General features: G+C 45.6%; 1 protein-coding gene across 7 annotated transcripts; it reads left to right on the top strand.

Moving 5' to 3' along the window:
- Positions 1–3,780: 3,780 nt before the first annotated feature.
- On the top strand, positions 3,781–110,308 carry LOC137536227 (membrane-spanning 4-domains subfamily A member 4A-like). Of its 7 annotated transcripts, none has more exons than XM_068258351.1 (7): positions 3,781–3,902; positions 38,333–38,604; positions 62,838–62,948; positions 76,124–76,180; positions 78,986–79,204; positions 98,702–98,824; positions 109,889–110,308. In XM_068258351.1, the coding sequence occupies exons 2-7, from the start codon at positions 38,341–38,343 to the stop codon at positions 109,985–109,987; spliced, it is 873 nt and encodes a 290-aa protein (XP_068114452.1). In that variant the 5' UTR covers positions 3,781–3,902; positions 38,333–38,340; the 3' UTR covers positions 109,988–110,308. The 7 variants fall into 7 exon arrangements, with proteins under 7 accessions (XP_068114452.1, XP_068114450.1, XP_068114446.1 ...); XM_068258349.1 differs by lacking the exon at positions 3,781–3,902 and adding an exon at positions 15,061–15,137; XM_068258345.1 differs by lacking the exon at positions 3,781–3,902 and adding an exon at positions 15,431–15,863.
- The last annotated feature ends 14,637 nt before the right edge of the window (positions 110,309–124,945 follow it).

Here is a 124,945-nt window from a genome sequence, read left to right as displayed (position 1 = left end):
ATCTTGCCACAGTGAAGGGGCTTGCACATCACAATGAAGCAATGACCGCCGGCTATTTGAGTGTCTCGAGTGGGGGTGGCACACAAAAGATAATAAGGTTGTTGCTTCATTGTGGTCAGACCAAATTTGATCAGCTGGACAGTCACTGTTCTGTCATTCAGCTACATCAGCCGGGCGAGCATATGGGCTGAAAAGCCACCATCACCTGCACTCTTGTCATGGTGCGCACCAGTCCAGCACGGCCGTCACTACACAAACGGCTGTTTGCAGTCACTGCATACTTTTCACTGCATCTGTGACTGCACATTATACCTGGCAGTCAGTGCATAACTTGCACTTGAATGGATACACTTTTAAACAATTTAAAAATACAACCATCTAAACTTTCAAACAATTTAAAAATACAACCATCTATCATTTTCAAACAATTTAAAAAAAGGGCAAAAAAACTTGCCCTCCGTAAAACATTCTTGGCAAATGCTTTCGACTTGGTTTGTCTTCCGCTGGGTCAAGGGTCCATCTGACCACAGATGCCTGGTCTGCAAAGCACGGTCAGGGCAGCTACAGCATGGGTCTCAGCAGGCTCCCACTTCGGGCCGGAATACAACCTTCATTCCCCGTGGTGACAATGGCAGACTTGCCCTCCATAACGGATTCTCGCCGGAGACCAACCTGGTGAATCGCAGTTAAGGCACCATCAGACTTGCCCTCCATAACGGATTCCTGTTAAAGGATTTAAAGTTGATTCATTACAATTAGGGCCGCAAAAGGTTCTCCTGAGTCCTGTATTGTTATTTTTGGTCACTACCTCGGGGCGGGCGTGCATGCCTGCCTGCCTCCCTCCTTGCCTGGATGTGTGGTGGTAGCCGTTGATCAAGCTCCAACTCCCGAACGCAATACAATCATCTACACTTTCAAACAATTTAAAAATACAACCATCTAAACTTTCAAACAATTTAAAAATACAACCATCTATCATTTTTAAACAATTTAAAAAAAGGGCAAAAAAACGTGCCCTCCGTAAAACATTCTTGGCAAATGTTTTCGACTTGGTTTGTCTTCCGCTGGGTCAAGGGTCCATCTGACCACAGATGCCTGGTCTGCAAAGCACGGTCAGGGCAGCTACAGCATGGGTCTCAGCAGGCTCCCACTTCGGGCCGGAATCCAACCTTCATTCCCCGCGGTGACAATGGCAGACTTGCCCTCCATAACGGATTCCCGTTAAAAGGATTTAAAGTTGATTCATTACAATTAGGGCCTCAAGTCCTGTATTGCATGCCTGCCTGCTGCCCTCCTTGGATGTGCAGTGGTAGCCGTTGCTTAGGCTCCACACCGGATTCCATCCCTCATTCCCCGGCCATTACCCGGGGTCACTCACAAATGGCAGACTTGCCCGCCTCCATATGATTCTCATGAAAGGAATGTGGTGTCATCTTTGCCCACCATAACGGATTCCCGTTAAAGGATTTAAAGTTGATTCATGACAATTAGGGCCGCAAAAGTTCCTCCTGAGTCCTGTATTGTTATTTTTGGTCACTACCTCAGGGCGGGCGTGCATGCCTGCCTGCCTGCTGCCCTCCTTGCCTGGATGTGCAGTGGTAGCCGTTGCTCAGGCTCCACACCGGATTCAAACCCCTCATTCCCCGGCCATTACCCGGGGTCACAAATGGCAGACTTGCCCGCCTCCATATGATTCTCGTGAAAGGAATGTGGTGTCATCTTTGCCCGCCATAACTGGTTCTCGTTAAAGGATTTAAAGTACATTCATTTAAAATACACAGCAGGGCCTCGAAAGTCCTCCTCCTGTATTGTTATTTTTGGTCACTACCTCGGGGCGGGCGGGCGTGCATGCCTGCCTGCTGCCCTCCTTGGATGTGTAGTGGTAGCCATTGCTCAGGCTCCACACCGGATTCAAACTCCTCATTCCCCGGCCATTACCCGGGGTCACAAACAATGGCAGACTTGCCCGCCTCCACAGGATTCTCATTGTAGCGGTACTGAACAAGTACACAGCAACTAGAAAATGTAATTTAAAAACAAAACGTAAGCTTTTTAACAATGCCATGGAAAGTTGAGAAGGAAGTCACACATTACCTGACATCACTGAGTGAGGAAGAGCAATCTCGCTATGTTGCGCAGTAGTCCAGCATGGCCGTCACTACACAAACAGCTATTTGCGGTGCGTTACACAGTGAGTTTGGTGTGTCAGTGTGAAGCAGTACTCTAATTACACTCCCTGATTGATGTATACACATGCAAGATGTTTTAAAGCACGTTAGGCCTGCAATTTAGCATTCAATGTGATTTCTGCCCTTAAAACGCTGCTTTGCGTCACACCCAGATTTTTCCCCCGGGACTTTTGGCATGTATCCCACTCCGCCATGCCCCCCTCCAGGTGTTAGACCCCTTAAAACATCTTTTCCATCACTTTTGTGGCCAGCATAATTTTTTCTATTTTTCAAAGTTCGCCTCCCCATTGAAGTCTATTGCGGTTTGCGAACTTTTACGCGAACCGAACCTTCCGCGGAAGTTCGCGAACCCGGTTCGCGAACCGAAAATCGGCGGTTCGCGACATCTCTAATATTGAGGGATTCTCATCTTAACACGTTTTATTCATTACTGAACCCGGGTTCATTCCAATTAGGGCTCATGCACTGAGCCCTTTGAGGATTTGATTTATCTACATTATTCAGGAGGTATATAGCATTATATTGCGGATTTATTGATTGGACAGAGTATTGATGGGTCTGTTTCTCATTTTTAATTGATTTTAACCATGGATAATTTATGAAGTGCATTGTTCTACCAAATTTTTTTCATGATTGATATAATAAAGTCTTGCATGTTTTTGATACTTTCCATGATTGTCCTGAGTGGTGCTGTCATATATAGGGTTCTGTTTTTCTTCCTTTATAGAACCCTTCAATCTCTAATTAGAGGTTTTAAGGATAAATTAGACATTAGACATTATCATTAGAGCCTCCTCTTTGGACCAATGGTAATAGAGTGAGTGGGTGGGGCTGCCCTGACACACACCCATCTTTCACACAGTATAAAAGGAGCTCTGCGCAGCATGACTGGTTTAGCTGCTGATCCATGGTCAACGGGCTATATTTTGTTTTTCGTATTTGAAATGTAGATTTAATGTTCTGTTCTGTTGTCCTTTCCACTGGCACCTTGTCACTTAGCACTTAGCACATGTCACTTAGCACTTTGTCCCCTGACAAAGCCCTCCATTTTGAGGTTGTGACACATGTAGGGGTGGTGGTGGGGTTTACTTTATTTATGTAGTCAACAGTATTCATTAGCAAGCAGTCGACGGTTGTGATCTGTGTGCCTCCCTAGACAGCAACATATAGGCCTCTCAGATCCATATACTTGTCTATAACTCGACTCCCTGAAAGTCATTTCCAACAATCAGTAGCTGATCTTCTGTTTAAATTGTTGAAACAAAAGTTACATTTTAGATTTTGTCCTCCTTCAGGTTAGGTTATGAGTTTAGTATACCAAATATGTAGTGTGTGTTATGCTAGCAGTTAGTTTCTTTGTGCCGTCAGTTGTTCATGTACAACTTTAGTCTCTTTAGTTTAGCCAGTAGAAATTAATCACGTCAGAGCCAAGGATCTGCTGCTTGTTGTGGAAGATTTCTGTGGTCTGCTCTCAGATCCTGTATTTATTTTGCACTGGTGTCATGTGCCTTCTCTTTTTCACGCATTCTCAAAGTACTGTTTATTCTCTGTTGTGGTTCTGCTTTTACTGAGTTCATTTTTTGCAGCTGGGAGTACACCTTGAATGGATCTTTGAGGAAGAGGATATTTATCTTATTTGCCTCTGCTTTTCTGCTGCACCTCCTTATCCGGTGGGCCTTTGTGCAGATGAGGTCAACCCTTTGCATTAGTTCGGTAGGACGGTAACACAACCTGCCTGTATGTAATGTATGACCTGTTTTTTCTCTTGTATGCATAGGCAAGCATTTTTAAGGATTATGCAGCTGTTCAATGGTCTGCATTATGAAGGTGGCAGTAGTGATTGTTATTAGGGTATCTTCTTCTCTCTGCTGACCCTTGGTAACCAGTTTTAGGGGTTTGATTGTAGCAAGTTAAAGCGGAATATAACCCTGCATTTCAACTTTGCTCTAAAATATTATTTACAGCATATTATATGCAAAAAGCATTTTTTTTACTAGACCAGCATTGGAAGGGTTAAACACAGATGTTTCAAGTTCCATGGAGAGATATGCAGAAGTTCAGATTGTTACATTCTATGTATCTATTGATAAACAGTTACACACTCTTTGGCAGTCCTCCAAGCTCCTTCAGTCAGAGAGATTAGTCACATTCAACAATTAGATACATTTCTGTAAACAAAATTTATCTCTTTTCAGCTTCGGATGCGTCTGCAGAAATCTAAAGGAACTTTAAAGCCCTGTGTAACCCTTCCAATGCTGGTCTAGTAAAAAAAAAAATGCTGGTTGCATATAATATACTGTAAATAATGTTTTAGAGCAAAGTTGAAATGCAGGGTTATATTCCGCTTTAAGCAATAATGTTGTGATTATCAACAGTGCTCTGTAATAATGAAGGTGCTAGTAAAGTCCTAGCTTCAGATTTATGGATGCACATACAGTTGTTTATCTGGGTTGTCTGGGTCTTCTTGTGCTTACTTTGCATTGTGCAATTGCTCTATCTCAAATGTGGCTAGTGTGGATGTAGGTCTTTTTTCATCCCCAGTCCCCCCTGTTATAATTTAAGTAGGCCTCAGTTATTTGGACTGAGTTAGTCAAAAAGGCTTGATGAGCAGACCTGCCCTTTAAGGGGATTTTCTCTTAGAGAGAAAATCTGCAGTTCTGTCAGCAGAACTAGAACATACCAAGAAGCTGTTCTGTGGACAAGGCCGCAGGTCTCGCTGACCTCAGCTTGTACGCCACTGGAACAATAAACATCAGCCATATTTAATAAACATACACATTCCAGTAAGTAAAAGAAAGGGGACATTAAATATTAATCGAGTGGGTGGGTATTATGACACCACGAGGTGGCCCAACCAATAGTCTGGTCTAGGGGAGGGAGAATATGATGTCACAGTTAACTCTTTCCTAGTCGGTATTAAAATGGAGGTGGGCGATCAGAGCTCACTCTGCTTCATACTTTCATGCCTTCCATCTCTGACTTCTACTGACTGGAACCCAATTATTTTTCTAAGCATGTTCATTCCTTTCTGTAATCTGATATAATGTATGCTGTACATAGGTAGTCTAGATGTAACATAGAGTAGATGCAAGAAGACCTGGGTACCTTCAGCAGGAAGGTACTCACACAGCTGTAACGCAACATGGAAGATTGGCTTTGCTAGGGTGTGAGGAACTGTATCTACCTGTATATCTGTTTCATGAATAAACTTCTTAAACGTTGAAGAAGCCTGAGAAAGTCTATCTCCTGCTTGCTGTGTGAGAGTCAACTTATCTCACAGTCTGTGAGACGCAGCTATAAGAAGTTGCTGGTGTCGAAGCAAGGTGATTTAGAACAGTTTACAACAGTGGTGCTGAAACCCCCCTTCACTGCCTAGCAAAACAGGCAGACAGGGGCCAGGGGCCGAAGTTTTCAAGATATTCCACAGCGACACAAGCGGAGTTGACGCGGACTGGAAAGCTTATCAAGAGGATAAGTGGTGTGTGGGAGGCCGCTAAAGAGGCCAACACACGGACTGCAATCCGGGTGATGATCAGCGGCGAGTCATGGACCTGTTTTATTTGGATTGTAATGTACACGCAATCTAGCCGAACAAATGATTCCGTGGTGAGGTATCCCAGGCAGAGGTTTTGAGCAAGTTACCTTCGGGACCGGGAGAATCCGCTGAGAGAACGCTCAGTAAACGCTCACCGAGGTCGATCGACTCGTGGAAAGAACTTGCCGTCAGCTGATCGGATTGGAAGTCGGTACAAGTCTGTAGAGCCAGGCAAGTATAGCGTTTCGTTTATTTGGTTTTGTAGCAATGTTTGTGGTCTGTGATATGTTAACAGTGTTTTTTTCTACAGCTGTGTGTTATCTTTCTGTGTTATGCTGGTAGCAGCGTATATAGTTTCGGTTTCTCTCTGTGCAGTTCTGGGCGGGGAGGGAGGCCAGCGGTGTTTATTTTTCTCCAGTGCTCTGTCGAGCAGATGGTGGATAGTGAGGAGGGCAGTTAGGGGGAGGAATAGAGAGGAAACGTTGGTGTACGAGAGCCCAGAATAGTGGGGATACTGGTTCCAGTCAATGCTATTAGTTAGTTAGTGCTATGTGATGTTTATATAATCTCAGCATGATTCAGTGTCATGGGTTTTATTAGGTTTTTTCTTGCGGATCGCAGAGCGTAGGTTTAGTGGGAAGGGGGGCCAATACAGTGCATCCTCCCACCCCCCCTCTCTACAGATTGGGGGAAGCATGGTTAAGGTTTGTGTCCGCGGATATCTGCTAACAGCTGGGAGATTTGTTAAGTTTCTGTCACTCCGCATTCCAGGCAAAGGTTTATGATATGAGTAAAGTTTCGGTGTAGTTGTGGAGAATTCCTTCTGTTCAGGATGTTTTATTTTCAGCCGTCATAAGATCGGAGTTCTGTGGGAAGCGTTTGAGTGCACGGGGTTGGGTGCATGTTTTTTTTCCTCCATCTACATGTCCAAGATGATTTACGTTTTTTTTTCTGGGAAGGAGATAGGAAATTTCACACACTGCTGTGTCTGTTTTTGCAGGTATCCGAGAAATATATATGCTGAAATGTTTAGTGTGCATACTATGCCTTGTATGTTCTATGTATGTTCTAACTGTTCTTTTCTGAAGGTGCATAGGATTAAGTGGTTGCTATGGGGGACTGACATAGCAGCCATCTTGGCTGGCATGCCATGATTTAACAAGGCGTCGGGTTTCTGAGAAAGCCACTCCCATCTGCATGATGTATCAGGAGGGGAGGGGGCGGGAAGCGCCCACTGATAGGCACGCCCCGATGGCAGGGGGGAGGATGTGCTGGGGGGATCCCACGTCCCACGTCACAGCTGTGCACAAGGCGCCGTGCACGGAAGCAGCTGGTGGGAGGGGGGGTCCAGAGTGGGGACATAAGAGAGATTCTACTGAGTTTCTCGGCTTCCAGATGATTTCCTCAGAAGAAGTCTGGGCACAGGGAGTGTCCGCATACGTGAGCCAAGCAAGTTGCAGGGTCACGGATAGGAAGTGTTTCCCAGCTAGGTGCAGGGAGACACGGCGCAGCGCAGATCAGGAAAGTGTCTGTACTGAGTTGCTTATGGGATTATTCCTGTAAGTGGGGCACCTTACCGGGTAGTGCAGCATGAGTTCCCAACAGTGCAGCAAGGGGGTGCCGGAGTTGGAAAAAGGGAGTTGACCAATCCGGGTTTCCGTCGCCGCTGCTGCAGAGCGGTAACGTTTTTTTCCGTTTTTTGTCATGGACAGGGCCAGAGCTTGACTAAGAGGTCTATGCTGGGCTGGGGCTGTTTTTTGTGCGTTTTTTTTCGTCCACTGATGGGTCAAATATGTTTTTTCCAGCTCCTATCAATTGTAGCACAAAGAACAAGAACTGACAGCAGTTCATGGGGCAATTATACAAATGAAAGAATTGCCATGTACAGAGTGACAGTGTATCAGTGCGGTGTTTGCCATATGACTACCTACCACGTGGGCATTCAGGGATCTGCATACAGGCATGTGACGCTGGTATGCTTAGCCCTGCACCCTGTGTAGTTTAAGTGCAAAGTGCTCCTTCCTACAGGGAGGCAGCCATTTTTTTTGTGAAACCTGGAGGTAGTGGCACGGCAAACTTTGATCAGAGGGTACAACACACAGAACTTCTAGCAGAGCTGGTATCGCGATGAAGTTCTAGATAAGTTAATGCAAAAATGAGTAAGAGCATTGCAGGCTCACCTGCAAAGCAGCAACAGGTGTGGCATCCGTAATCTGTGCATGCGACGGCCGCGCATGGACAGATAGGGGGGGATGTGGAGGAGCTGCAATGAGGTGAGAGCTTCCAGAGGTGGAGCATATTTTAAACAGGTAAGTATTGAGGATAGTACTGAGGTAGGGGGGTGAAGTTTAACTCCAATCTACCAAAAAGAGTAAACAGAGTTCATGAGATGAGAACCATAAAGCAACGAGATCAATTACGATATATATTGATCAATTTAAAGTGTACAGAGTACAAGCCGCAGGGCGAATCCCAAATCATTAATAAGAATTGATTTGTTTGTATTTTGATTTCAGGAGTTGGGCAATATGGAATCGAGACAGCTGCAGTGCTGGCAGCAAAGATGGAGATGTCAGTCGGATAAGCGAAAGGTTCCAGATGCCAATCTAAGTTTGGAAAAACACGAGATTCCTGAAATTGGAAAGAGACTAAAACACGAGATTCCTGAAATTGGAAAGAGACTAAAACACGCGATTCCTGAGATCGGAAAACGTCTAAAAAAACTGACTGAGCAAAGCATAGTGCAAATTGCTAATGTTTTTCTTTCCCAAGGTGGTGCTTTTATAATGAAGAGTACCGTGCTGATGGTGATCCTAGGTTGCCATTTCGTCCTAGGAGAACGAAGAGAGGACATTCTCATGTATAATAAGGGGTTAATGAGAATGCAAGGCCCAAGCATGTTAATGTTTGGTGACAAAGGTACTAATCCTTTCACACCTCCCTCCGCTTGGCACAGATGGACCATGCAGGGACGGAGGAAAAGAGCACTTGTGCCAGGAGAAAACAAATTTCATGGCACAATGTGGGTGAAAGGTCTGAAGGGTCAGGTGTGCGGGCAGTGGGAATTGAATGGCAGTGTAAATCTGCTATTGAATGCCACACTCCCAGAATCGATGCACCAATCCAAAGGTTTGTTAAAAGGTACATTGCAGTACAATGGGTACATGCAAAAGGTGGAGTGTGTGATTCAGGGGTACCTTGTCTTGGTTATACAGAGTGAGATGGTTCCAGATTGGAGAGGAATGAGCAGGAGGCGTCAATTCTCCTACCAGAGAGACGCAGGGGACAACATCACACTCTGGAGCTACCAACAGAGAGTGCCTCTGAAACAACTATACACACGTAAAGGCTGGAAAGCCGAGGGTTGGTGGTTCTCGAAACAAGAAGTAAAAATCGAGATCAAGCCACATTTCCAGGTGACAAAGAGGGTGGGGAGAGCGGTCCCGGGGGAGGGAAAGCCAACACAGGGAACCCCATTCACACTACACGGGTCACAACAGGGGACGATATTACACAGTCCATATGCAGCCTCTTATCCTCATGCTAGTTGGGTAAGTGAAGATGTACTCTTAATTGAAAGATTGCAGAGAGTACAGTCTTCCTGACCTCAGGTACATATTGTGCCTCAGGACATAAGGGGGGAAGAGGTCCAATCAGGACAGTGGGGGGCATATTTTGTCAGGGAGATGCTAAAGGATCCTGTGCAACTGAGATTGGACAAGGGGAGGTATATTAATTTTTCTGGAGAAGGATCTTTTGCATGGCAGCTTCGAGATGTTTGGGTGAACAAATGGAAACGGTGCAACATTCCTTTAGGCACCGCCACATTTCTTAGTTCCCACCTCAACACATGTCTTACACCAGGACCTGAGAGGTCAAACCTTTTTGGTGCTAGACGGGGAGGTGAAACGAGTAGAGTTGTCCTCATGCGGGCAATTCTTGCAGAAGTACCTGCGTTGGCCGGGGCAAGTCAAATTTAATGAAGAAGCCTGCAGGCTCAATAATGCAGAATGCGAGGCTACCATTCAAAAGATCCACCCTGAAGCCAAACCGATAGTTCCGGTGGCTGAAGGAAAGGTTTGTTTTTTTAGCATCCTGTCTAAGGACACATTCAAGGTACATGTTCATAATTGTTCCAATAAGGGGGATCTGTCAAGGGGAACATATTGGGTGAGCGGAGATCCCATATGGATCCAGTCATCCAGGTTGGATGACGTTATTTCTCAAATCGTTAAGAGAACTCTAAAGTTCAAAGTTTCACGGGAAGTTCCCATCCTGAAAGAGAACACGACATGGGACAAAGGGGAACAGGTTTTGACCCAAGACGACCACACTTTGTTACAAAGGTTAAACAAACAGTACACTAAGTTAGAGGTAAGATTTCACCATGATTCAGGTGATCTTAACGAGGTAGAACACAAAAATAAGCAGGTGAGTTCCAGTCTGACCTGGTGGAAAAGGTTTCCAATGATGTTCCAGGGACACTCGGACTGGGCCTCTGCAGTTCCAAAGTTCTTTCTACACCCACTGGTCGTCTGGATGGGGATGACAACTTTAGGCATCATTATCCAGGTGAGGTTGCGTGTTAAAATTATGTAAAACAAATTAACCTGGTCCAGAGATTGGTGCCTCATAAACAATCTCATGAACCAATATTTTTAAATTAAGGGATATACAGGGTTACGGGTATAGGTTTAGTAGTACCGGTGATGGAGTTGATTGTATAAAGGCGCTCTTTTAGAAGGCACCTGGCACTGCTCCATTGAGTAACAAACACACAAGTTTCACTTTTCTGTGGTCATGCAAGTTTGTGAGTGATACGCAAGTGACGCAAATGCTGAGCATGTGGTATAGAGGGACTTAGAAGTAGGGCCTCCCCAGAGAGCCTGGTTACAGGAAGACCAAGAGGTCGTGCTCTCTCTCTTCAAGGGGTAACCACCGAGAGCAGAGAAGGTGTGTGAGCACGAACATCGAAAAGTGAAACATAAAGAAAAGAAACCAGGTACAGGTGGGTTCAGAAGCTGGGATCTGCAGGTCAAGCCTTTTTAGGGGGGATTGTTATAATTTAAGTAGGCCTCAGTTATTTGGACTGAGTTAGTCAAAAAGACTTGATGAGCAGACCTGCCCTTTAAGGGGATTTTCTCTTAGAGAGAAAATCTGCAGTTCTGTCAGCAGAACTAGAACATACCAAGAAGCTGTTCTGTGGACAAGGCCGCAGGTCTCGCTGACCTCAGCTTGTACGCCAATGGAACAATAAACATCAGCCAGTTTTTATAAACATCCACATTCCAGTAAGTAAAGGAAAGGGGACATTAAATATTAATCGAGTGGGTGGGTATTATGACACCACGAGGTGGCCCAACCAATAGTCTGGTCTAGGGGAGGGCGAATATGATGTCACAGTTAACTCTTTCCTAGTCGGTATTAAAACGGAGGTGGGCGATCAGAGCTCACTCTGCTTCATACTTTCATGCCCTCCATCTCTGACTTCTACTGACTGGAACCCAATTATTTTTCTAAGCATGTTCATTCCTTTCTGTAATCTGATATAATGTATGCTGTACATAGGTAGTCTAGATGTAACATAGAGTAGATGCAAGAAGACCTGGGTACCTTCAGCAGGAAGGTACTCACGCAGCTGTAACGCAACATGGAAGATTGGCTTTGCTAGGGTGTGAGGAACTGTATCTATCTGTATATCTGTTTCATGAATAAACTCCTTAAACGTTGAAGAAGCCTGAGAAAGTCTATCTCCTGCTTGCTGTGTGAGAGTCAAGTTATCTCACAGTTTGTGAGACGCAGCTATAAGAAGTTGCTGGTGTCGAAGCAAGGTGATTTAGAACAGTTTATAACACCCCCGTTTAATGTATCTTCTCAAATCAGGTCCACCATTATAATAGCATTACATATTTTTATTGAACCAGCAGCACACAAATTAGCAGATGTGTAGTCAGAGCCGGGACAAGGTCCTCCAGCACCCAAGGCTGAGACAACAAAGTGCGCCCCTCCATCCCTCCCACCCCAGCCGTCACACACTGATTTCTATTAGAGTAAGAGGCACCCCAGGGCCCCCAACACCTTAATCTCTAGTTATCTGGCTTGCAGTCACTGCCATGTATCCCCTTTTCTTTGTTCTCTTTGCTTCAAACACCATAGGGGAATGATAGCTGAGTGCATTGTGCGCCCCCTCCTACACTGCGCCCTGAGGCTGGAGCCTATCTCGTCTCTGCCTAAGTATGCCCTGCGTGTAGTCAACATCACTACTGACTGGTAGGTGAAACCAGTGCCACAGCTAACTCCGGGCACACAACTCTAGGTAATCAGGAGGCTGGGTTCAAAGTGGGACGTTGCGGTGCTGCATTATAAAGTTTTATAATGCAGCTTACCGCACTGTAATGAGAAGTGTATGCGATGTTCATTGTGCAACATTAGAGTTTTGTTGTACCGTGTAGCGTTATGGTAACGCACTTCTGCAGTGCGTTACCTCTAAACACACACGTTAGCAGGTACAGGAAAGCATACTTTTCATTGACTGTATGCTTTACTGTACCTACATCATTATGCGACTATGATGCAGCCTTAATCTGCGTTAACACTTTTTTTTGTTGAGTTGCGTTGTAATGTTGTGTGCAACTTTACAACGCAACGTCCCACTGTGAACCGTGCTGATCAGATAAAACAAAACACAGAGGTGGCAAACCACTGCTCACCATTGAAAGGCTCACACTCAAAACATGCTGTGCGATTTACTCCAAATATATTGTGTTGCAGCAGAGCCAATGGTGTTCCGCCTCTCTTTCAAAAATCTAAATAAACCAGTTTGGGCAATCCGTTCTCCACTTACATAAGACCTCAGGTTTTGTGCAAGCTGATAGTGGATTTGAGGAAAATGATTGGCTGTCTTGCACACTGACAAGGTAATCCCTGGGGGATTGGACTGAAAAAATATCTATCTATCTATCTATCTACCGTATTTTTCTGACTATAAGACGTACCTGACCATAAGACGCATCTAAGTTTAGAGGACAACAAAAACCAAGGGGAAAAAATAGATACTAAACCTGGTGCATCCATGATGAAGGGGCATCTTGTGGATTATGCCCCCTTTGTACCTCATGCCCCCTTGTACCTCTTGTGTCTCCCTGTGTCCCCCTTGTTTCCTCCTGTGTCCCCCTCTATGCCCCTTTGTGTCTCCCTTATATCCTCCTCTATGCTCCTTTGTGTCCTCCTCTATGCTTCTTTGTGTCCCTGTGTCCTCCTTTTGTCCCCGTTTCTTCCTCTGCATGGGCACAGTACAGGGAGTTACCGACTGTGCGGCAGGTTGTAGGTTTGTATTGGCAGGTGTTCCCAAGTGAAGAAGTCCCTGCATTTGGACTATAAGACGCAATTACTTTTTCCCCCCTACTTTTGGGGGAGAAAAAGTGAGCCTTATAGTCCAAAAAATACAGTATCTATCTATCTATTTATCTATCTATCTATCTATCTATCTATCTATCTATCTATCTATCTATCTATCTATTTATCTATCTATCTATTGTATTTAGTAAAACCTTGGTTTGAGAGCGGTTTAAAATACAAGCAAAAATGGTTGCGAGATTTTTACTTGATATACATGCAACATCTTGATAGACAAGCAAAAAACATTTACATGTGTCACATCATCACAACTGAGCCGATGTTTCTTCTCTCCTTGACGCTGCAGCATTGTACCTAGCCCTCCTGGCGGTTTGCAAAAAAATCGCCAGGGGGCAGCAAATCTTTTTTTTTTTAATTTTTTTTTTTTTTCATGTAGCGAGACAAAGTCTCGCTACATGATAGCCGCTGCTCAGTGGCATCCCCCCAGCCCCTCCGATCGCCGCCGGCGATCGGAGATCCGGAGATCCCGTTCAAAGAACAGGATCTCCCGGAGGGCTTCCCCCGTCGCCATGGCGACGGGGCGGGATGACGTCACCGACGTCATCGACGTCGTGACGTCAAAGGGGATTCCGATCCACCCCATAGAGCTGCCTGGCACTGATTGGCCAGGCAGCGCACGGGGTCTGGGGGGGGGGGCGGCTGCGGCGCGACGGATAGCGGCGGATCGGCGGGTAGCGGCGGCGATCGGGCACTGCACGCAGCTAGCAAAGTGCTAGCTGCGTGCAGCAAAAAAAAAAATTATGCAAATCGGCCCAGCGGGGCCTGAGCGGTGCCTTCCGGCGGCTTACCCCGAGCTCAGCTCGGGCTTACCGCCAGGAAGGTTAATCTGAGTGTAGGGACTGTACAAAGTCACATGTCCGTGAAATCCTCAAAACTAGGCAAAAGCAACTGTCATTGGATAAGTTCCTTGTTAAAGTCACACACACAAAAAATGGTTGGTGTGAGCCAACAGATGGCAATGATTCAGTTATGGTGAAAGTCTTGTTTACATATAAATTATATACAGTACAGAACTTTGTATTAAATATTTTTCTATAACTATTTTTGGATTGTGGAACGAATCACTTGAATTTACATGAATCCTTATGGGGAAATTCACTTTGATATAAGAGTGCCTTGGATTACAAGCATGTTTCCAGAACGATTTAAGCTTGCAAACCAAGGTTGCTCTGTATAAATATAGTTGTCATAAAAGTATTAAGAAGGCAAACTTCTGTTTTGCATAGCATTTTAGTAAGGGGGCTTTTTGGTCTCTATCAGCCCCTTACACACTCCTAGGAGTCTTAGTTCACCATGAGCTTGCTGGGCAATTTGTAACTCAAAGACATATAGTGAATTTATATAACAGTGTGTGTATGTAACAATTGATATTACGGTATGTGCATATTGCCAGATGTGTGAATCTTAATATGGCCACTAACGGTCCAATTTCTATAAAAAAATAGTTTGAGCGATGCGAAATTCTGATCGGATTAGCAGTAAATTATCTCCATTGATGGGCACAATCGATTACGAACGATTATAAAAATAGTTGTCCGATTGGATTTTGATCAAAACAAAATTTGGATTTTCTTGTTGGTTGTGATAGGTAGGAAAAAAAGATTGGTCTGTTGATGGTGTAGTGAACAATTTTTCTTCTGATCAGAATGATCTGATCGCTCAAACGATTTTTCGCTAGAAATTAGATGGTTAGTGGCCTCCTTAAGCGGCTGTTTATGCCTGTGAAAATCAGTTGTGTATTTCTCAAGCATTGTATGACTCATTAGGATTCAAGTGAGACCCATAGCAAGATACAAGGGTTAAAAAAAATAGGAAATGAAAGTAGCCAGTCTGTTACTAGAAACTGATTCTGGTAAGGACAAGGCTAATTGCCTATGTATGCAGACTGGGGAGGAGTAAGTTGATTTTATAAAATGTATTAAAGGAGTGAGCTTGATTAGGCAAGAGAGAGGCTTTCGCTTTGCTCGACAATACACGATTACACGGCTCTCATTGTGGTATGTATACTTTATGCAATTGTAAGGATCTCCAGTTCTGCCTGTCATTGCAGTGATGGGCTGACTTTGCATTGGTTTCAGTCTGCACATTACTGCAATGGAATGGTATGCAAGTCTGTGAGGATTCCCAGTTCTTTTTCTCACTGAAGTTTTGGGCTGGCTTTGCATTTGGCTCAGTCTTACTGCAGTGAAATAACATGGGAGTGTCTGAACACCTGCAAGGTGAGGGCCTTGTTAGCGGAGTACTTACGATCCAGACTTCCCAGCAGCCTTTGCTGTCGCATTGTTTGTCCTCCCTGCTTGTGCAGCCTCAGTTCTTGTTCCTGTCTTGCCTGAGTCCTTGGATTTATAATCTGTCTGTTTGCTCCAGTCCTGCCTGACTTCTTGGAGTTATAGCCCGTGTGTTTGCTCTTGTCCTGTATGCTGTATTCTGGATGAATATCTACATACCTGCTGTTGGACTTGAACTTATTAACACTGTCTGGGTAAATATTCCTGCAAAGCTGCTTCATGAGCATAATGTCGCATGCTTGTTCCTGAACTGTCTGGAATCTACTCTGAACGTTTTTCATGTACATACCTTCACTGTAAATAAAACATCACTTTCCATCAAATCCTGGGCATCTGCATCTTTGGGAGTTCATCTGCACGAAGCTAAGTCTCGTCAGACAGAATGCCTACTGGTGAGCATGACAGCAATATATTTGGTGGTCCTAAACAAATACGGTATGTTGTTAGATATTTTAGCAGTTGGCATTTTGATTATATTCTTGTTATATGTAATTTTTGTTTATTCTTAGTACAGTATTACAAGAATACATTTCATATAAAAGAAAGCTTCTTAGCCCGAGTGTTCTCATTATTTCATGAAGGGGTTACTGCTACAAAACAATATAACAGTGGTTAAAGGACTTTTGAGGCGATAAATTAAACATATCTTTACTTACCTATGGCTTCTTCCAACCCCTAGAAGGCATTTGTGTCCCTCGGTGCATCTACGGTCTTCTCCGAGGTCCTGATAGCAGCCTCTAAGGATCGCCGACCAATGATAGGTCAGAGTTTTCTGCAAATGCACAGTGTACAAGCACCCTCATGTGATTGCAGCCACATCATCAGGAGCGTACTGCGCCTGCATTCTTCTAAGGGCTGGAAGAAGCCCCAGGTAAGTAAAAATTAAAGGCCAACCGCCGTTGCGAGCATGGTGTGTGCTGTAGCGTGTGGCAGTGGGCACTAGGACCTGGGAATAGGCATACTTCCTGCCTGGGCTGGTGGTTTGGAGGCTTCCCCACCGTGTTATCGCCGCCACCTCAAGCACGCAGGACGGATGGACGGAATCCCTCCTGCCCTCCCCGTTGTTTTGTTGCAGTGCAGGCTGGGGAGAAAAAGAGGACGACGCTTCCACCACCGTTTGTGAGACCCAGCCTGCCTACAGCTGTGTGCACTGCCTGTGCAAGCTTGTGACACAGCCTGTCTGCAGCTGAGTGCACTGCCTGTGCAGGCTTGTGACACAGCCTGCCTGCAGCTGCATGCACTGTCTGTGCAGGCTTGTGACACAGCCTGCCTGCAGCTACGTGCACTGCCTGTGCAGGCTTGTGACACAGCCTGTCTGCAGCTGCGTGCACTGCCTGTGCAGGTTTGTGACACTGTCTGTGTGTCTGAGAGAGATATGGGGGCCAGGACTATATATACACACACACACGCACTGTATTTTTCGCCGTATAAGATGCTCCGGAATGTAAGACGCACTTAGATTTAGAGGCCAAAAAACGGGAAAAAAATATAAACTAAACCTGGTGCGTCCATATTTCAGGAGCGTCTTCTACATGACCTCCCCCAAATGGTGTCCTCCTGTGTCCCCCATGTGTCCTCCTATGTCCCCATGTCTCCTCCTGTACCCCCCATGTCTCCCCACGTGTCCTCCTGTCACCCCCATGTGTCCTCTTGTTTCCCCTAAGGGTCCTCCTGTCACCCCCATGTGTCCTCTTGTCTCCCCTAAGGGTCCTCCTTTCACCCCAATGTGTCCTCCTGTCTCCCCCAAGGGTACTCCTGTCACCCCCAAGTGTCCTCTTGTCACCCCCAAGGGTACTCCTGTCTCCCCTGTGTCCTCCTGTCTCCTCTATGTGTCCTACTGTCACCTCTATGTGTTCTCCTATCACCTCTATCTATGTGTCCTCCTGTCACCCCATGTGTCCTCCTGTCACCCCATGTGTCCTCCTGTCACCCCATGTGTCCTCCTGTCACCCCACCATGTGTCCTCCTGTCACCCCACCATGTGTCCTCCTTTCACCCCACCATGTGTCCTCCTGTCACCCCATGTGTTGTTCTGTATCCCCATGTGTCCTGTCTCCCCATGTGTCCTGTCTCCCCATGTGTCCTGTCTCCCCATGTGTCCTGTCTCCCCATGTGTCCTGTCTCCCCATGTGTCCAGTCTCCTCATGTGTCCTGTCTCCACATGTGTCCTGTCTCCACATGTGTCCTGTCTCCCCATGTGTCCTGTCTTCTCATGTGTCCTGTCTTCTCATGTGTCCTGTCTCCTCATGTGTCCAGTCTCCTCATGTGTCCTGTCTCCACATGTGTCCTGTCTCCACATGTGTCCTGTCTCCCCATGTGTCCTGTCTTCTCATGTGTCCTGTCTCCTCATGTGTCCTGTCTCCCCATGTGTCCTGTCTCCCCATGTGTCCTGTCTCCCCATGTGTCATGTCTCCCCATGTGTCCTGTCTCCTCATGTGTCCTGTCTCCCCATGTGTCCTGTCTCCCCATGTGTCCTGTCTCCCCATGTGTCATGTCTACCCCAGTGCCTCCGGTCTCCTTCATGTGTGCATCTGTGGCTGTCTCTCCCCGTCTTGCCTCTCCCCCTCCTCTTTCTGTCTCTGGGTCCCCCACCGTGTGGGCAGCCGTAGCGGCAGCAGCTTACCTCCTCATTGATGACGCGTCATTAGAAGCCGGCACTAGAGGAAGCCGCACAGCAAAGCCGGATGTCTTCAATCGCTGCGGGCAAGATGGAGGAGGTAAGCTGCTGCCACTACCACTGCTCACACGGGTGGGGGACCCAGAGACAGAAAGAGGAGGGTGGAGAGGCAAGACAGCCACAGATGCACACAGGCAGGGAATCCCCGATAACGGAGGGACGGTGGTTCGGCGGACGTTCGTAAGTCGGGGATTCCCTGCCTTTTCCGTATAAGACGCAAACACTTTTTCTCCCCATTTTTTGGGGAGAAAAAGTGCGTCTTATATGGCGGAAAATACGGTATATATAAATATATATATTATTGCTGTATGGCTGCATATGCCTGTTTCCTTTCTTTAAAGGAAGGGAGTGGCTGGAGGTGCTAATTACTGTTTTGTTGGGGGGCCTGGGTCCGGTGCCTGTCTGATATCTGTTTTGTGGGTAGAGTGGGGCTGCCGGCTGCGTGATCTCCATTTTGTGTGTGTGTGGGGGGGTGCATAATTACTGTTTTGGGGGGCCTGCCTGATTTCCATGATGTGATGTGGGAGGGGGGTGCTTGCATGATTTCCGTTTTTTTGTTTTTCTGGGGGAGGGTTGCCTGAAATCCATTGTGTGTGTGTGTGTGTGGAGGGGGGGGGGGCTTGTCACGGAGCAGCCGTGAGAAACTAAAACGCAACCGCTGTCGGTTTCCTGCCTCGATTGCCGTAGCGCTGCCAAATCAGAATCTCATGTCTGTGGATACCAGGCAGTCCAGGGTCTCTGCTGTCTTCATAAGAGCAGCAGAGTTCTTTTCATGAAACCTGGTGCCTGTGACCTGTTAGCCAGAGGTGTAAACTCAAAGCTTGTCCAAGTTGATTTCACATTCAGGTGTTAATTAAAGGAACCAAAAGGTCATTTTCATACAGGGAGATCCCAAGAAACTAGTCACAGCTTGACACCAGACAGCCTGGCTGCAGCCTTAACAGGAGGAAATGAATGTATTATATAATTTTTTGCCTATTTACAGAATACAGTAAATAGGGTAATTATGAGAGCGGTATCATTGGATCCGTAGGGTCATGCTGAATCTCTTGATACCAGTCGAGAGGGGCCTGGGGCCCCTACAGCCCAGGTATGAATCTTCTCAGGAACCTGACCCGCTGCCCTAGCCATGTCTGATACCATATTAATCTTTATTTTCCAACAAGTATGAATCTGTTATCCCCCTAAATATAACTTGTATCGTTCATGAGTTACGGCATTTTATAAGTTTAGCCCTAAAATCTCTCAGAGGGAATGAACTGTCATTGGTGGGTAACTCAGAGGGGGCCGGCATTGCCACACCCCCAAACCAGCTTCATCAAAAGCACATGGCCAGCAGGCGGGCCCTCAGTCCTCCAAATTACACCTTCACAAAAGCACACTGCCAGTCAGGGGACCATGTGGTTGGCGGCCATCTTGTCTGAGCTGGAACAAAGGACAGATGGCTAGCGGCCATCTTGATCGGCCATTTTGTCTGAACTGAACAAAGGACATTTTCCATCTTGCTTGGATTTTAAACTTTTCTGAACTGAACAAAGGAACTCTACAAGTTTTCCCAGAATGGACATATTTCCACAAACCCTAAGTATTTTCTCCTTTTTTATTTCATACTGGCTATTACTGTTTTAATAATTGTTGATTTTAATAATTGTCTGTATATATTAATTATTTATATTGCCGTGAATAAAAGACTTCATTAAAGTCATTCACTGTTCCGCTACCCTGCTTATCAGCCGCACAACTGAAGAGACGCTACTATTGTTCTACTATTGTTGAGATCTAGACAGAATAGAGTGTGTTTAACCGTTTTTATTTGCAGGTCGAGAAATAACCAGTTAGTGAGTTCCTCTGTCTCAGAAAACAGAGGTGGTGGCAGTTTACCCTGAAATAGTGTGTAAAGTTGTAATCACCGTACCTCACAGGCTCCCTTCTGGTTTGTCTGCGGCCAATTCCCATCGGTTCCTACACACTGACTGCGACCAGAGTTTGCACGATCCGTGCGCTGGCACCGTTTGGAAGGCATTTCGCGGTCACAGGAGCCCTAGTGGTCAGACCGCGAAATGCCTTCCAAACTGTGCCAGCGCACGGATCGTGCAAACTCCGGTCGCAGTCAGTGCGTAGGAACCGTTGGGAATTGGCCGCAGACAAACCAGAAGGGAGCCTGTGAGGTACGGTAATTACAACTTTACACACTATTTCAGGGTATAACTGCCACCACCTCTGTTTTCTGAGACAGAGGAACTCACTAACTGGTTATTTCTCGACCTGCAAATAAAAACAGTTAAACACACTCTATTCTGTCTAGATCTCAAACAACAGTAGAACAATAGTAGCGTCTCTTCAGAAGTCTGGTTCAGTTGTGCGGCTGATAAGCAGGGTAGCGGAACAGTGAATTACTTTGATGAAGTCTTTTATTCACGGCAATATAAATAATTAATATATACAGACAATTATTAAAATCAACAATTATTAAAACAGTAGCCAGTATGAAATAAAAAAGGAGAAAATACTTAGGGTTTGTGGAAATATGTCCGTTCTGGGAAAACTTGTAGAGTTCCTTTTGTTCAGTTCAGAAAAGTTTAAAATCCAAGCAAGATGGAAAATGTCCTTTGTTCAGTTCAGACAAGATGGCCGATCAAGATGGCCGCTAGCCATGTGTCCTTTGTTCCAGCTCAGACAAGATGGCCACCAACCACATGGTCCCCTGGCTGGCAGTGTGCTTTAGTGAAGGTGTAATTTGGAGGACTGAGGGCCCGCCTGCCGGCCATGTGCTTTTGATGAAGCTGATTTGGGGGTGTGGCAATGCCGGCCCCCTCTGAGTTACCCACCAATGACAGTTCATTCCCTCTGAGAGATTTTAGGGCTAAACTTATATAATGCCGTAACTCATGAACGATACACGTTATATTTAGGGGGATAACAGATTCATACTTGTTGGAAAATACAGATTAATATGACATCAGACATGGCTAGGTCAGGTTCCTGAGAAGATTCATACCTGGGCTGTAGGGGCCCCGGGCCCCTCTCGACTGGTATCAAGAGATTCAGCATGACCCTACGGATCCAATGATACCGCTCTCATAACTACCCTATTTACTGTATTCTGTAAATAGGCAAAAAATTATATAATCCATTCATTTCTTCCTGGTAAGGCTGCAGCCAGGCTGTCTGGTGTCAAGCTGTGACTAGCTTCCTGGGATCTCCCTGTATGAAAAGGACCTTTTGGTTCCTTTAATTAACATCTGAATGTGAAATCAGCTTGGACAAGCTTTGAGTTTACACCTCTGTCTACTAGGTCACAGGCACCAGGTTTCATGAAAAGAACTCTGCTGCTCTTATGAAGACAGCAGAGACCCTGGACTGCCTGGTATCCACAGACATGAGTTTCTGATTTGGCAGCACAACGGCAATCGAGGCAGGAAACCGACTGCGGTTGCGTTTTCGTTTCTCACGGCTGTTCCGCGACACCTCCCCTTCCTGATGCTGTGAGGGGGTTGTCACCAAGACATCCGCCGTAGCAGCCATTGGCGTTGTTGGGTCTAGTTCCCCCTGACACCGGGACAGCCCATCAGCGTTCCGGTGTCGGCTGCCCGCTTCGTGTAAGTCAACCTGGCTGACGGGTCTCGAGCTGCCGGCACGGCGGGAAAACCCATTGGCGCCTGCGGCTCGGTTCCACTGGACAGGTCGCGGTCTGCTACCATCAGGTTTGACCCGACATGGACCGTTCTGGACAGGGCGTTTGTGCCACTGCGGTCGGATGTGGTGTCTGCCAGGACTGCTGACAACGGGCAGTGGTTTGGGTAGGTCAACAGCCAGTCCGCGCAGGGGTTCCCTGCTAAGGGGCTTTAGACGTAAGGGAACCCCGCGGGAATCCCTGGACCTTTCCAGCTCCTGACAGACGGCACATGCTTTGCAGTAGTTTGCTACATCCCTGTTCATCCTGGGCCAATAAAACTGTCTCCAAATACAGGCAAGTGTCTTGCGGACACCAGAGTGTCCGGTCAGGGAATTATCATGTGCGGATTTCAGCACATGTCCCCTGAACGCACTCTGGACCACAAGCCATTTGGTATTCGCATGTGATCTACCAGTAGGGGGTGGTACAGACTTGCTGTACAGTCTCCCACCTTCCCAGTACACCTTGAAAGCGGCCCCGTCTGCGAGGAGCTCAGAGGCTTGCTGCCTGAGCACCTCCAGGCTTTGGTCCCTTTGTAGAGCTGCTGTGAATACGTTGTCAGTTTCAGCCACCTGGCTCATGTCACACGAGGCCAGCAGCTGAAAGGTCTCATCCCTATGGTCAGAGGAGGGGGAGGAGGCCGGAACCCCCTCCACTTGTTCTGAGCTCAGGTTCTGAGCAGTACAGCTGCGCGGTACTGCTAGCACAGGTATACCTTCAGAATGGCACAGACTGGCATTACTTGAATCATCGTTGCATGCATTAATGACAGTAACAGGCATAGACACATTTTCATTACAGACAGTTGGTACATTAAACACAGGTACAGTTACATCTTCATCACAACAGGCAGTTTGTACATTAAACTCAGGTGCCTTTGAAGCAGGTACTATTGAACCTGGTACCCTTGAACTGGGCACATTCAACCCACCTCCCCCTGGTGCTCCCCCAAGTGTATAAAGTACCTGGTGGTGGGTGGAGAGTCCGTCTCCTTCCGTGAGCGACAAGGCGGTCGTGGCAGGTTCGTAGTAGGACACAAGCTTGCCCAAATCAGTCCCCAGCAACACAGGGACTGGGAGATCCTTCATAACCCCAACAACCCTTTCTTAGACTCCCACCCCCCAGTCGATCTTCACTCTCGCATGGGCTATGTGAAAAAGGGTACCCTCTACTCCAGTAAGGGCAAGGGATCGGCTGGAGCTGATGCTCTCCTTTGGCACAAGGTGTGGGTGAACTAACGTGATTTCAGCTCCGGTGTCTCGGAATCCGGTGACAACCGGTCGCGGATTTCCTTTCCGCGGGCAAACAGAACAAAATCTGATGATCCAGGCTGTAGTTCGCTGGCGGGTTCCCTCTGCTGTGGGTGAGGTACAGGGGATACAGGTGCTGCAGGTGCTGGTGGTGTCTGTCTCCGCTCCGGACAGTCGAATTTCATGTGTCCGGGCTGGCGGCAGTAGTGACAGGTGACCTCTCCAGGGGCTGCAGGCCTGGGTGCAGCAGCTGCGCTGGGTGGCCTCGGTGGCTGACGGCTCACAGGGGCAGGAGAGTCTGCCGGGGTATTGGGCTGACCTCCTCTCCAGCTGGATGGGACAGTTCTGCGTGTATCAGGCACCCGGGTAGTTGCAAAGGTCTCAGCGAGGTCTGCAGCGACAGTTGCTGACGCAGGCTTGCGCTTTAGCACAAACTGTCGTACATCAGCAGGGCAAATGTTCAGAAATTGTTCTAGGACTATCAAGTCCTCCAGGACATCATAAGACCCTTTGGTGAGGCCTAGAGTCCACTGTCGGAGTGTGGTGCGCAAGCTGCTGACCACATCTCGGTACGAATCAGAAGACTTTTTCTGCCAGGCCTTGAACTTTTTTCGATAGGCTTCTGGCGTCAGCTGGTATTTGGTAATGATAGCGTCTTTTATAGCGGCATAATCCTTAACTTTCTCCGCAGGCAATTCTGCGAAAGCATCAAGTGCTTTGTAGCGCAGCAAAGATGTCAGATGTCTGGCCCACTGGTCTTGGGACAGACAATACTGACGACATGCTTTTTCAAAAGATCGCAAAAACAAGTCAATGTCTGTGTCTTTTTCAATATTAGCAAATGTAAATTTTGCACTTACGGGTGATGCAGTTCCTTCAGCAGGGAGGCTGGGCGAAGAATTCCGGCTGGCCTGTTGCACTTTTGGCATGTTTAGCTCATGCTGTCGTTGGCGCTCCCGTTCTCGCTCAGTGGCATCCCTCTCCGCGTGGCGTTCTGCAGCAGCAGCAGCCTTGCGTTCTGCAGATTGGCGTTCCCGCTCCTCACGGACTTCCCGCTTTTGCTCCGCCATGTACTGCAGGAACTTGTCCAGGTCAGTCTCCATCAGCTTTTGTAATGCCTGCTGCATTACCGGGTCAGCACCCATGGACAGTCCAGTACTGGCCAGTTCCGGGCGAGTACTTTCAGAAACTCTGGGATTGGGGTTCACACTGACAGTCTCCTGCGTAACTGTTGTCGCATTGCCCGTAGGTTGCTCAACCTCTGTACACCTAGGATCTTCAGCCTCTGTTTCCCCTTGACTTGAGTCAGATGGGTCGGCGTCTACCACAGCAGACACATCCGGCTCCCGCGGTTGCTGGGTGTCCCATTGAAACAAGTCATTTACCAGGTCCTGGTGTTTCTTGCGGCCGACTTCAATGCCTCTCGCTTGGCAAAGAGTTTGCAGGTCTGCCAGGCACATGTTCTTGTAGTTCCTGGACATTTCCACGCCAAATAAAATAAAACTTTTGGGGAGGGGTACTGGCTACGCAGTCTCTCTGTATATATAAAAAATATATTGCCTTCCAGCTATGCTAATAAATTAATTCGTTTCTGGATAGCGCTAGCGCTATCTTAGAGACTTTCAGCACAACACAGGTCCCAACCGCTGCCAAACACTGTCACAGGAGCCCTAGTGGTCAGACCGCGAAATGCCTTCCAAACGGTGCCAGCGCATGGATCGTGCAAACTCTGCTCGCAGTCAGTGCGTAGGAACTGGCCGCAGACAAACCAGAAGGGAGCCTGTGAGGTACAGTAATTACAACTTTACACACTATTTCAGGATATAACTGCCACCACCTCTGTTTTCTGAGACAGAGGAACTCACTAACTGGTTATTTCTCGACCTGCAAATAAAAGCGGTTAAACACACTCTATTCTGTCTAGATCTCAACAATAGTAGCGTCTCTTCAGAAGTCTGGTTCAGTTGTGCGGCTGATAAGCAGGGTAGCGGAACAGTGAATGACTTTGATGAAGGCTTTTATTCACGGCAATATAAATAATTAATATATAAAGACAATTATTAAAATCAACAATTATTAAAACAGTAATAGCCAGTATGAAATAAAAAAGGAGAAAATACTTAGGGTTTGTGGAAATATGTCCGTTCTGGGAAAACTTGTAGAGTTCCTTTTGTTCAGTTCAGAAAAGTTTAAAATCCAAGCAAGATGGAAAATGTACTTTGTTCAGTTCAGACAAGATGGCCGATCAAGATGGCCACTAGCCGTGTGTCCTTTGTTCCAGCTCAGACAAGATGGCCGCCAACCACATGGTGCCCTGGCTGGCAGTGTGCCTTTGTGAAGGTGGAATTTGGAGGACTGAGGGCCTGCCTGCCGGCCATGTGCTTTTGATGAAGCTGGTTTGGGGGTGTGGCAACGCCGGCCCCCTCTGAGTTACCCACCAATGACAGTTCATTCCCTCTGAGAGATTTTAGGGCTAAACTTATAAAATGCCGTAACTCATGAACGATACACGTTATATTTAGGGGGATAACAGATTCATACTTGTCGGAAAATACAGATTAATATGACATCAGACATGGCTAGGGCAGCGGGTCAGGTTCCTGAGAAGATTCATACCTGGGTTGTAGGGGCCCCGGGCCCCTCTCGACTGGCCCCTCTCTTCACTGTATTCTGTAAATAGGCAAAAAATTATATAATACATTCATTTCTTCCTGGTAAGGCTGCAGCCAGGCTGCCTGGTGTCAAGATGTGACTAGCTTCCTGGGATCTCCCTGTATGAAAAGGACCTTTTAGGCTGTGTCATGATTTCTACAGTATTTTGTGGAGGTGCCATTAGTTGTTTTTTTTTGGGGGGGGGGGGACCCATCCCACGGCTGCAGCAGCTTCTTCTATTCACAGAGTGGGAATTAATCAGGACACCGGACACATATGGAGGACTGCCGACAGGAAGAGGCAAGAAGCACGTCACCGCGGGCTCCAGCAATGAGGTGATTGATGCCCGCGGCTGCCGCAGCTTCTTGTATTCACAGAGGGGGAATCCATCAGAACACCGGACACACGTGGAGGACAACACCAAGGACGAGAGAGGGCCAGAAGCTCATCACCGCGGGCTCCAGCGATGAGGTGAGTGACAGCAGCTGCCACTGCCGTTAATTACGTTTATGCAGGAGGATAAAGGGGACATGAGGAGGACATAAAAAGCACATGAGGGGGACATGAGGAGGACATAAAGGGGACATGGACAAAGGGGACATCAGGAGGACAAAGGGGACATCAGGAGGACAAAGGGGACATCAGGAGGACAAAGGGGACATGAGGACGACAAAGGGGACATGAGGACATAAAGGGGACATCAGGAGGACAAAGGGGACATGAGGACGACAAAGGGGACATGAGGACATAAAGGGGACATCAGGAGGACAAAGGGGACATCAGGAGGACAAAGGGGACATCAGGAGGACAAAGGGGACATCAGGAGGACATGAAGGGGACATCAGGAGGACATGAAGGGGACATCAGGAGGACATGAAGGGGACAACAGGAGGACATGAAGGGGACAACAGGAGGACATGAAGGGGACAACAGGAGGACATAAAGGGGACATGTGGATGACAAGGGAGACATTTGGAGGACAGAAAGTTGGACATCAGAAGGACACAAAGGGGGACATCAGGACTACACAAAGAGGGACATCAGGATGATGACAGGAGGAGGACACAATTAGGGGAAAAACATCTACAAGACGCCCCTGGACCATAGACACAACTGGTTTAGTTTTTTGCCCTGGTTTTTGCCCTCTAAACCTAGGTGCGTCTTATAGTCCGGAGCGTCTTATAGTCCGAAAAATACGGTAATTGCTAAACAAAATGTTCACACCCTAAAACCCTAATTTGTACTGAAAAAAACCCAATATATAGATCATTTAGGTGTGATAAATAGTAATAAAGTTATTGGCGAATGAATGGGAAGAGCGCTGATATGCGAAAATTGCTCTCATCCTGGCAGGCATGTACACGACCAGAAAAAATTATTATACTTTTGGTAGCGGCCTTAAAAAGTCAGGGATCCACCTGGAGTTCCGGACCCTGTTGGTGGTGGTGGAGAAGGCAGTCAAGCGGCCTGCAGGCAGAGATGCTGTGTGGGGACTGACTTAGTCTTGGGGCAGACAGTCACACAGCGTGCAGAAAGAGATGCTGTATGTGGGGACTTAGTCTTCGGGCAGGCAGTAGCCCTCCGGGATCCATGCCTCATTCATTTTGATAAAGGTGAGATACTGAACACTTTTTTGACCTAGGCGACTTCTCTTCTCACTGACAATGCCTCCAGCTGCGCTGAAGGTCTTTTCTGACAGGACACTTGAGGCAGGGCAAGCCAGAAGTTGGATGGCAAATTGTGAAAGCTCTGGCCACAGGTCAAGCCTGCACAACCCAGTAGTCCAGGGGTCCGGAGTGGGGGCCTGATAAATGGCCACCACACAGCCAAAGAAGGACTCAATGTGCTGTATAAGTAATGTACCTGCCCTGACCATGCTTTTCAGACCAGGCATCTGTGGTCAGATGGACCCTTAACCCAACCAGGGATGGTCCTAGTGAGCCAACTTCACTACTCTGGAACTACCCGTAGTTTTACACAATTACGCTTCACCAAACTACGGCTTCAAAATCAAATATTCACTTCATATGCATTTCGTAGACTACGCGTTAAAAAACGCAATTACGCGTCGTGTGAAGTGTATAGTATGTGGATGCTTATGCCCGTATGCAGAACATTTTACGCATTCAATCCTTTAAAATGCTTATACTGGGATCTCTTCTATGCGTACATTCCCCTTTCCAACGCGTAAATTTGTAAGCATACAATCGCACGCGAAAAATTAGACGCGAGTAACGTATTCCTAGTTCACTATGCAATACACATGTTAACTACACATAGTGGGCGTAAGCTACACGTTGCGGTACTTCGCTACGCGTAAATTCATAAACGTAGTTTTGAAACTTCATCTACGAACTATGATGCGTAGATGTGAACTACGATGCGTAAATTCGCACTGGCGTAGTCTCTGCTCATCCCTGGACTCAACGCTGTGTGCCAGAGATGACACCACTTGCCTTTCAACATCTCAGTACCGTTTGGGTATCGCCTTTTTAGAAAAATAACTGCGGCCTGTATCTTCCACTGCAGTGTCCCAATCGCCACAAATTTTCGGAAGGCCTCAGAGTCCACCAACTGGTATGGCAACAGCTGGCGAGCTAACAGTTCCGCTAAGCCAGTTGTCAGACGTCAGGCAAGGAGGTGACTGGCAGACATTGCCTTCTTCCACTCAAAGATTTCCTTAATGGACACCTGGCTGCTGTGGGCAGAGGAGCAGGAACGGCTACCACCACACATCCAGGGAAGGCAGCAGGCACGGCACGCAAGTCCCGACTCAGGGAGGTAGTGACGAAAAATAACAATACAGGAGGACTCCTTTGAGGCCCTGCTGTATAATGATGAGACTAATACACTTTAAATCCTTTTACGAGAATCTGTTATGGAGGGCAAGTATGCCATCCATTCAAGTGAAAGGTATGCACTGACTGCCAGGTATAATACAATGTGTAGTCACAGCTGCGGTGAAAGGTATGCACTGACTGGACTAATACAGTGTGCAGCCACACAGGTGCAGTGAAAGGTATGCACTGACTGCTGGTATAACAATGCGCAGTCACACAGGTGCAGTGAAAATGGATGCACTGACTGCTGATATATAAAACAGCATCTGGTCACACAAATGCAGTGAAAGGTATGCAGTGACTGGTATATAAAACAGCGTGCGGTCACACAGATGCAGTGAAATATATGCAGTGACTGCTATATAAAACAGCGTGCAGTCACACAGGTGCAGTGAAAGGTATGCACTGACTGGTATATAAAACAGCGGGCGGTCACACAGGTGCAGTGAAAGGTATGCACGGACTCGTATACAAAACAACGTGCGGTCACACAGGTGCAGTGAAAGGTATGCACAGACTGGTATATAAAACAGCGTGCAGTCGCACTCATGGTCCCTTGCACCAATCATTGCCTTGGGGGACATAAAAATTTTTTTTTACTATGTTTTATTTTTAACATTAAAACCTTTTTTATTCTATTTGTTTTTTTTTTGTTTTTCTTAAAGGGACTCCGAGCTCACCCAAAAAAAGAAAGTTGTACTCACCAGGGGCTTTCTCCAGCCCAGTGCTGGTCGGGAGGTCCCACGCCGGCGTCCTGGCTCCTCTCCTTCTCCCCGCTCCGGAATGGCTGACAGGCCGCAGCCCGGGCGACACTCGGCAGAGTGTCGGGTTGCTCCTTCCGCGTATGATGCAGCTGACGTCACACGCCGGCCGCCTCGCGTCATCACGGCGGCCGGCGTGAAAGTACTGTGCATGCGCGATTAAAGCGCGCATGCGCAGTACTTTCCCGCCGGCCGCCGTGATGACGCAAGGCGGCCGGCGTGTGACGTCAGCTGCATCATACGCGGAAGGAGCAACCCGACACTCTGCCGAGTGTCGCCCGGGCTGCGGTCTGTCAGCCATTCCGGAGCGGGGAGAAGGAGAGGAGCCAGGACGCCGGCGTGGGACCTCCCGACCAGAAAAGTGACCCTTCGGACTCGTTCACACTAGAGGCGTTTTTGCCCAAATTTAAGCGCGGATGTTTTTTCAAAAAACGCCCTGAAAGAGCTTTTACACCATTATTTTCTATGAGACAGTTCAAATCTGAGCTGTTCATTTCCGATCCAGTCAGAAAACGGTGCATTGGCCATTTTTGAGGCGATTTTGCCTCAATGGAAGGTATAGGGAAAACGCAAACACTCACAAAATCACTTTATGCAGCAACTGCATTCGCGTTTTAAAGAATAAATACATTGTATTTATTTTTTTCCAGATCAAAGCGTCCACTTCCTGACTGACATCAGGAAGTGAAAAACGCAATCGCTTGGTAAAACCGCTTAGAAAAGCGGTTAGAAAAAAACCCAAAAAACACGCAGGTAATCGCCAGGAATCGGAAAAAAAATTGCCTCAAAAAAGACCAAACGCGGACGTACGCGTGAACGAAGCGCAATGTGAACAAGGCCTAAAGGAAATTAGGCAATGTTCCCCAAACACATAAGAAAAAGCAGTGTTCCCAAAATTATGTGATGAAATGGGAGATTTCCATGACATGACTATGTACTCTATACAGTGGTGCAGAAGATGCTACATAAATATAAAATAATGATATGGCGGGACATTAGACTTTGACTATGGCGGGAATAAATTGCGAGCTCTGCCAAGGACATGACTACATTCTCTGTAAAGTGCTGCCTTAACCACTTAAGGACCGCAGTCTTTTCACCCCTTAAGGACCAGAGCCTTTTTTCCATTCAGACCACTGCAGCTTTAATGGTTTATTGCTCAGTCATACAAGCTACCATCTAAATGAATTTTACCTCCTTTTCTTGTCACTAATACAGCTTTCTTTTGGTGCTATTTGATTGCTGCAGCGATTTTTACTTTTTATTATATTCATCAAAAAAGACATGAATTTTGGCAAAAAAATGATTTTTTTAACTTTCTGTGCTGACATTTTTCAATTAAAGTAAAATTTCTGTATACATGCAGCGCGAAAAATGTGGACAAACATGTTTTTGATTAAAAAAAACCCATTCAGTGTATATTTATTGGTTTGGGTAAAAGTTATAGCGTTTACAAACTATGGTGCAAAAATTGAATTTTCCCATTTTGAAGCATCTCTCTCATTTCTGAGCACCTGTCAGGTTTCATGAGGTGCTAGAATTCCAGGATAGTATAAATACCCCCCAAATGACCCCATTTTGGAAAGAAGACACCCCAAATTATTCTCTAAGAGGCATGGTGAGTTCATAGAAGATTTTATCTTTTGTCACAAGTTAGCGGAAAATGACACTTTGTGACAAAAAAAATAAATTAAAAAAAGTTTCCATTTCTGCTAACTGGTGACAAAAAAAATGAAATCTGCCACGGACGCACCATGCCCCTCTCTGAATACCTTGAAGTGTCTAGTTTCCAAAATGGGGTCATTTGTGGGGTGTGTTTACTGTCCTGGCATTTTGGGGGGTGCTAAATTGTAAGCACCCCTGTAAAGCCTAAAGGTGCTCATAGGACTTTGGGCCCCTTAGCGCACCTAGGCTGCAAAAGAAATGTCACACATGTGGTATCGCCTTACTCAGGAGAAATAGTATAATGTGTTTTGGGGTGTATTTTTACACATACCCATGATGGGTGGGAGAAATATCTCTGTAAATGAGATTTCTTTTGATTTTTTTACACACAATTGTCCATTTACAGAGATATTTCTCCCACCCAGCATGGGTATGTGTAAAAATACACCCCAAAACACATTATACTACTTCTCCTGAGTACGGCGATACCACATGTGTGACACTTTTTTGCACCCTAACTGCGCTAAGGGGCCCAAAGTCCTACGAGTACCTTTAGGATTTTCACAGGTCATTTTAAGGCATTTATTTTCTAGACTACTCCTCACGGTTTAGGGCCCCTAAAATGCCAGGACAGTATAGGAACCCTACAAGTGACCCCATTTTAGAAAGAAGACACCCCAAGGTATTCCGTTAGTAGTATGGGGAGTTCATAGAAGATTTCATTTTTTTTTCACAAGTTAGCGGAAATTGATTTTTATTGTTTTTTTCACAAAGTGTCATTTTCCACTAACTTGTGACAAAAAATAAAATCTTCTATGAATTCCCCATACACCTAATTGAATACCTTGGGGTGTCTTCTTTCTAAAATGGGGTCACTTGTGGGGTTCCTATAATGCCCTGGCATTTTAGGGGCCCTAAACCGTGAGGAGTAGTCTAGAAACCAAATGCCTCAAAATGACCTGTGAAATTCTAAAGGTACTCATAGGACGTTGGGCCTCTTAGCGCACCTAGGTTGCAAAAAAGTGTCACACATGTGGTATCGCCGTACTCAGGAGAAGTAGTATAATGTGTTTTGGGGTGTATTTTTACACATACCCATGCTGGGTGGGAGAAATATCTCTGTAAATTAAAATGTTTTGATTTTTTTTACACACAATTGTCCCTTTACAGAGATATTTCTCCCACCCAGCATGGGTATGTGTAAAAATACACCCCAAAACACATTATACTACTTCTCCTGAGTACGGCGATATCACATGTGTGACACTTTTTTGCAGCCTAGGTGCGCTAAGGGGCCCAACATCCTATTCACAGGTCATTTTGAGGCATTTGGTTTCTAGACTACTCCTTACGGTTTAGGGCCCCTAAAATGCCAGGGCAGTATAGAAACCCCACAAGTGACCCCATTTTAGAAAGAAGACACCCCAAGGTATTCCGTTAGGTGTATGGTGAGTTCATAGAAGATTTTATTTTTTGTCACAAGTTAGTGGAAAATGACACTTTGTGAAAAAAAACAATACAAATCAATTTCCGCTAACTTTTGACAAAAAATAAAATCTTCTATGAACTCGTCATACACCTAACGGAATACCTTGGGGTGTCTTCTTTCTAAAATGGGGTCACTTGTGGGGTTCCTATACTGCCCTGGCATTTTAGGGGCCCAAAACCACGAGGAGTAGTCTGGAAACCTAATGCCTCAAAATGACTGTTCAGGGGTATAAGCATCTGCAAATTTTGATGACAGGTGGTCTATGAGGGGCCGAATTTTGTGGAACCGGTCATAAGCAGGGTGGCTTCTTAGATGACAGGTTGTATTGGCACTGAAGTGCAGGAATGTTCTCAAATCGTGACCTGGACATGGCAATTAAGTCGTACCAGCAGTGATCAGAAAAAAAATTTCTGTCACTGCGGTGGGGCGGGTGAGGGTTTGGCCGGGTGATCAGAAGCCCGCAGGGGGCATATTAGGGCCTGATCTGATGGGTAGCAGTGACAGGGGGTGACGGGGTGGTTGATAGGTGATCAGTAGGTGATTACAGAGGAGAATATATGCAAGCAATGCACTGGCGAGTTGATCAGAGGGGGTCTGGGGGGCTAATTGAGGGTGTGGGCGGGTGATTGGGTGCCCGCAAGGGGCAGATTAGTGTCTGATCTGATGGGTAGCAGTGACAGTTGGTGACGGGGTGATTGATGGGTGATCAGTGGATGATTAGAGGGGAGAACAGATGTAAACAATGCACTTTCGGAGGTGATCTGAGGGTGGGTCTGCACGCAATCTGAGGGTGTGGGTGGGTGATCAGGTGCCCACAAAAGGCAGGTTAGGGTCTGATCTGATGGGTGGCAGTGACAGGTGGTGACAGGGGGTGATTGATGGGTGATTGACAGGTGATCAGTGGGTGATTATAGGGAAGAATAGATGTATACAGTACAACAGGGGGGAGGGTCTAGGGAGGATCTGAGGGTGTGGGGGGGGGTGTTCAGGAGCCCCCAGGGGGCAGTTTAGGACCTAATCTAAAAAATAGTGTTGAGATAGTGACAGGGAGTGATTAATGGGTGATTAGGGGGGTGATTGGGTGCAAACAGGTGTCTGAGGGGTGGGCAGGGGGGGGTCTGATGGGTGCAGTGGGTGATCAGGGGGCAGGATCAGTGTGCTTGGGTACTTACTAGGAGGGCTGCAACCTGCCCTGGTGGTCCCTCAATCACTGGGGCCACCAGGGCAGGAGGCAGCCTGTATAATACGCTTTGTATACATTACAAAGCGTATTATCCGCTTTACATGCGGCAGATCGGGGGTTAACAACCCGCCGCCGCTGCTAATTGGCTGGAGGGTTGACGTCGCAGGTGGGCACATCCAGCGTGCGATCCCCGGCCAGCTAGTCCGCAACGAGCCGCCGCCGATCGGCGTATTGCGGTCGTTGCGGGCTCCACTTTGCCGCCGCCCCTAGGTAGGGGCGGTCGGCAAGTGGTTAAAATCACAATCCAGTAAAATATATATAGATCTATATATATATGTATATATATGTATATATATATATAGATCTATATATATATATAGATCTATATATATATATATATATATATATATATATATAGATCTATATATATATATAGATCTATATATATATATATATATATATATATATATATATATATATATATATATATATATATAGATCTATATATATATATATATAGATCTATATATATATATATATAGATCTATATATATATATAGATCTATATATATATATATATAGATCTATATATATATATATATATAGATCTATATATATATATATATATATATAGATCTATATATATATATATATATATATATATAGATCTATATATATATATATATATATATATAGATCTATATATATATATATATATATATATATATATATATATATATATATATATATAGATCTATATATATATATATATATAGATATATATATATAGATCTATATATAGATATATATATATCTATATATAGGTGGTTGGGAGGGGATCAAGGGATACATGGGGGGAGATCTGGATTTTTTTACACTAAAATCGCACAGCCTGTCACGGCTGCAGGCTGTGCGTCTCTCCCTGTCACACAAGATCCACAGTGACAGGGAGAGGGAGGCGGAGAGGGAGGCGGAACGGCAACTATGTTGCCTTTCGGAGGGTGATCGCTGTGATTGGCTCACAGCGATCACACAGCAGGGAGCCAATCAGTGACGGCTCCTGCCGATACCCGGAAGCCTTAGCTGTCATAAGACAGCTAAGTGCAGCCGGTTCGGTGCGCGCGATCGCGGCGGTGAGCGGCGGCGCCGGTGATAGAGATCTACGCCCTGCCAGCCAGGAGCCCATCAAAACAGGGCGTAGATCTCTATCACCTCGGTCCTTAAGTGGTTAAAGAGACTCCGTAACAAAAATTGCATCCTGTTTTTTATCATCCTACAAGTTCCAAAAGCTATTCTAATGTGTTCTGGCTTACTGCAGCACGTTCTACTATCACCATCTCTGTAATAAATCAACTTATCTGTCTCTTGTCAGACTTGTCAGGCTGTGTCTGGAAGGCTGCCAAGTTCTTCAGTGTTGTGGTTCTGTGATGCATCTCCCACCTCCAGGCCCCTCTCTGCACACTGCCTGTGTATTATTAAGATTAGTGCAGCTTCTCTCTGCTCTATTATCTTTTACAAGCTGGATAAATCCTCCTCTGAGCTGGCTGGGCTTTCACATACTGAGGAATTACATACAGGCACAGCTGTCTGCACTCTGCAGGAAGAAACAGCCTGACACTTCAGTGGAAGATAGCTGCAGGGGGAAAGAAACACACAAATGATCTCTTGAGATTCAAAAGGAAGGGTGTATACAGCCTGCTTGTGTATGGATGTATTTTCTATGTGTGGACATGCTGTACATCAACCTACTTCCTGTTTTGGTGGCCATTTTGTTTGTTTATAAACAAACTTTTAAAAACTGTTTTTAACCACTTTTAATGCGAAATTGTGACAGAGGGTAATAGGAGATGTCCCCTAACGCACTGGTATGTTTACTTTTGTGCGATTTTAACAGTACAGATTCTCTTTAAGATGTTAGTGCTATATAAATACATAATAATACTGCGTAGGACATTAGCCACTTGACCACAGGGTTTTTTCCCCTTGTGGACCAGAGCAATTTTCAACTGTCAGCGCTCCTCCCTTTCTTTCACCAATAACTTAATTACTACTAATCACAGCATAATGATCTATATCTTGTCTTTCTCGCCACCAATTAGGCTTTCTTTGGGAAGTACAGTATACTAAGAATTATTTTATCCTGAATGCATTTTAACATGAATAATAAGAAAAAAATTGAAAAAAAATGCATTATTTCTCAGTTTTTGGCCATTATAGTGTTAAAATAAAACATTCTACTGTGGATAAAAGCCACACATTTCATTTGCCCATTTGTCCCAGTTATTGCAACATTTAAAAAATTTCCCTAGTACAATGTATGACGCCAATATTTTATTTGGAAATAAAGGTGCATTTTTTCAGTTTTGCGTCCATCACTAATTACAAGCCCATAAATTAAAAATTAATAGTAATATACCGCCTTGACATAAATCTTTAAAAGTTCAGTCCCTAAGGTAACTATATATATATATATATATATATATATATATATTTTTTTTATTTTTTTTTTGCAAACTCGAAAAAAAATGTTTGGGTACTATGGGAGGGTGTGGGAGGGAAATTAATTATAAAAGTCAGTATGGGGATTTTTTATTAAATAAAAATGAATTTTAGTGTAATTTACTATTTGGCCACAAGATGTCCTTGAGTTGGAAGTAATGTGTGGCAGTGTAACAGGAAGATACAGCGAGAAAATGATGTGCAATCTTGCGCTAATCAAACAAAGCATAGGACGGTCATACCCTTTGCTCCTCACTTCCCTGTGCTTGCATATATAAGCACGCACGTGTAGTCCTACAACTCATTTGTGTGACTCATGTTTATTTGTGTGATGAATTATTGAAAATTGTTTGAAGTTTCCAAATTCATGTTTCACTTTATTTTAATCACCCAAGGATCGGTGGTTATTATTAGTATTACCATCATCCTTATTGTTTTTATGAAGTCCCACCAAAAATGTTAATTCATATATTTTTATGTACTTTTTATAATTTATTTATCTATCTTTTATACATTGTATATTGCACCTATATTGTAGATCCAAATCCAACACAGTGCTTATTGTATGGCCACCTGTCGATTGCTATGCCAGAGTTTATGGGGGCACAAACTAAGTTTTAATGGGAACATTGTGCACCCAGTCCCTCGGCGATCCAGTCACTGGCCAGCTTAAAACAGCAGTACTAAGTTTGCTACTGTAATCAGCGATCGACGGATAGTAGCTCATCTGTCAGCCATAGACTAGTTACTTAGCAACACCAAGCTAAGTAGCGTCATAAGGGGCGCCATCTGTCAGCCTCAGCCCTGTCTCTTAGCAACACCAAGCTAAGCAGCGTCACCAGTGGCGTCATTACAGCGAGGCGTGTCATTTAGGCCCGTCCGGAAGGCCACGCCGGTCTCCTTCCAGCGTTACGTCACATATGACGTCTCCATTTCGGCTGCACTCCTGTCCCACCTCGGCTAAGGTTATGTTCAGCTCAACACAGGTTAGTGGGGTTTAGGTCACAGAGACAAAGACCCAATTAAGTTTGCGTAGGCATTCACTAAGGTGTATTAATGTACATTAGCGCTTAATGCATATTGCGATACCGGAAGTGTTTCTTCCGGTTTCCATGGCTGCAGGGTCATGCAGCCACTTCCGGGTTTAGCCCCCACTGTCTTAACAGATATAAAACTCCTATCTTACTTAGGGCCCCATTTCATCTTAATATATTTCTGGCCAGTTTAAGGCCTATCTGCCGCCACAGGAAGTATGTAGGAGTCAATCTGAGAGAGGGAGGAGCTGAGATAGGAGGCTGTACAATGCTCAAATGTACCGGTCCTCAGCCCATACGCTGGCTCTTTGACCTGGGGTGTCGTTATGCTACAAGGGTTCCAATTGACGTATAGTTTAGAGGACTCCATGAGTATATTAAATACTAGTATAAAGGCCTGCCCATAAAAAGCGGGTGCTAGGCCGTGGCCACTGGGGGCCAGGGCAGATGTGTTATCCCCATAGGCTATATGAGGGAATGCATTTGCCTGCCCGGAATTATCCTGGACTGCACACTGGTGTGGTCCGCTTACTGCAATGGATCCCGCGGATATGTTGCAGAGTGACAAGCGTGAACGCCGGCTCATATTTATAAAATAGGAGCCGTTCACTGTCAGTTTAGCAATGAGTGGAAAACTGACCAAAAAAAGTCCATTCTCTGCTCAAGTGGGAACTCAGCCTAACTAATTTCTGTAAAGGGTTTTAACAAATATAAATATCAATGTGTTCAGTCTGCTTTTGTTTTGTAAGGGATTCTGAGGTGACATGATGAGGTCGATATGTGTATGTTCAGTGCCAAGCATACGAATGACTAGGCTGTTTTCCTTTTTTTTCTATCTCTCCCTGAAAGAGTTAACATTTAGTTATGCAAGTTTAGGTCTCCAGTCTGAGCCCAGTCGGACTATAGCATAGCCCTCAATGAAAAGGAATTACAGCCATAAAGCTCTTTACTGGCAAAGAATAGCTTCACAGACTGTCATTGAGCAGAGACAGTGAAAAATTTACTTAAAACGTAGATTTAAACAGTGAGATATCTAGAAAAAAAACCAACTATTTTTATGAGTAGGAGGACAGATAAAATAGTTTATGTCATCATTTATTCTCACCTCAGTATTCCTGTAAGGCTTTTTGCTAGTGAAAGTTATGTCTCAGAAAATATTCATTTCTTTTCTATGCTAGATTTCACAATGTCACTGATTGCGGGTAAAGCCAAACCTCCTAACTATGAGACACTACTCAACAACACTCCAACCAGTCTTCCTACGCTGAATGTGTCATTAGCAACAGATCGCAATGATGTCAACCATTCAGCACCTACATATCAGGGTTTGTATAACAGGCAGACATGGAATGTCCGAACTGTGAGAGTGGCCGCCACCGTGTCCCCAAATGTGGACTCGTCTGCACCATTTTTCCAAGAATTTCTAAAGGGCAAACCAAAGGCTTCAGGGGTAAGTACCGTAATTATATACTGTAGTATAAAGCCATAATGGCAAAATACGCAGCAATATAGGAAACTAAGGACTAAAAAAACCCCTAGAAGTGCACCTCTATCTCTACATGAACAACAAAGACATTTGTTTTTTGGAAACTACCCTCTGTCTATGCTGCTTGCTTTAAAGAGGAACTGTCGCGGAAATCTTAAAATTTAAAACACATACAAATAAGAAGTACATTTCTTCCAGAGTAAAATGAGCTATAAATTACTTTTCTCCTATGTTGCTTTCACTCACAGTAGGTAGTAGAAATCTGACATTACCGAGAGGTTTTGGGGTAGTCCATCTCTTCATGGGGGATTCTCAGCATGGCCTTTATTCTTTATAAAGACATTCCCTGAAAAAGATTTATACAAAGATACTGGCCAGCCTCCCTGCTCGCCGCACACTTTTTTGGCAGTTGGACAGAGCAACTGCCATTCACTAAGTGATTTTAAAAATAAAGAAAACCCTGAGAAACCCCCATGAGAAGATGGGTTAGCCCAAAATCTGTCGGTAATCTCAGATTTCTACTACTTACTGTAAGTGACAGCAACATAGTAGAGATGTAGCGAACGGTTCGCCGGCGAACGGTTCCAGGCAAACTTTGGGGGTTCGCGTTCGCCTGGACTAAGCGAACTTGCGGAAGTTCGATTCGCCCCATAATGCACTATGAGGGTCAACTTTGACCCTCTGCATCACAGTCAGCAGGCACATTGTAGCCATTCCGGCTACACTAAGCCCTGGAGCCCCCCCCCCCCCCCTTTCCCCCTTATATAAGGCAGGCTCGCTGGCCATTACACCCACTCGTGTGCCTGCTAGAGACAGACTAGGGACAGCTGCTGCAGACTTGTTCTCCTAGGGAAAGATTAGTTAGGCTCTTGGCTTGCTCCTGGCTGATTGTTATTGCTAAAATAGCACCCCTCATTAGCTCTTTTGAGAGCTCTAATGTTTTCCTGATGTGTTTTTTTTTTTGTGTGTGTTGCTCACTGAATTATACAGCCCTATCTGTTGCAGCTGGACCTTGGTAATTGTTATTACTGTGCCAGCCAGGCCCTGCCTAACTATCTATACTGGGACACCTACCTATGCCTACCTAACTACTGGGGCACCTACTTACCTATACGGGGGCACCTACCTACCTACCTATACTAGGGGACCTACCTATGCCTACCTACCTATACTGGGTCTCCTACCTATGCCTAGCTAACTACTGGGACACCTACCTATGCCTACCTACCTATACTGGGTCTCCTACCTATGCCTAGCTAACTACTGGGACACCTACCTATGCCTACCTACCTATACTAGGACTCCTACCTATGCCTACCTACCTATACTGGGACTCCTACCTATGCCTAGCTAACTACTGGGACACCTACCTATGCCTACCTACATACAAGAAGATAATAAGGTCGTTGCTTCATTGTGGACAGACCAAATTTGATCAGCTGGACAGTCACTATTGTTCTATCATTGAGCTACCACAGCCCGGCCACCATATGGGTTTGAAAACCACCCCTGCCTACACTCTCGCCACAGTGCGCACCAGTCCAGCATGGCTGTCACAATGCAAACAGCTGTTTGCGGTGCGTTACACAGTGAGTTTGGTGTGTCAATGTGAAGCAGAACTCTAATTACACTCCCTGATTGATGTATACACATGCAAGATGTTTGAAAGCACTTTAGGCCTGCAAGTTAGCATTCAATGTGATTTCTGCCCTTAAAACGCTGCTTTGCGTCAAATCCAGATTTTTCCCCGGGACTTTGGGCATGTATCCCACTCCGCCATGCCCCCCTCCAGGTGTTAGACCCCTTAAAACATCTTTTCCATCACTTTTGTGGCCAGCATAATTTTTTCTATTTTTCAAAGTTCGCATCCCCATTGAAGTCTATTGCGGTTCGCGAACTTTTCGGCGAACCGAACCTTCCGCGAACATCTCTACAACATAGGAGAAAAGTAATTTATGGCTCATTTTATTCTGGAAAAACGTACTTAATATTTGTATATGTTTACATTTATTTTAAATTTTAAGATTTTCGCAACAGAGGTCCTTTAATCCAGACTTTTGCTGCCTCAACCATACTTGCATTTGCTTTTGTTTGGTGGCATTGTTGTCATCGTCTGTCAAACTAGCGAACGTATGTAGTATTCCCTCTACTACATGGAGGTGCAAAAATTGTCCAGCTATTAGCCAATCAAAATTAATTGTGTTTATAAGGTTTCATATTATATCTTGACCTTAGCAAATGGAAAATCGCGTCTAGTTAAAAATGGCGCCGGCCAAAAAATGGCGCCTCCTTCTGCCCGATATATGTTTAAAACGATATTTATCGTTTTAAAGGTTAAAATAGTGCAGACCTTTTGAACGAAATTTATCGTTTTAAAACTTTTTTTTTTGTCCTGCCTGAACGATATTTATCGTTTTAACCCCTGCTTTGCTGCCGTTTGGAAAATATCTGCCCGCCGGCTTTAATGTTTAATAGCAAAGCCCCCTTAAAAGCTAAAAACACCAAATTTGCAGGGAATGTTAAGAAGAATATTGTGAACAAGAGGAAAAAAAAATCTTTCAAAAAGACCTTATAGTTTTTGAGAAAATCGATTTTGAATATTCTTCTTCTGACCGTGGGAAAATTAACCGCCCGCCGACTTTAGCGGTTAATAGCAAAGCCCCTTTAAATGCCAGAAACACCAAATGTGTAGGGAATGTTAAGAAAAATAGTGGGAACACGAAGAAAAAAAAATTGTTCAAAAAGACCTTATAGTTTTTGAGAAAATCGATTTTAAATCTTCAAAGGAAATGTATCCATTTAAATCGCGTACTGACATTTCGTGGAAACTTTTTCCGCCGACTTTAGCAGTTAATAGCAAAGTCCCCTTAAATCCTAGCAACACCAAATTTGCAGGATATGTTAAAAAGATACTGGGAAACAATATTTTTTAAAAAAAATTGAAAAATTGTATTTATTTTTTTTTAAATTAAATTTTTTGGGTTATGTTCAGAGTGTGGGAAAAGTTTTGAAAAAAATGACGTGGGGTCCCCCCTCCCGAGCCTCTGTAACCCCTTGTCTCCCATGCAGGCTGGGATAGCCAGAATGCGGAGCCCCGGCCGACTGGGGCTTCGCACCCTGAGCTATACCAGCCCGTATGGTCCATGGTATGGGGGGGCTTCGGGGGGGAGGGGCGGCCAAGCCTTCCCCTCCCCCCCGGAGCCCTTGTCCAATCCATGGACAAGGGGCTCTTCCCCACCTCCGGTGCCCCAGGAGGAGGTGGGGGCGACGACTCCCTGGGGGGGGGGGGGGGGGGGTTCATGGTGGCATCTGGGAGTCCCCTTTAAGAAGGGGAACCCAGATGCCTGCCCCCCCTCCCAGGAGAAATGAGTATAGGGGTGCAGGAGTACCCCTTACCCATTTCCATAAAGGGTTAAATGAAATAAAAACACAACCACGAGAAAAGTCCTTTAATGTTCTAAATTAACCAGAAATACTTACCTGTACCTTTAAGAAAAAAATCCCACGTCAATTAGGTCCCACGACCGTATCCTCTATCTTGCGACCTTCTGTTACATGTTGATTGAAGATCTCCGCCGCCCCGACGCCACACACGCCGCCTCCGCCGCACTGCTCTTAGCTATACTTATTATAGCTAAGAGCAAAAAGCATCTTTAAATTTTAGCTCCAATGGTCCCCATTGCTTCCTTAACAGACCAATGGGGATCAGGAGGATCCCCATTGGTCGATAAGGAACCAATGGGGAGCCTTGGAGCCAAAATTTAAAGATGTTTTTTGTTCTCAGCTATACTTAGTATAGCTGAGAGTTGCGTCTATGCATCTATACAGACGCATTAGCGCTAGCTGCCGCTGCCCTCCCTGCCTCCCCCCACCTGTCACCCTCACCCATGCTGGCACCCATGGGTGCATTGGGTGCCAGCATGGGTGAGGGTGACAGGTGGGGGGAGGCAGGGAGGGCAGCGGCAGCTAGCGCTAATGCGTCTGTATAGACGCATAGACGCAACTCTCAGCTATACTTAGTATAGCTGAGAGCAGTGCGGCGGAGGCGGCGTGTGTGGCGTCGGGGCGTCGGAGATCTTCAATCAACATGTATCAGAAGATCGCAAGATGGAGGATACTGTCGTGGGACCTGATTGGCGTGGGATTTTTTTCTTAAAGGTACAGGTAAGTATTTCTGGTTAATTTAGAACATTAAAGGACTTTTCTCGTTGTTGCGTTTTTATTTCATTTAACCCTTTATGGAAATGGGTAAGGGGTACTCCTGCACCCCTATACTCATTTCTCCTGGGAGGGGGGTGGGCATCTGGGGGTCCCCTTCTTAAAGGGGACTCCCAGATGCCACCATGAACCCCCCCCAGGGAGTCGTCGCCCCCGCCTCCACCTGGGGCAAGGGAGGCGGGGAAGAGCCCCTTGTCCATGGATTGGACAAGGGGCTCCGGGGGGGAGGGGGAGGCTTGGCCGCCCCTCCCCCCCGGAGCCCCCCATACCATGGACCATGCGGGCTGGTATAGCTCAGGGTGCGAAGCCCCAGTCCGCCGGGGCTCCGCATTCTGGCTATCCCAGCCTGCATGGGGGACAAGGGGCTACAGAGGCTCGGGAGGGGGGACCCCACGTCATTTTTTTTTTTGAATTTGCTATCAATTTTTTTTTTAATGTTCAGAGTGGGGGAAATAAATTTAAAAAAAAAATGACGTGGGGTCCCCCCTCCCGAGCCTCTGTAGCCCCTTGTCCCCCATGCAGGCTGGGATAGCCAGAATGCAGAGCCCCGGCGGACTGGGGCTTCGCACCCTGAGCTATACCAGCCCGCATGGTCCATGGTATGGGGGGCTCCGGGGGGAGGGGCGGCCAAGCCTCCCCCTCCCCCCCGGAGCCCCTTGTCCAATCCATGGACAAGGGGCTCTTCCCCACCTCCCTTGCCCCAGGTGGAGGCGGAGGCGATGACTCCCTGGGGGGGTTCATGGTCGCATCTGGGAGTCCCCTTTAAGAAGGGGACCCCCAGATGCCCACCCCCCTCCCAGGAGAAATGAGTATAGGGGTGCAGGAGTACCCCTTACCCATTTCCATAAAGGGTTAAATGAAATAAAAACGCAACAACGAGAAAAGTCCTTTAATGTTCTAAATTAACCAGAAATACTTACCTGTACCTTTAAGAAAAAAAATCCCACGCCAATCAGGTCCCACGACAGTATCCTCTATCTTGCAATCTTCTGATACATGTTGATTGAAGATCTCCGACGCCCCGACGCCACACACGCCGCCTCCGCCGCACTGCTCTCAGCTATACTAAGTATAGCTGAGAGTTGCGTCTATGCGTCTATACAGACGCATTAGCGCTAGCTGCCGCTGCCCTCCCTGCCTCCCCCCACCTGTCACCCTCACCCATGCTGGCACCCAATGCACCCATGGGTGCCAGCATGGGTGAGGGTGACAGGTGGGGGGAGGCAGGGAGGGCAGCGGCAGCTAGCGCTAATGCGTCTGTATAGATGCATAGACGCAACTCTCAGCTATACTAAGTATAGCTGAGAACAAAAAGCATCTTTAAATTTTGGCTCCAAGGCTCCCCATTGGTTCCTTATCGACCAATGGGGATCCTCCTGATCCCCATTGGTCTGTTAAGGAACCAATGGGGACCATTGGAGCTAAAATTTAAAGATGCTTTTTGCTCTTAGCTATACTAAGTATAGCTAAGAGCAGTGCGGCGGAGGCGGCGTGTGTGGCGTCGGGGCGGCGGAGATCTTCAATCAACATGTAACAGAAGGTCGCAAGATAGAGGATACTGTCGTGGGACCTAATTGACGTGGGATTTTTTTCTTAAAGGTACAGGTAAGTATTTCTGGTTAATTTAGAACATTAAAGGACTTTTCTCGTGGTTGTGTTTTTATTTCATTTAACCCTTTATGGAAATGGGTAAGGGGTACTCCTGCACCCCTATACTCATTTCTCCTGGGAGGGGGGGCAGGCATCTGGGTTCCCCTTCTTAAAGGGGACTCCCAGATGCCACCATGAACCCCCCCCCCAGGAAGTCGTCGCCCCCACCTCCTCCTGGGGCACCGGAGGTGGGGAAGAGCCCCTTGTCCATGGATTGGACACGGGCTCCGGGGGGGAGGGGAAGGCTTGGCCGCCCCTCCCCCCCGAAGCCCCCCCATACCATGGACCATGCGGGCTGGTATAGCTCAGGGTGCGAAGCCCCAGTCGACCGGGGCTCCGCATTCTGGCTATCCCAGCCTGCATGGGAGACAAGGGGTTACAGAGGCTCGGGAGGGGGGACCCCACGTCATTTTTTTCAAAACTTTTCCCACACTCTGAACATAACCCAAAAAATTTAATTTAAAAAAAAAATAAATACAATTTTTCAATTTTTTTTTTAAATATTGTTTCCCAGTATCTTTTTAACATATCCTGCAAATTTGGTGTTGCTAGGATTTAAGGGGACTTTGCTATTAACTGCTAAAGTCGGCGGAAAAAGTTTCCACGAAATGTCAGTACACAATTTAAATGGATACATTTCCTTTGAAGATTTAAAATCGATTTTCTCAAAAACTATAAGGTCTTTTTGAACAATTTTTTTTCTTCGTGTTCCCACTATTTTTCTTAACATTCCCTACACATTTGGTGTTTCTGGCTTTTAAAGGGGCTTTGCTATTAACCGCTAAAGTCGGCGGGCGGTTAATTTTCCCATGGTCAGAAGAAGAATATTCAAAATCGATTTTCTCAAAAACTATAAGGTCTTTCTGAAAGATTTTTTTTTCCTCTTGTTCACAATATTCTTCTTAACATTCCCTGCAAATTTGGTGTTTTTAGCTTTTAAGGGGGCTTTGCTATTAAACATTAAAGCCGGCGGGCAGATATTTTCCAAACGGCAGCAAAGCAGGGGTTAAAACGATAAATATCGTTTGGGAGCAATACAAATATAAATATAAACGATAAATATCGTTTTTAAAGCCGGCGCCATTTTTTAGCTGTCAAAAACGAAAAATAACTAGTGATAATGGTTCTCTATGGGGCGCCGTTTTTTAACTACGATAACTGGCGCCATTTTTAACGGACCCCGGAAAATCAGGTGATTAATGAAGCAGACCACCTATGTTTGTTTATTGTAAATATGCATGTGCAGCAGATGTGTTATATGTCGCATGCACGGAAATTACCATTCCCCGCTGGGTATTCCAGGTCCTGCATGAACTGGATGGTCGAGCTAATCGGATCCTTTGTATTTGTGGGTAACACCAAACCAAAAAGGCTACAAACACCTCCCAAGGAGGTGATAATAAAAAAAGGGGGGGGGGGGGGGATGGTGGTGGCGCCCAAAAAATTCAATAATTGACACAATTATATATATGAACAAATACAAGTAAATTACCTCTCCAAGTGAGAAATACCAACAAATGGGGGGATTTTTGGATAGGATTTATTCAAGCACAATATACATAAAAAGACAACGCGTTTCATAAGTCTCTGTCCCCTTTGTCAGGTCAATATAACCACAAGTACCTTTACTATAATTGTGTATGGAGAGTGGGTGCCGCTATAGTCATATGTGACTTTAGAGGCGTCCACGCTCCATACCAGTGGCGTAGCTAGAGATCATCGGGCCCCATAGCAAAACTTTCATGGGGCCCTCAGTTGTAGGCACTCTTAATCAATGCCACCTGCCAGTGGCGTCCCTACCATGGGGCGGCCAGGAGCGCTCCGCTCCGGGTGTCAGCTCCAGGGGGGGTGTCATCAAGGCCTCCCCAGAAGCCTTGATGACACAGGAGGGGAAGCAGCGCTGAAGGAGGGGTGGCAGCGTCGGCGGGGAGGGGGGAAATACCCCCCCACATCTCCCTCACCTGGGTCCCCTCCTTCGGCGCTTCCCCTCCACGGGCGCCGGCAACGGGCACTGACAGGGCGGCTGATAGCCGCCCTCAGTTTACCCGAGCAGGGCTACGGGAAGATGGCCGCCGAAGCCCGCACTGGAGACAAAAATAGACGGCAAGATGGCCGCCGACGCCATCTTGCTGTCTATTTTTGTCTCCAGTGCGGGCTTCGGTGGCCATCTTCCCGTAGCCCTGCACTGATGACGCAGCAGGAGACGGCGCGGGACATTCAAGAGGAGCTGCGGAGGCTGCCTGGGATTCGGAAGAGAGGTTTCATCTGCAGGTAAGTGAATGTTTTTTTTTTCTTTTACAGGTGCACCGGCCCGGCCACCCACCGCTGCTGCCCACCTACCCACCGCTGCTGCCCACCACCTACCCACCACTGCTGCCCACCTACCCACCAGGCTACCCACCGCTGCTGCCCACCTACCCACCGCTGCTGCCCACCTACCCACAACTGCTGCCCACCTACCCACCAGGCTACCCACCGCTGCTGCCCACCTACCCACCGCTGCTGCCCACCTACCCACCACTGCTGCCCACCTACCCACCAGGCTACCCAGCAGGCTACCCACCGCTGCTGCCCACCTGCCCACCGCTGCTGCCCACCTGCCCACCACTGCTAGCAGGCTACCCACCACTGCTGCCCACCTACCCACCACTGCTGCCCACCTACCCACCGCTGCTGCCCACCTACCCACCACTGCTGCCCACCTACCCACCAGGCTACCCAGCAGGCTACCCACCGCTGCTGCCCACCTACCCACCACTGCTGCCCACCTACCCACCACTGCTGCCCACCTACCCAGCAGGCTACCCACCACTGCTGCCCACCTACCCACCACTGCTGCCTACCTACCCACCACTGCTGCCCACCTACCCACCAGGCTACCCAGCAGGCTACCCACCACTGCTGCCCACCTACCCACCACTGCTGCCCACCTACCCACCACTGCTGCCCACCTACCCACCAGGCTACCCAGCAGGCTGCCCATCTACCCACCACTGCTGCCTACCTACCCACCAGGCTACCCAGCAGGCTACCCACCACTGCTGCCCACCTACCCACCACTGCTGCCCACCTACCCACCACTGCTGCCCACCTATCCACCACTGCTGCCCACCTATCCACCACTGCTGCCCACCTACCCACCACTGCTGCCCACCTACCCACCAGGCTACCCACCACTGCTGCCCACCTACCCACCACTGCTGCCCACCTACCCACCAGGCTACCCAGCAGGCTGCCCACCTACCCACCAGGCTACCCACCACTGCTGCCCACCTACCCACCGCTGCTGCCCACCTACCCACCGCTGCTGCCCACCTACCCACCGCTGCAGCCCACATACCCACCACTGCTGCCCTCCTACCCACCAGGCTACCCAGCAGGCTGCCCATCTACCCACCAGGCTACCCACCACTGCTGCCCACCTACCCACCACTGCTACCCACCTACGCACCACTGCTGCCCACCTACCCACCGCTGCTGCCCACCTACCCACCACTGCTGCCCACCTACCCACCAGGCTACCCAGCAGGCTACCCACCGCTGCTGCCCACCTGCCCACCGCTGCTGCCCACCTGCCCACCACTGCTAGCAGGCTTCCCACCACTGCTGCCCACCTACCCACCACTGCTGCCCACCTACCCACCGCTGCTGCCCACCTACCCACCACTGCTGCCCACCTACCCACCAGGCTACCCAGCAGGCTACCCACCGCTGCTGCCCACCTACCCACCACTGCTGCCCACCTACCCACCACTGCTGCCCACCTACCCAGCAGGCTACCCACCACCACTGCTGCCCACCTACCCACCACTGCTGCCCACCTACCCACCAGGCTACCCAGCAGGCTGCCCATCTACCCACCACTGCTGCCTACCTACCCACCAGGCTACCCAGCAGGCTACCCACCTACCCACCACTGCTGCCCACCTACCCACCACTGCTGCCCACCTATCCACCACTGCTGCCCACCTACCCACCGCTGCTGCCCACCTACCCACCACTGCTGCCCACCTACCCACCAGGCTACCCACCACTGCTGCCCACCTACCCACCACTACTGCCCACCTACCCACCAGGCTACCCAGCAGGCTGCCCACCTACCCACCAGGCTACCCACCACTGCTGCCCACCTACCCACCGCTGCTGCCCACCTACCCACCGCTGCAGCCCACCTACCCACCACTGCTGCCCTCCTACCCACCAGGCTACCCAGCAGGCTGCCCATCTACCCACCAGGCTACCCACCACTGCTGCCCACCTACCCACCACTGCTACCCACCTACGCACCACTGCTGCCCACCTACCCACCACTGCTGCCCACCTACCCACCACTGCTGCCCACCTACCCACCAGGCTACCCAGCAGGCTGCCCACCTACCCACCAGGCTACCCAGCAGGCTGCCCACCTACCCACCACTGCTGCCCACCTACCCACCACTGCTACCCAGCAGGCTGCCCACCTACCCACCAGGCTACCCAGCAGGCTGCCCACCTACCCACCACTGCTGCCCACCTACCCACCACTGCTACCCAGCAGGCTGCCCACCTACCCACCACTGCTACCCAGCAGGCTGCCCACCTACCCACCACTGCTGCCCCCCTACCCACCAGGCTACCCACCATGCTACCCACCTACCCACCACTGCTGCCCACCTACCCACCAGGCTACTCAGCAGGCTGCCCACCTACCCACCACTGCTGCCCCCCTACCCACCACTGCTACCCAGCAGGCTGCCCACCTACCCACTAGGCAATCAGGCTGCTCACCCTTAACCACCTACCCACCAGGCTATCAGCTTGCCAACACTCAAATCTGCTACCGATATTGTGTATTTTGTGGTCAGATCTGCTACCGACATTGTGTATTTTGTGGTCAGATTAACTGCCGACATTGTGTATTTTGTGGTCAGTTTAACTACCGTCATTGTGTATTTTGTGGTCAGTTTAACTACCGTCGTGTATTTTGTGGTCAGTTTAACTACCGCCATTGTGTATTTTGTGGTCAGTTTAACTACTGATATTGTGTATTTTGTGGTGAAATCTGGTGCTGACATTGTGTATGTTCTGGTCAAATCTACCGCAAGATTGAATGATTTTTTTCTGGTCAAATCTGCCGGCATGATTGAATGTATTTTCTTGTGAAATCTGCTCACATAACGTGTAATGTCTGGTGAAATGTTCTCGCATTACGTGTATTTTATGTTGAAAGCTTCTGACATTTTGTGTATTTTCTGGAGAAAAGCTGCGCAATGATGTGAATTTTCTGGAGAAAGGTTGACTAAAACTTGGTTTAAATTAGCTCCGCCCCATCCGGTCATAGCCACGCCCATTTTTTCGACGCGGCGCGCTTCGCGCGCCGCAGGTGGTGGACCGTGGGTGGGGGGGTTTCTTTCAATACCTAGCACCGGGTGTCAAATGCCCTAGGTACGCCACTGCCACCTGCTCCTACCCCAGGGATATTGGTAATTGGGCAATTTATGTCCTCATCCAATCAACACTGCACATAGTTTATGGGCTCTGAGACAAAGGCAGAGGGTGGAGGAAGACAAGAAAGTTAATGGTGAATACATTAAGTACTATCTGTGCTCCATGGCAGCCGTTATGGCTACTATAGCTATTGCTACGCCCATGCTCCATACACATACTGTATACTGTTAATCTCTGCAACGGAAACACATACAGCACTTCAACCCCCAAATGTTTCTAACCCCTTTCTGTATTGTCCAAAACTAAAATGATGGCAGTGAAATAAAGTAAATGCAGGCAGAAGGATATTTACTCAGTTTTTATGAATTGTTCTCATAGTTACAGGGGTATGTAGGACACAGTAAATTAGAGATTTAATTAAAGAAATTGCATGCACATAGCAGCTGCTTATATTGTAATTATTGTTTTTATTTATATAGTGCCAACATCCTCCATAGTGCTGAAACAGACAATCGTGGGAGGGCAGTAAAACTGTCTACTGTCCCCGTGTTTGATTTCCTAGGGGCCGCCAGCCTATATATGCCTAACTAATCCCTCCCATTCAAACCCCCCAATCCCTACTACTTCCTAACTTTCCTAAGACTTCCCATTTTTTTTACTCAGAACCTTAACCCCTACCCAAACAGGGCCTACTATTCCCATTACCCTGAACTACCTACCCCCTCCTACCCACCGTCCAGGGCAGCAGGCCTCAGCATGGCAGCCTACTGCCCTAGCCTGCAGCTTGGTCAAGCCTGGCTTGATGTCGGTATTGCTGACTTCCTGGGGGGAAGGGAATGTGAGTGGGACAAGACATATACATAAACCTTATTTACACCACACCTACCATTTGCAAACTTATCCTATAAAGAGTATGCAGAGTGCTATGTTTGGATTTAAAAGACCCATCCAAGGAGCTGGGGAAAAAAAACACATCTACTTACCCGTGGCTTCCTCCAGCCCCTTGCAACCATCCCGTGCCCTTGACGCAGCTCTGCTCCCCGCCGGTGGCCCGGGCTCCGTTCTGGTGCAAGATGCTCACTGCACCTGTGTGAGTGGCTCTCAGAGTTGCGCTGACGTCATCCGAACTGTACTGCGCAGGCGCAGTAGTTCTGCACCTACACAGTACAGCCCGGATGACGTCAGTGCAACTCCGTGAGCCGCCTACTAGAACGCAGGAAGATGCTAACCTTGCGAGGTCAGCATCTGCACCGGAGTGGAGTAGAAGCCACTGGAGCTGCAGCAAGGGCACAGGACTGCTTCAAGGGGCTGGAGGTAAGTAGATTTTTTATTTTTAAATTCCCTGGACCCTCATTTTAAGTAGGCCAAAGCAGGTCACTTATTAACTAAAACATTATAAACAGAATAACAATTATACATCAAAACAATGTACAGAGAAGCATAAGAGAGGCGGGTCTATGGGAATTCTCCAATTACACACATATTGCTACTGGTGCATGCAGCAATACTGATGACTGGACACAGGAATACGCTGAAATGTAATGATTTATTAGAATAGTGCACTATATACAAGTGAAAACAGCACATAAGCAAACTACCAAAACCACAGTGATCAAATCCCGAAATGAACAGAAACCTGACTATCTAGCTAATAGCAAACAAAAAGGTATTTACAAATATACAACAAGGTGAGGCACTAAACCAGCAGGTGGTAGATTAGTCAAAAGTACAGATCAAGTCAAACCAGAAATTCAATAGAGCAGGCAGGTACAGCAGCAAGACAAGGGAAAGACCAGAAGTTCAGCAACACCAGATCAGATGGTTACTGTGATATTCTGGCAACTGGAAGGAGGAAACGGCAGTCCTTAAACAGGCAATGTATTAGCATAAACAGGATGCAGATGGTGGTGGTGAGTGATCCTGCTGAACTTGCTTTTTTACTCCGCTGGTCTGCCAGAGAACTACAATTCTTTAGCATGACAGAGAAAAGTAACCTGCTAGTAAACCACAGTAGGTTTCATAATTCTGGCATACACTGCCACCAGGAGGTAGAACTGGGAAATGCAGGATTCGAGGCACAAATACTGAGCACCATAGCCAGTAACCTAGAATCATCACCATCTCAGGGACGACTGTGAGCTATCACAGATGAAACATTCCTACCAGACGACTTACCCATCTACAAGCTGATTGGACCACAGGCAAATCTGCTTGAACCAGCACTTAACCGTTGCTAACTTTATACCCCGAAAACTTGCCTCCCACCCAGAGCCGGGACAAGGTCATCCAGCACCCAAGGCTGAGACACCAAAGTGCGCCCCTCCATCCCTCCCACCCCAGCCATCACACACTGATTGCTATTACACTAAGAGGGCCACAGGGCCCACAACCTCCCCAACACCTTAATATCTAGTTATCTGGCTTGCAGTCACTGCTATGTATCTCCTTTTCTTATTTCTTTCTGCTTCAAACACAATTAGGAATGACAGCTGAATGAATTCTGCGCCCCCTCCTACACTGCGCCCTGAGGCTGGAGCCTCTCCAGCCTATGCCTCGGCCCGGCCCTGCTCCCACCCTACTGCAATGACACACACATTTAAAATGGACAAAGCATTATACCAGCTGGAAACAGACAAAAAAAAACCCCTTTGCTTAAGAGTAACTTCCACTATTATTAACAGGTTGTTTGATTTTGTTCCTTGTTTCAGATTTTGCACTGGTCTTCATTATGGGGTGCTGCAGTGTGCATTGGGTACAGCACATCCTCCTCCCCTTTTTCGTGACAGTTAACATTCTGACTAGCGTGTTTGTTTTTTTATCTTCTTATCCTCTTAGGATTTAGGTCATTGGTTATTTTTGCCCATCTGGTGTCGAGTCTTGCCCCTTCATGGTGTGCCCCTTAACTTCTTATTGTTTTTCAACATACTTTGCACATTCTGATCTGTGCTTCTCTGTGTTCCTCGACGCATATGCATGTGCATTCTGCACTGGATGTACCTCGGGCATCAGGAACACAGCAATCATGTTGTTGTGATAAGTAGTAAAAGAGTTAATGAATGAAAGGGTGTAAAAATTGTGGTTAATAACATAAAATTCCAATCGGTCAATCATTTTGTATTTCCCTGCAAAAAATAAAATAATCTCTGCTGTGCTCATAACCATTGACGCGGAAAAGCCCTTTAATAGGCTGTCCAGAAAATGTATTTTCTTAACTCTAGCCCTCTTTAACCTAGGAACAGGATTTATTGCCAGAATTAAGAACCTGTATGCAAATGAGACAGCTTGCATCGCTATTAACCCCCTTGGCAGTATGATTCTTTCCAGATTTAGGGTTTGAAAGCGATACAATTCTTTTGCATGTTTTTAGACCTTAAAAACAGAAAAAAAATTATGTTGCTGGGAGATCTGCAGCAGCCCAGCACTCACTCACCTCCCTGGGATCCAGCGCTGCAGTTTTCCCTCTGTCCTGCAGGTGGTGCTGCAACCCTATAGTGAGATTGCCGACTGTCATCATGACAACAGACAGAGCCCCAGGGGGAAGCAAAGCCTCGGAGGAGAGGAAGAAAAATGACGGCAGACATCGGGATCCGAAGGGGGGGGGGGGGGGAGGAATACCTGCTGTGCGCATTGCCCCGCATAGGTCTCCAGCGGCTACCACGAGTTCAGCTCGGGGTTATCACTCCTGGCAAAAAAAAAATTCACCCCTAGCTGTACTCGTGATGATTACCGCTAAGGAGGTTAATGGGCATTTAGTGAGAGTGAGTTTAAGTTATCAAACGGGATCTGCCTGGGCTTCCCCTTATCCCCCATTTTGTACAACTTGCCAATGGAAACCCTGATTAAGACAATCCAGACCAACGAGCACATCAGTGGACTGCCAGTAGGGGATCATACAACAAGTCTATGCAGACAAACTGATTTTCACTCTGATAAATCCAACTACTTCAAGTAAAGAAGCTATGTCCACCCCACCCTTACAAATTTTGTGCTTTGAACCAACTATAAACTGAATGGAAAAAAAACAAAAACAAAACAAGTCCTTAATATAGGCTGTAGTAGCATGACAGTAAGGTGGATCAAGACACAGGTAGATCTTAGCTGGCAAAACTGTGAGATTATTAACTAGGTACGAGGGTTTGTGACAGCCCTTTTTCCTATGTTCTTTAAAGACACTATAGCACAATGTTCTAAGTTACTTGAGGGGTGGAATGAATTTATCTTCAACAGTATTGGCAGAGTTGCCATTATCAAAACTTTATTCCTCCCCAAGTTACTTTTCTTAATACAAAATGTATATTAAGAGTACATCCCAAACTATACCTTGCAGGTTCTTGCAGGTTTTTCCTTTTTTAGGAAACTCTACAATTCACCTGCTGTGAACAGTTATTTTGTGGTTAACCACTTCAGGACCAAATTAATTGTCACATATGAGCACTGCTCCCATTCATTCGCCAATAACTGTATTACTACTAATCACACCTAAATGCTCTATATATGTTTTTTTATTTTTTTTTCCAGGACAAATTAGGCTTTTAGCGTGTGATAATTGTGTTTAGTAATTACCTTATTTTCAATGCAAGGGAAAAGTAGAGAAAAAAAAAATGAAAAATGCACTATTTCCCCATTTACATCCATTACAGCTTTACAAAAACAGTGCTAACTATAAGTTAAACCCACTAATGTTATTTGCTTATTCATCCTAGTTATAACAACATTCAGATTATGTTCCTAGCACAATGTATGGTGACAATATTGTATTTGAAAATAAAGTGGTTAATTGATTTATCGTTGTGTCTAAAGTTTGTTTTTCGGAATATATCTGAAGTGTGTTCGTTTTTGTCTGATTTATTTAGCGTTTTTTGCCCCTCTCAAAGTATCCGAGCTGGTCTCTTCTTCAAAATCAAGTTCTTACTTGGGGATGCGGCATGTGCAGGTCTTGTCTGATAGGGTAAATATTTTCATTAGAAAAATCCAAAACCAATCAGACTGGTAAGGGAGTATGGTTGGTTGTAGTTGTTTTCTTTGCCTGAGCTTGCCTTATGTCCAGTCCTTGTTGTCAGTACCTTTCTGCCTGTCCGTGAGCAGACCAAGACCTTTTATGTCATTCGGATGGTTTACTATTGACAAAGTTTCAGTTCTCTTCAGTCCGGTAGCAGTGTTTGTGTATGCTTGGCTTACAGCAGGCAGGGGTGCTCTTCGGGACCCCCGAATGCGAATTTACCCAAAAATTCGGGTGGATTTTCAGGGTTGCCGAAGGCGAAGCCGAACCCGAATGCTAAAAATCATGGCGAATCTAAATTCGAAGGTTCCCGAATGTGCGCACTCGAATTCGGCCGGATGACGCGGTGAGTTCGGGGTTCGGCTTTGGGATTCGGGGATGACGTCATTGGGCCAATTAGAAGTCCTCCAGCCGAGGACCTGGCAACCCTAGCAACCAATCAGAGGAGGGGAGCCTGGCCCTCCCCTCTTCTATCTAAGGCGGTGGCCATCTTGTGGAGCCACGTACCTGTGTGACTGTGCTGGTACTGAGAGTATCTCCAGTGCTGCTGCGTCTGAGCAAGTGCATTCTCATTGCTAAACCTAGCGGTTTGCATCCTATTCACCTCCTAAACACATTGATTGTACTCTTATATAGTTAGATAGTAATTTGATTGTTTGTAGTCAGCTAGTGTATAGTGTGCTAGGCTAGTGTTAATCTTTGTGCAGGCTAGGCCTGCTAGCCTAGGGCAGCCTTAGCCTACTACTAGCTTAGGTAGGTTAGGGATTGTAGTTAGTTGTGTACTAGTGCTAGTTTAGTTAATTATTTAGTACTGCTGTAGTCTGTTAGTTTATTAGCTTCAGTACTGTGTTAGTTAGTTACTGACTGTGTACAGGCCAGCAAATATCCCTTGTGATCTGTGACAGTCATCTGCCCGACCCTATTCATTGATTGCGTCTGACCATGTGTGACCGACATAAATTGTCACCAACTGTCTGCCGCACGACTTAGTCATTTTGTAATACACTAGGGATTTATTAGTTAGCTGCGTACTACTACTACTACTACTACTACTACTACTACTACTACTACTACTACTACTACTACTACCCGTTCAGTTAATTTTTTCAACTGTTAGTCTGTGCTTTTATTAGCTTCTGTACTGTGTAATAAATAATAGTTACATCACAGGCCAGCATCCGTTGTGAGTGACCTGTGACTGTCATTTGCCCGACCCTATTGATTGATTGCGTCTGACCGTGTGTGACCGACTTTAATTGTCACTAACTGTCTGCCGCACGACTTAGTTATTGTGTAGTACGCTAGGGATTTATTAGTTACCTGCGTACTAATACTACTACTACTACTACTACTACTACTACTACCCGTTCAGTTAATTTTTTCTACTGTTAGTCTGTGATTTTATTAGTTTCTGTACTGTGTAATAATAATAAATAATAGTTACATCACAGGCCAGCGTCCATTGTGACCTGTGACTGTCATCAATAGTTAGTTACTGACTGTGTACAGGCCAGCATCTGTTGTGATCTGTGACAGACAGTCATCTGCCCGACCCTATTGATTGATTGCGTCTGACCGCGTGTGACCGACTTTAATTGTCAGTCTGCCGCACAACTTAGTTATTGTGTAGTACTCGAGGGATTTATTAGTTACCTGCGTACTACTACTACTACCCGTTCAGTTAATTTTTCTACTTTTAGTTTGTGATTTTATTAGCTTCTGTACTGTGTAATAAATAATACTTACATCACAGGCCAGCATCCGTTGTGACCTGTGACTGTCATCTGCCCGACCCTATTGATTGCGTCTGACCGTGTGTGACCGACTTTAATTGTCACTGTCCGTCACACGAGTTAGTTAGTACTGTAGACTACACAACTGCTGTTAGTAGTACTACTATTACTATTTAATACTACTATTTAAATAAAAATAAAAATAAAAACTTTCATTTTTTGTTGTCACTCAACACCAGTCACCACCACCAGCAGTCACCACCAACCCAGACTTTATTAAAGTTTACACCCTTTCCAGCCCTCTTCTACATTTTTTTTTACTGTATTTGTATATTGCACAATGACTGACAGAGGTAGAGAGCGAGGCACCACCAGGAGAGGCAGCGCCATTGCAGGAGCCACTGCCAGCAGCAGCAGAAGGTCTGGGACTGGTCCGCTGCCAGCCACTGACTTCAGAGTTGTGGAGGAGGGAGCAGAGGCGCAACAGCAGAGCGTTGCACCCATCTTGGAGACGGGTCATCACCCCGGCCTATTGTGGAGAGTGAGGTGCAGGCTGTGGTGGAAATGATGGCGGAGCAGGAAGCCACCGTTTCCAGCCAGGCCTCCAGCACCAGTGAGACCAGTGCCACCACCACCAGCACTCCGGTCCGCAGCTGGCCTCCACCACCGCTTGAGGCCATGGCCAGGGTGACCCCATCCACCAGCCTGCCCTCACTGAGCTTGCTCTTCTCCCCAGACACAGACACTGTGAGCATGTACAGGGATGTTTTGGAGCAGTTTGAGGTGAGCATGACGGGGACATGCAAGGAGGAGGAGGAGTTAGAGGTGGAGCAGTTTGTTGTTGGCGCTGAGGAGGAGGGGCGTGATGCAGGGGATTTTGGGGTAGAGCAGTTGGTTGAGGCGGGCTCACAGGAGTTGTTTGGGGATTATGATGATGACGTGCTGGATCCTTCCTATGTGCCACCAGTACCACCAGCACAGTTGGTTGAAGGCAGCTCATCATCGGAGGAGGAGGAGGCGTCTCTGGTGCAGAGGTACGGCAGCAGCAAGGCGGCCAGCACAGGGCGTGGAAGGCAGGAGCCACAGCCTGCTGCTTCAGCCACTACCACTACCCGCAGCAAACCTCCAACCAAACCAAAAAAGGCACAATCCTCCAAGAGCACCAAAAAACCCCAGCCTTCAAGCTCAAAGAGCAGGTTGAAGTCCCCAGTCTGGCGGTACTTCATCAAGTGCCCAGTGGACGCGACCCGTGCAATTTGCAACAGTTGCTGTGTCAGTCTCAGCAGAGGTCACGATCTCCTCAAGTTGAGTACCTCGTGCCTGCAGACCCACTTAGAGAGCAAACATTTGGAGGAGTTTAGTGAGTTGGCGAAGCTGACAGAGAGTGGCACAGGCAGTGGTCAGAGCCAGACAGCCACTGCACATATTTCAGCAGCAGCATCCGACCCTCCTGCCCATCCAGCAGCAGCAGCAGCAGGAGCACAGCAGCAGCAACAACAACTTACTGCCCCCTCCCCGGCAGCCAGTCCTCAGTGGCCTCATCAGCTCCCTTCACAGTGGCCTCCTCATCCTCCCGTGCAGGCAATTCATTCCCCGGTGTGACCAAGGTGCTGCCTCCCGCCCACAGGCACACTTTCCGCCGCTCATCTGCTGCCACAGCAAAACTGGCAGACATCCAGCAGCTCGAGGGCCTGCCACGACACCGCCTCGTCATAGATGTGCCAACTTGCTGGAACTCCACCCTGGAAATGTTGGAGCGGCTGTTTGAGCAGAGGAGGGCTGTCCAACGCTACATCTATGATGCCACTGTCGCCGGCACCGGCAGCACCACCAAAGTCCAGCTACTCACCAATGCACAGTGGGGGCAGATGCAGCAGGTCTGCTTGGTGTTGGCAGGGAACCAACCTGGTGAGCGAACAACGGGCATCCCTCTGCCAGTGGGTGCCCTTTATTTGTCTGCTGGACAGGGCACTTGGGGATTTGGTGAATTTGGGAGAGGAGGCCCTGAAGCAGCTGGAACAGCATCTGCCTGCGCAGTCCACTGCTGCGCAGGTATTTGGGTCCCTGGAGGAGGATGAGGAGGAGGAGTTGGAGGTGCTGGACGTTGCTGCTGGGGGGGAACATCGGAGCGCAGCAGCAGTGGTGCGAGGGTGGAGAGAGGAGGAAGAGGCTTAGTGGCCAGAGGAGGAGGATGCTGCCCCTGATGTCTCTGTTGGACGGGCCATCCTCTTCCCCATGACAGCGCACATGCTGTGCTGCCTGCACACAGACCCCAGGGTCAAGCAGATGCAAGCGAGGGAGGACGCCTGCATCAGCATGATCCTGGACCCACGGCTGAGGGGGAGGTGGGATCAGTTTCTGCCTGCTGGAGACCGTGAGCAGCGAACAAGGGAGTTGCAGGAGATCCTTTTTCGGCGACTGGAGGAAGCCTTCCCCCAGCCTTCCACCCCCTCTGTCCCTGTCCAGCAGCCATTGCCTGCGGCCAGCAGCAGCGTCAGGCGCCCAGGAGACCTGCTGTCATTGACGCAGGTGTTGTACATGACGGTAAAGCAGCCGAGAGAGGAGGTGCGTGAAGCAGCCACCTTCTCTGAAAGTCACAGCCAGCACATGACCCAGATGGTGGCCGACTACATGGGGTCCTTCAGTGGGCTTGACACAGGCAGCGCGGAGTCTGGGGACCCCATGGAGTACTGGGTGGAGCGCTTGCACACCTGGAGGGAGCTGGCGCAGTACGCCCTGGAAGTATTGTCTTGCCCCCCTTCCAGCGTGCTTCAGTGCGGCCGGTGGCGTGGTCACCGAGAAGTGCTCTCGTCTGTCCCCAGAGGGCGTGGACAGACTGACATTTTTGAAGGTTAACCAGTCCTGGACTGAAGGCACGTTCCTGGCACCTGTTGTTGGCGAGAGGAGGACATGAGGTGCCTGGGAATTATTCTTTGACATCAACCTTCAGTCCCTTGGTCCTGATAATTTGGCCTGGTTTTTATTTAGTTGCTGTGGTACTAACGCTAGGTACCATGGCCCGTGACATAACTGCTGCTGCCACATGTCACTCCTCCTCCTGCTGCTGCTGTATTTATTTATTTATGAATTTATTTATGTATTTATTGTATTTATAAAGCGCCAAAATATTACGCCTCACTGATTTTTCATCCTCTTGCTGTCTGTGGTCCCAACGCCAGGGTCCACAACACAATACATTGCCTACTGCCATAAGTCACTCCTCCTCCTCCTGCTGCTGTATTTATTTATTTATGAATTTATTTATGTATTTATTGTATTTATAAAGCGCCAACATATTACGCCACACTGATTTTCATCCTCCTGCTGTCTGTGGTCCCAACGCCAGGGTCCACAACACAATACATTGCCTGCTGCTATACGTCACTCCTCCTCCTCCTGCTGCTGTATTTATTTATTTATGAATTTATTTATGTATTTATAAAGCGGCAACATATTACGCCGCACTGATTTTCATCCTCCTGCTGTCTGTGGTCCCAATGCCAGGGTCCACAACACAATACATTGCCTGCTGCCATATATCACTCCTCCTCCTCCTGCTGTATTTATTTATTTATGAATTTATTTATGTATTTATTGTATTTATAAAGTGCCAACATATTACGCCGCGCTAATTTTCATCCTCCTGCTGTCTGTGGTCCTAATGCCAGGGTCCACAACACAATACATTGCCTGCTGCCATACGTCACTCCTTCTCCTCCTGCTGCTGCATTAATTTATTTATGAATTTATGAATTTATTTATGTATTTATTGTATTTATAAAGCGCCAACATATTACGCCGCACTGATTTTCATCCTCCTGCTGTCTGTGGTCCCAACGCCAGAGTCCACACAATACATTGCCTGCTGCCAGTGCCACACGTCACTCCTCCTCCTGCTGTCTGTGGTCCCACTGCCAGGGTCCACACAATACATTTCCTGCTGCCAGTGCCATACGTCAATCCTCCTCCTGCTGTATTTATCCTCCTGCTGTCTGTGTTCCCACCGCCAGGGTCCACACAATACATTGCCTGCTGCCACACGTCACTCCTCCTTCTGCTGCTGCTGTATTTATCCTCCTGCTGTCTATGGTTCCACCGCCGAGGTCCACACAATACATTGCCTGCTGCCATTCGTCACTCCGCCTCCTCCTCCTGCTGCTGTATTTATTTATGAATTTATTTATGTATTTATTGTATTTATAAAGCGCCAACATATTACGCCACACTGATTTTCATCCTCCTGCTGTCTGTGGTCCCAACGCCAGGGTCCACAACACAATACATTGCCTGCTGCTATACGTCACTCCTCCTCCTCCTGCTGCTGTATTTATTTATTTATGAATTTATTTATGTATTTATAAAGCGGCAACATATTACGCCGCACTGATTTTCATCCTCCTGCTGTCTGTGGTCCCAATGCCAGGGTCCACAACACAATACATTGCCTGCTGCCATATATCACTCCTCCTCCTCCTGCTGTATTTATTTATTTATGAATTTATTTATGTATTTATTGTATTTATAAAGTGCCAACATATTACGCCGCGCTAATTTTCATCCTCCTGCTGTCTGTGGTCCTAATGCCAGGGTCCACAACACAATACATTGCCTGCTGCCATACGTCACTCCTTCTCCTCCTGCTGCTGCATTAATTTATTTATGAATTTATGAATTTATTTATGTATTTATTGTATTTATAAAGCGCCAACATATTACGCCGCACTGATTTTCATCCTCCTGCTGTCTGTGGTCCCAACGCCAGAGTCCACACAATACATTGCCTGCTGCCAGTGCCACACGTCACTCCTCCTTCTGCTGCTGCTGTATTTATCCTCCTGCTGTCTATGGTCCCACCGCCGGGGTCCACACAATACATTGCCTGCTGCCATTCGTCACTCCGCCTCCTCCTCCTGCTGCTGTATTTATTTATGAATTTATTTATGTATTTATTGTATTTATAAAGCGCCAACATATTACGCCACATTGATTTTCATCCTCCTGCTCTCTGTGGTCCCAACGCCAGGGTCCACACAATACATTGCCTGCTGCCAGTGCCACACATCACTCCTCCTCCTCCTCCTGCTGTATTTATCCTCCTGCTGTCTGTGGTCCAAGCGCCAGGGTCCACACAATACATTGCCTGCTGTCAGTGCCATACGTCACTCCTCCTCCTGCTGTATTTATCCTCCTGCTGTCTGTGTTCCCACCGCCAGGGTCCACACAATACATTGCCTGCTGCCAGTGCCATACGTCACTCCTCCTCCTGCTGTATTTATCCTCCTGCTGTCTGTGTTCCCACCGCCAGGGTCCACACAATACATTGACTGCTGCCACACCTCACTTTTTTAATCTATTTTTTTTATTAACACCTATTTAAATGTGATTTCCCTTTATAAAAAAAAACGCATCCAAATTCCCGAACATGAATTTTTACCGAATTTTGTTAACGACACCCGAACTGAATTCGAATCCGAACCGAATTTTGCGGTCGAATCCGAATGTCCTTCGGACCCGAATTCGAATGTACCCGAATAGAATTTTGGTACATCTGAGCATGCCTGCACACTATGCTGTGGTAGTGCAGCATAGCGTACGCTAGTAATTTATGTCCGTTCCTTGTAACCCACGGTCACTCCACTCATCCTACCCTGAGCCTCGTTGGGTCCAATTCGTTTCTAGGATGTTATCCCAGCACTTTGATTGGCCCAATAGGCTGCCTGTCACTTGGCAGCTTGATGAATCAAGCCCAATGTGTGTTAAACTCTGCTTCAATATGTTAAAACTGTTGCCACGGCTTCTACAATATGTAGATTGAATACACCCTCCTGGTTCGTATATTGGAGTGCATAGGGTGGGGTTATAGATTGACTACACACCCTGCTGCTAAGTATATTGGAGGGGCTGGGCTAAAAGAGACCCCCCCCCCTACAATCAGCAATGAAAGGTGGGGATGAGTGTAGTAATTACTTTGCTGTCTCCCAGAAGTAAGTGCAGCAGTCTGAACCACTGCCAGGAGCAAGTGGACCTGGGTGGAAGCTCCAGCAGAGCATTACAAGTGGAACTTTTGGTGGTCACTGGTGGTGAGATTAGGATGAAGGGGGGTTAAAAAAAAGTAGCTGGGCTTTACTACAGAACAAGCATGGTGTGAATCCCTTTATTTTTCTCTGCAGATTCTGGTCATTGTTGCTGCCATCATAGAGATTCCATTAGGGATTGCAGTGGGCTTCACTACAATTTCCAGCTCGGTGCCAAGTGGAATACCATTCTGGGGTCCCATATTTGTAAGTACACTTGTAATTTGTTAGATTTCTCTTGTCTACATTCACTCAAAAGAGCAGTGATTAGACAGCAAGCAATCTTAGGGCTGGTGCACACCAAGGGCTCTTCTGAGCACTTTTAAAAATGCTAGTGCTTTGAAAAGCGCTTGGCTAATGTTTTTGAATGGGATTGATCACACCAAAGTCATAAAGTCTTTGCACTAAAATAATCCAAAGTATTGCATTTGGCCAGTGTCTTGCTGGCCTGTCGATTGATGGAAATTCGACAACAGTAAAACAAAGGACCCTGGACCTGTGTGGGTCACTGTTTATTATCCCCCTCTGTAGCTGGGAGTGGTTATGACACGCACAAATCCAGCCTTGAGTAATTGGAACAGGGGGGCAGTTCACTGTTCATGGAGAGAGATTTTGGCAGAGTTACTGTTTTGCCCATCTTTCCATGTCCGTAGTTCATTTTACAAAATGGAATGCATATTCAAATTCAGTAGGACTTTACAAATCCACATCAAACATGAGGGTTATTACATGCGTATTAATACAGTACTGCCTCAATTCAGCATTCCTCTACATTTTGAAAGTCGAGTTGGCCTGAAAACCTTTTAGAGCAGTTGCTAAGGTGAGCCCAACAGCCTCTGCAAAGACGGGCAACCTGTTATCTTTCTAACCCATGAAATATGAAGGAAATATAAAGATTATTAACTTTTGGGTTACAAGAGTTTCAGCTGCAGCTGGTGGAGCTACTGGGTGTGTACAAATCAGACAAAGTCTTTTGAAGCCAGTAGTTCTGCTAGAGGTGTGAAAACTCTTTTGAACTACTGGCTTTCCAAAAACACAAAGTCTGAGAAGAGAAACTTAGGAATTTTGTCAATAAGGTTAAAAATAGATGACTATTTAACCTGTAGGGGTACTAGGAAAAAAACCCTCGGTTATGACTCTTAAAGTTCCGCTCATAGCAGAGAAAAGTTTTATTGTAAGTTCTAATGCTTGTGACTGAAATGTAACAACGTATTCGATTATGAGATATGGGGAATGCGTCACATACCACGTTTAACATAGGTAAACAAAAGGAAAGCTCACTTTCTGTAAGCTGGGTGTATGCTGTTGTTTTCTGATAGCTGAGCAACAGGTAAGACTACAGAGCAGAAAAGAGAAGTGCATTCCAGTATTTAGCATTTGAGTTTGGATCTTGAGGCAGCAGATCAGCTGTCCTCCTCTACCTCCATTCCCTCCAGTAGGCAGAGCACCGTCTCTCCTGCTCCTCTTCTCTCTGACATTGAGCTGAGGAGTTGATCAGAGCAGACCAGGGAGATTCAAGCTGCAAGAGAAGCTATGTGAGTGGAGGAGGCACTGAAAGGATCAAGTGAGTGTGTTTTGTTCACTTTCATCACAGTACCTGGTCCTAACTTGCTTCATAGATGGATCTGTACACATCGTCTACTTTACTTGCACTATTTTATTTTTTTATTTATTTATTGAATTTATAAAGCGCCAACATATTACGCAGCGCTATTCAGTTACACCCTCTGGTCTCTGGACAAGGCAGGCTGTGATGATCTGTCTATGCAATGACTAAAGCCTGTATGAGATACTGGGGCACTTTGCCAGCAGCAAATGCCTTTCTTCATGCACAGAATCCTGCTAGCTTACAACTAATCTGCATTGCTCCTTAGGACCCTTTCACACTTAAAATCGCAAAATGGCAGCGCTTAGCGCTACCGTTTTGCGCAGTGATATTACCGCGATTAGTGCGGTAAAACCCCTGTTCACACTTCCGCGATCGTGGTCAGCGTTTTAATGCTGCATGGTATGCTTTTGTGATAAATTACCTCTACTCCCCCCCCCCCCCATTTCTTCTCTACCTCTTCCATGAAAGTTAGGACTCCTGATTTTAAGATCTGTAACTACAAATTATTCCCCCCATCAATCATTTTCCCTCATAATCTGTGGTGCTGTCCCCAAGTACGGCAGAATCCTGAGTATAGCAATGAATGTCCACAACATGTCACCCCAGTTAGTGACGAGTGTAATTACCTATTTACGATTACGTGAAATTTCGCGTAGTTGGTGAAATTACAATTATGGCGAAAATTAGGCAACATTTCGCGTTTATGGGAATTTCATAATTTACGATCGTTTTTCGTAATTACGATTGTTTACGTAACACAAACAAATCCGAATTTCGTGTTTAACATGGAAATTCGTCTGTTCTCGAAATTGTGTTCCAGTCCAGAGCCTCCTGATACATTTAAAGCGACAGCACTTGCAGCCAGGGACCTTTGCATTATCAGAGCTTGCAAGGCCCAAAACCAAGTGTCTCAGCATGCATGACCACTAGAGGTGAGCGTAATGACTTAACCACTTCCCGACCGCCGTATATACAATTGGCGGCCGGGAAGTGGACCCCGCAAGGACCGCCGTATTGACAAATGGCGGCGGTCCTTGTAGGGGCATGGGCGGAGCGATCGCGTCATCCATGACGCGATCCTCCGCCTCCGCCTGGCTCCGCTCACCCGACGCAACATCCCGCCGGCCATACGGAAGCGCCGGCGGGATGTTAACACAACAATCGCTGCATACAAAGTGTATAATACACCCCTCAGATTCTCCCCAGACCCCCCCCCCCAGACCCCCCCCCCCCCTTCCCCTGTGTACTGTATGCATCTATCCCCCTGATCACCTGTCAATCACCTGTCAATCACCCATCAATAACCCATCAATCACCCCCTGTCACTGCCACCCATCAATCAGCCCCTAACCTGCCCCTTGCAGGCAATCTGATCACCCACCCACACCAATAGATCACCCGCAGATCCGACGTCAGATCACCTCCCAAGTGCAGTGTTTACATCTATTCTCTACCCTTAACACCCACTAATTACCCATCAATCACCCATCAATCACCCCCTATCACCACCTGTCACTGTTACCCATCAGATTAGACCCTAATCTGCCCCTTGCGGGCACCCAATCACCCGCCCACACGCTCAGATTGCCCTCAGACCCCCCCTTATCAATTCGCCAGCGCATTACTTACATCTGTTCTTCCCTGTAATAACCCACTGATCACCTGTCAATCACCTGTCAATCACCCATCAATCACCCCCTGTCACTGCCACCCATCAATCACCCCCTGTCACTGCCACCCATCAATCAGCCCCTAACCTGCCCCTTGCGGGCAATCTGATCACCCACCCACACCAATAGATCGCCCACAGATCCGACGTCCGATCACCTCCCAAGTGCAGTGTTTACATCTATTCTCTACCCTAAACACCCACTAATTACCCATCAATCACCCCCTATCACCACCTGTCACTGTTACCCATCAGATCAGACCCTAATCTGCCCCTTGCGGGCACCCAATCACCCGCCTACACGCTCAGATTGCCCTTAGACCCCCCCCTTATCAATTTGCCAGGGCAATATTTACATCTGTTCTCCCCTGTAATAACCCACTAATTACCTGTCAATCACCTGTCAATCACCTATCAATCACCCATCAATCACCCCCTGTCACTGCCACCCATCAATCACCCCCTGTCACTGCCACCCATCAATCAGCCCCTAACCTGCCCCTTGCGGGCAATCTGATCACCCACCCACACCAATAGATCGCCCGCAGATCCGACGTCCGATCACCTCCCAAGTGCAGTGTTTACATCTGTTCTCTACCCTAAACACCCACTAATTACCTATCAATCACCCCCTGTCACTGCTACCTATCAGATTAGACCCCTATCTGCCCCAAGGGCACTCAATCACCCGCCCACACCCTCAGAACGCCCTCAGACCCCAGTCCTGATCACCTCGCCAGTGCATTGCTTGCATCTATTCCCCCCTCTAATCACACCTTGAGACACCCATCAATCACCTCCTGTCACCCCCTAGCACACCTACCCATCAGATCAGGCCCTAATTTGCCCCGTGTGGGCTCCTGATCACTCGGCCAAACCCTCAGATCCCCCTCAGACCCTCTTCCGATCACCTCCACAGTGCATTGATTGCATCTATTTTCCCCTCTAACCACCCCCTGAGACACCCATCAATCACCTCCTGTCACCCCCCCTAGCACTCCTATCCATCAGATCAGGCCCAATACAACCTGTCATCTAAAAGGCCACCCTGCTTATGACCGGTTCCACAAAATTCGCCCCCTCATAGACCACCTGTCATCAAAATTTGCAGATGCTTATACCCCTGAACAGTCATTTTGAGACATTTGGTTTCCAGACTACTCACGGTTTTGGGCCCCTAAAATGCCAGGGCGGTATAGGAACCCCACAAGTGACACCATTTTAGAAAAAAAGACACCCCAAGGTATTCTGTTAGGTGTATGACGAGTTCATAGAAGATTTTATCTTTTGTCAAAAGTTAGCGGAAATTGATTTTTATTGTTTTTTTTTTCACAAAGTGTCATTTTTCACTAACTTGTGACAAAAAATAAAATCTTCTATGAACTCGCCATACACCTAACGGAATACCTTGGGGTGTCTTCTTTCTAAAATGGGGTCACTTGTGGGGTTCCTATACTGCCCTGGCATTTTAGGGGCCCTAAACCGCGAGGAGTAGTCTAGAAAACAAATGCCTCAAAATGACCTGTGAATAGGATGTTGGGCCCCTTAGCGCACCTAGGCTGCAAAAAAGTGTCACACATGTGATACCGCCGTACTCAGGAAAAGTAGTAAAATGTGTTTTGGGGTGTATTTTTACACATACCCATGCTGGGTGGGAGAAATCGCTCTGTAAATGGACAATTGTGTGTAAAAAAAATCAAAAGATTGTCATTTGCAGAGATATTTCTCCCACCCAGCATGGGTATGTGTAAAAATACACCACAAAACACATTATACTACTTCTCCTGAGTACGGCGGTACCACATGTGTGGCACTTTTTTACACCCTAAGTGCGCTAAGGGGCCCAAAGTCCAATGAGTACCTTTAGGATTTCACAGGTCATTTTGCGACATTGTTGGTTTCAAGACTACTCCTCACGGTTTAGGGCCCCTAAAATGCCAGGGCAGTATAGGAACCCCACAAATGACCCCATTCTAGAAAGAAGACACCCAAAGGTATTCCGTTAGGAGTATGGTGAGTTCATAGAAGATTTTATTTTTTGTCACAAGTTAGCAGAAAATGACACTTTGTGAAAAAAAAACTATTAAAATCAATTTCCGCTAACTTGTGACAAAAATAAAATCTTCTATGAACTCACCATATGCCTAACGAAATACCTTGGGGTGTCTTCTTTCTAAAATGGGATCATTAGTGGGGTTCCTATACTGCCCTGGCATTTTAGGGGCCCTAAACCGTGAGGAGTAGTCTCGAAACAAAAATGACCTGTGAAATCCTAAAGGTACTCATTGGACTTTGGGCCCCTTAGCGCAGTTAGGGTGCAAAAAAGTGCCACACATGTGGTATTGCCATACTCTGGAGAAGTATTACAATGTGTTTTGGGGTGTATTTTTACACATACCCATGCTGGGTGGGAGAAATACCTCTGTAAATGACAATCTTTGGATTTTTTTTACACACAATTGTCCATTTACAGAGTTATTTCTCCCACCCAGCATGGGTATGTGTAAAAATACACCCCAAAGCACATTGTACTACTTCTCCTGAGTACGGCGATACCACATGTGTGGCACTTTTTTGCACCCTAACTGCGCTAAGGGGCCCAAAGTCCAATGAGTACCTTTAGGATTTCACAGGTCATTTTGAGAAATTTTGTTTCAAGACTACTCCTCATGGTTTAGGGCCCCTAAAATGCCAGGGCAGTATAGGAACCCCACAAATGACCCCATTTTAGAAAGAAGACACCCTAAGGTATTCCTATTGAAATACGATAACAGAGGCACCAAGCAGAATAAAATTAGTTAAAATTGTTAAAAAGGGGGAAGTGGGTGGACTCACCTCCCTTCTGAAAAAAATGGCCGGACAATGGACAGGTTACTTACAGTCTAAAGTAACATTTATTAGTAACTCCAAAAGTGCAACGCATTTCACGGGTAACAGTCCCGCTTCTTCAGGCAAACGATTATTTGGAGGGTGCAAAATCAGGTCATGAACCAGGTAGAGCGCCTCTGTGGTCAGGTTACAATTCTCCCCGCCGGCCTTTCCAGTGGTTGCCTTTGTGGCGACCCACCCTTGTGAGTATAATCATCTCATTTATTCACAACAGATCTCTCCATATTAACATACTGCACCATATTGGGCTCTCGGTTTCTCCCCCATTTTCAAGCCTAAGGTATTCCGTTAGTAGTACGGTGAGTTCATAGAAAATTTTATTTTTTGTCACAAGTTAGCGGAAATTGATTTTTATAGGTTTTTTTCACAAAGTGTCATTTTCCGCTAACTTGTGACAAAAATAAAATCTTCTATGAACTCACCGTACCTCTAACGGAATACCTTGGGGTGTCTTCTTTCTAAAATGGGGTCATTTGTGGGGTTCCTTTACTGCCCTGGCATTTTAGGGGCCCTAAACCGTGAGGAGTAGTCTTGAAACCAAATGTCGCAAAATGACCTGTGAAATCCTAAAGGTACTCTTTGGACTTTGGGCCCCTTAGCGCAGTTAGGGTGCAAAAAAGTGCCACACATGTGGTATCGCTGTACTCGGGAGAAGTAGTATAATGTGTTTTGGGGTGTATTTTTACACATACCCATGCTGAGTGGGAGAAATCTCTCTGTAAATGGACAATTGTGTGTAAAAAAAATCAAAAGATTGTCATTTACAGAGATATTTCTCCCACCCAGCATCGGTATGTGTAAAAATACACCCCAAAGCACATTGTACTACTTCTCCCGAGTACGGCGATACCACATGTGTGGCACTTTTTTGCACCCTAACTGCGCTAAGGGGCCCAAAGTCCAATGAGTACCTTTAGGATTTCACAGGTCATTTTGAGAAATTTTGTTTCAAGACTACTCCTCATGGTTTAGGGCCCCTAAAATGCCAGGGCAGTATAGGAACCCCACAAATGACCCCATTTTAGAAAGAAGACACCCTAAGGTATTCCTATTGAAATACGATAACAGAGGCGCCAAGCAGAATAAAATTAGTTAAAATTGTTAAAAAGGGGGAAGTGGGTGGACTCACCTCCCTTCTGAAAAAAATGGCCGGACAATGGACAGGTTACTTACAGTCTAAAGTAACATTTATTAGTAACTCCAAAAGTGCAACGCATTTCACGGGTAACAGTCCCGCTTCTTCAGGCAAACGATTATTTGGAGGGTGCAAAATCAGGTCATGAACCAGGTAGAGCGCCTCTGTGGTCAGGTTACAATTCTCCCCGCCGGCCTTTCCAGTGGTTGCCTTTGTGGCGACCCACCCTTGTGAGTATAATCATCTCATTTATTCACAACAGATCTCTCCATATTAACATACTGCACCATATTGGGCTCTCGGTTTCTCCCCCATTTTCAAGCCTAAGGTATTCCGTTAGTAGTACGGTGAGTTCATAGAAAATTTTATTTTTTGTCACAAGTTAGCGGAAATTGATTTTTATAGGTTTTTTTCACAAAGTGTCATTTTCCGCTAACTTGTGACAAAAATAAAATCTTCTATGAACTCACCGTACCTCTAACGGAATACCTTGGGGTGTCTTCTTTCTAAAATGGGGTCACTTGTGGGGTTCCTATACTGCCCTGGCATTTTAGGGGCCCTAAACCGCGAGGAGTAGTCTAGAAAACAAATGCCTCAAAATGACCTGTGAATAGGATGTTGGGCCCCTTAGCGCACCTAGGCTGCAAAAAAGTGTCACACATGTGATACCGCCGTACTCAGGAAAAGTAGTAAAATGTGTTTTGGGGTGTATTTTTACACATACCCATGCTGGGTGGGAGAAATCGCTCTGTAAATGGACAATTGTGTGTAAAAAAAATCAAAAGATTGTCATTTGCAGAGATATTTCTCCCACCCAGCATGGGTATGTGTAAAAATACACCACAAAACACATTATACTACTTCTCCTGAGTACGGCGGTACCACATGTGTGGCACTTTTTTACACCCTAAGTGCGCTAAGGGGCCCAAAGTCCAATGAGTACCTTTAGGATTTCACAGGTCATTTTGCGACATTGTTGGTTTCAAGACTACTCCTCACGGTTTAGGGCCCCTAAAATGCCAGGGCAGTATAGGAACCCCACAAATGACCCCATTCTAGAAAGAAGACACCCAAAGGTATTCCGTTAGGAGTATGGTGAGTTCATAGAAGATTTTATTTTTTGTCACAAGTTAGCAGAAAATGACACTTTGTGAAAAAAAAACTATTACAATCAATTTCCGCTAACTTGTGACAAAAATAAAATCTTCTATGAACTCACCATATGCCTAACGAAATACCTTGGGGTGTCTTCTTTCTAAAATGGGATCATTAGTGGGGTTCCTATACTGCCCTGGCATTTTAGGGGCCCTAAACCGTGAGGAGTAGTCTCGAAACAAAAATGACCTGTGAAATCCTAAAGGTACTCATTGGACTTTGGGCCCCTTAGCGCAGTTAGGGTGCAAAAAAGTGCCACACATGTGGTATTGCCATACTCTGGAGAAGTATCACAATGTGTTTTGGGGTGTATTTTTACACATACCCATGCTGGGTGGGAGAAATACCTCTGTAAATGACAATCTTTGGATTTTTTTTACACACAATTGTCCATTTACAGAGTTATTTCTCCCACCCAGCATGGGTATGTGTAAAAATACACCCCAAAGCACATTGTACTACTTCTCCCGAGTACGGCGATACCACATGTGTGGCACTTTTTTGCACCCTAACTGCGCTAAGGGGCCCAAAGTCCAATGAGTACCTTTAGGATTTCACAGGTCATTTTGAGAAATTTTGTTTCAAGACTACTCCTCATGGTTTAGGGCCCCTAAAATGCCAGGGCAGTATAGGAACCCCACAAATGACCCCATTTTAGAAAGAAGACACCCTAAGGTATTCCTATTGAAATACGATAACAGAGGCGCCAAGCAGAATAAAATTAGTTAAAATTGTTAAAAAGGGGGAAGTGGGTGGACTCACCTCCCTTCTGAAAAAAATGGCCGGACAATGGACAGGTTACTTACAGTCTAAAGTAACATTTATTAGTAACTCCAAAAGTGCAACGCATTTCACGGGTAACAGTCCCGCTTCTTCAGGCAAACGATTATTTGGAGGGTGCAAAATCAGGTCATGAACCAGGTAGAGCGCCTCTGTGGTCAGGTTACAATTCTCCCCGCCGGCCTTTCCAGTGGTTGCCTTTGTGGCGACCCACCCTTGTGAGTATAATCATCTCATTTATTCACAACAGATCTCTCCATATTAACATACTGCACCATATTGGGCTCTCGGTTTCTCCCCCATTTTCAAGCCTAAGGTATTCCGTTAGTAGTACGGTGAGTTCATAGAAAATTTTATTTTTTGTCACAAGTTAGCGGAAATTGATTTTTATAGGTTTTTTTCACAAAGTGTCATTTTCCGCTAACTTGTGACAAAAATAAAATCTTCTATGAACTCACCGTACCTCTAACGGAATACCTTGGGGTGTCTTCTTTCTAAAATGGGGTCATTTGTGGGGTTCCTTTACTGCCCTGGCATTTTAGGGGCCCTAAACCGTGAGGAGTAGTCTTGAAACCAAATGTCGCAAAATGACCTGTGAAATCCTAAAGGTACTCTTTGGACTTTGGGCCCCTTAGCGCAGTTAGGGTGCAAAAAAGTGCCACACATGTGGTATCGCTGTACTCGGGAGAAGTAGTATAATGTGTTTTGGGGTGTATTTTTACACATACCCATGCTGAGTGGGAGAAATCTCTCTGTAAATGGACAATTGTGTGTAAAAAAAATCAAAAGATTGTCATTTACAGAGATATTTCTCCCACCCAGCATCGGTATGTGTAAAAATACACCCCAAAACACATTATACTACTTTTCCCGAGTACGGCAATACCACATGTGTGGCACTTTTTTGCAGCCTAAGTGCGCTAAGGGGCCCAAAGTCCAATGAGCACCTTTAGGCTTTGCAGGGGTGCTTACAAATTAGCACCCCCCAAAATGCGAGGACAGTAAACACACCCCACAAATAACTCCATTTTGGAAAGTAGACACTTCAAGGTATTCAGAGAGGGGCATGATGAGTCCGTGGCAGATTTCATTTTTTTTTGTCGCAAGTTAGAAGAAATGGAAACTTTTTTTTTTTTTTTAGTCACAAAGTGTCATTTTCCGCTTACTTGTGACAAAAAATAATATCTTCTATGAACTCACTATGCCTCTCAGTGAATACTTTGGGATGTCTTCTTTCCAAAATGGGGTCATTTGGGGGGTATTTATACTATCCTGGAATTCTAGCCCCTCATGAAACATGACAGGTGGTCAGAAAAGTCATAGATGCTTGAAAATGGGAAAATTCACTTTTTGCACCATAGTTTGTAAACGCTATAACTTTTACCCAAACCAATAAATATACACTGAATGGGTTTTTTTTAATCAAAAACATGTTTGTCCACATTTTTCGCGCCGCATGTATACAGAAATTTTACTTTATTTGAAAAATGTCAGCACAGAAAGTTAAAAAAAAAACATTTTTTTGCCGAAATTCATGTCTCTTTTGATGAATATAATAAAAAGTAAAAATCGCAGGAGCAATCAAATAGCACCAAAAGAAAGCTTTATTAGTGACAAGAAAAGGTGCCAAAATTCATTTAGGTGGTAGGTTGTATGAGCGAGCAATAAACCGTGAAAGCTGCAGTGGTCTGAATGGAAAAAAAGTGGCCGGTTCTTAAGGGGGGTAAAGCCCACGATCCTCAAGTGGTTAATTACGATTTTGCGAAATTTCGCGTTATTAGTGTAAGTATGATTATGGCCGTAAGTGCATAATCGTAATGAAGAAGGATTTCGCGAAATTCCGCATAAGCGTAATTTTCACGTAGCTTTCGCATTACAGTGGGTATCGCGAAATTACGTTTGCCTTGCATGCAACTGTTTGTAAGCGTAGTTACATAACGTTCCATCAAGAGATTAAAGAAGTTGAAAATGGAGCACCAGTACTGCTATTAAGGATTTATTGCATCACGCAGGCATTACAGACAAACCAGAGTGAAGGGTGGCAATCCCGGCCTAACAGCCGTTTCGCAGCTACTGCCGCTTTCTCAAAGGCACAAACAGGTAACTGTTTGTGCCTTTGAGAAAGCGGCAGTAGCTGCGAAACGGCTGTTAGGCCCGGGATTGCCACCCTTCACTCTGGTTTGTCTGTAATACCTGCGTGACGCAATAAATCCTTAATAGCAGTACCGGTGCTCCATTTTCAACTTCTTTAATCTCTTGACGGAATATACTTCTGAAAGGTGAGCACGGCAACTGGAGGAGCGTGCACGTGGAGTCTGTGATCAGCCAGCATCTGGTGCCAACCCTATACCTCTTCTTTAACAAGTTACATAACGTAATTTCGCGATAGTTCATATTAAACTATAGAAAAATTCTTGTCAATACACCCTTGAACTGCGCATGCTTAGTTTTTACATTATTTAACGTGAAAAAGCGTTCATATGCGAAAATTTGTTAGCGTTCGTCTGACTACCGCTGATTTGCTTCTAATTGGCTAATGCGAAAAAAAACAACAGGAAGCTGAGCAATCTCATAGGGGAAGAGGCTGCCTGCACGAAATTCGCGAAATTACGAAGAAATGCAAAATTACGTTATGGCTTAACGTGAAATTACGTTATGAACGAAACGCGAAATTACGCGTTGAAAATTACGCTTACGGTATTATCAATTACGATTTTAATGGCAATTACGTTTCCATAATTTTGCGCCGTAATAGCAAATTTCGCATGCGTAATTATAGTAACGCGAAATTTCGAACATTTCGGCTCAACCCTAATGACCACTAAGTGCACCTTGACAAAGAGCACCTGTCTTGGAAGTGGCTGCAGGTAGAGCCTCCTGATAAATGTAAAGTGACAGCACATGCAGTGACCTTTGCATTATCAAGTGCTTGGGCCAGCTACATACCTGTACTGTACCTACTCCTACCTATTGCCTGATGAAGCGGGGTCATACCTGTGAAACGCGCTGCATTTTCCCCTGGAGTATGTAAATAAATTTGTTCTGCTAAACTTTGTTGGCATAACTTGTGACTGTTTGGAGTTGGTAAGTCCACCACTGCCTCCACAAATTTTACACTTTTTAGACATTTGTATTCTTCTGGCACCTCTGTATCCCTGTTACACTTTTCTAAGTCCACCCTTGGTGGAGGGGTGTCATCCTAGATTAGGGTGTCATCCTAATCTATGGATAGTGACTTCTTAATCCTGAGTGGGGTCAGGTCTAATCTCCCCATCTGCTGTTACAGTGGTTGCCTTAGAGGTAAACCTGCTTTGTGAGTATATTTGTATTTACTCTATCAATTTCATCCCATATTACCAGTACATTCTACATTATATTTGGCTTTTGGTGTCCCTCTGCATCTTTATTCTCTTAGCAAATTATACATGCACACTTATACATTATGGCAGCACGGTGGCATAGTAGTTAGCGCTCTTGCCGTACTTCGCTGGGTCTCCAGTATAAATCCCAACCAAGTCAAACATCTGCAAGGAGTTTGTATGTTCTCCTCCTGCCTGCGTGGGTTTCCTCCGGGCACTCTGGTTTCTTCCCCACCCCAAAAACATACAGATAAGTTAATTGGCTTTCCCCTAAAACTGTTCCTACACTATGATACATACACTACACAATACATACATAAACATATGACTATGGAAGGGATTAGCTTGTGATCCCCTCTGAGGGACAGTTAGTGACAAGACAATATACTCTGTACAGCACTGTGTAATATGTCGGCACCATAGAAATAAATAAATTAGGGAATGGTGGCCGATGTGGTGCACATGGCGGAATTTTATGCTGAAGTCTATCGGGAATCGGCCTGCTGTGTATGGGCGGCTGACAGATCTCTCTTATCAGATTTGATCAGAGAGAGATTTGTCTCTTGGTCGGATCTGCACATCATCACCTGATGTATGGGTACCTTTAACTAATAATGTATTGCTTGCTTCTTAACAGCCTTCATTTATGATTTATCTCTCTTTGAATTAAACATACAAAATGGTCTTAGTTGGAATTAGAATTTCATTTGGATTTAATTAAGCAAAGTAATACTAATTTTGGTAAATACAGTACATGTTTTATTCATAGCTTATTATTATTTGCAGTATATTATTGCTGGATCTGTGACAATTGAAGCTCAAAAAAGGCCCAATATCCGCTTGGTAAGTTATTTTTTAAAACCTTTATATTTAATTTTTCCAAGATGGGGGCATCTTTACTGTTGGCAAGATGCATCACTATGGGAAATTTGTTTTGTTGGTCTCCCAGAATGCTCTGGGGCAGAAGGCTGTGTGGTCTCGTAGCCTAGGCTAAGCATTACTAGGAGGGAGTGGTGAGATATCTAACACAGTTGTGTCTACTTCTGTCCGCTCACCTCCCCCCCCCCCCCCCAGGAACCCCGGCGCTTGTTACCGCCGCGGATCGGTAGGCGCTAGATCGTGTGAATGACCACAACCGTCTAGAACTTATTTTTACATTTTAATTTAATCCCTGACCTCCCACACTCCCCGATAGTTACCAAAAATGTGAAAAAAAAATTACAAATAAAAAAAAAAGTACATTAATAGTTACCTTGGGGACTGAACTTTTTTAGCCACTTAAGTACCAGCAGTCTATGCCCCCTTAAGGACCAGAGACCACTGGTACAAGAACGGCGAAATCCCGATGAAACACCACGCATACCTGCCGCAACCGCATTCACCGCCGCATGCTGGGATCCTCAGGACATAGACTCTGCCGTCACTATGACAGTAGAATCATGTGAGCCGGTCTGGAGCCGCTTTCATTGGCTCTTGACCGTGTCTATCAATGTAAGCCAATGGAAGCTACTTACATTGATAGACATGGCCAGGAGCCAATAAAAATGGCTCCTGACTGGCTCACATGGCTCTGCCATCATAGAGAAAGGGAGAGCCTTTGAGCTGCGGTGAGAAACGTCGGTTTGAGCAGCGCGATCGGCAAGGAGCGACGAAAACGGCGAATGCAGGCTGCAGATGGAGATTGAAGTCTACACCCTGCCAGCCAGGAGCCCACCAAAACAGGGCATACATTTCAATCACCGTGGTCCTAAAGTAGTTAATATGTATGTCAATAGGGTATATTACTATTACTTTGTAAATTATGGGCTTGTAGTTAGGGATGGATGCAAAAATGAAAAATGCACCTTTATTTCCAAATAAAATATTGGTACCATTCATTGTACTAGGGAAAAACTTTAAATGTTGCAATAACTGAAACAAATGGGAAAATACAATGTGTGGGTTTTAATTACGTATTTTAAAACTATAATGGCCGAAAACTGAGAAATAATGAAATTTTCCATTTTTTCGTATTTTTCCTGTTAAAACAGTTTTAGAATAAAATAATTCTTAGCAAATAGTATCCCCCAAAGAAAGCATAATTGACGTGGATAAAACCAAGATATAGATTGCTTTGTTGTAATAAGTAGTAATAAAGTTATAGGCGAATAAATGGAAGAAGCGCTGACAGGTGAAAATTGCTCTGATTTTTTAAGGGGAAAAACCCTTTGAGGTAAAGTGGTTAAACATAACCTAACAACTGTAAGTGATCCCTGAAACTAACCAATGACCTATTGTCATCGTAAAGTAACAATATTATCCCCTAACCCTACTAGTTAAACCAACACCAACTGTAACCTGAACGTAATACTAATATAACCTTGGCCCTAATGTCCCCTGATGCCCTTACTTTACTAACCTGGGAAATTACTTATAACTTCAAGGATGAAGAATCACACTAATTAACTCCCCAACACTTTTTCTCAATCTATTTTAGCTTACTATATACAGTCTTGAGTTTGGCATAAATCTGAATATTATATTACCAACAACACTCGTTGTGCGATTCTTTTTTACCGTACTGTTACACATGGTACAATCCATAGCTAGGCACTAATAGGAGTGACCTAGGTTTATGTACAGACTTGTAAACACAGAGGAGAATCAGCCTACCTAATTTCTCTGAACATATGACTCTAAGGGCCTGAGCCCACTGACGCAGTTGTGTCCGCTTCTGTCTGCTTTTCAGCATCTCTAACATTGATGTATAACTGAAAAGCGGACACAACTGTGTCAGTGGGCTCAGGCCCTAAGGTCTCTTTCACACAAGGAGCTGATCCAAACATTTTGATGGATCGCTCCTAGGATGCGTTTAGAAAGCTAACATGAAAGTGTATTTGACTTTCATCTTACGTTTCACATTAGACAACGGGTTCCAGAGCATTATGTTGTAACGCATCTGGGAGCTTTTAATTTTCCAGCCACGGCATTTTTCCTTCCGGTGAATTAGAACTACCTCCGCTTATCAGCATCGCAGCACAACTTCCCGATGTCATACCGCAGGTCATAATGCCCGCACAAATTCGGTTCGTAAACATGTTATGTAATGTGAAAGAGCCCAAATAGGAAAAGATACATCTTGGGAGAGGAAGTACTAGCTGTTTGTAGGGTAAATTATTATTCACAGGGCCGAATTTTCCATAAGACACTGTAGGCACCTTATGTGGGAGAGATGGACCTCCCCCTTCTCAGATCACTGACCTCAGGATTTTATATTCTAATCCCTGCCTCATATCACTGACCTCAAGGACTTACACCCTAATCCTTGTCTCATGTCACTATGGATGATATGAGCCAGTAATATGTAAGATTCTAAGGACAGTTAGTGACATAAGGCAGGAATTAGAGTTCAGAATATTTTTACTTGGGGTGTGGCCTGTGTTCAGCTTAGGGCGCCAGAATGCCTGTGCCTACAGGCCTCGGAGTTGTAAATCTGGCCCTGCTTATTCATCATCACAAAAACACTTACTGAGTATAAAAAAACACATGGTAGTATTTAGCATTTACAGATTATTCACTTGACAAGCTAAATAAGGTTGAAGCTGATAAAAATACATGCAGTTTTTTTTTTTTGGGTTTGACTAAGGCTTTTTCTTTTCTACATTATAGGTGAAAGCTTCTCTATACCTGAACATCTTTAGCACCTTTTTGGCCACAGTGGCCCTCATCTTAAATGTCTTAGATTTTGTAGTAATGATCACTGATGACTCATATAATTATCCTAATGACTATTATAGCAATCACAATGATTTTAACACAGTTTATGAAGCCCCTAACAATCACCAGTCCCATCACAATGGAGAAGCATGGGAAGGACACTACCCGTTTGTAAGTATTCTGTTAATAATTGAAATTAAGACTCCTTCAGCTTACTCAAGGAAAGTTCTGTTCAGTGGTGATGAGCCTGAATTTCGTATAATCATAATGTTACATGAAAATGTGCAATTATGATGCAAAATCATAATGCAAAAGGTCTGGCAAATTCCTAATTAATTTTGTGCGTAACCGTAATTATGTTCAGTAATTTCATAATTACAGGAAAAATCAAACCTTGCTTTTTTGGAAACAGATCAAAACATAAAAAAACAAGAAAAAAAAAGACCTTGTAGTTTCTGAGAAATTCAGTTTTAAAAAAACTCAAAGAAAAAATGGTTTTAAAACGACATTTTGATAAGGTATACTTTAATCTATACCAAGTTCTAAATTCTGTATACTCATTTCAAACATTTTTAACAAACGAACTAGTTATGAGTACAAATTTCACATCATTGTCATTTTGCAATGTAATTCGCAATAACGGTGCAAAATCATAACATACAATTTTAGGAAAAGTCGTAAATAATTTTGTATGTAACCATAATCGGGAACTGTAATTTTGCAATTATGTTTAATTTTGCGCAATTTTGTACAGACATAGTTGGTCAATAGCAAGGCCCCCATAAATGTTATCAACACCAAAAATGCTATGTATGATAAGGGGAGTAGTGTGACAAACTCAAATTTTGTTTAAAAAGACCTTGTAGTTTTTGAGAAAATCGATTTTAAAAATGCAAAGGAAAAGTTTTCTTTTAACTCAGCAAAACGTTTTTGTTTGTTTTTTTCGTTTTTCCAGCAATCCCCTTGCTAAGCAGTTTTGGTGACAATAGCATGTATAGGGGCTTTGCTATTCACTGCTAAGGTTGGCACAAACTGACCTGTAATTACGCAAAGTTATGAATTGATTATGCAAAATCAATTGCATTTCCAAATCGTAATTATGTGTGACCGTAATTGCAAATTTTTACACAAAATTCCACATAATCGTAATTAGCATAGTATGATCATTCATCACTAAAATGGAAAATGTGGAGTCCCGTCTCCCGAGCATCTTTAATCCCTTGCCCCCCATGCAGGCTGATAATATAGCTAGAATTATCAGTAGTACTTCAATTAAGCTAGTAAGAATGAAGTAGAAGCTTGAGGATCCCGTATAAACAACCCTGAAGTCTTCTAGCAACAGAAGATTGTTGAAGTGAGTAATTTAGGCTTCGACCTCAATCTTGTAGCAAAATATCAGTGGAGGGGTTTTTAGTGGTAAAGGCAGTGCTGATATCTGAGGAAATTGAGGTGGGCAAGTAGTGAATAGGGTAAGGTTTAGGCTGCTTTTACTAGAAGAAAGTGTATCCCAATCAATGTCCGCCAATCCCAAAATTAATGAAACCTAATATAAGTTACCATGCATGACCCTGGGTGGTTTGGATAGGAAAAAACTAGGAGTAGAAGAAGAACTCAATCTGCAAACCAAAGCACTCAAGGAGTCGTGCAATACAAATCATAGAAAACATTTATTAAGCATAATTTAAGAAAAACGACATACAAATATGTATAAAAGAAACCCAGGTAGGAAAGTTAAAGGAACATGGTCTAATAGTTAGCACAGCACCCAGAGTTCAGCAAAAACAATTGCATTTACTGTTTAAATGGCCCATTATGGAGCTCAGACACAATGAAATGAGTGGTATCAATGTACCAAAAGACTTTGGCACCATGAAAGTTCCATAAGTGCTGTTCTACTAGATATTACAAGCTTTGCCAGTCCCAATGTAATTGAGAAAAGACTGCAGCAATATAATGATTATAGATGTCCAATCGCAACAACCATAAAGCAGTAGATGTAATTGTAGTATATATTCCTCAGAGTGTTCCATCTTCCATCTTTCTCCCTAGTTCCCAGTTTCCCTCCACTCCACATTCCAGCTTCATGGTCATTGCCACAGAGTGAACGTTCCATCTCTGAAATGTTTGAGACAAAAAAAAAATGATGTCGCCAAGTAACCCCCTTGCCCATCATCTGACTGCTTGCTTGTCAGAACTGCTAGCCCGCCAGTTTTTACCATACCAGTTGGTTGAATCTGAGGCATTTCTAAAATTTGAAGGCATTGCAGCACTGCAGTGAAAGGTACTGGTAAAAAAATGTTTTTCGCAGATGAGCATCCCAGACCTGTACCGGCCTGTGCAGCGTGCTTGAGTTCTTGTTAAATTAAGATTATCATAAGTTAAGAGAAAGAGAGAAGAAAAAAAATATTAAAATAATTAGTACTGCTGGTGAAAGTCAGTAAGGACAGGAGCATAATCATTAGTTCATCAGTTAAGCCAATATATTGTACAGTTCGTCTGAGTGGAACTGGAACTAATTAACTGCCAGTAGCGTAGCAATAGGGGGTGCAGAGGTAGCGACCGCACCTGGGCCCTTGGGATAGAGGGGCCCCAAGGGGCCCACCCCTCAAACACAGTATTAGCTCTTTATTGGTCCTGTGCTGATAATATTCACTTCTATAGTTGATTTGAATAGTTGTGATCATTTTCACAGTTTCCCATCCCCTTCTTGCTCCTGACACTGTGGTTGTTTTGGTGTGTTCTATCAATTGTTATATATAAAATGCTTAGGGTGCCCCAATGCTAAACTTGCACTGGGGCCCAGGGCTTCTTAGCTACGCCACTGTTAACTCCCTGTCTGCTGTTATTTTTTATTCTTTTTCTGCAAGTGGTAAATTGGATATAATGAACCTTATATTGATAGATGGTGAGATGAACAGAATATGCTAAACTAAGAAAGATACTGAGAAGCCTCCTGTCACAAAGGTGTTATAGCTTCCAGTGAACTTATCGGAGGCATTATGTTGGGACTATAAATGTATGGATTGATTGCTGTGAACTGTGAAATATAAAACCATCAGCCTAGCAGGTGGGAGCCAGAGATATTTTATTTTATTTATTTATTTTTATGCTGTGCAAAGACTGAATGGATGTTCTCCCAATTTGGCTGACAGTTATAATTTCTTCTTTCTGAGAGATTCTCACTTTACCAGGCCTGCCCTGAAAGAACCTGCTGGATCACCTAAATTACAATTGTGATTATTGGACTATAACAAATGCTGTGCCCTGATTACAGAATTCACCTTACTTCCCCTTGGACGCCTGCTAAAAACTGCTTGTTTCAATAGAATAGAATGCTCTAAGATAAATAATATACTCACCTCCATTGAACTAGTTGAGCTGGTGTTCCTGTAAAAAAAAAAAAGAGAGAGGAATAATTAATAAGGGAAACTCATCAGTATTAATTGAAGTTAATTAGAAGAATACAAAAAATGAAAACCGAGAGCCCAATATAGTGTAGTATGTCACATGAAGGAAGTATGACAAAACGATTACGAGTATTATACTCACAAGTCTCGGTTACCACAAAGGCAACCACTGGATGTGCAGGTGGGGAGAATTATAGCCTGACCCCACTCAGGTATTAAAAAGTCGCTTTCCGTAGATAGAGGAACTGGGGATGCACCCCTCCACCAGGGGTGGACTAAATCAATAGATAACCGGTAGTAACAGAGGCGCCAAATTAGAATAAAATAATTTAAAATCCGTTTAAAAGTAGGGGGGTTGATGGTTACCACCCTCAGGTATATAATGACCAGCCAATGATTCGTTATACATATATAATACAATTTATTATAAACTCTCCAGGCATGCCTCTGTTACTACCGGTTATCTATTGTGACGGTTTAGTGCCACAACCCAGATGTCTGATTTTTGGTGATCTGCGGAATCACCAACAATGCAGACACTATACCCGATTATGTGTGATCCGCAGAATCACCAATAATACCAGTATAGCAAGACCAAGAGCAGAGTGTGTAGTGTTTGGTGCAACCGTAACTTTAATGGTTTTACAGTACCTTACCAGAAGAGTTGGTAAGGAACAATCTGGATACAAACAAGACAGATTAGACAAAAGGCTCCCCAGTGGGGCTGGGAAGAATACAGAGAAAGAATACGGAGGTAGTATAGCTGGTCTCTGCCAGGGATGCCGACAAGAGACAAGAACCAATCAGACAGATAATAACAGACATTCACCAGATAGCAGACTAGTCCTATCAGAGGAGCTGGCAAGGAGCTAGCTTAACTGGCAGCCAGAAGCTACCCCAGGCCTTTCCAGTGGAACTGGAAAGGTGACACAAGTGACTTAGACCGCTTTGGTTAAACCTTCCAGAGGAGCTGAGAAGGTACCATCAATCACTAAGCTCTACCTCACCAGTGGAGCAGGTGAGGATAGTAAATACATACCAGGTGCTCATCAGTGGAGCTGATGAGCCTCAGACACCACGCAGACTAGGCCCCTACAGAGAAGCAGGCTGGCACTAGCTGAAACTAATAAAGGCTAGACCTCTACAGAGGTGCTGGCTGGGACCAGCTACACGGCCCTGCTAAATATGGCCAGACCTCCGGGGCCCTCAGAGAACATACTAACAGATATGCTAACAGTATAGTTTGGCAAGACCTTGCCAGAGATGCTGGTGAGGTACTAAAGATACACAGGCCGTCCGTATAGAGTACTACCCCAGCAAGCTGGAGATACAGCTACTGAAGAGAGAGAATCTCCCGAGGAGCGGGTGATTCAGACAATGCTGCAGGCTAGTGATTACCTGAGATACAAACAGTACTGCACTAATGATCACCTGTGGAGCAGGTGACTCAGACTGTACTGCAACCTAGGAACAGGAGATACAAACAGTACTGCACTAGCAGGCGATTCAGACTGTACTGCAGCCTAGGTGTAGAAAACGCAAACAGTACTGCACTAAAGAACAACTTCACCAGTGGAGCTGGTGAAGCTAGCACCTCACCAGTGGCGAGGTCCCACTGGTGAGTAGAATGGTCTGACAGGCAAGGTTCGGCAACAGAGAGGTAAGTTTCAGTACAGAATCGTGAGACAGGAGAATAATCGGTAATCAGGCAGAGGTTCAGCAACAGAGACAGATAGGCAAAGGTACAAGAACGGAAAGCAGGATCAGAGTCAGGGGGACTAGCTAAGAGTTATACACAGGAGATCAATATAATACAATATCCTAGTCTAGGTGTGAAGTCCTTGGCATCAACACCCGGGAACTAGTCTTAATCAAATAAACAGTAACAAGGTAGCCAAATCCTAGACTAGGTGTGAAATCCTTAGCATCAACACCTGGGATCTAGTCCTAATCAAATAAACAGTAACAAGGTAGCAATATCCTAGTGTAACGATTGTGGAATTCCCTCCGTGATCAGCGCACAAGACGTGCGCTGACACTGCGGAAATCCTCCACAAGCGTATAATTTGCGGGAACCCAGCAAAAGGTGCAATGCACCTGTAGAGGGAAATTCCTGTCGACAGGGGGAGCTGTGGAGTGCAGAGGAACAGCTCCTCTGCCCTGCCACACACGCCAGACAGGAATTGCATGAAGGGAAGAAACGCAGGGCAAGATAGCCCTGAGAGAGAGTTATCAAAGCGACAGAGGGTATGGGTGTTCACCAAACTAGTCGCCATCCTGCGACGATGAACACACAACCATGAAGACAAAGTGAGAAGGCAATCGCCAGAGACGGCGATTGCTAACAGAGACACAAGACCGAATAAGCACAGATGAGGAATGTATGTTTGTCCACCAGTCTAGCCGCCACGTGCGACGGTGGACGCACAACAGAAGAAACTAAGTGAGAACGCAATCGCAGAGAAGCGATTGCGGAAGAGAATGAGCACAGGGACAGATTGTATGTGTGTGCACCAAACTAGTCGCCAACCCGCGACGGCGCATACACAACAGCAGATATGAAGCAGGAACACAATCGCGAGAGAGGCGATTGCCAGGGTGACACAAGGCTACAGCAAGGCAGAGCACGAGAGTAGCAAAGGCACAGCAAATCATACAATGAGGAGATACGGAAAATAACAAACGCTAGCTAAACGCAAACACCGCACTCATTCGCAACAGTGCACACTTCTCCACGTGATAAGCACAATAGAGACAAGCACGCCTAACTAACCACAATGGTTAATTTGCATATATTCAGCAGTGGTGCTCTGGGAGACATCTCGAGCTCACTCCAACCTGAATTATCGCAAATTCTTTCTGTTTTAGGAAAGCAAATTTTTGTTTTTCTTAACATCTTAGTAAGGGGGCTTTTAGGACCATTGTAGTCCCTTACACACTCCAATGAGTTCTGGGTCACCATGAGCTTGCTGGTTAGTCTGTACCTCTCGGTTTACAAGCCCTACTCCATAGAGCCAAATTAATCCATGCCATGCACTGATGAGGATCAAACAATCCGAAACAGTCTGTATACATGTTGGATTATTATGGCTCTGTACAATTTAACAAGCTGACACATCATTGCATTCCAGCAGTTCTGGAGGTGTGTTTAGCTTCTAAGGGTACAATGGTTAATTTGCATATATTCAGCAGTGGTGCTCTGGGAGACATCTCGAGCTCACTCCAACCTGAATTATCGCAAATTCTTTCTGTTTTAGGAAAGCAAATTTTTGTTTTTCTTAACATCTTAGTAAGGGGGCTTTTAGGCAGTGCTGGGCATAATGGAAAAAGCTACGCTTACGGATCATTACGCGTAATTTTACGCTATTACGCATTACGGAATTACGCTTACGGCATAGACATTCAATTTCGGTACATGTCTGTAATTACGCATAGCCCTTACGCAATTACGCGTAAGAATACCGTAATTCAGGTTGTTACGTTATAGTCTTACGCATAAAATCCTATTAGCAATTAATGCGTAAGGTCATGCTGCCAAGCGGAAAAGTTGACGCATGGATCAATGTTAGGTAGCCGCCGACTTTAAGGGTTAATAGCAAAGCCCCCTTAAGTGCTAAGAGCCTCAAATTTGGAGAAAATATTAAGGAGATCAGAAGGAATAAGAGGGAATTTTTTTTTTTCAAAAAGACCTTACAGTTTTTGAGAAAATTGATGTTAAAGTTTCAAAGGAAAAATATATACATTTAAAAACCCGCCGACTTTAACGGTTAATAGCAAAGCCTGCTTAAAATTTAGGAACACCAAATTTACAGGGTATATTAAGGGGATCAGTGGGAATAAGAGGGAAAACATTTTTTCAAAAAGACCTTATAGTTTTTGAGAAAATCGATTTTTAAGTTTCAAGGGCAAAAATGTCTTTTAAATGCGGAAAATGTCAGTTTTTTTTGCACAGGTAACAATAGTGTTTTATTTTCATAGATTCCCCCAAGTGGGAAGAGTTTTACTTACTTCGTTCTGAGTGTGGGAAATATTAAAAAAAACACGACGTGGGGTCCCCCCTCCCAGACCTCTTTAACCCCTTGTCCCCCATGCAGACTGGGATAGCCAGAATGCGGAGCACCGGCCGCGTGGGGCTCCGCACTCTGACTATACCAGCCCGCATGGTCCATGGATTGGGGGGTCTCGGAAGGGGAGGGGCAGCCAAGCTTTCCCCTCCCCCTCCGAGCCCTTGTCCAATCCAAGGACAAGGGGCCCTTCTCCACCTCCGATGGGCGGTGGAGGCCGCGATTTCCTGGGGGGGGGGGGGGTTTCATGGTGGCATCTGGGAGTCCCCTTTAAAAAGGGGTCCCCCAGATGCCCACCCCCCCTCCCAGGAGAAATGAGTATAGAGGTACTTGTACCCCTTACCCATTTCCTTTAAGAGTTAAAAGTAAATAAACACACAAACACATAGAAAAAGTATTTTAATTGAACAAAAAACGTAACCACGAAAAAAGTCCTTTAATATTCTTAATTAACCATTAATACTTACCTGTCCCTTTAAAAGCCAGTTCCCACGCAATATCCTCGGAAATATACTAATCAGTTACAATGTAACAAAGTTGTTACAATGTAACAACTTTGTTACTTTGTAACACCACCGCACCCGACGTCACTCGCCGCTCACCCGCCGGCCGCCGCATACACGCTAAGTCCCCGCCGGCTACCGCCGTCCACTCCGCCCACACCTGTCACCCATATACATGCTGGCACCCATGGGTGCCAGCATGTATATAGGTGACATGTGGGAGAGGCGGGGAGGGCAGCGGAGCCGGCGGGGACTTAGCTTCCTTCACCCGACAGAGCTCTGAGCTATATAGCTCAGAGCTCTCGAAAGCATCTTTGTATTTGGGCTCCAAGGAGCCCCATTGGTCCTTAGCAGACCAATGGGGTTCCTTCAAATCAGAAGGAACCCCATTGGTCTGCTAAGGACCAATGGGGCTCCTTGGAGCCCAAATACAAAGATGCTTTCGAGAGCTCTGAGCTATATAGCTCAGAGCTCTGTCAGGTCCGTGCAGCGCAGACGGGTATGCAGCGGCGGCGGCGAGTGACGTCGGGTGCGGTGGTGTTTCAAAGTAACAAAGTTGTTACATTGTAACAACTTTGTTACATTGTAACTGATTAGTATATTTCCGAGGATATTGCGTGGGAACTGGCTTTTAAAGGGACAGGTAAGTATTAATGGTTAATTAAGAATATTAAAGGACTTTTTTCGTGGTTATGTTTTTTGTTCAATTAAAATACTTCTTCTATGTGTTTGTGTGTTTATTTACTTTTAACTCTTAAAGGAAATGGGTAAGGGGTACAAGTACCTCTATACTCATTTCTCCTGGGAGGGGGGGTGGGCATCTGGGGGACACCTTTTTAAAGGGGACTCCCAAATGCCACCATGAACCCCCCCCCCCAGGAAATCGCGGCCTCCACCGCCCATCGGAGGTGGAAAAGAGCCCCTTGTCCTTGGATTGGACAAGGGCTCGGAGGGGGAGGGAAAAGCTTGGCTGCTCCTCCCCTTCCGAGACCCCCCAATCCATGGACCATGCGGGCTGGTATAGTCAGGGTGCGGAGCCCCACGCGGCCGGTGCTCCGCATTCTGGCTATCCCAGTCTGCATGGGGGACAAGGGGTTAAAGAGGTCTGGGAGGGGGGACCCCATGTCGTTTTTTTTTTATATTTCCCACACTCAGAACGAAGTAAGTAAAACTCTTCCCACTTGGGGGAATCTATGAAAATAAAACACTATTGTTACCTGTGCAAAAAAAACTGACATTTTCCGCATTTAAAAGACATTTTTGCCCTTGGAACTTAAAAATCGATTTTCTCAAAAACTATAAGGTCTTTTTGAAAAAAAAATTTTTCCTCTTATTCCCACTGATCCCCTTAATATACCCTGTGAATTTGGTGTTCCTAAATTTTAAGCAGGCTTTGCTATTAACCGTTAAAGTCGGCGGGTTTTTAAATGTATATATTTTTCCTTTGAAACTTTAACATCGATTTTCTCAAAAACTATAAGGTCTTTTTGAAAAAAAAAAAATTCCTCTTATTCCTTCTGATCTCCTTAATATATTCTCCAAATTTGAGGCTCTTAGCACTTAAGGGAGCTTTGCTATTAACCCTTAAAGTCGGCGGCTTTTTTATATTATACGGGAGCGTAATATTACGCGATTACGGCAAACTGTGTAATTTCAATGGGAGTTTACTGTCTTACGTGTAATTTGTTACGCGTAACAACGTAACCTACGGTCTACGCGTAATTAATTACGCGTAATACCGTAACCTTACACGTAACGCTTACGGTGCATTTGTAGTGAATTACGATGCGTAATTACGCTAATGCGTCATTTCGGCCCAGCACTGCTTTTAGGACCATTGTAGTCCCTTACACACTCCAATGAGTTCTGGGTCACCATGAGCTTGCTGGTTAGTCTGTACCTCTCGGTTTACAAGCCCTACTCCATAGAGCCAAATTAATCCATGCCATGCACTGATGAGGATCAAACAATCCGAAACAGTCTGTATGCATGTTGGATTATTATGGCTCTGTACAATTTAACAAGCTGACACATCATTGTATTCCAGCAGTTCTGGAGGTGTGTTTAGCTTCTAAGGGTACAATGGTTAATTTGCATATATTCAGCAGTGGTGCTCTGGGAGACATCTCGAGCTCACTCCAACCTGAATTATCGCAAATTCTTTCTGTTTTAGGAAAGCAAATTTTTGTTTTTCTTAACATCTTAGTAAGGGGGCTTTTAGGCAGTGCTGGGCGTAATGGAAAAAGCTACGCTTACGGATCATTACGCGTAATTTTACGCTATTACGCATTACGGAATTACGCTTACGGCATAGACATTCAATTTCGGTACATGTCTGTAATTACGCATAGCCCTTACGCAATTACGCGTAAGAATACCGTAATTCAGGTTGTTACGTTATAGTCTTACGCATAAAATCCTATTAGCAATTAATGCGTAAGGTCATGCTGCCAAGCGGAAAAGTTGACGCATGGATCAATGTTAGGTAGCCGCCGACTTTAAGGGTTAATAGCAAAGCCCCCTTAAGTGCTAAGAGCCTCAAATTTGGAGAAAATATTAAGGAGATCAGAAGGAATAAGAGGGAATTTTTTTTTTTCAAAAAGACCTTACAGTTTTTGAGAAAATTGATGTTAAAGTTTCAAAGGAAAAATATATACATTTAAAAACCTGCCGACTTTAACGGTTAATAGCAAAGCCTGCTTAAAATTTAGGAACACCAAATTTACAGGGTATATTAAGGGGATCAGTGGGAATAAGAGGGAAAACATTTTTTCAAAAATACCTTATAGTTTTTGAGAAAATCGATTTTTAAGTTTCAAGGGCAAAAATGTCTTTTAAATGCGGAAAATGTCAGTTTTTTTTGCACAGGTAACAATAGTGTTTTATTTTCATAGATTCCCCCAAGTGGGAAGAGTTTTACTTACTTCGTTCTGAGTGTGGGAAATATAAAAAAAAACACGACGTGGGGTCCCCCCTCCCAGACCTCTTTAACCCCTTGTCCCCCATGCAGACTGGGATAGCCAGAATGCGGAGCACTGGCCGCGTGGGGCTCCGCACTCTGACTATACCAGCCCGCATGGTCCATGGATTGGGGGGTCTCGGAAGGGGAGGGGCAGCCAAGCTTTCCCCTCCCCCTCCGAGCCCTTGTCCAATCCAAGGACAAGGGGCCCTTCTCCACCTCCGATGGGCGGTGGAGGCCGCGATTTCCTGGGGGGGGGGGGGGGTTCATGGTGGCATCTGGGAGTCCCCTTTAAAAAGGGGTCCCCCAGATGCCCACCCCCCCTCCCAGGAGAAATGAGTATAGAGGTACTTGTACCCCTTACCCATTTCCTTTAAGAGTTAAAAGTAAATAAACACACAAACACATAGAAAAAGTATTTTAATTGAACAAAAAACGTAACCACGAAAAAAGTCCTTTAATATTCTTAATTAACCATTAATACTTACCTGTCCCTTTAAAAGCCAGTTCCCACGCAATATCCTCGGAAATATACTAATCAGTTACAATGTAACAAAGTTGTTACAATGTAACAACTTTGTTACTTTGTAACACCACCGCACCCGACGTCACTCGCCGCTCACCCGCCGGCCGCCGCATACACGCTAAGTCCCCGCCGGCTCCCGCCGTCCACTCCGCCCACACCTGTCACCCATATACATGCTGGCACCCATGGGTGCCAGCATGTATATAGGTGACATGTGGGAGAGGCGGGGAGGGCAGCGGAGCCGGCGGGGACTTAGCTTCCTTCACCCGACAGAGCTCTGAGCTATATAGCTCAGAGCTCTCGAAAGCATCTTTGTATTTGGGCTCCAAGGAGCCCCATTGGTCCTTAGCAGACCAATGGGGTTCCTTCAAATCAGAAGGAACCCCATTGGTCTGCTAAGAACCAATGGGGCTCCTTGGAGCCCAAATACAAAGATGCTTTCGAGAGCTCTGAGCTATATAGCTCAGAGCTCTGTCAGGTCCGTGCAGCGCAGACGGGTATGCAGCGGCGGCGGCGAGTGACGTCGGGTGCGGTGGTGTTTCAAAGTAACAAAGTTGTTACATTGTAACAACTTTGTTACATTGTAACTGATTAGTATATTTCCGAGGATATTGCGTGGGAACTGGCTTTTAAAGGGACAGGTAAGTATTAATGGTTAATTAAGAATATTAAAGGACTTTTTTCGTGGTTATGTTTTTTGTTCAATTAAAATACTTCTTCTATGTGTTTGTGTGTTTATTTACTTTTAACTCTTAAAGGAAATGGGTAAGGGGTACAAGTACCTCTATACTCATTTCTCCTGGGAGGGGGGGTGGGCATCTGGGGGACCCCTTTTTAAAGGGGACTCCCAAATGCCACCATGAACCCCCCCCCCAGGAAATCGCGGCCTCCACCGCCCATCGGAGGTGGAAAAGAGCCCCTTGTCCTTGGATTGGACAAGGGCTCGGAGGGGGAGGGAAAAGCTTGGCTGCTCCTCCCCTTCCGAGACCCCCCAATCCATGGACCATGCGGGCTGGTATAGTCAGGGTGCGGAGCCCCACGCGGCCGGTGCTCCGCATTCTGGCTATCCCAGTCTGCATGGGGGACAAGGGGTTAAAGAGGTCTGGGAGGGGGGACCCCATGTCGTTTTTTTTTTATATTTCCCACACTCAGAACGAAGTAAGTAAAACTCTTCCCACTTGGGGGAATCTATGAAAATAAAACACTATTGTTACCTGTGCAAAAAAAACTGACATTTTCCGCATTTAAAAGACATTTTTGCCCTTGGAACTTAAAAATCGATTTTCTCAAAAACTATAAGGTCTTTTTGAAAAAAAAATGTTCCCTCTAATTCCCACTGATCCCCTTAATATACCCTGTGAATTTGGTGTTCCTAAATTTTAAGCAGGCTTTGCTATTAACCGTTAAAGTCGGCGGGTTTTTAAATGTATATATTTTTCCTTTGAAACTTTAACATCGATTTTCTCAAAAACTATAAGGTCTTTTTGAAAAAAAAAAAATTCCTCTTATTCCTTCTGATCTCCTTAATATATTCTCCAAATTTGAGGCTCTTAGCACTTAAGGGAGCTTTGCTATTAACCCTTAAAGTCGGCGGCTTTTTTATATTATACGGGAGCGTAATATTACGCGATTACGGCAAACTGTGTAATTTCAATGGGAGTTTACTGTCTTACGTGTAATTTGTTACGCGTAACAACGTAACCTACGGTCTACGCGTAATTAATTATGCGTAATACCGTAACCTTACACGTAACGCTTACGGTGCATTTGTAGTGAATTACGATGCGTAATTACGCTAATGCGTCATTTCGGCCCAGCACTGCTTTTAGGACCATTGTAGTCCCTTACACACTCCAATGAGTTCTGGGTCACCATGAGCTTGCTGGTTAGTCTGTACCTCTCGGTTTACAAGCCCTACTCCATAGAGCCAAATTAATCCATGCCATGCACTGATGAGGATCAAACAATCCGAAACAGTCTGTATGCATGTTGGATTATTATGGCTCTGTACAATTTAACAAGCTGACACATCATTGCATTCCAGCGGTTCTGGAGGTGTGTTTAGCTTCTAAGGGTACAATGGTTAATTTGCATATATTCAGCAGTGGTGCTCTGGGAGACATCTCGAGCTCACTCCAACCTAAATTATCGCAAATTCTTTCTGTTTTAGGAAAGCAAATTTTTGTTTTTCTTAACATCTTAGTAAGGGGGCTTTTAGGACCATTGTAGTCCCTTACACACTCCAATGAGTTCTGGGTCACCATGAGCTTGCTGGTTAGTCTGTACCTCTCTGTTTACAAGCCCTACTCCATAGAGCCAAATTAATCCATGCCATGCACTGATGAGAATCAAACAATCCGAAACAGTCTGTATGCATGTTGGATTATTATGGCTCTGTACAATTTAACAAGCTGACCCATCATTGCATTCCAGCGGTTCTGGAGGTGTGTTTAGCTTCTAAAGGTACAATGGTTAATTTGCATATATTCAGCAGTGGTGCTCTGGGAGACATCTCGAGCTCACTCCAACCTGAATTATCACAAATTCTTTCTGTTTTAGGAAAGCAAATTTTTGTTTTTCTTAACTAACCACCGACAGACAAACATGAAACAGAGGACGCGAGCGCTTGCTTAACGGTTACCTCACCGAGCCTCCAGCAAGCGTTCGTAGCAGACAAGACAGACACACGAAAACAGGAACAGGCGAGAGATAGGATCCACAGCACCAGCGAAAGAGGCTAGTGCGATCCAGGGAGACAGAACAGAAGGATCCACAGCACTAGCGCAAGGCGAGTGCGATCCAGGCAGACAGAACAGAAGGATCTACAGCACTAGCGCAAGGCGAGTGCGATCCAGGCAGACAGAACAGAAGGATCCACAGCACTAGCGCAAGAGGCTAGTGCGATCCAGGAAGACAGAACAGAAGGGGCTACCAGTAACAACCGCTGTTCAGGTTAGCACCCAGACACACAGAACGATTTCCTGTCGACCACCGCTGGGACAGGACTATCGCAACAGACAAACAAAACAGATAAGCAATCCTAACTGCACTAAGTAAACCTGCCTAGTACAGTCCCAGGAAATACTCTAGGCTAATCTTCAAACAAAGAGCAAGGCTGACACTACAGGCGAGTGTTACACGGGAATTAACTCTTATGACCAGCCACTTACTGTGGGAAACATAGCTCTTTATAGAGCAAGCCCACAAGGGATGTGGCTAGGCAATCTGCATGACAAACATATGCAAATTCCTCAGCAGCAAGCTGCACAACTGACAAAAGGTCTCTCTTCCTGAGACCTGCAGAATGCAGACCTGAACAGTGGTCAAAAGGCTGCCTGCCTGCGCAGGCAGCCAAGCGGATCCTCACACCTAGACTAGGTGTGAAATCCTTAGCATCAACACCTGGGATCTAGTCTAAGGTCTGAGCGCTGACACACAAGCATTCACGACAACAGACAAGGACAGAGTAACAACTCCAGGTTTAAATACTGAAGGCAGATTCAAGCAGCCCCGCCCGAGGGGCTGAACCAACCTGCAAGGTAGATTGACAGGTAGAAGTCAGCTGACCACAATGTCAGCTGATCTGTCTCCTAAACCCATAAAGGTCCTTTTGCTCCATGCGCAGGCGTGTGGACCTAAGCTGCTGTGCAACAGAGACCCCTGTCCCACCTGAGTCGGGAAGCGACACCCAGGATGGCGTGGCCGCAGAGGTGACATCAGGTGTGAAAGCAGCTGTGCTGCTTTCCACCACAGAGGTAACATCTTTGATCGTTACATCTATTAATTGAAGTTAATGGTTATTTACCTGTTGGACGACTGTAGAGCAGGAATTTCGTCAACCCTGTGGAGAAAGAATTACTGTTATTAGGAGTAGTTTCCAGGAAGAGATAGGATAAGACCTGTTTCATTCAGACTCCATACTCACCTTTTGGGAATCCAACCGCAGCTTTTCACCTGAAACAAAGAAGAAGCTCTTAGCTCTTTAGGAGTGATCTGATTATTTATTTATTTAATTAATTAATTAATTTTCTTTATGTATTTAATTGATTTATTTTATTTATGTATTATTATTTTATTTTTGGGCAATCTATCTCAGGGGAATCTGTAACTAGGAATAAATTTTGATATTGAAAAAAACTCACAAGGACAGCAATGGGAGGTTATGTAGTCACTTAAAATTTGGAAGAAAAAAGGGTTTGCTGAGCAAGATAGCTTGGACTTAGTGGCAAGGGACAGAAATTGATTAGAACTGAATTGCTCCGTAGATTTATCTGGGCTCTGCTGGTGGCAATGTCTCAATGCAGACAATACGGACACTGCACATAGCTTGGTTCCACGGATGCAGACCAAGGAGGATGCCACTTCTCCATATAAGACACACAAAAGCTTGCTTGGCCTTTGCAAATGCTCATCTGGACAAAGAAGAAGACTTCTGGTCTTCTGTGTTATGGTCAGATGAAACAAAAATCGAATTGTTTGGTCACAATGATGTTTCCTTCATTTGGCGTAAAAAAGGAGAAGCTTTCAACCCAAAGATTACCATCCCCACTGTGAAATATGGTGGTGGAAACCTAATGTTTTGGAGGTATCTTTCATCCAATGGACTAGGGAACCTAATCACAGTAAACAACACCATAAATAAAGGGCAATACATGAGGATTCTCAACGACAACATCAGGCAGTCTGCAGAGAAACTTGGCCTTGGCCACCAATGGACATTTCAGCATGAACATGATCCAAAAGACATAGCAAAAGTGGTAAAGAAATAGCAGACAACAACATTAACGTTTTGTCACATCGTCTTATTATCTTTTGGGAGACACCTATGTCATTTCTGGTCAAAAAATTACTTGCTGCCGGTTGAATAAAAGTAACTTTAAAGGGACTCGGAGCAGTGCAGAAACTATGGAAAGATGCATATCATTTTAAAGCACTCTTTCTCCTCTTTCCAATGATATATAAACCGCCGCCCTACGGCTTTTAGTTTTTGTTATTTTCGCGATTGAAATTGCAGCGGCCGCGATTTCAATCGCGAAAATAGAGAAAACTAAAAGGCGTAGGGCAACGATTTAGGTGTCGCCAGAAAGAGAAGAAAGAGAGCTTTAAAATGATATCCATCTTTCCATAGTTACATTGTATTACACAGGGCGACTTTTTCCTAAAGTCAGCAGCTTCATTCTGCTGAATGGAGCTGCTGACACTGGGGAAAGTGTCGTCCTGTGTAATACAAGTAACTATGGAGAGATGGATATAATTTTAAAGCTCTCTTTCTCCTCTTTCTGGCGACACCTAAATCGTCGCCCTACGCCTTTTAGTTTTCTCTATTTTCGTGATTGAAATCGCGGCCGCTGCAATTTCAATCGTGAAAATAGCGAAAACTAAAAGGCGTAGGGCGGTGGTTTATATATCATTGGAAAGAGGAGAAAGAGAGCTTTAAAATGATATGCATCTTTCCATAGTTTTTGCACTGCTCGGAGTCCCTTTAAGTCAAAATTTACTAGGGGCATGAATAATTATGGGCAGCACTGCAGAGCCCACACATGGGCAGATTACACAACTTGCATTCAAAACAGATGCAACAAAGGAGGATGTTCTGTCATGATATTGCAGCTAGTTATGATGTTGGGATAATACAGAAGCCATATTTTTCCATTTTTATGGCTGCTGTGTATTATGTCACATGGGTATGGCTGAAGGAAGATGTTACCTTAAATTGCTAACTTCGGGCTCATTAGGCCACAAATGGCTCATTAGGCCACTAGTCAGTTACCTTTGATCTGCTGTCTCAGATGTGATTGTCTGTGAAACTACATTTGCATTCAGTTCCTCTGGGTACAGGTAATTGCATGGCAGCTTCCGTATTTTGTCAGGCATGCTGCAAAGGTGTTGCCTTGCTTTGAACTTTGTGTATATGTAAACAAGCCCAAAATACAATCCAGACTAGACAGTTGGAAGGTGACACAGGAACATTTGAAGTTTACATATGACAGCTTGCTGTAAGTGGTTTTGAAATCTCTGCAAACTTCAAAAGCTGAGACAGGAAAGCTTTGAAGTTGCATATCACAGAAAGGATATTACTTGTGTTATGTAGGAAATTGGATTATTCCTGAATCTGGACATTTGAGTGGCCCCGGGCCACACAACGGACTATATAAGTGGCCTAGGATAGTCCCAACTTGTAGTTCTCTGGGGGTAGCAAAAAGCTAGGACTAACCTGGTCTGACCAGAACCGCGTCCCCCTCGCAACAACGCTCAGATCTATATGCTGGTACATTTATTTCCCTTTTATTTTATGCAACTTGTCTTGTGTACCTTTGTAACTTTTATTTTGTAATTTTTACTTTGTTTTTGTAAATCTTTTGTATATATTATTTTCTGCATTGTTCCACTTTTTTCTTGAATATTAAATTGTTATTTAATAAGTTTGACTTCTGCTGTACTAAGCTAACGCTCATAGCCTAGAAGAGACTGCAGTGTAACTTGCATTACAAAGTCAGTGCCTGATTGTGCCTTGCTACTGTACGATTGTACTGTGTGTGTGTGTGCGTGGCGTTCCCGTATTCGGCCTAAAGCGCAAAGCTGACGCGAATACAAAAACGCGGATTGCATGCAGATCACTCAACTGCAGTGTGGAAGTGTCTAGTGGCAGCTAGTGGTGGCAGTGAGAAGTGTTCTGAGGGGGTCACAGCGTTGTGGTAGCTCGACTAAGGCTGCTTCCCCTCTCGATCTGGTCAATCCCGCAGTTAGGAACCATATCTGCAGGCGTGCTGCGGGGCCGGTTGCTGACATGTTCAATACTAGACTGAGTAGACTCTTCCACAATAATGACGTGCCCAGAGGGCCCGTGTGTGGGTTCTGCCCATCTATACATCTGGTCAATTCAGGTGCAGCCTATATTTGAAAGCGCTGTCATTTCCTCCTGTTGTACAAAATTGTAGAAGATTATGGGAACATTCGACAAAGAGACAAATTTACCTCTAATCAAATCTGATTAGAGATAAATTTGTCTCTTTGTCGAAGCTGCCCATATACTGCAGGCCAGTTTCCATCTGATTTCAGCATGAAATCTTAAGGGAATTGCCTGAGACCGCCGCGTCTGCCCCACTGCTGTCCCCCTAATGTATAAATGTACATTTATACATTACCTGTCCTTTGTCATCCTTCAACGCGATGTTCGTAAGCACAGGGCAGCTCTCCATACACTCCACTGGTGCATAGTGTCCAACATCCGATGCTATGCGCCAACATTAGTCACTATGTGCCAATGGCCTGTACGGAGAGCCACCTGGAGGTTAGGGACACAGCGTAGAGGCTCATACTGGACAGGTAATGTATAAATGCACACACGGGGGCACATTCATTAATTATGGTGGGCAGAAGCTGGGGTTTTGTCCTATTGTCTCTTGTTCCGAAATTGGTCGCCGTAATGCTGCCCACCTGATCAACCAACTTCGGCACGACATCTTGCACCAGACGTGATCGACTACCGCAACCAAATTCGGCCCAAAATTGTTTCGATCGGGCCTGCACTTGGCGGCACCAATTTTAAACCAATTCGATAATAATAATAATCAATCAATAATCAAATTGGTTGGTCGATCCGCCACCAAAGTCGCCTGATGTATGGGCATCTTAAGTCTACTTGTGGCTCGCTGCATTCATGTGTATCAGTTTGCATTCAATGTATTTAGATCAGGGATTAATGCATAGTTTGCATATGATTTGCATTCAAGGTATGCATTTAAGTCTCTGGGGGGTGCTGCACACCTCTGTTGGTTTCATTTCATTTGCAGCCTGACTAGGAGAGCTGCCTATTTTTTGCTGTTCTTAAGCTTATCAATTAGCAATTAAATAAGGTAAGCTTGAGTTTTAACTCTTCGGGCTGGTGCATACCAGAAGAGCTTTTCTAAGTATTTTGTGATTTTAAAAGCTCCTGCTAATGTTATCCTATGTGTGTGCACACTGGAGTGATGTGATTTTGTAAAAATCCCCCATAGCATTGCATTAGCAAATAGCAAGACCATTTAACATCTCTAGCATCTAAAAAGCTCTTGTGGTGTGCACTAGCCCTTCCAGCACCTTGAAAAACAGTCAGATAGTTTTAGCTTTTCATTTTGTGCCATGTTTAATGCTGTAGACCACAAATAAAATTTGAGTACAAAACCACTTTCAGTAATTAAGTAATTCAGTCTTGATTTTATGTTGACAGAATGGTGCCCTCACACTTCTTTCTCTTCTCCTCATGACAAACGTCCTGCTGTTCTCTGTCACACTTTCCACCTCTATTTTTGGATGTCGGTCCCTTTACAAAGCACAAGCCCAAGCTCACCAGGTAAGAAATATAATTTAATAAAACATGCAAAGAATAAAATGACCATTTTAGAGTCCTAACATTTGTGAATGCATACATGAGAAAAAAGGCGCCTGGAGAAAAAGGGCGCAGGGTATGCCGCTACTAGAATCTCACTAATATTAGCAATATTCTATATTCTATCTAATTTCTATAATAAAATATTGGTAATATTTACAGATATTTTACTATGGCTAAACCTAACCCTACTCTCACACAGAACCCTCCCTTTACCGATGCCTAACCCTAAGACCCTCTCCCCGGTGGTGCCTAACCCTAAGATCCCCCCTGGTGTTGCCTAAACCTAAGAAACCCCCAGGTGGTCCCTAACCCTAAGCCCTCCCTAGTGGTGCCTATCCCTAATCTCCCCGGTGGTGCCTAACCCTAAACCCCACGTAAAGCTTTCCTTCCCCCTCTACCACAAAGCTGTAATGTGTGGCGATCAAGGTAAATTTCGGCTCCTGGAAGCTCTCGATTAGAGGTAGTGATTTGAAATAATCCAGGGTGCCACTCACTGGGTGGTGTCTGTTGAATCTGTGCTATATTTAAATGAAATATTTGCTAGTTATTCCTGAATTTGTTAGTAGGTACTGGGTAATTAACAAACACCTTCCAATAAGAGTGTGTTTATTAAGAGTTAATAAGGATTTGATTCTGACTCTGAGTTGTTGTTGCTTATGAAGGTATGTAAATCATAATCATCTGTACTCGAATCACTGGACTCACTGTACATAAGTAAAACCAGGGTGGACAAGATCAAACACTTGACAGTTTTCCTGGCTTTCCATGCAAATTTTCATTGACTTAGTAAGTGATAATCACAGGCTTTGTCCCCTGCTGATGGTGGCCAACGTGCTGCATAGGTGGCTCTGGCATGAGACTCGTATTTTTCATTGTTTCTGCGCAAGCCCTGTCCACCCCATCCATAAGATCTTCACCACTGATGGGGGCTGACATCGGTGTGGTGTATCTGTGCACCGGCTCTCTGGCTTTAGCCCGCTGTATAGCCGCATCTCATCCGCGTGCCCTGTCCATCCCCTCTGCAGCAGATTCACAAATGGGGAGGACATCGCATTCCACCCTCTTCTCTCTTCCATTCCATTAACCAATCAGGCGGGGGGCGCTGTCCCTGACCGCCAATCACAGCCACCCTCTGCCTCCTTTTCTTTCCTGATTGGCCATGATCGTCCCGCGGGGGGGTTAAGGGGGGGGGATCACTTGTGTGCTGAGTTGTGCAGCCTAGTGTTGTGCGAACAGTGTTCGCCACTGTTCGGGTTCTGCAGAACATCACCCTGTTCGGGTGATGTTCGAGTTCGGCCGAACACCTGACGGTGCTCGGCCAAACCGTTCGGCCACATGGCCGAACTAAGAGCGCATGGCCGAACGTTCCCGAACGTTCGGCTAGCGCTGTGATTGGCCGAACGGGTCACGTGGTTCGGGCCCGAACGCGCTCTGATTGGCCGAACGGTCACGTGGTTCGGGTAAATAAATACCCGAACCACGTCATATCTCCGCCATTTGTCTGTGGGTTTAGCTTTGGGTAGGCAGGCAGGGTAGTTCGCTCTCCAGCCACGCTAGCCAGGGTCCCCCCCAGTCATTGTGTGTCGCTGCTGGGAATAGTAGTACACCGCTCGCTCAGCCACACTATATATAGCATTGTTTACTGCCACTGTGTACCTCGCTCAGCCACGCTATATATAGCATTGTGTTTTCTGACACTCTGTGTACACGGCTTAGCCTGACTATATAGCATTGTGTGTACTGCCACTGTGCACCTCGCTCAGCCACGCTATATATAGCATTGTGTTTACTGCCACTCTGTGTACACGGCTCAGCCAGACTATATAGCATTGTGTGTACTGCCACTGTGTACCTCGCTCAGCCACGCTATATATAGCATTGTGTTTTCTGACACTCTGTGTACACGGCTTAGCCTGACTATATAGCATTGTGTGTACTGCCACTGTGCACCTCGCTCAGCCACGCTATATATAGCATTGTGTTTACTGCCACTCTGTGTACACGGCTCAGCCAGACTATATAGCATTGTGTGTACTGCCACTGTGTACCTCGCTCAGCCACGCTATATATAGCATTGTGTTTTCTGACACTCTGTGTACACGGCTTAGCCTGACTATATAGCATTGTGTGTACTGCCACTGTGCACCTCGCTCAGCCACGCTATATATAGCATTGTGTTTTCTGACACTTTGTGTACACGGCTTAGCCTGACTATATAGCATTGTGTGTACTGCCACTGTGCACCTCGCTCAGCCACGCTATATATAGCATTGTGTTTACTGCCACTCTGTGTACACCGCTCAGCCAGACTATATACCATTGATTACTGACACTCTGTGTACACCGCTCAGCCAGACTATATACCATTGTTTACTGCCACTCTGTGTACACCGCTCAGCCAGACTATATACCATTGTTTACTGACACTCTGTGTACACCGCTCAGCCAGACTATATACCATTGTTTACTGCCACTCTGATTCTGCTGGGAACAGTAGTACACCGCTCGCTCAGCCAGACTATATAGCATTGTGTTTACTGCCACTCTGTGTACACCGCTCAGCCAGACTATATACCATTGTTTACTGACACTCTGTGTACACCGCTCAGCCAGACTATATACCATTGTTTACTGACACTCTGTGTACACCGCTCAGCCAGACTATATACCATTGATTACTGACACTCTGTGTACACCGCTCAGCCAGACTATATACCATTGTTTACTGACACTCTGTGTACACCGCTCAGCCAGACTATATACCATTGATTACTGACACTCTGTGTACACCGCTCAGCCAGACTATATACCATTGTTTACTGCCACTCTGATTCTGCTGGGAACAGTAGTACACCGCTCGCTCAGCCAGACTATATAGCATTGTGTTTACTGCCACTCTGTGTACACCGCTCAGCCAGACTATATACCATTGTTTACTGACACTCTGTGTACACCGCTCAGCCAGACTATATACCATTGTTTACTGACACTCTGTGTACACCGCTCAGCCAGACTATATACCATTGATTACTGGCACTCTGTGTACACCGCTCAGCCAGACTATATTGCATTGTTTACTGACACTCTGTGTACACGGCTCAGCCAGACTATATAGCATTGTTTACTGACACTCTGTGTACACTGCTCAGCCAGACTATATACCATTGTTTACTGCCACTCTGATTCTGCTGGGAACAGTAGTACACCGCTCGCTCAGCCAGACTATATAGCATTGTGTTTACTGCCACTCTGTGTACACCGCTCAGCCACACTATATAGCATTGCGTACTCTGCCAGTCAGTGTGTATATTGCTGGGATCAGTAATACTCCACTCACCGTCAACCACTATATGAGCTCAACATGAGTTCCCCAGAGACCTCCGCTGTGAGCAGCACTCCCAACAACAGCAACAGCCAACGCCCCACGCAAGCTATAACATCCACCCCAGCAGCCAGTGGTCAGCAGCAGCCCTCCCCGGAGGAGAACGTTGTGTCCATCGGTCCGTCGCCAGAGCGATTAATGAGGGCTGCCATTGAGGAGATGATGGGGCCTGATGTGGAGGAGGAGGTCTGGCTCAGGCCAGCATCCCAAGTTAATGTTGAGGACGATGAGGGGTCTGTGTCTGGGGATGTTGGGGTGGCAGAGGTGGTGGGTGGGTCAGACTCAGGAGAAGAGTTGTATGATGAGGATGATGATCGGGACCATCTGTATGTGCCTCAGAGTCCGACCCCGGAAAACATGTTGTATCGTGTGTTTAGGTACTAAAATCTGCGTTCCCTCCCAGTAGTGTTGGGCGAACAGTGTTTGCCACTGTTCGGGTTCTGCAGAACATCACCCTGTTCGGGGTGACTATATAGCAGACTATATAGCATTGTGTTTAATGCCACTCTGTGTACACGGCTCAGCCACACTATATAGCATTGTGTTTACTTCCACTCTGTGTCTGCTGGGAACAGTAGTACACCGCTCACCCGCCACTGTATAGCATTGTGCTCTGTGTCGCTGCTGACAATAGTGGTACACCGCTCACCCACCACTGTATAGCATTTCTGTACTGCCACTGTACTGCTGCCAGTCAGCGTGTACTTTAAGGATAAGTGAAATGAGGAAGAAATCCGGTGAAAGAGGGAGGGGCAAGGGAAGAGGTGTTTCCCCTGACGGTTCACGTACAGGCCACAGGGGAGCACCCAAGAAAACCCACTCAATACCGCCCATGTTGTCCAGGACAACAACCCTCACAGATCCAAAAGAACAGGACCAGATAATTACTTGGATGACCTCTCAAGCGTCCAGCAGTGGGTTAAGCAGCACCAGCACATCACGCACGAGGTCCGAGTCCTCAGCCAGTTAAAGTCTGGGCTTTCTTTGAAGACTGCACTGAGGATGTTACCATGGCGATTTGCAAGGTGTGCAAGACCCGCCTGAGCAGGGGGAAAAGAATTAACAACCTCTCCACCACCAGCATGAGCCGCCACATTCTATCCAAACATCCCACTCTGTGGGCAAACGCGGCAGGACAGGGTACCACCAGCAACACTGCCTCCCTTGGGTTCACCAGACTCACCACCAGACCCGCCTCAGCAGCAGCAGTAGCCCAGCCATTGCGTGGTTCACAACATTCACAAACATCAGACGATGCTGACACTGTCACTTTCCGGACTAGTGCTCTTGAGGTCTCCCAGTGTTCATCAAACACAACAACCAACAGCCCTTCGGTGTGCAGCCCTACGGTTGAGTTGTCTGTCTCTGAGATGTTTGAGCGCAAGAGGAAATTGCCAGCAAATGACCCCCGGGCCGTGGCAGTAACAGCCAGCCAGCATAGCCAAGCTTCTGGCCTGCGAAATGCTGCCATATCGAGTGGTGGAGACAAACAGCTGCATGATGTCAGTGGCCATCCCACGTTACGTGGTTCCCAGCCGCTACCACTTTGCGCGCTCTGCAGTGCCTGAGTTGCATGAGCACGTGGTCAGCTAAATAACCCGTAGCTTGAAGAATGCCGTTGCCTGCAAGGTTCACCTCACCACTGACACCTGGACGAGTGCGTTCGGCCAGGGTCGATACATCTCCCTTACCGCGCACTGGGTGAACCTTGTGGAGCCTGGCAGCGATTCCTCACCTGCTACGGCGCAGGTGTTGCCCACGCCACAAACAGCTGCACCGCCGTCCCTCCCACTGGATAACAACAGCAGCACCTACCTCTCTGACTCCTTCTCCTCCAACGCATCTCAAAGCTGTACCTCATCCGGAAATGCTAACCCAGCACCAGCAGCAGTAGGATCGTGGAAGCAGTGCAGCACAGCTGTTGGCATGCGTCAGCAAGCGTTGCTGAAGCTGATCTGCCTTGGGGATAAACAGCACACAGGGGAGGAAATTTGGAGGGGAATAAAGGAACAGACGGATTTGTGGCTGGCACCGCTGGACCTGAAACCAGGCATGAAGCTAGACACCTGGCACGAACTGGCAATGTACGCAATAGAGGTGCTGGCTTGCCCGGCAGCCAGCGTTATGTCGGAACGCTGTTTCAGTGCTGCCGGAGGCATCGTCACAGATTGGCGTATCCACCTCTCTACAGAAAATGCAGACCGTCTGACTCAAATTAAAATGAATCAATCCTGGATTGGAAACGACTACGCAACACTCCAGGACCCCAACCAAGTAACATGACCGATGAACATCTGGGATGGTTTAGCGTTTCCGGTCCCTGTTTATTGAACCTCTCATCTGTATTACATTTATGACTGCATGGCGGCAAAAAGCATTGCTGCTATATCCGCACGCTTTTTGTCCTCATGCAAGGCCTGGGTTGTTGTGTCTCACAAAGCGTGGCCTTCTCCTCCTGCGCCTCCTCCTGTTCCATCACGTGTGCTGCTGCTGCTGGGTTAGCGTTGCCGGTCCCTGTTTATGGAACCTCTTATCTTTATTACATTTATGACTGCATGGCGGTACAAAGCATGCTATCCGCACGCTTTTTGTCCTCATGCAAGGCCTGGGTTGTTGTGTCTCACAAAGCGTGGCCTTCTCCTCCTGCGCCTCCTCCTGTTCCATCACGTGTGCTGCTGCTGCTGCTGCTGGGTTAGCGTTGCCTGTCCCTGTTTATGGAACCTCTTATCTTTATTACATTTATGACTGCATGGCGGTACAAAGCATGCTATCCGCACGCTTTTTGTCCTCATGCAAGGCCTGGGTTGTTGTGTCTCACAAAGCGTGGCCTTCTCCTCCTGCGCCTCCTCCTGTTCCATCACGTGTGCTGCTGCTGCTGCTGGGTTAGCGTTGCCGGTCCCTGTTTATGGAACCTCTTATCTTTATTACATTTATGACTGCATGGCGGTACAAAGCATGCTATCCGCACGCTTTTTGTCCTCATGCAAGGCCTGGGTTGTTGTGTCTCACAAAGCGTGGCCTTCTCCTCCTGCGCCTCCTCCTGTTCCATCACGTGTGCTGCTGCTGCTGCTGCTGGGTTAGCGTTGCCGGTCCCTGTTTATGGAACCTCTTATCTTTAGTACATTTATGACTGCATGGCGGTACAAAGCATGCTATCCGCACGCTTTTTGTCCTCATGCAAGGCCTGGGTTGTTGTGTCTCACAAAGCGTGGCCTTCTCCTCCTGCGCCTCCTCCTGTTCCATCACGTGTGCTGCTGCTGCTGGGTTAGCGTTGCCGGTCCCTGTTTATGGAACCTCTTATCTTTATTACATTTATGACTACATGGCGGTACAAAGCATGCTATCCGCACGCTTTTTGTCCTCATGCAAGGCCTGGGTTGTTGTGTCTCACAAAGCGTTGCCTTCTCCTCCTGCGCCTCCTCCTGTTCCATCACGTGTGCTGCTGCTGCTGCTGCTGCTGCTGCTGGGTTAGCGTTGCCGGTCCCTGTTTATGGAACCTCTTATCTTTATTACATTTATGACTGCATGGCGGTACAAAGCATGCTATCCGCACGCTTTTTGTCCTCATGCAAGGCCTGGGTTGTTGTGTCTCACAAAGCGTGGCCTTCTCCTCCTGCGCCTCCTCCTGTTCCATCACGTGTGCTGCTGCTGCTGGGTTAGCGTTGCCGGTCCCTGTTTATGGAACCTCTTATCTTTATTACATTTATGACTGCATGGTGGTACAAAGCATGCTATCCGCACGCTTCTTGTCCTCATGCAAGGCCTGGGTTGTTGTGTCTCAAAGCGTGGCCTTCTCCTCCTGCGCCACCCTCCTCCTGTTCCATCACGTGTGCTGCTGCTGGGTTAGCATTACCGGTCCCTTTTCCTGGAACCTCTTATATGTATTACATTTATGACTGCATGCCGACAAAAAGCATGTTACCTGTGCAAAGAAAACAGACATTTCCCGCATTTAAAAGACAGTTTTCCCTTTGAAACTTTAAAATCGATTTTCTCAAAAACTATAAGCTCTTTTTGCTAAATTTTTTTTCCTCTTGTACCCACTCCCAAGGTGCACATACCCTGTAAATTTGGGCTATGTAGCATGTAAGGAGGCTTTACAAAGCACAAAAGTTCGGGTCCCCATTGACTTCCATTATGTTCGGAGTTCGGGTCGAACACCCGAACATCGCGGCCATGTTCGGCCTGTTCGGCCCGAACCCGAACATCTAGATGTTCGCCCAACACTAGTGCGGCCCTGCAGCAAGGCCTTAAAGCTGCAGTGGCCTATTTAGTAAAAAATGACCTGGTCACTAGGGGGGTTTAACACCGCGGTCCTTAAGTGGTTAATGTATAGCATACGTATAATAATATAATATGTATTCTATACAGTGCTGTGGAAGATGTTGGTGCTTTATAAATAAATTATAATAATACAAATAATAATAATAATGTACAATAATGTATAATAAATAATAATAATAATAATAATAATAATAATAATGTATAATAATGTATAAAATGAGTGAAATGCAAATGACCCTGTTGGTGCACTCTGCCACAGAGTTATGTGTTTATCATTTTTTCGTGTTGTTGTGGGATCTGGCATCCCCACCCCAACGCAAAAAAATAAGTGTAAAACCATCCTCAAGGAAATACTCAGAACTCCCCATGAGGAGATGGACTAGTCCTAAATTCAGTTTTACCAGATATATACTACTTATTGTAAGGGACAGTAACATAGGAGGAAAGGCATTTGTGGTACAATTTACTCTGGGAGCAATTTACTTCTTATACATGTGACTTTTATTATTTTTTTAATTTTTCGTGGCAGTGGCCCTTGAATATGTGATGTAATGGTCCCAGAGAAGTTCTCTTTGGCGTGGTCAGTCACATGACACAGAGATATGTGTATGAAGTATAGAGTTGTCAGCAGAGCGAGAGTTTTTCTCTCGGCACAGAGTCATCACTTACTGTAACCCTTCCGGACCCTTTGGTGGGCAGAGTTGACGTTGTCTTTGCAGGAAAAGACAGGTTGAAGCCCATCCTAGCTGCTCCCTGGCAACCTTACGCATAGCTCCCAACTGTCCCTTTTTTTAGAGGGACAGTCCCTCTAAATCCCTCTGTCCCTCTTGCTCCCTCATTTGTTCCTCCTTCAGGACTGATGTACAGATTTGTAATTCATTTCTACTAAAAGTGTGTTTAATTGGAAATGGCTCCAAACTTTATTCCCATCCTTTGATTGATATATTTTTTAATTTCAAAATATTAATATTAAGAAAAACTAGCGATGATAGAAAGGACCAGTGTGGTGTGGTTTGAATTCAAAAATTAAATATTTTACTTATGAATTTTTAGCAGTATGCATGGCTAGGGGTGTGGTGGGGCTTGGTTAGAGGTGGGGCAGGGGCATGTCTTAACCGCTTGCCGACCGCGTCACGCCGATGGGCGTGGCCGCGGCGGCAGCCCCAGGACCAGCTAGTGCCGATTGGCGTAAAGTCCTGGGGCAGCAGTTTGCAGGAGATCGCGCGCAGGCTGCAGGCGCATCTCCCGCTTGGTGGGCGGAGCGGAGCTTTCAGTCTCCGAGCAGCGATTGCTGTTACACTGCGAAGCCGCCGTGTATTTACATGTACAGCGCTGCGATCAGCAGCAGCGCTGTACTGGGGTGGGGACAGCCGCGTGACACGGCTGTTCTCCTGGGGGACAAGAGAGCGATCAGCTCTCATAGGCAGCAGCCTATGACAGCCGATCGCCATGATTGGCTGGCTGGGAGGAGGGAGGGAGGGATACAATTTAAAGCAACAGGTATTTTTGTAAAAAAAAAATATTTGTAAAAAAAAAAAAAAACATGGGGGGTGCGATCAGACCCCACCAACAGAGAGCTCTGTTCGTGGGGAGAAAACGGGGGGATCACTTGTGTGCTGTGTTGTGCGGCCCTGCAGCTTGGCCTTAAAGCTGCAGTGGCCTATTTTACTAAAAAAGGCCTGGTCACTAGGGGGGTTTAGCACTGCAGTCCTCAAGAGGTTAAAGTCAACTCAAAAAGTTGGAAGGTATGCCTAACCGTTACTGATGATTGGATGGGGAAGTATTTAGACAGAACACAGCTTTGTAGACCAGCCAAGCCATATCTGACATTAAGACAGGGAATCAGCATTTCAAATTCAAACGTTCAGGTATAAAAAAAATAAAAAATAAATAATACTGTAATTTGGAAATAGCTTGTGGCAATGCAAATGATGATATATCCCACACAGTATGCAGTAAAACTAGAGGTGGGATGATGAATCCATTGAATCCAAGAATCCCTTGAATCTTGTAAAAGATTTGAGATTTGTGGATTAGAATCCCGATACCGTTCACTGCTAACCAAATCCGACGAATCCTGATGCTGTGTACGTGGGCGTCCGCCGCTCCCCCCGCCCTGCTCTGCTCACCCTTGTCCTCCTCCATTCCCCCCGCACCCCCTCTGATCGCCCCCGTATAGATAAAAGCATCGGCTAACCTACCCAGTGTGGAGCGCAGAGCCGCAGACCTCTCTCTTACTCCTCTGTTCCCCCTAGTGACCGGCTTTTGCTAATCGGTTCATCACCAAAAGCCAGTCACTAGGGGAACAGAGGAGTAAGAGAGAGTTCTGCAGCTCTGCGCTCCATGCTGAGTTCGCTGGATAGGTGAGCTGATGCTTTTATCTATGGGGGGAACAGGAGGGGGGCCCAAGACTGACTTTTTCTCCCCCAAAAGTAGGGAAAAGAGTCACTGGGTGTTATAGTCCAAATGAAGGGAGTTCATGACTTGTGAACACCTGCCTATATGAACTTCCAACCCGCCGCAATGTCGGGGACTCCATGTACTGTGAAGGACAGAGGTGGACACAAGGGGGATAGAGGAGGACACAGGGAGACACAAGAGGTAAAAGGGGGCATGAGGTACAAAGGGGGCATAATCCACCAGATGCCCCTTCACCATGGATGCACCAGGTTTAGTATATATTTTCCCCCCTGCTTTTTGACCTCTAAACTTAGGTGCGTGTTATGGTCAGGAGCGTCTTATAGTCTGAAAAATACGGTAGCTACCCATACTGAAGGTACCTATACCTAGCTACCTATACTTGAGGCGCCTATACCTAGCTACCTATACTGAAGGCACCTATACCTAGCTACCTATACTGGAGGCACCTATACCTAGCTAGCCATACTGAAGGCACCTATATTTAGCTACCTATGCTGAAGGCACCTATACCTAGCTACCTATACTGAAGGCACCTATACCTAACTATCTATACTGAAGGCACATTTACCTAGCTACCTATACTGAAGGCACATTTACCTAGCTACCTATACTGAAGGCACCTAAACCTAGCTACCTATAGTAAAGGCACCTATACCTAGTTATCTATACTGAAGGCACCTTTACCTAGCTACCTATACTGAAGGCACCTATACCTAGCTACCTATACTGTGGCCACCTATGCCTGGCTACCTATACTGTGGGCAACTATACCACGAATCACACATTTCTTATGTACAGGATTCGTGAGATTTGAAAGGTTTGAGATAATCGAGAACATTTTTAGATTCGGATTCAAAGAAATTGTGGATTCATCCCACCTCTGATTTAAACCACAAGTCCAAACACTGCCATTAATGTATTTTTTTCTCTCTTTTTAGGTAATTTTAATACAGCATCATGCTGTGTTTCCTGTGAATCCTGGTGCAGCTCCGGGTTCTTTTGTGCAAAGGCCACCACCGCCACCATTATTACAATGAAGTCAAGACTTTACCAACCAATTTTTAAGAGTACCTGTCCCCTGCACATATTATGCCTCATGTGAAAGTACAGACTCTTCACAAAATAATCAATGACTTATCAATATTAGTCTTTAGCCTTATCACATGATCAGATGTTGTTGAATCATTAGGTTGTAATTCAGTAAGTGATTATTTCTGCCTTAATCGGGCTGCTTTCAATACTGAGCAGACAAGTTAATTTATGTTAAGATTTGAGCTGATTGTAATGCAGTGGATCTAATTTATTGAGACCAGTGCACGGAAAACTGGAGTAAAAATAAAGCTGTTATCTACTGCCAACCACTAGAATTAATTTTTCCATCTGAAGTGAGAGGGATATAGAGGATGTCATAATTTATCTCCCTTTAAACAATACAAGTTGACTGGCAGTCCTGCTGATCTTTAATGCATCAGTAGTGTATGAATCGCATACCTGCTTGGGCACCCAGTTACTGATAATTAACACATAGCAACAGCAGAGAAGAAGGCAGCGCCCACCAATCAATTATACATCAACATGCTTGTTTTCCGAGTCTCTTAGCCCAGTGATCTGCAAACTTGGCTCTCCAGCTGTTAAGGAACTACAAGTCCCACAATGCATTTGCCTTTATGAATCATGACTGTGGCTGTCAGACTCCCGCTTTGCATTGTGGGACTTGTAGTTCCTTAACAGCTGGAGAGCCAAGTTTGCAGAACACTGTCTTAGCCCATTATTAGCCCAAGATTCTGTCTTAGCCCAAGATTCATTAGTAATGTGGAGAAGAACTAGAGCCGTCTTGCAACAAATCTTCAAAGGTTTATTCAAGCCTATAGATGGTAAGTTACAACAGGTTAATAACAATGGGCCAACATCAATGTAACGTTTTAAGTGGTTAGCCTCTCTTTATCAGGCCTGTTGGGAATTTGGTTGCTACAGTTCAAGGAATTTAGAAATCCTACTATCATGGCCTATGGGCAGGGACCGACGTTAGGAGACAAATGAGTCATGCAAGCGACCACATGGGGCAGTGAGAAAAGGTTTACCCCTGCCTCTCCTTTCACACTTTCACATGTATAATAATGTCAGGGAGAATTTTTTCACCATCCCTTGTTTGGCAAACACTATCACGTTAAGGTTCTTTTTTCACAGGCAAATCTTTTGTTGTTTATTTAATTTGCTGCTCTTGCGGTAAAAGTTTTGTCGGGAAACCTACCCAAAATCTTTATAGATAAAATGTCATCTCATAAGTCCACAATATGTCCTGGTAATAGTGACCAAGTGGTGGCCACATAGCTTATGTCAATCAAGCAAATATGTGCCCCCTTAAGAAGAGGAGGTGACAGGGAGAGATTGTAACTTAGAAGAGAGGTCTTCTGGATAAAAAAGCGACGTAGGATTTTTCATGTTGGTTGAAATCAGGAATATTTATATATTTCAGGGTTGTTTATATTTTGCACCAATGCACCACCAGGGCTTGCTGTTTGTGCCATGGTGGATTTATATAACCAACCATCGTATTTTTTTGTATTCGTTTTTGATGTGGTATTTATTGTTGGGTGAAAATTCTATAATTTTGTTTAAAGGAAACCTTAACTGAGAAAGATATGGATCTTTCCTTTTAACCTCTCTGGCAGTTCATTTCTGTCTGGATTTGTGGGTCTAAAAGCAGTACATTTTTTCACGAATTTTAGGCCTCCAATTCTTAAGTCATAACTCCACGAATTATGTCAGAATAATGGTCTTGTAGACATCCCACATATGATAAAAGACTAGAACACATAATTGATGAAATGATTGTATTTATGAATAAACTTAAGAAATAGTGGAACTGTACAAATCAGGAAACAGACTATACAGTATGTACGTATATACCTAATACACCTCCTGCATGTGGTATATTTTGAAACGGGGAATGGCACAGAGGGAGACATCACAATCGGGGCAGTAGAAGCGTGATTCCATTCAGACTTTTTTTCCCCTTTGCTATCAGTCTTAGGTGGCAGGCAGAGAGTAGTCAAAAACCCAAGCAGGCTGCAGGCAGAGAGTAGTCAAAATCCAGACAGAGGTTGGTGCAGGCTGCAGGCAGAGAGTAGTCAAAATCCAGGCAGAGGTTGGTGCAGGCTGCAGGCAGAGAGTAGTCAAAATCCAGGCAGAGGTCCGTGCAGGTGGCAGGCAGAGAGTAGTCAAAATCCAGGCAGAGGTCGGTGCAGGTGGCAGGCAGAGAGTAGTCAAAATCCAGGCAGAGGTACTGTAGGTACAGGCGGCAGGCAGAGAGTGGTCAAAATCCAGGCAGAGGTCAGTGCAGGCAGCAGGCAGAGAGTAGTCAAAATCCAGGCAGAAGTTGGTGCAGACGGCAGGCAGAGAGTAGTCAAAATCCAGGCAAAAATCAGTAACAGTAAGGCAGATCAGCAGAAGCCCTTAGCTCAGAAGCAGTTGGGAACCAAATTGCTATATTGTAAACATTTTGTGCTTTCAAATGAACTTATCTGCCATGGCAGTCAGGTGACACGTGGAGAGATAAAGTGCAACTTGTGATTTGAGACAAATGAGGAGGAATTAGACAGGCTAAACTCACTACATACATACAGGCTGCATTTCTCTATGTTTACCTTATGCCCTGTACCAGAGATTGTGTCCAGATGGGAGGATCAGTCAGAGAATTGCACCTTGTATCTATGTATAGAGTTTAGCCTATGTTTCCTTCTGTGCTACACAAGATCAGGACCATATGGGGATTAGACAGGCAAAACTCTTGCATGCATGCAGGGCATTCCCACTGCCCTGTGCGAGAGATCGGGTCCACTTTAAAATTAAGTGCCACACCGATGATGTCACGGCGCTCCGTACTGCCGCACTGTTGCTGATTGGCCACCGGGATCCAGGAAGAAGAGAGGGTATCGGTGGCCGGCAATAGGAGCCTGGAGTCCCACTGGACAGCGCCAATCATGCGCGGGACCCAGGTACGGCTGAGCAGATTGTGCAGCGGCAATTTTAGCTACCCAGAGCTGAGCTCGAGGTTACTGCTCCTGGCTATTTTTTCCTACCCTGAGCTCAGCTCGGGATTACCGCCAGGGAGGTTAGACAATACCAGTTGCTTGCCAGTCCTGCAGATCTCTTTGGCTGCAGTAGTGGCTGAATTACACACCTGAAACAAGCATGCAGCTAATCCAATCTGACTTCAGTCAGAGCACCTGGTCTGTGTGGTTTTGTAAGGCCTTGGATGCAATGAGCCTCACTTCTATTTTTTTTCTGTTTTTGTGATTGATCTGTGGTGTTTTCTTGAATTCCCCTTTGCCATTAACTCATTGGTCGGTGTTTTCTCTTTGAGTATATCCATTATAAGTGGCTATTTTTGCTTCTGAGTTCCCCATCAGGTCTGCCTGTAGGTTACGCTACACTCTGCCTCCATCATTGACTCCCATTGGTCAGAGTGTGGCTGCACTTTTTTCTGATTGGCTCGTTAGAGACCTTAGCGATATCTAAGTATGATGTATGATCACTAAGACTTTTTGGTCTCTTTTAATCCTCTGTACTTTCCTTGTGGGTCTGGGTCACCATGAGCTGCTTCGGTATTCTGTTAACTCAGTAAAGCATCCAACCTCTAAAGCATTGCAATCGCTACATTGGGGATAGTGGGGTTCTTTCCCTCTATAACATTAAAATCATAGATGATGGTTCATCTTTAAATAATCTCAAAGAACTCCATTTGGGTTGTTATATAAAAACTGGATTTTCGGACACCTGAGGCAAAAATAAATGCATGAAATAAACAGGGGCATAACTAGACATCACTGGGCCTCCCTGCGAAACTTTGGAAGGGGGCCCCCCACCCCACTCGCTTTCTGCACAGGAAAACTGAGGACCAATGTGTTTTCCCCAAGCAGATAAAAACACTTAGACTTAAAGGAAATGTCAGGCAATTTATGCTACCCCCAAAATCTACTTACCCGGGGCTTCCTCCAGCCCCTTGCAGCCAACACGTCCCTCGTCGCAACTCTGCTCCAAGTATACAGTATACATACACACACAGCCGTATTATTTTACTACATGAGAGCACATGCTATATGGAGGAACAACAATGATATGCTGAACATAAGATATAGTATTCACTGTAACTTTGGCAAAACATTCAGAATGTCACTGATTAATACTGTTATTACTGTTACTACTTTTACTTGGACGGGATGAGACAACAAGCTCTCAATGAGGCAGTGAGCCAGCGACAGTCAGACATCAATCTTACCCATTCCACATTGTCCAATAATCAGACAGCATAAGGTAACTAGCCTGTGTGTGATAAGGATCTAGGAATCTCTTCTGAGGGAAGGTCTACAACTTTTTTTTAACGTGTGACTGCTTTGTTTGTAACATTGTACATGAAGTAATCAGAACTGTTGCAGTGTGAGAGAGATGTTTTTTTAGGAACCCTAGGGAGCAGGGACAGTGTACAAATTCCAAAGTGTGTATGATTCCTTATCTGTGTGGTAGACACATGCAGTCAATATAAGAATGGTACAAGAGTAGAATACGTTTTCTCTCCATGCCCTTAGTTGTCAGTCTATCAAACTTTCCCCCCCCCACAGGCCCCCTGTGGCTTCTGGGCCCCCTTGCGGAGGCATCACTTGTTGCAGGGTCTATTGTTACGCCCCTGGAAATAAACTATTGTATCTATCTTCCTTCTCCTAAAAATGACTTTAAGATGTTCCACAGTTTTATTTTATGTTTAAATCTACTTTTTAAGTTTTAACTGTTTTACTGGTTTTGCTCAATGACACATTCATTGATGTATGCCAGAGCTAAAATCTATGAACTATTTACCATTTTTATCTCTTCCCTGCTTTCAGAAGCCATCTTCTGCTAGAAAAGTGTTTTGTAGTTGAAATTTATTATCAGTGAGGGTCACACTGTAGTCACTTCCTGTCTGAGTCAGGACTGAGTCAGCCACTTACATACCTGATATTTAACTCTTTCAGGCAGTGAAAGAAAAAAAGGAACACAGCATAGTAATTTGTGTGCTATGCACTGTACATCCACATGTCTATCTCATCATGTCACATGTCACCTCAGGTATCCTTTAAGCATTATATTTACAGCTGAAAAAGTATGAATCTTCAAGATGTTCAAAGTTTACAATTGCATGAAGCTTAACTATTTTTTGCAAATAAGTTGTAGATCAAAAAATGAATGTTGAAATATTTCTAGTAATTCCTGAGAGTACAATGTTCTAAAACAATAAACTAATATAAAGTTAATTAAAAAAAGTGCCAACATTACGTGTTTAATAGGCAAAGCTAATTATTCAACGCTGAGCATCACTAGAATATAATAACAGTAAAGAATACCTTTCCTCAGTTATGTTGAAGGTCTCACCCCAGGACAACGATAGTTCCAAGCAGTCCTGCACTCAGGCTATCCCGCATTATAGATGTTGCAAACAAAGAATTTTCCATACTCGAACTTCCGCAAATGTTCGCTAACATGCGAACCCGGCAAACCGCCATAGACTTCAATGGGCAAATTTTAAAACCTACAAAGACTGTTTCTGGCCACAAATGTGATGGAAAAGTTGTTTCAAGGGGTCTAACATCTGGACTGTGGCATGCCAGAGGGGGATCCACGCCAAAAAGTCCCACCAAAATTATGGAGTTGTCACATTATGCACAGCTCTGGGTGTCAGTGGGTGTGGAGTGTCACACACAGAGAAATGCAATAGTACTATCAGAATACAGTGAAATAGCAATGCACTTGAGTGGTTCTGTGCGTGCAACTTAATGTCGCAACAACAATAGCAGTACTGTGCACACAGCTCTGGGTGTGGGTTGTGGAGTGTCACACACAAAGAAATACAATAGTACTATCAGAATACAGTGACATAATAATGCACTGGAGTGCTACTGTGCCTGCAACTTAATGTAGCAACAGCAGTAGTGTGCACACAGCTCTGGGTGTCAGTGGGCCGTGAAGTGTCACACACAAAAAAAAAAAACACAAGAGAACGGTGTGCTAGTTCTCAAAATGGCTGTTTGGGGTGCCTTCACAGCAAGTGAAGAACAAGAACACAGGCTAGCTAATGCTTTCCTTACCTAACTGCAGCAAGTCTGACCCTGCTCTCACTAACAGTCAGTAGCTGTCACGGACGGTTTCGCCGCAGACGGCTTCCTGTAACCGCCCGTGAAAAAATACGATCGCAATCGATTTTCTGCACCGATTGCGATTAACGATAGAATCTGTATTGAATTGGGCCTGGCGGCCCAGTCTGGGGTCTCTCCCTCTCACAGCAGCTGAAAAGCAACCTAAGTGTAGGATGCCTGTGAGTTGTTAATTAGTCAGGGATCATTTGGTAGTACATCAAAGGTTGCTTCCTAGCAAATCTCACTCAGATGATAATTACCACACCAAAAGGTTGCTTTCATCCAAGGGAAGCCAAAGGAAGCTAGCTCCACAGGTGTTCACGGAAGAGCTCGTATCACCTAGCCACAGTGGCATTGCTGGGGAGCAGATTCAAAAGCATGTGTCTTATGATTTTTGGGCTGTTATGAAGGTGCCGTGCATAGCACAGTTATGAAATTGCAATAGTTTTACTCGTGAGAATTGGACCGGTATGCTCATATGAAATGCATGACACTAACCTGACTGGTTATTGAGGTATTCACCTTCTCGGTGACAAGACCTGATACAGCCTTCATGAAATATGTCATATGAATTGGTATTTTCTGAGGAATATGAATCTGTGACTGTCACATGTGTGCAGGAAGCGTAAGCCGAGATATGAAAACTGTCATATTTGGTGAGCAATAGAAACCCACACAGGAGATAACCACACTCTGGCCAGCCCCTGGGCTGAACCTGAGACTCCACCTAAAATTGTGGTTTATTCAAAAGTGTTTGCCAGGGCCTCCTCCTTCATTCCTCCAATTCCATCTTCATGTGAGCCTGCTGCTGCCTTGAGGTCGGGCAGCGGCCATCTTGTCTGAACTTTGGTTCCTGAACTGAAACAAAGAACTGCACGTGTTTTCCCAGAAAGGACATATTTCCACATGAACTTAAGAATTTTCTTCCCTTTTTATTTTTTATACTGCGCTACGATTGTCTCCATAATTGTTGATTTTAATGATTTTCTGTATATATTTATTTATATTGCATTTATAATAAAGACTTTATAAAAAGTCATTTTATTTGTTCTGCCACACCTGCTATTCAGCCACACAAACTGAACTCTAGTTTCTGAAGAGTCGCTACTATTGTTGATAGCTAGATCAAATAGAGTGTGTTTAACCATTTTATTTGCAGGTATTAGTCTCGGTATTAGTTAGGTCTCCTACACCTCGGTAGGAGTGGTGGCAGTTATACCCTGAAATAGTGTGTAATTTGTATTACCATAACTCACAGGCTCCCTTCTAGTCAGTCTGCTGCCAAATTCCCAGCGGTTTCTGTGCACCGATTGCAACCACAGATTGCATGGTCTGTGTGCTGAAACCGATTGGAAGGCATTGTGCGGTCTGGCCACTAGGGGGCTTGTGACAGTAGCCGGCAGTGAATGAATCCTATATGGCCACCACAATTGCTTTTTAATAGGGGGTTGAGGGGTCCAGGAGGGGGTGCTAGCTGATTGGCTGCCATATGACCTGCTGACTGTTAGGTAAAAGTTCAAAGTTTAGCTCCATGATGATGTATAGGGGGCGGGTCAAACATATGTTTCGCAGTTCACCGAGAATGTGAACAGCGAAAATTCGCCAGGAACTGTCTGCCAGCAAACTGTTTGAGCCATCTCTAACCAGCATAGAAGCACAAGATATGCTTCCCACAAAAACCTTCTAGACAAAGTGTGTAATCTGTATGTAGAAAAGGGAGCACTCTATAGTGCAATAAACATAAAAAGAATAAAACTTACAGGATGTACAAAAGGGTCAGGCATGTAAGTCAGTGTCATGGAAGGATTCCCTCTACCTCATGCTCCGTGGCCAGCTGTGCGGGCATCCAGATCTCCATGGAACAAGGTAGCACGCCTCGCCCCAGGGCAGCTGTTGTCAAGATGTGTGTTATGAGCCTCAATCCATATGTATTTTATACTAATATTTCCAAAATGGCTGCCTTTCTGGAGTTTTCCACTGACATATATTCATATTGTGGTATGATTGCTTGGAATTCCCTTTAAATTAGTCAATTATCTTGTTTACAAAGTCTGATATATTAGTTATTGGGTTAATGGCGTAGTTAAAGGACTATCAAAGTTAACTAAAATTCTAAATTACACATATATTTTCAGTTATTACTAGTGAATAGCAACACAAAGGCTTTTTTTCATCTTTTCATGTTTTATATGAAGAAAATGGCATTTACAGAGACAGGGCCATATGCAATTAACTTTTTCTCCTGAGTTTTCTCCTAGGAGATCATTTTTCATCTTCAATTTAGAATAACTTGTCAGCACTTTGCAATGAAAAAAGTACCAAAAAGTAGATGAAAAAGTACTATTAAAATTATTTTGAGTACTTTTTTGCTTGCTGGTGATTTAACCTCCTTGCCGGTTATCCCGAGCTCAGCTTGGGGTAACCTGCGCAGGAGGATTTGTCAGGCCCCGCTGGGCCGATTTTCACAATTTTTTTTATTGCACGCAGCTAGCACTTTGCTAGCTGCGTGCATATCTCGCTCGCTGCCGATTCGCCGCTACCCGCCGCGCTGCCCCCCCCTTCCCCTCCAGACCCCTTGCGCAGCCTGGCCAATCAGTGCCAGGCAGCGCTGAGGGGTGGATCGAGATTTCCTCTGACGTTCCGTCGTCCCGTCGCCATGCTGATGGGGGAAGCCGAACAGGAAATCCCGTTCTGAACGGGATTTCCTGCTTGCAAAGATCGTCGTCGGCGATCGAAGTAGGTAGGGGGATGCCGCTTGTCAGCGTCTATCATGTAGCTAGCACTAGGCTAGCTACATGAATTTCATTTTTTTTTTTTAAAGTGCTGTGCCGCCCCCTTGCCGACATAATTGGAATGGCAAGGGGGCTAAAAGGCATTTTATTGACACGTTTGAAAATATCACCTAGGAGAAAACTCAGGAGAAAAAGTTAATTGCATATGGGCCACAGTGTTCACTGTGGGCAATACTATGGAGGACTTTTCTCCCAGAAGATAATTTTTCATCTTGTATTTAAAATAACTTTTCAGCATTTTGCAATTGGAAAAGTACCAAAAAGTAGTTAAAAAACTACTATTAAAATTATTTTGAGAATGCTCTTGCTTTCTGGAAATGTAAAATGTGTTTTATTTACAAGTTGTGAAAATATCGCCTTGGAGACAACTCAGGTGGGCTATGACTCGTGAAACTGTATGCAATTCACTTTTTTTCCTTAATTTTCTCCAAGTTGATATTTTCAAAAAATGCATTTTAAACCTTCAGCAAGCAAAAAATACTCAAAATAATTTTGGTTGTATTTTTTTTTTTCACCTACGTTTGGTACTTCTTTAACCACTTGAGGACCACAGTCTTTTCGCCCCTTAAGGACCAGAGCCTTTTTCTCCATTCAGACCACTGCAGCTTTCACGGTTTATTGCTCGGTCATACAACCTACCACCTAAAGGAATTTTACCTCCTTTTCTTGTCACTAATACAGCTTTCTTTTGCTGCTATTTGATTGCTGCTGCGAGTTTTAGTTTTTATTATATTCATCAAAAAATACATGAATTTTGGCAAAAAATGACTTTTTTAACTTGCTGTGCTGACATTTTTCAAATAAAGTAAAATTTCCTATACATTTGAGCGCGAAAGTTATTCTGCTACATGTCTTTGATTAAAAAAAACCATTCAGTGTATATTTATTGGATTGGGTAAAAGTTATAGCGTTTACAAACTATGGTGCCAAAAGTGAATTTTCCCATTTTCAAGCATCTCTGACTTTTCTGCGCACCTGTCAGGTTTCATGAGGGGCTAAAATTCCAGGATAGTACAAATACCCCCAAATGACCCCATTTTGGAAAAAAGACATCCCAAAGTATTCAGTGAGAGGCATGGTGAGTTCATAGAAGATTTTATTTTTTGTCACAAGTTAGCGGAAAATGACACTTTCTGACAAAAAAAGAAAAAAAAAAGTTTCCATTTCTTCTAACTTGCGACAAAAAAAAATGAAATCTGCCACGGACTCACTATGCTCCTCTCTGAATACCTTGAAGTGTCTACTTTCCAAAATGGGGTCATTTGTGGGGTGTGTTCACTGTCCTGGCATTTTGGGGGGTGCCTAATTGTAAGCACCCCTGTAAAGCCTAAAGATGCTCATTGGACTTTTGGCCCCTTAGCGCAGTTAGGCTGCAAAAAAGTGCCACACATGTGGTATTGCCGTACTCAGGAGAAGTAGTATAATGTGTTTTGGGGTGTATTTTTACACATACCCATGCTAGGTGGGAGAAATATCTCCGTAAATGACAATTGTTTTATTTTTTTTACACACAATTGTCTATTTATAGAGATATTTCTCCCACTCAGCATGGGTATGTGGAAAAATACACCCCAAAACACATTATACTACTTCTCCTGAGTACGGCGATACCACATGTGTGGCCCTTTTTTGCACCCTAACTGCGCTAAGGGGCCCAAAGTTCAATGAGTACCTTTAGGATTTCACAGGTCATTTTGCGACATTTGGTTTCAAGACTACTCCTCACGGTTTAGGGCCCCTAAAATGCCAGGACAGTATAGGAACCCCACAAATTACCCCATTTTAGAAAGAAGACACCCCAAGGTATTCCGTTAGGAGGATGGTGAGTTCATAGAAGATTTTTTTTTTGTCACAAGTTAGCGGAAATTGATTTTAATTGTTTTTTTTTCACAAAGTGTCATTTTCCGCTAACTTGTGACAAAAAATAAAATCTTCTATGAACTCACCATACTCCTAACGGAATACCTTGGGGTGTCTTCTTTCTAAAATGGGGTCATTTGTGGGGTTCCTATACTGCCCTGGCATTTTAGGGGCCCTAAACCGTGAGGAGTAGTCTTGAAACCAAATGTCGCAAAATGACCTGTGAAATCCTAAAGGTACTCATTGGACTTTGGGCCTCTTAGCGCACTTAGGGTCCAAAAAAGTGCCACACATGTGGTACCGCCGTACTCAGGAGAAGTAGTATAATGTGTTTTGGGGTGTATTTTTACACATACCCATGCTGGGTGGGAGAAATATCTCTGTAAATGACAATTGTTTGATTTTTTTTACACACAATTGTCCTTTTACAGAGATATTTCTCCCACCCAGCATGGGTATGTGTAAAAATACACCCCAAAACACAATATACTACTTCTTCTGAGTACGTGTGTGACACTTTTTTGCAACCTAGGTGCGCTAAGGGGCCTAACGTCCTATTCACAGGTCATTTTGAGGCATTTGGATTCTAGACTACGGCTCACGGTTTAGGGCCCCTAAAATGCCAGGGCAGTATAGGAACCCCACAAGTGACCCCATTTTAGAAAGAAGACACCCCAAGGTATTCTGTTAGGAGTATGGTGAGTTCATAGAAGATTTTTTTTTGTCACAAGTTAGCGGAAAATGACACTTTGTGAAAAAAAAACCAATACATATCAATTTCCGCTAACTTGTGACAAAAAATAAAATCTTCTATGAACTCATCATACACCTAACAGAATACCTTGGGGTGTCTTCTTTCTAAAATGGGGTCACTTGTGGGGTTCCTATACTGCCCTGGCATTTTAGGGGCCCTAAACCGTGAGGAGTAGTCTTGAACCCAAATGTCTCAAAATGACCTGTGAAATCCTAAAGGTACTCATTGGACTTTGGGCCCCTTAGCACAGTTAGGCTGCAAAAAAGTGTCACACATGTGGTATCGCCGTACTCAGAAGAAGTAGTATAATGTGTTTTGTGGTGTATTTTTACATATAACCATGCTGGGTGGGAGAAATATCTCTGTAAATGACACATTTTTGATTTTTTTTACACACAATTGTCCATTTACAGAGAGATTTCTCCCACCCAACATGGGTATGTGTAAATACACACCACAAAACACATTATACTACTTCTCCTGAGTATGGCGATACCACATGTGTGACACTTTTTTGCAGCCTAGGTGCGCTAAGGGGCCCAACGTCCTATTCACAGGTCATTTTGAGGCATTTGTTTTCTAGACTACTCCTCACGGTTTAGGGCCCCTAAAATGCCAGGGCAGTATAGGAACCCCACAAGTGACCCCATTTTAGAAAGAAGACACCCCAAGGTATTCCGTTAGGGGTATGGTGAGTTCATAGAAGATTTTATTTTTTGTCACAAGTTAGTGAAAAATGACACTTTGTGAAAAAAACAATAAAAATCTAATTTCCGCTAACTTTTGACAAAAAATAAAATCTTCTATGAACTCATCATACACCTAACAGAATACCTTGGGGTGTCTTCTTTCTAAAATGGGGTCACTTGTGGGGTTCCTATACTGCCCTGGCATTTTACGGGCCCAAAACTGTGAGTAGTCTGGAAACCAAATTTCTCAAAATGACTGATCAGGGGTATAAGCATCTGCAAATTTTGATGACAGGTGGTCTATGAGGGGGCAAATTTTGTGGAACCGGTCATAAGCAGGGTGGCCTCTTAGATGACAGGATGTTTTGGGCCTGATCTGATGGATAGGAGTGCTAGGGGGGTGACAGGAGGTGATTGATGGGTGTCTCAGGGGGCGGTTAGAGGGGAAAATAGATGCAATCAATGCACTGGGGAGGTGATCGGAAGGGGGTCTGAGGGGGACCTGAGGGTTTGGCCGAGTGATCAGGAGCCCACACGGAGCAAATTAGGGCCTGATCTGATGGGTAGGTGTGCTAGGGGGTGACAGGAGGTGATTGATGGGTGTCTCAAGGTGTGATTAGAGGGGGGAAATAGATGCAAGCAATGCACTAGCGAGGTGATCAGGGCTGGGGTCTGAGGACGTTCTGAGGTGTGGGCGGGTGATTGGGTGCCCGCAAGGGGCAGATTAGGGTCTAATCTGATGGGTAACCGTGACAGGTGGTGATAGGGGGTGATTGATGGGTAATTAGTGGGTGTTTAGAGGAGAGAAGAGATGTAAACACTGCACTTGGGAGGTGATCTGATGTCGGATCTGTGGGCGATCTATTGGTGTGGGTGGGTGATCAGATTGCCTGCAAGGGGCAAGTTAGGGGCTGATTGATGGGTGGCAGTGACAGGGGGTGATTGATGGGTGGCAGTGACAGGGGGTGATTGATAGGTGATTGACAGGTGATCAGTGGGTTATTACAGGGAATAACAGATGTAAATATTGCACTGGCGAATTGATAAGGGGGGGTCTGAGGGCAATCTGAGTGTGTGGGCGGGTGATTGGGTGCCCGCAAGGGGCAGATTAGGGTCTAATCTGATGGGTAACAGTGACAGGTGGTGATAGGGGGTGATTGATGGGTAATTAGTGGGTGTTTAGAGGAGAGAAGAGATGTAAACACTGCACTTGGGAGGTGATCTGATGTCGGATCTGCGGGCGATCTATTGGTGTGGGTGGGTGATCAGATTGCCCGCAAGGGGCAGGTTAGGGGCTGATTGATGGGTGGCAGTGACAGGGGGTGATTGATGGGTGGCAGTGACAGGGGGTGATTGATAGGTGATTGACAGGTGATCAGTGGGTTATTACAGGGAATAACAGATGTAAATATTGCACTGGCGAATTGATAAAGGGGGGTCTGAGGGCAATCTGAGCGTGTGGGCGGATGATTGGGTGCCCGCAAGGGGTAGATTAGGGTCTAATCTGATGGGTAACAGTGACAGGTGGTGATAGGGGGTGATTGATAGGTGATTGATGGGTAATTAGTGGGTGTTTAGAGGAGAGAAGAGATGTAAACACTGCACTTGGGAGGTGATCTGATGTCGGATCTGCGGGCGATCTATTGGTGTGGGTGGGTGATCAGATTGCCCGCAAGGGGCAGGTTAGGGGCTGATTGATGGGTGGCAGTGACAGGGGGTGATTGATGGGTGGCAGTGACAGGGGGTGATTGATAGGTGATCAGTGGGTTATTACAGGGAATAACAGATGTAAATATTGCACTGGCAAATTGATAAAGGGGGGTCTGAGGGCAATCTGAGCGTGTGGGCGGGTGATTGGGTGCTCGCAAGGGGTAGATTAGGGTCTAATCTGATGGGTAACAGTGACAGGTGGTGATAGGGGGTGATTGATAGGTGATTGATGGGTAATTAGTGGGTGTTTAGAGGTGAGAATAGATGTAAACAATGGATTTGGGAGGTGATCTGATGTCGGATCTGCGGGCGATCTATTGGTGTGGGTGGGTGATCAGATTGCCCGCAAGGGGCAGGTTAGGGGCTGATTGATGGGTAGCAGTGATAGGGGGTGATTGACTGGTGATTGACGGGTGATTGACGGGTGATTGACGGGTGATTGACAGGTGATCAGGGGGGATAGATGCATACAGTACACGGGGGGGGGGGTCTGGGGGGGGTCTGGGGAGAATCTGAGGGGTGGGGGGTGATCAGGAGGGCGCAGTGGGCAGGGGGGGGGGGATAAAAAAAAATAGCGTTGACAGATAGTGACAGGGTGTGATTGATGGGTGATTAGGGGGGTGACTGGGTGCAAACAGTGGTCTGGGGGGTGGGCAGGGGGGGGGGTCTGAGGGGTGCTGTGGGCGATCAGGGGGCAGGGGGGGGGGGAATCAGTGTGCTTGGGTGCAGACTAGGGTGGTTGCAGCCTGCCCTGGTGGTCCCTCGGACACTGGGACCACCAGGGCAGGAGGCAGCCAGTATAATAGGCTTTGTATACATTACAAAGCCTATTATACAATGTAAATGCGGCGATCCGGGTGCTAGTAACCCGCCGGCGCTTCCGAACGGCCGGCGGGTTACTACGAGCGGTGGGCGGAGCCAGTCCCCGGCGGCTGATCGCGTCACGAATGACGCGATCGCCGCATAGCCACTCCCGCAGCCGCCCCCGCCGATGGGCGTATTGCGGTCGTTTGGGCCCAGT

This window comes from Hyperolius riggenbachi, chromosome 10 (assembly GCF_040937935.1).
Source record: "Hyperolius riggenbachi isolate aHypRig1 chromosome 10, aHypRig1.pri, whole genome shotgun sequence".
Taxonomy (NCBI): Eukaryota; Metazoa; Chordata; class Amphibia; order Anura; family Hyperoliidae; genus Hyperolius; species Hyperolius riggenbachi.
The sequence above is the reverse complement of the archived record's forward strand: the minus strand, read 5'-3'. Positions and strand labels throughout refer to the sequence as shown.

Bases quoted from the DNA above. Each gene is read 5' to 3' on its own strand.
- LOC137536227 (XM_068258345.1), top strand. From the start codon at position 15,572: ATGAATATCTACATACCTGCTGTTGGACTTGAACTTATTAACACTGTC. The intron at 62,949-76,123 runs GTAAGTACACTT...TATTATTTGCAG, and splicing joins CATTCTGGGGTCCCATATTT to TATATTATTGCTGGATCTGT. The intron at 79,205-98,701 runs GTAAGTATTCTG...TTATGTTGACAG, and splicing joins GGGAAGGACACTACCCGTTT to AATGGTGCCCTCACACTTCT.